This window comes from Culex pipiens, chromosome 1, assembly GCF_016801865.2.
Source record: "Culex pipiens pallens isolate TS chromosome 1, TS_CPP_V2, whole genome shotgun sequence".
Classification (NCBI taxonomy): domain Eukaryota; kingdom Metazoa; phylum Arthropoda; class Insecta; order Diptera; family Culicidae; genus Culex; species Culex pipiens.
Genome location: NC_068937.1, coordinates 103,924,170 through 104,059,633, shown reverse-complemented (window position 1 = coordinate 104,059,633; position 135,464 = coordinate 103,924,170). Strand labels below are relative to the sequence as shown.

The following is a 135,464-nucleotide window of genomic DNA, read 5'->3' as shown; positions in this document are numbered from 1 at the left end:
TTTTAGGGAACCAAAACCCGCCACTTTTGAGCCATAGAGCTCCTCTATGGCTCAAAAGTGGTCAAAAATTCTGCCGCCGAGTTAGGGAAAAATCAAAATTTCATGCATACATTTTTTTCACCTAAGTTTGATTTCAGTGAAATTCTAGAAAACTTAAAACTTAAAACTAGAAAACTTAAAACTAAAAAACAATAACCTGGAAAACTTAAAATTACGGACTAAATCATTAGGTGAATAAATCTTAGAAGATTAAACAAAGGGAACAAAACACATGTTCCAGAACATTCATTATTCCACAAATCAGTCGTCCCGAGTCACGCAACTAATATCCCACCTCATCAATAAGCAAAATGCCAACCGAGTAACGAGCATCAAATGAACATCTCACCCAAATACCTGAGGTCCTTCAAGTTCCGTGTGATTCATAAATTTTCCTCCAAGTAAAATCTTAATCAATCTTTCCACTACAACCACCGACGTCATGGGTCGTCCCAACCACACACTGCAATGGCATAAGCTATACGCTGCTTCTTCCAAAACTCCGAAGCAAGCGCTCGAATGCATCATAAAACTGTGCAAGTCAGTTCAAGATATCATAAATTATCCCTTCTTACCGTCGTCAGCTCCCGCCAAACACCCACGCACGCAGCATCCCTCCTAAGAAGGACCAGCGCCCAGAACTCGGTTACATTTTCCCGCCCTGCCACCCTGCGATTTCCCTTGAACCACGCAGTGCTGTGGGTTTGTGGTGTTTGCCCACCGAAAGTGGTCCGTGTCACACAGCAGCACAAGATTAAAATGACCCGACTCCGCGTTCAGAAGGAGACCAGTTTCCTCGTGTGTTACTTAGCGTCCTTCTGACCTCAGACCACAGTCACTGGAGCGGGGCAGAATTGCAATTTCACGCAATCAGTCCCACATTCAGTTCAGCTCTCTCGCTCCTGGCTAAGTTTGGTTAAGATCACAGATAACGGACTTCCAAAGTTGGATCTTGGCGGACGAAACGGGAACGTAACATTAATGTCAACAGTAGATGGTTAGGTCTGTGATCTCTGACCGAAGGAAATCCCGCAATAAAGGGAGGTGGGTAGAAGATGGAAAAGTTTGCTTTGAAATATGACTTCATAGAGCGCCTGGGCAGTGTAGTTCAGAGCACAGAGAAGCTGGATGGATAATTACCGTCCACGTTGTTACATCCAGCGTCCTTGTGTCTTTGTGGGTGGAAGCAGGATTCCCGTTCTGAGCAAGAATCAGCAAGGATATTGGCATGCTCGGTGGAGCGGAGAGGAAGTAATGAATAAATTAAAGAACGGCAAATTACTAGGCAGAGTTTTGCAACCTCACGAAGTTTAAGCACTTTATTCCAGAATCTTAAATGCAAAGTACGTTCATAGCATTCTTAAGTTTGATTAAGAAAATTGACTAAGTCATTCAGACAGTTTAAATGTTTACCATTTTTTACTTCAATTCACATTCACGTTATGTATGCACCATCAATGATGGGCCATCATGCAATTTTGCAACCCGAAAAATGAATAAATAGAGCGCACTTTTAATTTGATATTTTATTTGAAGGCTGCTATATAAATAGTTTATTTCACATGATTATGTAGGTTTTTTGATGCTAAATCTCATACATTATATTTTGGAGATCGCTGTATCAACCCGAAAAAAATAAAATTGCTCCGAGAATCCGACCTTCGATGTACCTCAATTCGACCCACCTTCTGATTGGTTGAAATCTCGAAGCAAGCGGCGAACTGTTTTGACGTACAGCGCAACCCCAAAAAGTACGGTCAGCAAACAGGCTAATTCATTGTAATGTTTTAAAACACAAAACAACATTCCAATGATTGACCAAAAAATATTTATTTATTTTTTTGCAATTCCGTCGTGAAACTGCTTCCATGTAAACAGAATTGAAAATTAATACCTTTCAATATCAGTGCTGAAAAGTTCTCCTATTCAGCACTGAAATTGTTATTGAAAAGTTGAACTTTTCAGCACTAGTATCGAAATCGGTAAACCTCGTTGGATAAATGTGCTGAAAAAATCTTCTTTTTGCAGCTTGTTGCATAAACAACTATTTTGTAATTTCGGAATTTGAACTTTGCAGTAGTTTACTGAACTGAAATAGTTGGACCAGAATTGAAAAAAAAAACTTGTTTTGCTCAAAAACATTATCAAATGGAATAATTTCGTTGATACTGAAGTGCTTATATCGTGATAGTGATTCCAAGAACGATTTTTAAGCGAAGAACGATCACGAGGAATTGATCATAGTAATTCCAATATTTGGGTCCAATATCCAATATGTAGGTCAATACAGGGGCTTTTGCTTTTTTTGGCCTATTCTACAACCTCCAACCAAAATCTAATTCTGTTTGACTTCCTTACTGAGGAAAGGCTATCAAATCACTCGACAAATTTAACTTGTGAAACACACCTCCTAGATATACCTTCACGTTTACATATCGACGTGGAATCTGAGCAAACGTGTGTCTGGATGTGAGTATGTGCACCGGGAAAAAGCACTTGATAATCTCCGGACTGGTTGAACCGATGTGGACCGGTTTGGTCCCAAAAATCCCTAATCAAAATTTTGAAATCTGCGTGAAAACTGTCCTCATGCATTTTTTGCGATGAAGAGGTTTGATTGTATTTCAGGAAAAAAAAATCTTAACAGAACCATCAACTTCTTGGTTGTTGATCCGACACGCTACTCCTGCGCCATGGACGCTTGATGAATTGTGAGAGACAGAGTTCAAACATATTCTTCTTTCTGGCCGGTTGCTTGTATTGGTGAGGACTGCAGATCGCTGACATGTTTACACACGGCAAAATTGATGTACAGGTTGCTGCAAAATCTGTTATAAAAGGTAACATTTCTTGTAGCAAATTCACTATGGCAGATTTTGATGTATTTTTTCACTGTGGGTGTACTATATAATTTTAGAAAGGTGTTTGAAATACCTTTCCAAAGCGTCAAAAAATAAAGTTCTTAAAACCTTATCAAAGTTGTATCATATTGGTTTAAAACATAGTCAAGGGTATTCAAAAAAAAACTGCTTCTTATAATGTATTTATACACAGAGGATGTGAGTCTAACAACAAAAACACGCAAAACATGGAACAGTTTACTTGTAAATCTTGTTCCAAATCCTTCTGTTCGGATTTTCATCCACCTAAACCTATTAGCACTCGATTGTTCCCCAGGTTGTCGGCACTGACTCGGCAGTCAAACTGTAAAAATATGACCGCGCGTTTTGCAGAAAATTGCCTGCAGCAATTCACCAATAGCTAGGCTGCTTGATTCTAGTCCTTTTAGCAGAAAAAGCAACAAAAAAAGACACTGACGCGCCGCTTCAAATTCTTTTTTTTCCTGCACCTTTTACAGTACAGAAGAGAAGAATTCAGAAGACTCTAACCAACGATGATTGCACTGGGCATGCCAACGGCAATCGAAATAACAGCGGCAGCTCACGTTCGACTGGCTTTTCTCCATTTTCCAACCATTTTACCTTTGGAAAAAGTGGGACAATGTTTGCGAAAGAATGGGGGGGGTAGTTGAACAGATCCTCGGAATGCTGCAGAAGGTGCAGCTGGAATTCCATGTTGCTGCACATTTGTCTGCAGTGTTCGTTTGGCATTCTCGGTAAGCTTTTTTGATCTTTAGCTCTGCAGATTGTGGCACTGCATTTACCATCAGCAGCAGAGAGATGATGTCGGTTTGCTCAATTATTCGGTATGGAAATCAAGTTTCGGAACGTGCAGAGAATCCAGTCAACAGTGACCGAAAACATCATACGGTAAACAACTCATCCTCCGATGACCTCACCCCCTCAAGCAACATACCCGCAAGCCTAGGAGGAGGATAGAGAGCGAAACAATACGGACAGACCTTCCGTGGAGGGGGGGGGGGGCTGGGGGGCATCGGGAATCCCGGAGACGTGTCCTGTCCAATTTTGGCTATCATATTTCGCATCAACAGGCTCCGAATGCCACCGATTTTTTTTGTCCGGCTGAACAAACAGACAGCAAACATCGCGAGCGTCAGTCAAACAAGGTCCGAGCTCTCGGGGCTTCACTTCATTAATTTCAGATTACATGGGCGAGCGGACATTTATCCTCGTTGCCACGGGGCGAAGTCATCGGAATCGGAATCGTGCTGAGGGCGGTCTACTGTTTGCCTTGAAAAAGGACGGATAGAGTTGCTTTGATGGAGACGCGTGGTTTTGCAGCAGAACTTGGGCAAATGGCAAAGCACCAGGTGTCTCCATTAGTATAAATTTTATCGTTTTGAATAAATAACTTGAAAGTTAACACCGTAACTCTCAAGATCGAGGAAAATTTCCATTTTTCTCGAGCTTTGGAGTTTAGGTGTAAATTGGGTACTAAAGCCCTATGTCAATTTTTATGTACAACGGTAAAAAACACGATTAAAAACGATTTCTGATCACTTTTTTTCATTTTAATGCAAAAAAAAATTTGACAAGACAACATTTTATCGATGGATCAACTATGGTCCCCTTGGAACGAGCTGTCAAGTGGGAGCTTTTCTGTCAAGAAGGAACGCGAGGTTAATTTTTCAAAATTGATTTAAAAATCCATTTTAAACTCTTTGTGGTCGTACAAAGGGTCATTGTACTCAGAAAAATAAGCTTTATCGCTGTAAACAATAATATCAGCAATCTAAGCTTCATTTTAGGACCCAATTGATGTATTTTTGCCATTGTTCCGACCGACTTAAACTGACACCGAAATTTAAATCAATAAGGCAGTTTTTCAGGAAATATGTGGAAATCATTATTTACGCTGCGTCAATACATGTATCGAACAATGTATTCATCGCAACATATCAACTCACCATGTTTACATTTTTCGAAGCATTTTTATTTGTCTCTTTTCGTGAAAATAACATTATTTAACTCAGTTGATTACTTTTCCCTGTGAAATAGGGGATTGGCATCTAATTCCAGCGTGCCTCTAATGTTGCCATATCAGCACTTTGACATTCAATTACAGCTAATTAAAAGCGTTTTAAACTGAAATCGAGTGACGATGTTGGAGGGCCTCGTGGCGCGGTGGTTAGCGGCTCCGGCTGCCGATCCCTTAGTTGCTATGGGATGCGGGTTCGATTCCCGCCTTATCCTCCTGGCCTTCTATCGGATGGGGAAGTAAAACGTCGGTCCATTTGCGTAAAAGACATAACCTTCGGACGCCTAGAAATGAGCAGAAACTTGCAACAGAGACCACAAAAGATCGTTAAAGTGGATTGCTTTGCTTTTTTTTAGGAGCTAGCCAAACATATGAGAATTTCCCCTACTAATCTCAAATCCAATCATGAAAAGTAGCTACATTGCATCTCATTGGTAGACATGGAAAGTGCAATCCGTCCCATATGTAATTTCGTCAATTCGGTTGTATGCAAATCATCCAAACCATCTCTGCCCATCATCGAAAAAATGGCTCTCGCGCTAATTTTTACCTTGTTGTCCTAATAAAACTTGTTTTGTTTTTTCATCATAATACTTTTCAGGCCCTGCGAATTAAAAAAACTAAATGGCTATTATGCCAAATATATCAAAAGTTGGCTAGTGTCCATTTACAGCAGTTTTATTTTTATTTTGAACCATTGCTTAATGCATATTTTGACTTGAGACTTAAAAGCAATAACTTACCGTCATCTGATACAAATTATGATACAATGGGCGAATAGGGACAGCTGTATTAGATATGTATGAAAACAAATAAATAGACACACACAACACAGCATGAGCATGGTTGACTGCCAATGAGCTGCTACTCCGTTATCGACGCTTCAGCAGAGGTTACACAATGAACCAACAGATGACTAGTGAACGCTAATCATCCCCACTGTGTAACCGCTAAAAATCTCTTATTTTAAGTCAATACTAGAAGAAATTTCAACGAATTTACAAATTTTCTTAGTGGGTATATCAATAATGTTTAAAATCAACTTTAACATTTCTGGTTTTCATGTCATTTTAGAACAAAACTAGTGACCGTATCAAAATTTGCCTAAAATTTTAGAAGAATTTGATAAAATATTGTAATACCAAAATAATACTTAAATGTGGTACCCTGACTTGGAAAGTGTTCCACAAATTTAAGTCATTTCCTTAGGGAATATTTTTAAAAATCAATTTAGAAAATTTCGTTTTGAATGTAAGCATTTGCTTTGAGCACCATAAATTATAACATTCATTTTTGAAAATACTCAAAATTTTCATAAAACTACGTATTTTTGAAAAAATACTCAAAATTTAAGTTTTTTAAAAAGGTAAATTTTGAGTATTTTCAAAATATTGTGTTATAACTTTCGAAATGTATTTAAAAATCCCGATCATTTGATACCCACATTGAAAAAAAAACTGAAATTTTGAGATTGTTTTTCCAAAAAACCTAGTTTTATGAAAATTTTAAGTATTTTCAAAAATTTGTGTTATTATCAAGGGTTCTGATTTTCGGTTCAATGAACAGAAACCACTCACTCATCGCCTATCCATTCGTCGCCTATTCCAACCCGCTAGCATTCATGAGCGAATGATACTCGCAAGCAGCTAGCGAGTGGCCCGAACTGTTCACTCAGCGAACAAATACATCGTGAAAATATTTGCCTACTCCGTCGCTCGACGAAACTCACACACTAACATGCTCAGCGAAGAGCCATTCTCACAAAATGCCAGCGTGGCAGTCTTTTTGTCTTCACGCCCTCAGTTTGCCATCAATTTGAATTTTTCATGGTGGAAGTTTCTTTGAATGGTGTCTATCATGTTATGAAATCAAAATAAATGCACAATTTAATTGATAACATTGATTTTAGGCAACCCAAATCAATGAGCATAACGCAGCGCATCAGAGAAAAAATATGTTCAGTTCAGAGTGATCGGTGACGTTCGGCCTGCCTGAGCCGTTCGGAGACTGAGCCGATCAGAGAGAGAAGGAGAGTAGAAGAGAGAGTGTCCGGGAGCGAATGGTGTGAAAGTGACAAACGGTAGGAATTCATCAGGGCAGTATCGCGTCCCCTGCTATTTGTGCTCGCGAATGGAGTGGTTTATTTTGAGCAATCAGGACCCTTGGTTATTATTTTTGAAATGTATGAAAACATCCCGATCAATTAATACCCGTATTGTAGAAAGTGAAATTTTCAGTGTTTTTTTTTTCGAAAACACGTAGTTTTTGTGAAAATTTTAATATTATCAGAAATCACAAATTGCACAACAATAATCTAGAGCTTTTTTTGGAAAAAAATTGCATTTTAACAAGCATATAAAATACTTTTTTTTTGTGAAAATGTTTCTTTGGATTATAGCCAATGTCTCCCTTAAGCACTGTGCTTCAGTTATGCAAGCCTCGGTTATGCATACCCCATTAGCGTGTAATATGGTTGTATGGGAAAACATAAAGTTGTCCAAATTTAGTGAGGCACAGCAACTTTCCAGTACCTTTCCGGGTTTGGGAACGATTTGTTTAGTCCTCACTTTGCGCAAAGCGATTAAATTTTCTATGAGCAATTGTTTGGGTTTAAAAACTGTTTGGATTTTGAAATTTATAAAATCCACGTTTTACGCTCTAATAAAACTGGATTCATATGCGGAAAACTAAAACTAAAACTGAATCCCACAAAATTGGTTTTCCAATTAAATTTCTCATAGAAAATTGAATCGCTTTGTGCAAAGTGAGAATAAAACCAATCGTTCCCAAACTTTGGGGAGTTGTTTAGGACCCCAAAAAGAAACTGAAAAATTGCTGTGCTGAAAAATCGATTTTGATATTACATCCGAATACCCCATATGCGGTGCAAAACCGAGGCATGACTGTATATCATTTTTTTTATAATCATCTTCTCTACAATTTTTTAAAAACATTTTTTTTAACACTTTAAAAACTAACCCTGCATAGTTACAAAAAACTTCGTGTTTTTTTTAATGAAAAATTTAATTATAAATGAAAAACGCCATCAAATCGGGCGTCCAATTTTGCATAAAAAGTCCCTTTGACACCAAATTTCCAAACCATACCCATTTCAGGCTGCAAATTCTTGAAAAACACGTCTTTTTTTGCTTGTTCAAAAATAGAAGGGGTCGTACCGCCCCTCCGGCACGAGATATCAAAAATGGTCAAAAGTTACCCCTAAGGACAAAGTTTCATGCAAATCGAAAAGGAGTAGGGTCAACTTTTTCCGATTTCGTGTGAGTTGGCGGAGAATTACCCCTATACTTGTTTGGGTACTACAATTGCCGTAATTCAAAAACGCATTTTTTTTAATCATGCTGTTTTTGTGGGGAATTGCTGTATAAAAAATCTTTTTCCAGAATTAATTTTTTTTTTTTTTGCAATGAGTGCATGATTTTTTTTTGTGGGTGACTCCATCCTACATTTTACGTGAGACTTTTTTTTAAACATGTTAGGCTAATTTTCAGTGCGTGGCCGAATGGTTACGCTGTCCGCTTTGTAAGCGGATGATTCTGGGTTCGATTCCCATCTGCTCCAACCTTCCATCGGATGAGGAAGTAAAATGTCGGTCCCGGCCTTGGTTGTTAGGCCGTTAAGTCATTCCAGGTGTAGGAGTCGTCTCCATGCCATAAGTACAAACAACACACCAAACCAAGCCTACTCCGGTGGAATCGCTGGCGGCGGTTGGACTCGCAATCCAAAGGTCGTCAGTTCAAACACTGGGGTGGAAGGTTCCTTGGAGTAGAAAGAGGTTTGGGTGCTATCTCCATTCAAGCCTTCGGACTCCTAGGTTCGAGCAGAAACTTGCAATAGAGACCACAAAAGACCCGGGGGTCGTTAATGTGGACGGTTTGATTTTTTTTTTCGGCTAATTTTCAAACAAATATTGAAATATAAAATAAAAATATTTAGCCAGCCATCAATACTTGACTATTTAAATTTGACAATTCTACGTTACAATTTCAATTACAAAACCCAGACATTCCACATAAACGCAACTGGATTGTTCTGTCCCTGGCTTCCCTCGTGTGTGTGTGTGTTTTTTTTGGTGATAGTTTTAAAGAAGCAAACAAATACATGTGTTTTCATGTTAAGCTTTAATTCCAACCTCCCACAACAAGAAAGCTCACTAGTTGAATTTTATCGCCAAGCAAATTAAGTCGCAAGCTTAACGACCCCCTTTGCTCGCACGAACAAGTGCACCAAGAAGTAAAAGTTACACCGAGAAAAGTTTACAAATTTACTAAAAGCCGACCCAACCCGAACCGTCGCTCGCAGTTTGGGACTTAATTTGACAAAATTTTACATCGTTAACGTTGGCAGCCTCTTGTTGTTGTGCTTTCACCACACCAGCCTGTCAGTCTTCATCAGACGGAGCTAAAGGAGAAGGATCAATGGGATGCTGTGAGAGCACCCCGGTTAACAAAAGTGACACATCCGTCGTCGTAGGCTTCAATTAATTATCCAGAGTGGGTGTGGGTTCCTTTTTTCGAGAGAATTAGTCCAACGGCTTCGCAAATAATTATGACTCGTGACTGAATGGTGATGATTGGTTTTTGGATTATTTTTTGTTCATGTCATTCACGAGTGGTCTGCTTCACATCAAGCCGAATGAAAGAAGGCAGCGTTTGTCAGACAGCTGTGATTTTTATTACATCTGTGGTTTTGCAATCAATCAAATTTTGCTGGGGTTTACGAAGGGCTGTTAAAGTTTTGTGAAATTATGAAAAAGTTAGTCCTAAATGAAATAAATTTGAAAGAGTTTTCAATTTTGAAAACAGATACTATTGCAATGAATAACAACCAATTGTAAATTCACAGTGTTTTGTCTTTTAATATTAACATTAAAAAAAAAACATTTGAAAATGCGCTGAAACAAGTTCACACATGCTGAATACTTCAAATCCTATTGCTACCATCCAAAACAGCATCCACCCTCCCAAAAAGAGCAAACATCACATTCACACAGACAGGATTTTATGAAAAGACTTATTGATTTTTTTTCATTTCATCAGCACCCGTTGCGTCCAGAGATAGTCATCAATTTCATTGCCATCAATTGAAAGGAAGTTGAAAAAAAAAAACTCTGTCAGCTGACACTGCTCCCTGCTGAAAACCGAACTTTTTCGCAATAAAATTTCAATTTTCAAATCTTCCCCCTCTCAGGATCCTCCAACCGACACGTCTTCTCCATTCGAGCCCAGCTGCCGAGGAAGCTTTCTTTCTGATTTTTCAATTTCGTTTTCATGACCCCCAGAAGAAGGACGAAGTTTTCATTTGCACCTCTTGCCTCAGACATATCGCAAGGTCGTCGTTAAAGGGTGTGTGGTATGTGGTGGAAGGCTCAAACTGAAATTGCTTTGCATTGAGTCGGAAAAGTTCCCACACGTGTCTGGGCCACGCAAGAGCTTTGGTATTCATCATCTAGGGTATGAATTTTTCTGTAAACATTGAAAACTGTTACTGCCATGTTGAGCGAGGAACTATGTTTCGTTTTGGCAACACTTTGTCATTTCTCACTAAATATTTCTCTTCAATCAAGTCCCAAGTTGGGGCGGAAAACTGGGCTCGCACTTGAACGCGCGTCATCTCGACTCTCGAGGATGGTTATGAATATGTGATGGTTTTGGGGCGCAAGATGGTTGGCTCAACAACCTGTGAAAAATAAACAGCAAACCACTTAGGGCAGCTCAGCTCGGCACACGTAATAGTCTGCTGAGGACAACGCTCACTCGGGCCAGCTCAGAGCGTGCAAACGAAGATTAATGGCCATTCGTTTTGCTCCTTCTGTGCTCGACCCGGTAACGAGTGTTACATACAAAATGCGGAAAAGTGCAGATCTTCGGAACAACTAATGTAATTGTGGTGAACAAAATGAAAAACATCACGAAAGCACATATAAAAGAAATTCAGAATTTAGTTTCCATTAAATTTTACTGCCAACAAATAAAGATTCTTTAAACAAATTATTCGATTTTTTTTCATGTTCAATTGAGCCTTTTATAACTAAATTTAAACACTTTTTTTAAATAAATTACTGATTTTAAACAAGAGCGAGTTGTGGCGGCACATAGTATCCGGAGCATTTGTGGAAATACAGTGTCCCTTCCTCGAGGGTCTTGGAGCACCAAAACTTCGTAGCATGGTGGCTCCCAAAGATAAATTGCTCTAAACACAGGAACGTGAGCGGAGGATCCCCACGTTTCTTCCTCCCCTGTAGATTCAAAAATGTAGCGTTGTTTGATCATTCGTGCTCAAACACAATCCAATTCTACGAATCATCTTTGCGGTTAACTTTACGCAGTTGGCCTGGCCGTTTAGAAAAGATGGTTGTTGGAAGTAATCACCCCAACATTCTCCAGGATGCTTCCTAAAGGATGGGACTATTATTAACACGCTCTCCAACATTTTTTTTCAACTTGCTTTGACATAGACAAAAACGTAGAATCGTCAAAGTTGGTGGCTACCTAACATGGATTAGACGCAAACTTCAGCATTCACCAGTTTAGTCCGATATGTGATTTCTTTTGATTGCGAAACAGAAATGCCGAAGTTTTACTGTTCCCCTCTCCCAGCCTGTTTTTTTTATCACTAACAGGTTTTTAATAATCTCCTATTTCCGGAGTTGAAAATGAGTGATAGAAAAAAAAACTATCATTTTATGATTCCTGCGTTTCAGAAGATATAGCGACCATCACTATAGCTTGTGAATTCTCTTCTTTTATATCGTAATTGCCAGCATTAGCGTTCTCTTTCCATCACTTCGTCCCTCTTTCTCGTTCATGAACACTCGCGGAAGATTATTTTTCTCAGAAAACCGCAATGAAATAACTCGAAAATACGCAAGTTAAAAAATAATCAAATGTAAAGGCTATTACAATTCCAAGATTGTGTTCGAAAATATGAATAGATTCTTACAATTTATGAAAAGATTTTTTCCTGGATATATTTATTTGACATTGATAATTTGATATTGATTTTATATAGTTATCTCTTTTTTTTAGTTTTTTACTAAATAAATTTTTTAATGGCTTTTCAAATCAGATATTGCTACTTTTTTTTGGATCAAAATTGTTTTTTTGCCATGCGCAAAGTGAACTGTCAAACTTTGTGAACGTTTTTCTATAACCACAAGTTGATTTACGGGTGCCACGATATCTCGAGATGGGATGGGCCTAGAGGATGACGAGCGGGAATTCCCGGGAAAAATTAACCGGGAAATCGGCCATTTTTTTTACCTCTCGATTCCCGGGAAATTTGGTCCAGACTCCCGGGAAATTTTATACTTGTAAATATCGAACCAAAATTAATAAACTAATCAGAAAAAAAACATTTGAAAATTCGAAATTGTTTAGAACATTGGATGTTCAATGTTCGATTTTCAAGTTTGATTGATCAATGCTTCTCTAATCTTCTTATCTTAAAAGTGTGAATTTTAACTTTTTAAAAATTCCAATAACTTTATTCGAGTGTAACCAAAAAATGTGGAACCTAAAATTAACCTTGAAGCATAATTAGCAGTTACACACCATAAATTAAATATTTATTATTCCTAAGAGGGAAAAGCCATTTCAAGATAAGTTTAATTTCCATATTCTCTCTCGAGCATAGCAAAACTCATAGTCTTTTTTTTTAATTCTAAGTAAGTTAATTTCGCTTTATCAAAGCATAAGCATAAGCATAAGCATAAGCATAGGTGCCCACCCGCAGTTGCTACTCCGTTATTGACCAGGACCTCCAGAAGTTACATCCACGAGCCGTGGAAGATGAGTGGGTGCTATCTTTCCTCGCTTCGCAACTTCTCAAAGGCCCCTATCATGCTGATCAATACCGGCGCCGGCCACGACCAGTGGTAGGGTCACGGGGAAGTGGATGGGAATGTTAGTCCGATACTTGAGTGATAGAGACCGCCCAATCGACTGCTTCTCCGACAAAGTATCACATGAGTTTTGAGGGGGTTAGTAGATGGGTATGAGGTCAGGATTCACGAGTGGCAGTGATGTGACCATGAGCATTTTGTTTATCGGTTGAAATTTTTTAAATCTTAGGCAGCCGGCTGCGGAAAGATAGATAATTGATTATTTAAAATGGTTTATTTATATCGTACGCGTGCCAGCCGAGCAGTAATGCTATGGGCTGGACTTATCAGTATATTTTTACTGTTTTTACAATTTAGATAACGCGAGCATATTTCAAAAATAGTAAATGAATGACGCTTTACTCTTCACAAAATCGATAGTTTGATGAGTTAATACTAAAACTGAAAGTTAGAATAACTTTTTACGATCATTTACGACGAAAATTATCGCGAAAAAAACCGGACTGTGCGTCCCAAGAAGCACTGCACTTATGAAGGCATTATTCAATTATTATGACCAATCACCCCATGCACACAAACAGCGACACAAAAGAGACGAAAATTATCGCGAAAAAAACAAAACTGCGCGTCCCCAGAAGCACTTCACTTATGAAGGCATTATTTAATTATTATGACCAATCACCCCATGCACACAAACAGCGACACAAAAGAGACGAAAATTATCGCGAAAAAACAAAACTGCGCGTCCCCAGAAGCACTGCACTTATGAAGGCATTATTCAATTATTATGACCAATCACCCCATGCACACAAACAGCGACACAAAAGAGACGAAAATTATCGCGAAAAAAACAAAACTGCGCGTCCCCAGAAGCACTGCACTTATGAAGGCATTATTCAATTATTATGACCAATCACCCCATGCACACAAACAGCGACACAAAAGAGACGAAAATTATCGCGAAAAAAACAAAACTGCGCGTCCCCAGAAGCACTTCACTTATGAAGGCATTATTTAATTATTATGACCAATCACCCCATGCACACAAACAGCGACACAAAAGAGACGAAAATTATCGCGAAAAAACAAAACTGCGCGTCCCCAGAAGCACTGCACTTATGAAAGCATTATTTAATTATTATGACCAATCACCCCATGCACACAAACAGCGACACAAAAGAGACAAAAAATATCGCGAGAAAACAGGACTGTGCGTCCCAAGAAGCACTTCACTTATGAAGGCATTATTCAATTATTATGACCAATCACCCCATGCACACAAACAGCGACACAAAAGAGACGAAAATTATCGCGAAAAAACAAAACTGCGCGTCCCCAGAAGCACTGCACTTATGAAGGCATTATTCAATTATTATGACCAATCACCCCATGCACACAAACAGCGACACAAAAGAGACGAAAATTATCGCGAAAAAAACAAAACTGCGCGTCCCCAGAAGCACTTCACTTATGAAGGCATTATTTAATTATTATGACCAATCACCCCATGCACACAAACAGCGACACAAAAGAGACGAAAATTATCGCGAAAAAACAAAACTGCGCGTCCCCAGAAGCACTGCACTTATGAAAGCATTATTTAATTATTATGACCAATCACCCCATGCACACAAACAGCGACACAAAAGAGACAAAAAATATCGCGAGAAAACAGGACTGTGCGTCCCAAGAAGCACTTCACTTATCTAAGTAAGTTAATTTCGCTTTATCGAGGTAATTACCATTTTTGATGCCAATAAGTCATTTTGTGTTTTGCATATTAAATTATATTTTGGGAATAAAAATCAGGCATTCTTTGTAAGCGGACACTAAGTCCGCTAGTTGTGAACATTTACAGTTGACCTTAAGAAGGAAAAAATCAACTTAAAGTTTTTGTTTTGAGTCGTTATTTATCATATTGCAGAATGCCATATTGCATAAATGGAAAATTATATATTAGTTATTTTTTTTACTTTCAAAAAATGTAATCAGTGCGAATAAAGATTCTTAAACATTTTAAACTGCAATTCGAGTCCCAAAAAGGCTCAAGAAACGATTTTGTATTTGTAGATTGAGGGAAAAAATCAAAATATAGAATTGTTTCCTCAAAATAATGAGGTTACTTAAATTTACGTTTCATTGGATTAGTATGAATTGATTGTATCTGAATTCATTAAAAAGAAACGTTTTTTCTTTTTTTCTTTTTAAGTTATTGACACTATTGGCTAGTTAAAAAAATTCCCGGGTCCCGAGAATTCCCGGGAAATGGCAAAACTCAACTCTCGATTCCCGGGAAATTGAAAATCTCGAGAATCGTTACCCTCTAGATGGGCCAAATTGGCTAAAATTTGGGTTGAAGACTCTCAACTCAAAACATATCCAGTGTGCCTAACGAGGCCTGTTTTTTAAATTATGTTTTTTTTAATTTCAGAAATCAAAAACTGACGATTTTTTATATTAAAAACATCTTTATCTATTTTTAAAATAAACTTTTTGAAAATTGGCCTGCGTCATGTACACGGGACCAACATTTTGAGCCGATTTGGTTTAAGCAGTGTTGAGATATCGTGGCACCCGTTTTTTGAAACTGCTAACTTCAAATAGATATACCTCGGTAATGTTACAACCAAATGTTTTCAAATTTGTTTTGGTTAGAGATGAAAATGTTTATTTTAATTCCCTGAAAACATATTTAAAAAAAGTTTCAATGTGTTCTCATACCAAGCTCTGACATTTTTGACGATTTATATGTATGTTACCCCTTAAATAAAACTGAATCTGGTATTTCAAAATTATGAGACCAAAGTATCACAAACCGGGTTTTTGCAGATGAGATTCAAAAAAAATCTTCGACTGATTCGACCTCTTCTCTCTTTCGCGGGTGAAGAAAGTTCGCAAGCGAAAAGATTTTTTTTTGTTGAAATGATGTCTTAGAAATAAAGTTTTTTTTTCTCTGGATTTATTTATTTGATATTGATAACATACAGGCGTCTCTCGTTGTCAATATCCAAGGGACCGTCGAGGAAGAGAAGCATCAGGTATCAATATCATTAAGTTATCAATATCATCATATCAATATTTGATTTCCAATTAATATTATTTTTTTTTTGTCAAAAGCTTGACCCATTTCATTAAAAATGTTTAAGTTTTTTTTCTAAAAAAAATATATTTACAGCAATTGTTTGCCTCCTGATCCTTCTTACATTTTTAAAGGGAAAACAAAAACTTTAAATAGAATTTGCACTGGCCTAAATTGCCCACAAAAGCATACGGGAAAATTTGGACTGATCATAACTAAATTTTATTCATTTACGATTCGTTTTATTCTTGTTGTTCTTCAACATTAACCATTTCTAGAGTTGTTTTTCTTCAGAGATCCTATGCGCTATGGGATTTCCTATGTATATAAAAAGAATCTCAAGTAAAAATTCCAGATTTGTTCATGAAATGAATAAATGAAAAATAAATACCTAAAATATATATGAAATCAATCCATTAGAACCATAAAGCCTTAGTAATTAAGCTCATTTCTCCTTTTATTACGCGCCTCATTGTATGTCCATTTCCACGAAAATTTTCCCTCCAAAGTCACCACGACCGTCTGGCCCGAAAATTCAATCAGCCCAGGTTCGTTCAACTGGGCTTCCCATCGCAAACCGAACGAACTCCTTTGATCATTCTCGTCCTCTGTCCGATACTGATTTGCCGATTCTTTTCTCCCATTTCTTTGCAGATACTTACAGTGGAAGTGGCTGGAGGCTCAGGCGATTACTTACAAAACATTTCGCATGTACCGGGTGCTGGGCAAGGGTGGCTTCGGCGAGGTCTGCGCATGTCAGGTAGGCTGCTGCAAAGGATTCCCTTTTACTTTACTGTGAACAAGAAAGCTCCCTGATTGACTATCGGTTAGAAGGGGGGCGTGCCATGAATGACGTAGAAATTTACAACCTGAAAAGCTAAATGTTGCACTAACACTACCCTGCCCCACTGAATAATCAACTCACAATCATTCATGAAAGACCCCTCAGAAAGCTAGAGGCACAAAAAATCTACCGGGATTGTCCGGAGCTTATGGCCCGGAGGATAATTGGATGACTGGTTGACTGGTAGTACAATGGAAGGGATTTTGGGATATCTTTGTACGAGGCACTTTGTCAAAGAAAAATTGATTTGGGTTGCGTTGGATTTTATCAAAAATGAGATCATTACTTTGGGTAAGAATGCAATACATTGATTGTCCTGAAATTAAGTTTGCATTTACCTCAAATTCGACAATCGAATTCGAAAGTCAATATTTTCCCCCAGCTCAGACCCTCATCACACATAGAACTAAGCTTTGCTCAACCAAACTAGACAGAGAAACGCCCCCATCTCTATCTTTATAGCATAGAACGACAGGAAACTTAATTATAATTTAGTTTCGACTTGTCAACTTTGCTTGCGCGTTTCATGTTTCGTGTCTTGTTGTGTGCACGTAGCCGAACGAAGTTATAGTGCTGGGAGGGTGAATTTTTCCCAAGGAAATGAAACTTCATATGCTAAAGAATGTCGGAACGTGTGCTTAGTGTCCTTTTTGTGTCCATGAATGAGGGAAGAAGGAAGAGGGAGGCGAGGTCTTGTTTAGCTTATGTGGGCGGAAATTGGATGAAGTTTTCCGTATGGCATCTGAAATAGTCAAAATAGTTTTATGAAGGTTGAACTGAGGGAATTTGTTTGGAAGTTGCAGGGAAAGAATTTAAACGAGGACCTTCAAAATATTTTATAGAGCTTTAACCCCGCAGGAGATTTAACAAGTTTAGTGAAAAAATCTTCGAAAAATGTGATCTAAGGGGTCCCCCGAGCAAAAATTTACAACCAAAATAATCGCTAAAAATAAAATTGTCTATTTTATATGTAAAACTGCCTTACCCAAAGCGTTACCAGTCTCAAATGGTAGTCACAGATGTCCCCTACAAGCTCCAGGTTGAATCGAGTTGATATCTGGATGGAACACTTTTTTAATTGAGTTTGAAAATTGTGTTATTTTTCCACTAAAATACCAATAGCTCGTTTCAGAATCAACAAATTGGGATGCTTAACCACGCATTTTGTTGGATTTTTAAAGCCCTTTCAGATGCATTATGAAATTTAGTTAAGGTTAGCCCAAGCTACAGCCTTTTCAAAAATATTGACGTTTTTAAACCATAAAACTTTGTGTCCCGATTGGTCCCCACTTCCCGTTAACTTAGAGTGCTCATATTTTGGCCAGATGCTAGTTTTATATGTACAAACAACCCCTGAAAATTTCAGGCAGATTGGTTGGGTCGATGCGAGATGGGTATGATTTGCTCGTGTACTCGCTCTTAAGTACATAATGTTGTGTTTAAACCTTAAACCTAACAAATCATTTTGTAACTAACGATTACTATAGATTTACGCAGATTCTTTTTTCGCCACAAATTATTATGCCGTGCTTCCGTGGCTTAAAGGTTGCGGGTTTCGCTTAGGCTCGGTATAGTCAGTTTACCTTTACAGCAGGGGTGCTCAACCTTTTGGCTATTGGCTATAATGCTTGATGAAAGTTTAAAAGAAAGTAAAGAAAAAACATATTAATAAACTAGTGTTGCCATTTATTTTGATTTATCTTGATTTTTGAAAAGGAATCTGATTTAAAAAAAAACTTTATAAAATTAGTTTGTAAGATTTATTTAAGTTCTGAACTGTATCAAATTGGAAAGTAATTGTTTCCTATAATCATAAATTAAAAAAAAAATCATAGTAAACTTCATTAGTCGTTTCAAATATTTTTAAGTTCAAGTTCCTTACACAACAATATAAAAAAAATCAAAATTTCAATAGTTTTGCAATCATAAAATTAATTGAAACTAAGTTTGGATTATTTTTTTTAACGAAAAAACACTTTCTTTAAACATAAAAGTTTGAAAAATATGTTAATTGCCCCTGATTTCTTGAATTCTTTTTTATCATGTCTACAGTGATTTTTATTTTCAGTATGATTAATTTGATTATAGGGGAAGTTCTTCTAATTTTTCAGTTTACGAATTCGGTCCTAATTCAATTTAATTTGATGATATTCAGTATCAAAACAACTATGGTATCTTATATGGGAAAACACATTTTTCCTGAAAAAAGCAATTTTCACCGATGGAATATTTTGAATCGAACATATTATTAATCAGGAAGGTGAAACAAAACTTTCTGCTTATAAATCTCCCATGGGTGTTTTCGATTTATAATATTTTGCTTCCTCCATACCATCTGCCTTCAAAAGCACGTTTTCCCAGCATGCAAAAATAATTACTGAATGAAAAGAACTGACAGCGCTCCAGGAAAAAAACAAGATCAAGACATTTTAAACATATTAAGTCCTTCATTACCAATCATGGACTTCGCTAAGAAGCTTTGTCGCTACAAGTTTTTCCAACATCCGCACACGAAACCAAACCATCCGAATTTTACCAAAGTGTAGTGATTACACCAAACAAAGCCGCTCGATTTGCTGGGTTGGATGCGTTCTCCGAAGTTTACAAGTCCTCCTGACTTTTGGGATGGTCTTTGCTACTTTGGTTTTCTTGTATTGCTGTGTTTTTACGACCCACGAGGTACGCTGTAAAATTACCCAGTTGATTTTCTGCCTGGTCACGAGCGGGGCTGGCTCCACACGAATCAGTGAAAGTTTGGACTTTTTTTTGGTGTTTAAAAAGGAGCTTTTCTGGTTTCATCAATACAGTAAGGATTTGTACCGCGAAGAGTGTTATGATCGTACCGAAACTATGCTGATGAGTAATGTTTTCTTGTTGAGTGTGATCCTTAAGTTGATGTTGGTGGCTTATACTTGCATGTCTTTTGCCATGGTTATTGTTCCGCTCATATCTTCAGCTGTAACTGGAGAGAAGATCCTTCTTTTTGGATTCTTCATTCCGTTTTTGGATCGAACATCATATGTTGGATTTGCGAGTAACTTTATTTTGCATGCAATTCTTACAATTTATGTGGTTTGTGTGGGATATGGATCAGATTGTATCTATTTGATTTCTATGGTGAACTCTGTCACCCAGATTGATGTACTCATTTCGGCTTTGAGAGAATTGACCAGAAAAATTTAGACAAATGACTCTGATGTTGGCGAATTTTTAAATCGAATAATTGACCAGGAACACATCAAGTAAGTTCTTGGTAAAATTAGAATCTTTTAATCAACCGTTATATTTCAAAGGTACATGGGAACAATCGAATCTGTATTTCGATTCTATTTCCTGGTGAACTTTGTAAGTCTGGCCCTTACACTCATTTTGGCATGGTACGCAATAATTATGGTAAGACCATCATTGAGTCCCAAATAGTCTAATGTCTTAACTGATTTTTTGTTGCTCTCCTGGTACCAAGGATATACACCCAAACATCTAGGTTTTCTATAAAACCCACGTTTTTAAATACCTGAGCAAAAAGTAAGTTTGATCCACGAGAACAAAAATTACGAAATTCAATACATTTTTGGCAGGTTGCTCTAACGAAACGATAACAACATTTTTACCTAGGTATTTAAAAACGTGGTTTTTATAGAAAACCTAGATGTTTGGGTATCAAAAGATCGGAAATTTTATGCCCTTTCCGATGCCACATAGGTTGACTTGTGAATTGTGGACCAGTTCGGATGCAGACGTTTTTTCCGACGACGTAATTCCGGGTTGGTACGAAATTCCAACGAAAAATCTATTCTATCGATACAAAGACCCCCAAAACGGTGTTATACCCACTCCAAAATGTTTGTTTAGCAATTCCATGGTAATATGTTGACATTTAGTTGAATTGAAAGTTTGCAAAATTAAGTTAAAATAAGTTTTATATATAATTTCCAGAGTTATATAAACTTTTATACTAAGTAGTTAGTAAACTTTATATTCAATCCAAATTATTTTTTTAATGAGTCAAGGATGCCTATTTGGAATTGGGAGACTGGACTTATGGTGATTTGTCAACAAATAGCTTTATTTATGTTAATTTTTCGAAAGGTGTAAAAACTTTTTTGCACCTTTTTTTTTATTTTTTGTAGTAGTATTTGTTATATAACTTTTTATAGAAATCATCTTTTCATGAGCTTTTTGTAGCAAAATGTTCGGCATGAGTTTTTGAACAAAACGTAGTACTACGTTTCTGTCAAACTTTAAATTGTTTACATGTTTCATACTGTACAAAATGATCTACACTATCTTTACCATGCTGCTGACGGTGCGTGACGAGTAGAAAGATGCAACAATTTTAAAATCAAAGGAAAAAATATTAGATTAATAAAGTAAGATTTTAGTAGCGCTAGAAGTTTAAAAACGACAAATAAGTTAACATAATAAAATGAATAAAAATCTAAGAGCTAACCATAATTCTCTTAATCCAATTCAAGACCATTTGACTCTTGACCATCTGCTGAGGGTGTTGAAATTTCAGTTGATGGTTTACAACACTGAATTAAAGTGGATGTATAAAAAGAATTCCTTACAAGAATTTCTTGGATTGTTGGTGTTCTTCAGCCGGCTTTATCTTTGATTGCACGAGGACTCTTCAGAAAGCGCCCCCTCCCCTTCCCCCACCCCCCAAGTCTGCAAATCCGTCTGCCCTTGTATGTGTGTGTGTGCTCACCAGTAGTGTGTACGACTTAAACTTGAGTGGTTCTTTGGGATGGTGAGTATAGCACATAGAACGATATAAACCACCCAACCATAGCCGGAGCCCTCTCCGTGGTGGTTGGCGATAGTCTGCATACAAATTGGCTGCAATTTGAATGAAAATGCAAAAGTTTGTCAGGGCGGCGGCGGCAGCCAACCCAGCACAGATTTCTGCATTACGACGAAGCCAATTTTACGGCACTGTTTGCCGTAGTTTAGCTTCGTTCTCTGATGGTAATCCGGATACGAAAGGATGTCGATTTTGTCGCTGAAATCACAGCAAAAAATATTTAACTCATAAAGAGTTTACTCATTTAAAAAAAATTACACTTCAAATAATTTGGGAAAATTTTACAAAAAAAAAAAAATGAAATCCATTGCAATATTTTTTATAGTGCAGTAAAATGTGGAAAAAGGGAGTCGTAAAGGAAAGGAGGAGGACACTTGTGAGCGATGAATAGTAATGATGCATTGCTTTTCCACCGCTCACTCTCTCTCTCGCTCTCTCTCTCCTTTTTTTCATTCTGAAGTGGATGTTCTGGCGGGATTCCCTTGATTTCTCGATTGAGTTTCGTTCCGTTTCGCGAACCGGAGACCGGCTTACAAATTATTGTTTGCAGTGCAATGGAAAGTGGCGCTATCGCTGTTTGTTAGCTTTCTTCAGTGGGGCGAAACCTTTTAGGGATTCTAATGTAGTGATGTTAAAGTAAGGGCTCATGAAGGAGCGTTTTTTTTTTTTGCTTGAAATAGGACTTAATCCGCTTTTTTTATATTTTCAACAAAAAATCAACAAAATTTTTGAAACTGCTAAGACTTCAAATATACGGTTTCTTAGTATCAAGCTTTTCTTCTGAACAGGCCAATATAAAAGTCAATCGATTCCTTATGTCCAAAAACGCCATTTTGCATCATCAGTTTGATTAGGGTGGCTCGATGTGAAAAACAACCATTTTGTGGTCACAATCAGGCCTCAAAACAACCTCTTAACATTTTGGGGTGATCGGAGCAGACTCGGCTATTGTATTGTTTTTTTTATTTGTTATTTGATTCAAATTTGATTTTTGTAATTTTCATTCTTCTACCAATTCAAAGAAAGAGGCATAGCGTTCAAATTTAGAAAAAAATACTTTCCAAAAGAAGGTATGTTCCTACCTTGCTCGTGGATAAAGATACAGAGTGCTCAAAACTGGTGTAAAATGTAAAAATCACGTTGTAGACCAGTCTTGAGAAAGCTGTATCTTTTGCCAGGAGAAAGATAGGAAGAAGAGAAACTTTCTGCGAGAAAGTTATAGTTAATTTCCTCAACGTTCAACGCTATTGCATCAGTTTTATAATTGCATAAAAAATCCCAAAAGAAAATTGCAATGCTTTGCGGACAGCCGGGTCTGCACCGCTCCCAAATTTTAGGAGGTTGTAAAAGGGCTTAAGGGGTTCCATACATGTAAATCGGCAAAAATGTGTGAAGTTGATATGAGCACACACTTAATTTTTTTTTTAAATCTGAAAGGGCATTGAAATATACATTTTCATCTGTTAACAAAAAAATTTTGAAAACATTGGGTTGTATCATTGCCGAGAGATAGCTATTTGAAGTTAGCAGTTTCAAAAATCGGGTGCCACGATATCTCAACACGATCCCGTGTGCATGACGAAGGCCGATTTTGAAAAAGTTTATTTAAAAAAAAGATAAACATATTTTTTTTTGTTTTTCATATAAAAAATCGACGTTTTCGATTTTTGTATTTTTTAAAAAAGCTAAATTTAAAAATCGGGCTTCGTCATGCACACGAGATATGTCTTGAGAGTCTTCACCCCAAATTTCAGCCAATTTGATCCATCTTATCTCGAGATATCGTGGCACCCGTAAATCAACTCAGTGTTTAGAGAAAAGCGCTCACAAAGTTTGACAGTCCGCTTTGCGCATGGCAAAATTTTGAACTGAAATCGTCTCTTACTCAGTTAAATCATGAAATATGTTCATGAAACTTTCAGGAGTGATTGAAAATCATCTTTTTGGTGGATTAGATAAATTTTTTGTGCTATGAAATTTTGTGATTTTCTACATGTATGTAACCCCTTAATTACAATCAGAAAAAAAATCTGTTCTAATTGAATTGTACAATTTTTGAAGTGTTTTGAGAACATTCCAACATTCGATTTGCTGTCTTTGAAAAAGTTAGAGGTTGTAATTAAGACTCTTCAGAAAAAAAATAGTTACACTCTGAAAAACATTGCTCACTTTTCAAAGTAATTTTTTATCACAATAACTCGATGTTTTTCATTTTTTTATATGTTTTAGTAGACAAAAAGTGTTACCTTTTTAGCTATAGGATACGGGGACCATCCATAAACCACGTGGACACTTTTTTTTGGCAATCTGAGCTTCCGTAGCCGTGAGGTTACGGGTTTCGCCTTGTAAGCGGAAGGTGATGGGTTCGATTCCTGTCTGGCTCGGCAAAGTCAGATCCCTTAAAGGAGTAAATATGCTCACTGGGAGTACTGACCGGTAGGGGATGGGTTTCGACTAACGGCGTGCTGGGTTTCCAATCCAGAGGTCGTGAGTTCGATTCTCGTACCGGGATGATGAAGTTTTAACTGATATTGACGTAGATACTAAACACTTGATTAGACTTAGGAATGCTTATAGGAGACAATATCAACGGACTGGGGACTTTGACAAAAAGATTTCAGTAAACAATTTGAACAAAATCATACAAGACCGACTTGACAATATCAGAAATCAAGAATTTTCAAAACATGTAAGCCAGCTGGGGAATTATTCATAACCATTTTGGAAACTTTCAAAAGTTCTTAAAAACAAACCAAAGCCTATTCCTCCTCTTATTGTTGAGGATTCTCCTTTGATTACATCCGAGGAAAAGGCGAACGCACTTGGGCTTCATTTTGTTAGTTCTCATAATCTTGGCGCTTCCATGACCAGTCGTAAAGAAACATCAGTTGCCAATAGTATTTCAACAATCAATAACTCTACCTTTGAATTTCCTGCAGATTCCCATGTTTCTGGTGAGGAAGTCAAAGTTGCAGTAAAACAAATGAAAAATATGAAAGCTCCTGGCTTTGATAACATTTTTAATCTAGTGTTGAAAAAACAGAGTGATCAGTTCTTTCAACATCTAGCCAATATTTTCAATAAATGTTTGCAACTTGGTTACTTCCCCACCAATTGGAAACTGGGCAAAGTCATACCAATTTTAGAGCCTCAAAAAGTTCCAACATCGCCAACAAGTTATCGTTTCATTAGGCTTCATCCATAAAGTACGTCATGCAAAAATCAGCCAAAATTTGTCAAAGGAAGTTGTCTACTTAGGTCTCATACTTGACTCGAAACTTTTGTTTCGGCAGCATGTTGACAAAATATTAACATTCCAACGCCCATGGCTCCAAAAAAGTTGGAACGGTAACTTCAACTCAATGGTTCTCGGGCATAACTCAACCAATCAAGATGATTCTTCTTTCCAGTGATTTGTTAGGATGTCTAGATGATTCTAGAACTTTGCAGAACTTAATTTGATCAAATCTGTAATTTTTGCGATCAAAAACGTCGTTCCAACTTTTTTTTTCGCGAGTAAAAAAAAATTCGCCAAAAATTCCGCGGAGGCAGTCGTTTAAAAAAAGTTGGAACGATGTTTTTGATCACAAAAATTACAGATTTGATCAAATTAAGTTCTGCAAAGTTCTAGAATCATCTACACATTCGTACAAATCGAACAAGAAACAAGAATCGCCCCGATTGGTTGAGTTATGCCCGAGAACCAGCGAGTTGAAGTTACCGTTCCACCTTTTTTGGGCGTCCGTGTAAGTTGGACATGCGTTGGGCGTTCCAGTGTTAAACAAGTGCAGCATTCTCATCAGGTGCTTGTACCCTTTAATTAACAGAAAATCTAAGCTTTCTTTGAAAAATAAGCTAGCAGTTTACAAACAAATAATTTACCCCGTTATTGAGTATGCAGTACCTGTTTGGGAGTGTTGCGCTTTTCTCCGAATAAATCCCCAGGTTCAAGACCTGTGAGACCCACTTGGATCAAGTAACCCTCGTCAGTTACATGCTCACGAAGTATGGAGTGTAGGTATTTTTTGTTTCTATGTATTATATTTTAGTTGATGATTAATCCTCGGTCCTAATTTGGTCGTAGCACCTAAGAGGACCCAATACAAATAAGTTAAGAATAAAAAAAAAAGCAAGTTTTTGTTGTATCAACTGGAACACTTTTTCTGCATCCAAAAACACCAATAAATTAAATGTTCATCCCCAACCTCTTCAACTCCATGAATATCAGCTGAAGCGTTTCAAAACTCTAATGTATGCAGTCCGAAGCAGTTTCCATATATCCACGGATCATGGCAAGCAGCAGCAGCAGCGTCACTTGAAAACATTTGCTGCTGTTTTATGTGGCTCGAACTCGCTCATCCGGAAATTGTGACGCTTTTCATTAGGCGACACGATGAAAATAGAAAAGCCTGGGCTGCGGCGCGATAATGTTGAGTCCTTACGACTCATACAGTGATGCGGAGTCTGTGGGTGGGCAAGTTTGGGGGAAATGAACTTTAGTCAACAATAAATTTGATATGCTGCGTTTTAGCGGAAATTTGGGCATGTTATTACGTTACTCTGACAATCAAATTAATGAACGTTTTGATGTTTATTGTTAAGAGTAAATTGGTTGAGGATCAAAAAAGTTTAATTATAGATGACATCAAATTAAACCCTCGTTTCATGTTCCAACCAAGCCCACTCAATACACGGTCCGGTCCTTGCACTCACCTCCCGGCAATCAAAAAAGTACATTCAGCCAAAAATTCCATTGACCTCGTCCGTTCCATGATACTCTCACATATATCACAGGACTGCTCGTCTGACCTGGCTGCTCTCAGAACGTGGGTTTTTGGTGGTGCAGTGGCAGTTTAATTTTCGATAAAGTACATCCTTTTTGTCGGTGCTGGTTTTCATGTTGGTGCCCTGGAGGGCTGCGAAAAACGCTCAAAACAATCAACATTCCATCATCAGCAGTGCAGCTGCGGTGGTTGACCGTTAATAAATAGCCGGTCAATGCGCGGACACACTGGACCTCGCAGGACCATCATGCTGACCGGGGAGGATAACGTGTGACAAGGGGGTGAAATTAAAGTTGAAGCTTTTGATGATAATTTGTTTTTTTTTAGTAAGAAGAATGTTTGATTTTAAGTTGTTCTAATGTGCATCATAACATAATCAATAACATTAACATACTTCCAACCTTTTATGAACAACCCTAGTTGATTCATACCAAGAGGACTCATGTTCATTAAAACGGGACCGATCTGTCCTGTCTGCAACCAGGCTGATGCCGTGAAATCGCACACAAACAGCAGTTATCTGGTGGTGACCCTCCCTAAGGGCATTCCGTCAGAAGCCGCAGCCGCATACTGTGCGAAAGTGACGTACGTGTGACTGACCGATAGTGGGCTAACATTTTGGCCGTTGTGGATTTGCATGTTCGGATGGGGTAACTGCAACGGTTGGGGACGACATACAGGACACTTTTGAAGGGTTGATTAGTCTGTTTTAGAATACAAAAACTCTGGCTTTAAATATTGTTTGGCATTTTTAATGTTCCTCTGATGCATTGATATCCTGTTCGATTTTTACAATATAAATAAAAAAAAAATTTAAATATATTTAAACTATTTCAAAACAAACTCAATTATTGAGCAATTCTCTACGAAATCGGCCGATTTCAACCATTTTTTGTATTTTTTTATTTGGCTCAAACTTTGTGTTGACTTTCCCTATGACCAAATAAGCCATTTTATGTCATTGGTTCACCCATACAAGTCTCCATACAACTGTGGCAGCTGTCCATAAAAAAATGGTACATAAAATATTCAAACATCTGTAACTTTTGGGTGAAAATTGTAGGTATTGTAGAGGACTATTGAGATAAAATAGGTACACAAAAAAAATATTTGCCGATTTTTTTTTTATTAACTTTATGTCACAAAAACTAAATTTCCCAAAATACGTATTTTTAGATATTCGAGATTAAAAAAATCTGACGCCGATTTATATTTTTTTGAAAAAATAGTGATATTCGGATAAATTCAAAATTTTATACAAACAAAATTTGCCTATTTTTTAATGTAAAATTGAATTTGCATTCGAAAGGTACAGATTTTTTGATAAAGGGCTCCGTTTTTAAAATATTGCCACCGAAAGTTTGATTTCAACGAAATATTTGCAGTTTTTCGATTTTTATAAATAGTGACCATGAGTGACCATTTCTAAATATATTTTTCTTCAAAAGTTCAGAAAATTTGCTATAAAATTGTCCAAATTTGAAGCTTTTAAGTCGTCGCCGTCGTGCTTACTTGTCGTACGAGCATTTTGGGCCAAATTGAGTTAAGAACGCCATTTTGTGCTGAGATATTCAATAAAAACTGAAAAAAACTCCGCGCATTGTTCTTCATATGAAAGAAGTTTCAATCTTGTTTTGCTATCTTGACACAGCCTGAACATTGATGTAAGTGCGACAACTGGCCAAAGGGATTTCAGGTCAGAACGCGTTTGACGCACGTACAAGTTAGACTACCGTAAACATTTGTAATTATAACTCGGGACTCCGGCAACCAAATTCAACCAAACTTCGGGACAATGCACAGAATAGTCAACCAAACAAAACGTGTTTGTTATTGTTTACATTGCTTATTTCGTTTTTGTTTATTCAAGGTCAAACATTGAAACGCGTTTTTCTCGGAACGCCGAAATGGCGGGTGCGACATGATAGCACGGTAGCGTCGAAGTGCTCTTATACGTGGTGTCCCTATTCCGACTGTAGTCCCGATTCGCCCCAGTTGACGGTACCATTTTTGTATGGAGAGCTGCCAAAATTTTATGGAGACTTGTATGGGTGAACCAATGGCACAAAATGGCTTCTTTGGTCATAGAGAAGGCCTCCACAAAGTTTGCGCCAAATTAAAATAATACAAATAAAATCCATTTTCGGTTTTTGCAGGGAATTGCTCATTGATATATTTTGTTTTGAAAAGTTGAACGACATATCCACAATTCTACATGATCGTGCTATCTAGTCGTTTCGAGAAAAACGCGTTTTAATGTTTGACCTTGGGTAAACAAACACTAGAGCACGCAATGTAAACAAAACACGTTTTTTTTTGGCTGGCCATTCTGGCCATTGTCCCGAAGTTTGGTTGAATTTGGTTTCCGAGTTCCCGAGTTATAATTACAAATGTTTACGGTAGTTGGGCATGCACGTGTGTCAAACGCGTTCTGACCTGAATTCCTTTTGGCCAGTTGTCGCACTTATATCAATTTTCAGAGTGTGTCATGATAGCATGACAAGATTGAAACTTCTTTAATGTGAAGAGTGACCACAATTCAAGGAGTTTTTTTTCGGTTTTTATTGAATATTCTTACTAATTTATTATCCCCGGTCTCTCTCTGCTTCTTCGGCTCAAAATTGGCTAATAATAACATTCTCTCCCCTTTTTTCTTCCAGGTTCGCGCCACCGGCAAGATGTACGCGTGCAAAAAGCTCGAGAAGAAGCGCATCAAGAAGCGCAAGGGCGAATCGATGGTGCTGATCGAGAAGCAGATCCTGCAGAAGATCAACTCCCGCTTCGTGGTGAACCTGGCGTACGCGTACGAAACCAAGGACGCCCTCTGCCTGGTGCTGACGATCATGAACGGTGGGTTGACGAGTTGGTTTGCGAGTTGGGAAATTAAAACTAATGAGTATTTATTTTGGTGACTTTTAGGTGGCGATCTCAAGTTTCACATTTACAACATGGGCGGGGATCCCGGGTTTGAGCCGAACCGGGCCAAGTTCTACGCGGCGGAGGTGGTCTGCGGGTTGCAGCATCTGCACCAGATGGGCATCGTGTACCGGGACTGTAAACCGGAAAACATTCTGCTGGACGACACCGGACACGTGCGGATATCGGATCTTGGGCTGGCCGTGGAGATTCCCGAGGGCGAGCTGGTGCGGGGACGGGTGGGAACCGTTGGTAAGTGGTGTGGCTTGCTGAAGAGCGCAAGTCGCGTATGATGATTCTAACTGAACTCTCTTTTTTTTGCAGGTTACATGGCCCCGGAGGTCATCGACAACGAGAAATACGCCTACTCGCCGGACTGGTTCAGCTTCGGCTGCCTGCTGTACGAGATGATCGAGGGTCAGGCGCCGTTCCGGGCCCGCAAGGAGAAGGTGAAACGGGAAGAGGTCGACCGACGGGTGAAGGAGGACGCTGAAAAGTACTCGCACAAGTTCAGCGACGAAGCCAAATCTCTGTGCCAACAACTGCTCACGAAGGCCGTCAAAAGTCGGCTCGGGTGTCGCAACGGTCGGTACGGGGCCCGCGAGGTCAAGCTGCACCCGTTCTTCAACAGTATTAACTGGAAGCGGCTCGAGGCCGGTCTGATAGAGCCACCGTTCGTTCCCGACGTAAGTATCCAAAACACTCCCTTGAAGCGTTCATCGCCCAATAACTCTGTCTTCCAAACCCTTTCAGCCCCACGCCGTGTATGCCAAAGACGTGCTCGACATCGAGCAGTTCTCGACGGTCAAGGGGGTGAATCTGGACGCGACCGACGAGAACTTTTACTCGAAGTTCAACACCGGCTCGGTGTCGATACCGTGGCAGAACGAGATGCTCGAGACGGAGTGCTTCCGCGAGCTGAACGTGTTCGGCCAGGAAGAGAGCCCGACGCCGGACCTGCTGGTAAATGCGCCCCCCGTCGTCGAAAAGCCGGGCTGCTTTCCGTTCCGGAGAAAGGTAGGCACAGCTCGAAATCGTCATCTATTTTATCATTCGTTCTTGTTCGGCTAGATTTAGTCTTTGTAGATGTTTCTCCCGATAGTGTTGCACAATCAGCGTTGTTTTGCTGATGTTAAGTGGTCCATTTCACCCCGATTAAGCCTTATTTGTGTTTTGCTTCAAATATCTTTAACTGCCAGTTCGTCTCTGTTGATGATCCTGCTTCAGCCACTGTTAACAGATCCTTCCATTGCAAGTTGGGTTTCTCCTCTATTGCGGACATCAGCAGCAGGCCGTGCATCTTCTTCTTAGCGTGTATCAAGGTGCTGTTTTTGATCCGTAGCAAAAGCAAACGCCTTGCGTCCTTTATACCACCCACGGCAAAGATCACTTCAAAGCTGACGCGATGTTATGAATCAATAACCTGACGACCTCTTTCGGCAACATAGAGAATCCAACTATGACATCATGTTTTTTGATACAGCTTCAACTATTCTACACTTCTGCACCTGAAGTATCTCCACGTACTGATTGAGCCGATTCTGCACCTCGATGAGTAAAGTATCTGTGTATGAAGGTTGGTGTGGCTGCACTTGGGGTCACGGAAGTCCTCCAGGGAGCTTCGCTCGTCCATGGTCAAGGCATCCATTCCAAGCCAGGTCGCTACACGCTACACGGAGGGAAACTTTTGCAAAATCTTTCAGTGGAAAATGTGCAAAGTGTAATCCTTAAACTTATGAGGTCAATTGTTAGTTCCTCTTTGGTGTTCTTCACTTGAAATTCACGATCCGGGCACCAGTTCTGTGTGTGGAGTGGTCAAAGTAAACAAATCTTTTCCACTCGCTTCAAAAATAAAAAAAATGTGTATTTCCTTAAATAATTGCACAGATAGTTCATAATTTCACATAAACTTACATATTCGGTGTTTTTTTTTTGCAGCTGACCTGTACCGTGCCCCGCTTACTCAGATTGTTTACAGACAGCACGGGCACTTGTCAAATGATATCAAACAACACACAGAAAACGAAGGGCTTGGTTCGGCGCCGTACGAGTGACGCGCTCCGTCGCAGTACGCGATCTCGCGATCGATCTTCGCCTTCTGGCATTTGCGGCGGGTTGTTAGTCGTGAGTTGGTCTGCATCTCGACGCTGTCGTGCTATCTTGTCACACCCGCCATTTCGACGTTCCGAGAAAAACGCGTTTTAATGTTTGACCTTGAATAAACAAAAACTAGAGCACGCAATGTAAACAATAACAAACACGTTTCGTTTGGCTGACCATTCTGTGCATTGTCCCGAAGTTTGGTTGAAGTTGGTTGCTGGAGTCCCGAGTTATAATTACAAATGTTTACGGTAGTATAACTTGTACGTGCGTCAAACGTGTTCTGACCTGAAATCCCTTTGGCCAGTTGTCGCACCTACATCAATTTTCAGCGAGTGACAAGATAGCAAAAAAAGATTGAATCTTCTTTCATATGAAGAACAATGCACGGAGTTTTTTTTCAGTTTTTATTGAATATCTCAGGATTGAAATCGAATTTTGGGATCTGTGAAGGTCAAAAGGTGAGGCATTGTCAGCTGCACAAAATGGCGTTCTTAACTCAATTTGGCCCAAAATGCACGTACGACAAGTTAGCACGATGGCGACGATCTGTGTTGATTTGCTGTGCAAAATTTTACATTTACCGAATTCACAGTCTTGATGATCTCAGTATTTTGCCGTTCCACCCCTCCGTTGGACTGCGGGGAGTAGGGAATAGAGTTTCTCACATTTACTTTCTAACTCGACCAGAAGGACTCAAACATTTGGCTCTGAAACGGCGGACTTTTTGTCACTTTGAATAACAACTGACCAATCCATGTTTGGAACACTTCGCAGAGCGCTGAGTTGGTAGTCGACATTGACTTAATTTCTACGACCGAGATATAGCGCGAGTACAAATCGACAACAACGAGAAAAATTTTCAGTTCCCTTGGAGTCAGTGAGACCGGAGGGTTGCGTCAGGACAGCAGCGTTTCACAGTTTCAAATAAATCTGGAGACCTGCTCGGACATTAGGAGACCGGACGAAACATTATTCATAAACACTGATTTGTATGATGATAGCGTTCTGATAAAGTTCCGAGCTTCTCCATATTCAAAGCAAAACATGAAAATCTTTAAGTGGACAGCATTTATAAATCCCTTCTTAACATACTTTGAGAGTTAGTTGAGGCTATGTACGGCACATTCCCGGCTCCGGCGCCTTCGCCGCAGGTACTGCAGACCCTGTTGCAGATGCTGCAAACCCTATCCCGTTCAATTTGGGTCGCCCGTACTAGATATAAGTCCATGGTGTCGATCCAAATCCCAAAATAAAATTCCCTGACTTTTCCCTGACCTCTCCAGACCACCAATTTTTTTTTATTTTCGATTTTTTACTAACATATTGTTTAGAGCGTTTTTATGGTTTCATGCATTTTCCTTTTTGAATATTGGAAATTTAAGATATTGAAAAACTTCAATGACTTTTTGATTTTATTTTTTTAACGATGGATTATGCAATAACTTAAATATTTTTTTTATTTTGTCAACCGTTTTTTCTTATCGACCATCCCAAATAAGCAACCATAAAAATGTCCTATGTTTTTGTTATCTGGTGATGTCATTTTAAATGTTGCCCTTTACCAAAAAATCTAGAGTTTTTTTTGAAAAGGTCCTATTAACATATTAAACACAATAGCTTATAGGACCTTTGAAAAAAAAAATCTAGACATAATTAATAATTAAAATTGTTGCAAGTTTCAAATGGCGATTAGTTAATTTCACTTCATTTCCTAAAGTAAATTTAAAGTTAAAAGTTTTCAAAATTTGAATTAAAGTTAGAAGTCATGTTTAATTTTAAAATGGTTGCCTTTGGTAGAATTCAAATTTTTGATTGTATTTTTATAAAAAAAAACTAAAGGTTTTGGAGACAAAAACTTGAAAAAACATGTAATTTTGCAGAAACTTAAGAAAGATTTAGAAAAATTAAAAAATAAGAAAAATATACAATTAAGTGTGAATTTTTCAAGCACATGTTTACGGTTTTAAAAAAGATCTAGGTTTTTTTCAACAATGTTTGTATTTAAAGTAAACAGTTTTCTGGATATTTGAAGAAAACATCTTCTTAAATAATTTTACAAAAAAATATTTTTGCTATAAAATTAAAAAAAAAGTTTTCTACCTTGACCAGAGCCTACAGACGATCAATCACACGATCAATACATTTTATAAAAATAAAAACAAAATACAACCTGCTCGAGCTTTTCGAAAAGTCATTATTTATCAAACTTAGATATTTGGGTGTTTTGGAATAGATTCCAAATCTAAGCTCAATCTGACCACGGGAACTCCACCTTGTAAGCCCTTGAATGTTGTTTGGGAAAAATATGTAAAATGTAGTTGTACAATCCCTTAAATCTCGGATGCTGGATCTTAATTAAAGTTGAAACAACTTTTCCGAAGAGACCATATTTTATAAATTCTTGAACTCTCAAATTCCTTTATTCAGGGTTGTTACGGAGAAATCGAAAAAAATATCCGCGCCATCCCAAAACCCAATCCGCGCAAAATCCGCGTCATTTTAAGAAAAATATTTTTGCGACAAACATATAAAAGAGTTTCATAATAAATTCAATTTTGTAATCTCAGAACGCAGAATCTTGAAACGCTGAAAATGTATTATTGCTAGGATTAGGTAAACTAGAGGGAAAATCCAAAACAAACATTTTGGCAAAAAAAAATCAAAAATTTAAACATTTAGAAATTTAAATCTAAAAACTAAATCAAAACTTAATAAAGAAAAATAATAAAATTTTAAAATTGTCATAAATCCTCGATCTTGAGATATTAAATTTAAGATACAGTTCATACTCGATGATCTTACCAAAGCGTCACTTAAAAAAATCGAAGCAAATTTTTCTACATCTTCTTCTCAGAATTTCCCTAACCGAAAAAAATAACTTAAAAAATACTTCTAATTTTGTCAGGTTTTCTGAAATCTAAGATGGTAACAAAAATGGCAGCATTCAAGAACCTAGAAATTTAGGAATTTAAGAATTTAAGAATTTAGGAATTTAAGAATTTAAGAATTTAAGAATTTAAGAATTTAAGAATTTAAGAATTTAAGAATTTAAGAATTTAGGAATTTAAGAATTTAAGAATTTAAGAATTTAAGAATTTAAGAATTTAAGAATTTAAGAATTTAAGAATTTAAGAATTTAAGAATTTAAGAATTTAAGAATTTAAGAATTTAAGAATTTAAGAATTTAAGAATTTAAGAATTTAAGAATTTAAGAATTTAAGAATTTAAGAATTTAAGAATTTAAGAATTTAAGAATTTAAGAATTTAAGAATTTAAGAATTTAAGAATTTAAGAATTTAAGAATTTAAGAATTTAAGAATTTAAGAATTTAAGAATTTAAGAATTTAAGAATTTAAGAATTTAAGAATTTAAGAATTTAAGAATTTAAGAATTTAAGAATTTAAGAATTTAAGAATTTAAGAATTTAAGAATTTAAGAATTTAAGAATTTAAGAATTTAAGAATTTAAGAATTTAAGAATTTAAGAATTTAAGAATTTAAGAATTTAAGAATTTAAGAATTTAAGAATTTAAGAATTTAAAAATTTAAGAATTTAAGAATTTAAGAATTTAAGAATTTAAGAATTTAAGAATTTAAGAATTTAAGAATTTAAGAATTTAAGAATTTAAGAATTTAAGAATATAAGAATTTGAAGAATTTGAGAATTTAAGAATTTAAGAATTTAAGAATTTGAGAATTTAAGAATTTAAGAATTTAAGAATTTAAGAATTTAAGAATTTAAGAATTTAAGAATTTAAGAATTTAAGAATTTAAGAATTTAAGAATTTAAGAATTTAAGAATTTAAGAATTTAAGAATTTAAGAATTGAAGAATTTTAAAATTTATGAATTTAAGAATTTAAGAAAATATTTTTTTGATCTCTTAAATTATTTTTAAATATCGATATTTTTGATTTTTTTTTCAGATTTTTAAATTTTCAATTTGAAATTTCGAATCTCTTATATTTTTTAAATATGTTTTTTTTTTGGTTTTTTAATACTATTTTTCCTAATTTTATTTCCTAAAATCTGAATGATTTAATTTTGAATGTTGGAGCTGTATTTTTTGAATGCTTTGTTTATTTTTTATTTTTAAGAATGTTTAAATTTAAAAATAAATATTTCAACTGGTTGAATCCCATCTAAAATTCAAAGGCGGAGGCCAGCTTCTGTTACGTCCAATGAAGCTCATATTTGGGATATAAGCACAGTACATCCACTGGAACATGCCCCAATAATAATTTTTGTTACATCCTAATATCTGTATCTTCAGGAAATGTTTAAATTATGATTAAGATTCACAAGATTAAAATTGAATGTATCCAGTATAAAAGAATACTAAATAAGGGTAAAAACATTACTCAAAACTTAAAAGAAATTAAATATTCAGAGTCAGTATGTTTAAAAATGAGTTGAGTGTAGTAAAACATTTATTTAGGAAATCCTTAACAACACATTTAAAAAAATATCTCTTCATAATCTTCATCTTCATCTTTCGACGTTTCTTATTGAGAAAATACAAACAAGAAGAAAATTCAATTAATAGGAAATTGAAGTTTTTGCACTCAACGAAAAAAAAAATTATCCTGATTCTTGATAATATTTTTCTTTATAAGTTGAAAGTAATTTTATCACTCTATAATTTTTTTAATCACAATTGCTACCACGCGAAATCCGCGCCTAATTCGCGCCGTCCGTAACAACCTCGGTAACAACCCTGTTTATTCCATAAATTTTTGTTTCATTTCTTTAATTCTAGAATTTAATTCTTTAATTTTTTATTCCATTTCACCACCACTATTTTGCTAACATTTTAGATTACACAAAATTAGATAACTTTGGATCATTTTTAAATCATAGTTCAGTTTAATTTTGAGAAAAAATAAGAATTTAGATAACGAATACTAAAGTGAAATTTTGGAAAATTTTCTAACCTTACATTTTTTTTAGAATTTTAGAATAAGAATTTAAAAATTTAAGAAATCAACAATTCAAAAAATATCAGAATTTCATAATTTTAAAAATTTAGAATCTTTGAGCTTTAGAATTTTAGATTTTTTTTTATTTTTCAAATGTTTGTTTTTTTTACTTTTGATTTTTTTAATCATTCAATTTTTCTGACAAAATGTATGATTTCTCTATGGTCTCTATATACTGAGCAAACGACCGATTTTAGAACAAATCTCTGAGGATGGTGGGGCAACTGCCTCATATTGTCCCACCCTGTGTGCGCTAGTAATTTTTAATTTTCAGTTGAACGCAAATCCAAATGATTTGATTTTTAAACCTAAACATATTGCAAATAAGCAATGCGCGAAGAAATGCCAAATACAACTTTTCGTTGCTGTTCCTTTTCTTCGTGACCCTTATCTTAAGCATTTTTTATATGGAGTTTAACGTTCCTTCCAGACTGACCAATATAAAAAATTAAATATTATCAATTTTGCAAAGTTTGGCCTGGAAGACATTCAAATACATCATCAAGGGCAAATTTTCAAAAAGAAATGAAATTTTGTTGTAATATTTTTATGATCATCGAAATTCCCTGACCCAGCTTAAAATTCCCTGACTTTCCCTGACTTTTCCAGGTCAAATAAAATTCCCTGACAATTCCAGGTTTTCCCTGACTTTTCCAGAAATCGACACCATGTAAGTGTGAAAAGCAACTGCAAATACAGCTATTAACTGATGCGATACATTTGTGTTTCGACAAAAAACTTTGCCTTGAAGTTACCGTGTTGCACCCTACTTTTAGGCACTTGAAGTTCCCGTCCGTGTTCGGGAAGTGGTATGCAACGTAACAAATCAAGTTGCGTGGAATTTTCAACACAGTTGCAACAAAAACCGAATGACCTAGGAATGGGATAAACGGCACAAAGAGGCGGAGAAAACGTCTCCATTCTAAGCCGATTAGAACCGGCTCTGACAGTCCAGGAAAGTCATTCTATCGCTGGAGGAGTTAACATCAACCAGGACCTGGAAGCTGATGGGCCGGGGGTACCCAAACAGTTGGCCGAAAAGCAGATGGCCTGGAGCAAAAGAGCAGTCCAAGCCGAGGCCGGAGACTGAGAGCCCCCGAAATATCCTGGCCACAAGAACTGGTGCGGTTGGTTTCCTTAGGGGGGGTTCCGATGAAGGGACATTTACCGAACCAACGAGTTATGGCAATATGGGTATCAAAATTCATGGTTTATTAAACTGGACATGAAAATGGAAATTTCGAAAGTGGTGGCTAGAACCTGGAGAGACCACACATCGAACCATAAAAGAGTTTGAGCAAAATGGATATTAGGGTGGTCCGAATCTCGGGGGTACGCCCTGGAATCTACGATTGACCCAAAACTAGGTTAAATTCTAGTCCCCTCCCTCTAATTGCTTGAAGTTTGTAAGGGGAAAAATCGTCAAAATGTAGGAGGAGGAGTTTAGACCGGTTATTGGGAGGTTCAGCGCCCCCCAGCAAACGAACGATAACGGCCTTCGACTCATCGATTTCGCTACCACTCGAAACATGGCTATACGTAGTACCTTTTTCCACCACAGTCTCTCTAAAACACACCTGGAGATCACCAAACAACACGGAGACACAAATCGACCATGGTCTCATCGAAGGTCGGCATTGCTCGGACATAAGACATAATCGACGTCAGAACCTTCCGTGGCATCGCCTCGGACCAATACCTGGCGGTGGCAAAGCTGCACCAACGCCTGTCTGAGGTCAACAAGATTCGGTACCGTCGCCCGCAGCGGTATAATCTGGAGCGACTAAAGGACCATGAGATCGCTACGCTACGATCGGTGATTTCAAGGGCATTTTTCCCCTAGTTTGATCTCCAGAGACAAAATCTTTTCGGACGAGGTATTAGTTTTATTTAACATCAAAAATACCCATCGTCATACACCTTAAATATCAACTCCATAACGTAAAACTGTTCTCTCCGTTCGCTTTTCAGCATCGTAATGACCTTCCAAAGCCCGGTTGGCACATACCTGGGCAGCATTTTCGGGTCCATGATCCAATCGTTGATCGGAATCGTTCGCGCCGATACGGGACACTCCCTAGGTTTCATGATGTTCGGCATGTACGGCACAATGGAGTCGTAGTAATCCCCCCAGAAGTCATTCAAAAATTCGCAGAAGCCGATCGGTCCTATCTTCATCGGGTAGCGATTGAAATGATTGTTTCCCAGCGGACTGTGGTGCGCCTCCACTGCTCCCTAAAATTTCGAGAATATTTGGAAATATCTTTGCTTTTTTTGTTGCGAAAAGTAATGTGATCTTACATTGAAACTGCTATCGATGTCGGTGTTCAGAACGAATTTTCCGTAAAGCGCCGCGGTAGTTCTGTTAACTTTCCGAACTCTTGCGGTGCACTCGACTATGCCGCTGCTGTTGCAGTAACTAAAGGAATCCAACATTGTCTGAACCGAGCTTACAGGTGCAATCGCTGCAACGGTGAGCAGGACCACTATGGCCGGTGACATTCTGAACTGCAATGGGAGGGTTATTTTCGCCAATGCTTTTTTATTATTAATTTTGCTGTAAACGAGTGCTTGACTATCGTTGAAATCTACAAGTAATAAAAACAATGCCACACAAGTATGAGTAGTATTGAACTTTGAACAATGTCAACAGCACGTTGAATAGATAAACTCAATTGACTTGACTCACATTTTTGTGAAGGTGACCTGTCTTGATTGCAAAAGCAACAACTAACTTAACCTACTTCATAGCATCGTAGCTATAGTGGCACGTCGACAGTTTTCATAAATTTAAATGACGATTTTGAAACTTAAAATCAAAATTGAACCAATTTCTTCCCTTTTTTTTCTTGCAGAAAAAGCAATCCGCCCGGGAGAAGCCCGTCCCGTTCAACGAGAAGTTGCTCTCATCTAGTCAAACCGGTGTCACAATTAGCCAAACCCAGAGTGAAAGCTGATAGTGCGATCCGGCCCCATCTGGAAACCACCACATGGCAGCAGCAGCGTCAGCGTCAACAGCATGAACGACAAAATAATAGACAAGCATGGGAGTTGTTACAGAAAATTGAGGAAGTCTCGACAAGATTCGAGATTCGCGCGGAAGGCAGTCATTATTTTATTTCGGTAAGAAAGGTCTGTTGTTTTTATTATTTTTTTCTGCCAGATACACTCACAAGGATTTGTTATTTATTTTAACAAGAATTTAGAATATTTTAAAATGAATTTGCTTTCTGTACATATCGGTTTCCTGAGTAGTTGTTACGCCTGTCTCTTCGCACAAATGTTTTAGTAGCATTTTAAAACGACGTGATTTTTTTTTTAACTTTTATTACATATTAGAGAGATCTGCCAGCACGGGGTGGCGCAAGCGAAAGCAAGAGAGAGAATGTGTAAGAATGTACATTGCTGCAATGTATTTGTAGAATAATTATTGAATACTAAAATCAAGAAACCCACACACAAATATCTCATACGTGTTTTTATAACCGAACAGAAAACAAAGCAAAAGAGTTAAACAAAAAGGAAAACCAGAGGATTAAGATTAAATTGTTCCTTGCTGGGATGTGATAGCAGATGTAGCTTACAATTTTTGGAGCAAACCGCGAGTTCGAGCGCGCGCGAGAGTTGTTTTTATAGGAAAAAATAGAAGCAAGCAAGAAAAAGAAACCGGCAAAAATAGTACTTCTCCTTAGCGCTTACACTCGAGCAACACCGGTATCGAAGGACTTTGCCAATAAAGGAAGCGGAAATAGTCAACAAAGCACACAAAGGAAGGAACTTAAGGACGAGCACAAGTTACGAAGGAAACAACACAAAACTCATACACATTTAGAACGCAATTTAGTCATATACTCATTAAAAAACTAGAGAAAAAGAAACAAAAGGGTTCTCATCTTTCCGCTAAGCATCATAAGAGAAAAAAAGAGTTTAGAATTATCGCGCACGCACATAAATCAACACTTACACACACAAGTCACTTTCACGCACTTTTTATCGCATCAGCCACAAAACGTGCCCATCGAATTTCTGCACAATCTCGACTGTTACAAGTGAGTAGAAAAGAGTAGGTACGGTGCCTTTTTTGATTCAATCTTCCCAAAGTCTTGAGAATATCAGAATCTTCCTCCACCTCGGGATTCGAACTGATGACCTTTGGTTTGTTGTTTACTTCCCACTCCGACAGAAGGCGTGGTAAAACATTTCTCGTCTCAAGAAATGCAACCGGGATCGACTGGGATTGAACCCAGACCGCTCGAGACACACATTTTGCTTTTTTTCGGATTTTGCTTGAGAAATTCGCCTTTCAAGTGTGCCACCTTCAGTTTTTGCTCAGATACTTTTAAATAGTGCACCAAACTGTTCACTCACGTTTGTTGCCTCTCACTTCCGATTAAAAAATGTAATCCTCGAAGAAACATTACAAATCGCGGCCCTTTTCACGCAAACTCATCAACAGTTGCTTTGCAAAACTGTCAACTGACCAGCTGACTGACAGCTTTCGATCTGCCCAGTTGACAGCAGCCGCTCGCAAGCCGCGTTGCAACGTCGATCAAGTTTTCGTCGCACGGCTCACATCTCTTTCCGAATTCTGTTTTCATTTATTATTTACGGTCATTTTTGGTAAGTTTTTCGCTGAATTTCAGCATTTAAAAATTGGTTATTTTAGTAATTTTAACAGAGTTCAGAAATGAGCGCTTGGCGTGGATGTATTTTGAAATTTTAGATTGTTTCAAATTTCAAGGGTACTGATTCTTGATTACTCCTCCACAAACTCAAACTGTACAGAACGCATCAATGTAGAATCTTTATCATCTAGCTAAACAATCACCCCACAAAGAAAAACAAACATCCAGGGAGTAAAAACTAAAGTTCCGTAAGCTGTTGCAGAATGCTATCTTAAAAAACTCAATCGAACTAGTTTGGTTGGGCTAGCTGTAAAATTTATAAATCTCAAAAAAAAAAAACGCAGAAAGAAGAAGCAAACCTGGAGCACAAAGCGTATGAAACTGAAACCACAACAAAACCATTTCGTGATCAATGTGTGTTTAAATAGGAAAAAAAAGTATAAAAGGCTAACATTCAACTGATAATCATTATACAAATATAGAAAGAGGGCGGGCGCGAAGCAAACAAAGAAATTACAAGCAAACAACTCATTTAAGGTTAAACGGATGATTACTACAAAAGTGAAAAGAAGTAAACAAAACACGTGAGCAGTATTAGGTGGACATTTTAAATCAAATAGAATTTACCAAACAAAAATTAAATCAAAACTGATGGGAGGAATTGCACGCTCCGGCTCCACCAGTTTTGCTTGGAGAAGTGGGACGAAAATATTTCCCGGAACGCAGCGCAAATGATAAATAACAAGCTCAAAATTAGTTTCGACGCAAGTTTGAACGCACTCAATGCGAATAATATAAAATATGTATAGTAAAACAAAAAAAAAAAACAAACCAGATTAGCAACCAATTCCCGCATTATGAAAAAAAAAAAACAACAACAACAACAAAAAGACCTAAAAATTGTAAATCGTCGTACTAGAGTCTGTTGGACAGTGAAAGAAAGGAAGTAGTAGAAGAGAGCTGCTCCAAAGACACCCACTTCTCAAACCCACAAATGCTCCCGTGATGCGAACCACTTGAACAGCTCTCCAAAATGTTCCACCAGAGGCGCGTTGCTCGTCTCCCCCTTAACTGTTGGGGTGGTTCACACACACAAATAAAAATTGCATTAGTCAGCTAAGCTTCACCACACTCACTAACTCACTCAATCAAAGTACTAAAGTCGACAAAAGCGTGTGATTGTTGTCGTCGTCTGTTGTTTTTCGACGGCACTCGGGAAGGAAAATGATGCCAAAAAAAGCCATTTCTGTCAATCATAATCGCCAATTACATAAACAATATGGACACTCATACAGAAACAATCGACTCTAGGTTTCACGGAGAGAGATAACCAACCAATCAACCAACCACAATCCAGATCGTCATAGTCATGAGGGAAACTTCTTTTAAGTGTCGTACTTTTGCGAGTGGGATCCATTCCCGCATAAACAACAAAAGTTTAAGTATTTGAATGGAAATAACAGTAAATGCCAATGGTAGCAGTTAAAAATAAAAACTCAAACACATTAAACAATCCCTTTGGAAAAGCTACCAAAACTGAAACCCGGAAGTGGTGGACAGATTACTTGCAAGCGAAAACACACAAAAAATAACAATGGAAAATATGTAAAGTTAAGGAAACTAGTAAAATGTAACTAAAATACTACAGTACAGTGCTGAGGTTTGCGATCGTCTGTCAGTAGAGCTACAAAAAGAAATTCCCTGATCGCCGTTGAACACGTTGGCACTATTCGCGATTAAAAGCTCAATAATTGGGTACTAAAGCCCTATGTAATTTTTTATGTACAACGGTAAAAAACACGATTAAAAACCATTTCTGATCACTTCTTTTTCATTTTAATGCAATTTTTTTTTTTTTGACAAGACAACATTTTTTCGATGGATTAACTATGGTCCCCTTGGAACGAGCTGTCAAGTAGGAGCTTTACTGTCAAGAAGGACCGCAAGGTTAATTTTTCAAAATTGATTTAAAAATCCAGTTTAAACTCTTTGTGGTCGTACAAAGGGTCATTGTACTCAGAAAAATAAGCTTTACCGCTGTAAACAATAATACCAGCAATCTAAGCTTCATTTTAGGACCCAATTCCACCAGATGGCGCGAAGCTTATCACAGCACATCAAAGATACATAATCTCGGAACATTCATTCGGCTGCTCTTCTGATTAACGAAATTCCACCCTCTTTTGACACAATTTTCCATTACGTGAAACATAAAAAAAGCCTCTTTTGGCCTGGGTGCAGAATAGTGGTTCGCAAAACGGCCTCAATTTTGAACTGTCAAAGTGGAACCAATTTACGGTTCGCCAAAAGTAGAGAGTATTGTTATCGATCATTAAAAATTGCCAGAGAATTTATCTTCGTCACCCGTAAAACAGAAAAACCTCTTCTAACCGATCAAAACTTAAAAACACACACAATATTCCAGCAAAAAATGTCAAAAACTAGGAAAAATAAAACACATACTGCTTATTATAAAACAGCTCATTTGCCAGTAAGAAAAAGGCATGCGTGTGCTTGAACAGCCTCCTACTTTGTAGATGTAAACAAAGTGGGATCATTCTAAAATCACGTTACGCATTCTCTCTATTCATCACCCAGCTTTTGGCCGTCTATCGTTTAGTCTACGAAGAAAGAAGTGCGAAGCACTTAATTTTTCATCGAAAACATCAACAGATCCAAAATGTTTCAAAACAATTCACTTCAGGAGCAAAAAATATTTCACGCTTGAGCTTGAACATAGCCTTCTACTTTGTTTATGTTAACAGCTTCAGTGCAGTTGTATTAGTGGGGAGCAGTGGAGAGCTTTCGAAAATCACGTCACACATTCTGTCTTTTCAGCACCTAGGCGCGAAGCATCGAAGTATGACGATTAAAATTTTTCCTGTGTGGTGACATAGGAATGAAAACTTTAAATTTAATTTACAGCACTTAGAACAATTTTTGAGAAAAAGTTCAAGTAGTACGAGTGTAAACTTTTTGCCCTCTTTAAATTAACACAATAAACAAGATCTTGAAAAAAATATTTTGAAAAAAAAATTGTTTAAAATGATAGAGCATCAAAAGTTTACACAGTATCAGCAGCAGTTGAGTAGTAGAACAGAGCGAAGTACGTCGATTGAAATTTTCGCCCTTTGAGGTTATGTAGGTTTTGTTTTGTAAAATTCCAGCGTTCAAAACAACTTTTGAGAAAAAAATCGAGCTGATACTTTGTAAACTTTTGATGCTCTATCATTTTAAACAAGTTTTTTTTCAAAATTATTTTTTTTTTCAAAACCTTTTATATTGCGTTAAATATAGACGGCAAAAAGTTTACACTCGTACTACTTGAATTTTTTCTCAAAAGTTGTTCTAAGAGCTGTAAATTCAATTTTAAGTTTGCATTCCTATATAACCGAACAGCGAAAATTTTAATCGTCATTCTTCGATGCTTTGCGCCATCTGTCGGAATAATGGAGCTTTTGATCGCGAATTGAAACACAAAAATTAAAATCATATGTGACTGTTGGCACGATGCCACTGTCATATGATTGGGTTGCGTCGCTAGTGGCAATGAAATTGAAGCGGGACGCGATGATGTCACAACGGCTGGCAAAAGGTCAGATTTGTGACTGCGCGAGCGTGTTGATAAAGAGGAGCGCGTCAGATACAGACTAATTGAAACGATTGGGAGGGCTCAACATGGTGATTTGGCAGTGTTTGAAGAGCGGTTTGGGAACAGAGTCGGACTTAAAAATAAACATGTAAAAATTTTAAGACTATTTTGATGAAATAGTTTTTCGGGAACCAACAAACTCAACGTTATCCGTTCTCAGAATCATATCTGCGCTTAACACAGTGCAGTAGGGCTGTCCGATTTATGGTGTAATGCCTTTTCGGGGGTTCTTCAAAGTATAGTCAACCAATCGGGCTCATAATTGTGGTCAAGGTTCATTTACTTAATACCCTTTCTGCCATAAGAGAGGCTTTCGTTATGGACGCTCCCATCTATTATTCTTAAAAGTTTGATTACGAGGGGTAAAAGTAAATTATGGAAAAAAATATATTTTCGCTCGTTAGCTGGCATTCATATCAAAATAATAATAATATTTCATAAAATTTCTTTTGTCATTTCATAGGGCACGAGTTTGGCTACAATGTTTTGCCTTCCTCACTTCAATGAGGAAAGGCTATAAAATCACTCGAAAAATGAACTTCTTAATTCGACCTCGTAGACCTACCTTCACGTATACCTATCGACTCAGAATCAAATTCTGAACAAATGTCTGTGCGTGTGTCTGGATGTGAGTCCGTGCACCGAAAAATATGCACCACGGGTCCCCCACAGACCGTTATTATGAAGAAAAAATTTCCACCCAAACCAATGATTGGACATGGTTCCTGGGACCATTCTGCACCTCTGGGCCGAGTTTCAAAATATTTGCCGGCAGAAATTTCGAATACGGTCAGTTTTAGTGTTTTGAGTAGAAATTAAGGGGAAATCGCATGTAAAATGCGTAGGAAAAGATCAAAGTTTCAATGTTTTAACTCCGAAACATTACTGGTCATGGTTTTAAATTGTACTAACATGTAGCAGAATGATATAAAAACGATTTACAGCACTGACTTAGCCGGATTAAGCCTAAGTCAAGTGACTTAAGTTATTATTTACAAGTTTATACCTTAATATTTAAAAAAAACTCCTACATCAAGGAATTTTCAGTCAAAGAAAACTAGATTGCCCAAAAATAACTTAAAATGGGGTGACTTTGAGCCAAGGGGTGACATTGTACCACCAAATGCATAAAGATTGCTTTATAAGCTTGAATATTATGTTAATTTATTTATTTGTAGACGGATTAATTTGGTCTATTTATGCTCCCACAAAGCAATTTGATGATATTGCTACGCAAATCTGCTTAATCTGTTTAAATAAAGCCTGTTGATTAAAAATTAAATAAATTAAAATAAATTTACAATCTCCTGGAATCCTCCAAATTTGAAAATGATGCTCACATTTTACAGTCTTGAATCAATTCCTACTGAAATCAAATAAAACAATCAAAATATTAGGGCAACAAATTTTTGTACGTGGCAAGTTTTTGACATTGCAATTAGAACAAAATTGTTCTTTTTTGTTTTTAACCGTTTACAAATTTCAACCTTACGAATGAAATCTGGAGAGTACTTCAGCTATCATTTAGCTCATATATTTTTGTTGTCCTGTGTAATGATAATAATTAGCAAAAGTTTAATGACACAACTTCCCACAAGATTAATATTTAAAAACCAACCAATTATTTTCCAACATTGCAGTTATCGTCATAAAATAAAAAATAACATTTTATAATTGATTAAAGTAACTCATAGTTAGAATTCAATAGAACATATTATTGATCTTCAAGATCGCTCACTAATAATGTATAATCAAAACAAAACCTACTACTGCCCAATGTGAAAACACAATCAATCTTATAACAAGCTTGGCATATCTTATGAAAACATGGAAATAGTACAGTTAAATATCAAATCAAATCAAATTGTTCGCTCTACAAACAATACCAGCCCAACAAGGGTGAGAGGCAACCACGTTTAACACTCCACCACCGAACCCAGTATAGTCAAATACGTACAGGCGATGTAAGTTTTCAATGTGACTTGTGTCCTAAACTCTTGTTGGGGTGAAGCGGTAAGGCTTATCTATTGTTTTTTAGTTTTTCGTTCTTATTGAACTTTTTATGGCAGAGGACAACAAAATCTAAGAACAATATTTGCTACGATTATACTTTGCAATTCAAGCTTATCGAGCTTGTTGGTAAGCTATCTGGCTATTATAAAATCGTAAAATTTGGTACAATGTCACCCCTTGGCTCAAAGTCACCCCATTTTAAGTTATTTTTGGGCAATCTAGTTTTCTTTGACTGAAAATTCCTTGATGTAGGAGTTTTTTTTAAATATTAAGGTATAAACTTGTAAATAATAACTTAAGTCACTTGACTTAGGCTTAATCCGGCTAAGTCAGTGCTGTAAATCGTTTTTATATCATTCTGCTACATGTTAGTACAATTTAAAACCATGACCAGTAATGTTTCGGAGTTAAAACATTGAAACTTTGATCTTTTCCTACGCATTTTACATGCGATTTCCCCTTAATTTCTACTCAAAACACTAAAACTGACCGTATTCGAAATTTCTGCCGGCAAATATTTTGAAACTCGGCCCAGAGGTGCAGAATGGTCCCAGGAACCATGTCCAATCATTGGTTTGGGTGGAAATTTTTTCTTCATAATAACGGTCTGTGGGGGACCCGTGTGCACACGATTATCTCTGGATTGGCTGGACCAATTTGGACTGTTTTGGTCTCATTCGATTCGTCTTGGGGTCCCACAAGACCCTAGTTAATATTATGAAGTTTAGAAAAGTACTTCAAAAGTTATGCTAAAAAAACGATTTTAGCTAAACTTCGGAAGATTGTAAAAAGGGTGGTTTTTGTAAGAAAACCCGTCATGCTACATATTGTCAGAAAGGTATTTGCAAGACCTTTCCAACACGTTCAAAAGATTGAAGATCTGGCAACCCCATAAAAAGTTATGAGCACTTAAGTGTTATTTATACACCTTTTTTGGCCGGATCTCAAATATTTTGGTGAAAAAGGTGTCCGTATCTATCATGCGACCCATCGTTGGATAGGTAACCAAAAGACCTTTCCAACGAGCCCAAAAGATTGAAGATCTGACAACCATATCAAAAGTTATAAGTACTTTTGTGTTTTTAATACACTTTTTTTAAGGCCGGATCTCAGAAATTGATAAAAATAAGTGTTATTTATACACTTTTTTTGGGCTGTATAGTGTATTCACTATATGAATGCGAGGAAGGCACCAACCACCTAAAGGTGGATTAAGTAACGCTTTAATTAGATTTTACCAAATTGAAGAATAAACCCAGAATTATATTTGTAACGTTTTTCAAGCTTTAAATCATAAAATTAGCTCAATACTATTAACTGGTGGTAACCTACACTTCAATCTTAACAAGGACACCCGTTTATAGATATGTAGCTTGAAAGAAGTTAAAAATGTATTTTTGTGTGCTTTGGATTTAAATTAACCACAATTTTTAATCCTACGTGATTCAAGTTAAATAAGTCTCTTATAAATGGCAGCGCGTGACCGAAAGTTTACGTTGTCCGCTTTGTAGGCGGATGATTCTGGGTTCGATACCCATCTGCTCCAACCTTCCATCGGATGAGGAAGTAAAACGTCGGTCCCGGCCTTGGTTGATGTTAGGCCGTTAAGTCATTCAGTCATAGGAGTCGTCTCCCCCGTATAAGTACAAACAACACACAAACCAAGCCTGCTACGGTGGAATCGCTGGCAGCGGCTAGACTCGCAATCCAAAGGTCGTCAGTTTGATCCCTGGGGTGGAAGGTTCCTTGGAGTAGAAAGAGGTTTGGGTGCTCTTTCCATTCAAGCCTTCGGACTCCTAGGTTCGAGCAGCCACTTTTTTTTTCCTCTAATCGTGAGCTCACCTTCAAATTTGACTTTTGAACATAAAAATGAAAAAAAATCTCATAGATGTGGCGTGTATTTTTCTTTCAGTGTATTTTTTTTTCAGAAAGCCCGTCAAAAAATGTCCTACAGGTTTGTCTTTGACCACTTTTTGATACGTTGCAACGACTTTGAGATACAGCCATATTTAAATTTACGCCTTTATCAAATGTTAACATCTAGTGCAACTAGCTCCATATACACAAAAATGGCTTATATAAGCGTAGGATCTTCTTTAAGTTTTTTTTTTTTCGATTTTGCGCGCAGTGCGCTGAAAATCCCAGTTTTTGCGTTCTCGAGATTCCTACTCGAAAATAGGTGTCCGAAGACTTGACTGTTGAGGCCTCTTTTTACACCTAAGCTTCCATCCACCCCGGGATTCGAACTGACGACCTTTGGATTGTGAGTCCAACTGCATACCAGCGACTCTACCTAGACAAGACCCAGGGAGACGATTCCTACTCCTGGACTGAGCTAACGACCTAAACTGTAGGTTATATTAGACCGGGGCCAACATTTACTGATCACTTCCAAAAATCTACAATTCATGGAGACGCGTGATACTTGTGTTGATAATGAATCACCATACGCCTCCATACTTTTTCAAGCAGTCTCCCATAGTTCAACTCTGGTGCTGTATGCCGACAGTTAATACAAAAATGTTAATTATTTTACCATCCCCAGCGAGCTCCTTTAAAACCTTCATTCCTACTCGACCACATGTGTCAACTCATCCCAATCGCGCTCGGTCCGCTTAGTTCTGCCCCGCCTAATTCACTTCTCTGGTTCATTTCATTTCAATTTCATTCCATTTTCGCTTGATCGCTCCCCAGCCGAATGCCGTCGACGCGCTGATTGATTGCGTTTGCGTGACACAATTAAAATATGAATGTCTCAAAACACGCTGCATGTGCCAAACTGATTAGGGCTGCTGGCTGGTGGTTGTTGACGGTCAACCGTTTAGTAAACAATTTGATCAACTTGGCGATGGTGTAGTCGCTTGTCGCATGTTTTATTAGGAAATTTCGGAAGAATTATGTGTGGCAAAACAACACAACGTTGAAGATCTAAGAAGATTCGCCGGAGACAGAATGACTCTTGGCGACTACCAGAAGCTGCTAGACTGAGGAAGATCAGTTGCTTCGCGACGGTTGATCGTTCAAGATCTGTTTTTCGTTTGTTTCAAGATGCACAATTTGTGAAAATAGAATTTTGTTTTTTTTTTCTTCTCTCTTTAATGAAAATTTACCCTTCCCGTATTATGTCACCGTCTTTGAAGTGAGGAAGACGAAAATATCAAGAAGTTTTGTTGTGGATGAAAATCAAGGTTAATTCGAGCTTGGTGAGATAATTGCAAGTGAAAAATGAAATTTGCCACCCATCACCGTCATCGATGGCACCTGCAGACCCTCGTCATCGTTGTGACCTTCCTCGTGACGGTGGTTTTGGCCTCGCAGGAATCGGCGCTGGAAAAGGCGCGCCTTCATCGGGAAAATATGGTGCGAAAATATCTGAAAAAACTGAAGAAAGAGGAAGGTGCTATTAAGCTGGTTGGTGGACGGGGAGATTTTGAAGGTAAGGTTATGGAATGCAGTTATATTAATATGGCTATATTTATGATGTTTCCGGAGTTTTGAGTACTATATTATCTGTACTAGACCATATTTTAAATGTCTGAATAAGTAATTAAATTAAAAGAATCCAATTATTGTTGATTGATGAAAAAGGTTTGAAATTGTATTTATTTTTTTCAAAAAACCTAGTTGAATAAATAAGATCAGTGTTTCAAAACCGGCGAAGACTTTTTTTTCGAACATGAGTAGTCTATTGAAAAAAAAAAAAAGAGTTTCATGAATTTCTGTGAGTTTGACAGTTTTAAACATGTGCGTATTGTGTTTGAATATTTAGGATTTAAAATAAAAGAGCGGTTGTTAAATTTTCACCAAGATTTTTTTAAATTATGGTACCGTTTGATAAAAGGCTGAAACTTAGGCAAACCTTAACTAAATTTCAAAATTCAAAATGCATCTGAAAGGGCTTAAAAAATGCAACAAATTGCAGGGTGAAGCATCCCAATTGGTTGAATCTAAAGTGAGTTCTTGGCATTTTAGTGAAAAAATAGCACAATTTCCAAACTAAAATAAAAAAGTGTTTCATCCAGATATCAACTCGCTTCGACCTGGAGCTTGTAGGGGACATCTGGGACTACCATCTGAGACTGATAACGCTTTGGGTAAGACAGTTTGACACATAAAATATACACTTTTTCTTTAAGTGATATTTTTAGTTGTAAATTTTTGCTCGGAGGACCGCCTAGATCTCATTATCTGGTGATATTTTTTTTCCTATCGTGTTCCTGAGACAATTTCACATCAGAAACTTGCTTAAAAATGAATATTTTCATCCATTTTAACCCTTTAAAAAATGAAAGTTAAAAAATTAAGAAGCTACTTTTTTTCTAGTGTCATCTAGTATCCTTGGAAACGAACTTGAATTTCAATAAATGTGAATCGAAGGTTTTTCTTACTTTATATTTTTAAAGGGTTAATATGGATGATAATCATTTTCAGATGCATTTTGAATTTTGAAATTTAGTTAAGGTTTGCCTAAGTTACAGCCTTTTAAGATTTTTGATGTTTTTGAACCATAAAACTTTCTATCCCGATTTGCCCCACTTCCCTTTGACCTAGAGTGCTCAAATTTTGGCTATATGCTAGTTTTATATGTACAAACAATCCCTGAAAATTTCAGGCAGATTGGTGAGGTCCATATGACGTCCCATACAAAGGGGTATGCCCTGTTCGTGGACTCGCTCTTAATAACAACCTGCGTTTTTGCATTCTTTCAAAAAGGAATAGATCTATTTTTTATTAGTTCATTTATACCTTGCTATTACAACTACTTTTTTGCAATTCCGTCGTGAAACAACTTACTTTTCCTGTCATTCTTGAACGACGAAATAGCCTACTTTTCTGTACCAAAAATAACAGAATCGAATAGCAACACTTTTCAAAATAAATGCAGAAAAGTTCTACTTTTCAGCACTGAAATGGGTGATTTTCAGCAACGGAGAAGGACAACCATGGGTGGTCTCTCATGCTCTAACATGTATTTTTAAGATGATTTTTTTACTCTTGTTATTAAAACTTCATTTTTTTTTATCATATTGAGATATTTGTGCATTGTTACCAAGTTCCAAATGGGAATGGGGAACGAATTCTATAAATTAACCACTAATTTAGATTATTTATTTGACTAGGCGTACTTGAAAACCAGCTCAGATCGAAAAATCCGAAAAAAAATATCAAAAAATATAACTGACACAACTCAACGTTCATAAAAAATCAAAGTTCAGCAAAAAAAAAAAAAAGCTAAAGAAAATGCGTCTTAACGATGCACATCAACCAGAGCTTTTAACACCAACAAACATTTTAGTATCTTCAAATCTATGGAAATGATCGATATATTTTTTTTTATGAATCCCCTAAAGTATGAACTGTCTACAAAATTATTCACAACAATGATTGACTGTTTTTACACAATTTTTGATTTTTTTTGAAAAGGAAGACAACAACTACCTTGGTTGCAGTGCTGTGCACCCTTGAGTTAATTAATTATTCTAAAAGATTTAAACAGAAAGCCAATCAGAAGTGTTTTGATGTAAAAACTAAATTAAATTTTAGAAGAAAATCATTCATGTTTTCATCCTTCATTTAACCATAACATGGAGATTTTGATTGCTTTAGTTTTTTAAGCAGGCTTCCCTAATAAATCAGTGTGCCTAACAAGTAATTCCCCATATAGTGAAAAATTATTTTTGGTAAAGTGAACTATACAACAAACAGTATTCACTATATGGGAAATTAGTTTTTAGGCACACCGATTTTATTAGGGTTGCCATTTATTAAATTATTTAAAATTCATCAATTGTTGCAAAAAAATTAAAAACATAAAATAAAATTGCAATAACAACTCAATGTCATTTAAATGATTTTTTAAATGCATTTTACACTAGTTCAGTTGTTTTGTGATACACCCAAAGGAAAAATATATCTCAAAATCTGCAACAGTAGATTTGCTGCAGAAAATGTCACATTTTATAACATTTTTTGCAGCAAGCCCGTCGATCATTTTTGCCCGCGTGTAAACATTTCAGCGATCTGCAGTTCTCACCAACACATATAATGCTGTGATCAATAACCAATGATCAATAACCAAGAAGTTGGTGGTTCAATCCTCGTTCTGTTAAGGGTTTTTTTTGTGAAATACAACGGTAATGTCGATAATTGTCGGTAACGGGCAAAAATGTCATACCCCTATATCGCAAAAAATGCATGAGGACAGTTTTCATGCAGATTCTGATATACTTTCATGCCGCCATGCATCACAATCATGCGACCGCCGTTTGGGTGTAGTTTTCAAAACATGTAAGATTTGACGAAAACAAAAATTTTAGCCAAAAAAAACCTTTTGCGGTTTTTGTACAATGAAAATTAAACAAAATTTTTAAGATTTTTTGATCTAAAAAAAAGAATTGCTGGATCTCTTCTTTCAAATGCAACCTTGCGCTTAAAATTTGGCTTACGCCTTTTCGAGATATTTAAGTTTTGAATTTGCATCTTTTTTTACCTTAAAATCGCTGTAACTGTTGACCCTTAAGTCCAAATTGACTTGTCAAAAAATGAAAATGATTGTTTTTTTAGAGCTCTAAAAGTGCCCCGAATACCACTTTTCTCTAAAACTTAACCCTGAATTGCCACGTTCAAAAAACTGATTTTTGAAGGTTTGCTTAGATGCTTTCTATAAATTTGGTGGTAGAAGGCTTAGATTACGAGATAAAATTTTGATGTCTTCGACAAAGTTGCTTGGATTGGCAAGCCCAACAACTTTTTAGAAGAGAAAAAAAATCCCAAAATTATTCCTGAAAAGTTAGATTTTCAAAATCACCCTAATAGTGAACCACCCTTATTTCCAACCAAACCAAAAGTTGCCCCTTTCCATATGCAACAACTCTTCTGAAGACACCAAAGCTCCAAAACTTCATCATTTTACGGAAAATCCATTTTCCACTTAATTTTGCGATCTGGACCACTGTGCAGTGCTTAAAACATGAATGAAATCGAACAAATTCTTTTGAAATCCAATTGATATCTAAAGTATCACTAATCAACCAAATTCAATCGGTAAAGTGGGACACAAATACTCTTCCAGATTCACTGCCTCGTTATTTTTTTTTCCTTTTCCCATCTCAAGATCACCATCATCATTATCCTGAGTTTGGGTGGCGGCAGAAGATAATACGACTCTCCCTGAGTGGAATTCGATGAAACTGTATTTATTCAAAAGCATCAAGTCAATCTCGTTATCCTTCCTTTCGGGGAGGGGGTTGCGAAAAGGAGAGTAGAAAAGTGAGGAAAAATGGCAAAAAACGGGGCTGCATTCTTTTGTCCTGATGGATGTCCCTATTTTTGGCTCTTTTCTTTTCGTTCTACGAATCTGGCCGGTCTATTTTCCGGATCACTCCACCCATAGAGATACAGTCCTACAAATACAGAAAGACCAACAACGGCTAGCTCATGATGCTGCTAGTAGCTGGCGTGCGCAGGGGGTCGGTAAGTGTGTTATCTCTCGTCAAGGTCAGTCTGGTCCAGTGCCTTATCGAGTTTCTTTTCCCCCCTCCGGCTTGGCATCCCCGTGGCCAGTGTTGGTCATTGGTCTAAGGACGTGTGACGAGAAGTTGGATCTTGAGATGATATAATGACTAGCATTTGAAACTGTCTTAATTTTTTTTAATATATATGCCGAAATTCCCCACGAAAACAGCATGATTCGAAAAAAAGTTCTCCGATCGGACTAAAATTTTTTTTTGGGAGTTCCTTGGCCGAAATAATTCGACCCGTGTTTTTTTTTGTTTGGCCATTACGGTAACCTACGCCGTGTTACGGTGGTCAGAAAAATGGCAATTTTCGTCGATTTTTGCAAAAACAACATTTTCCAAAAAATCTTAACTCCGCACACTTTCAACCGATTTTAGCTGTCTTGAGCGCAAACGAAAGGATATTAGAAAGGATTTTAAGGAATAGTTTTTTTTTATGTTTTCAATATTCCGAGATACGATTTTTTGAAAATAAAAACTGGGTTTTTCGAAGCGCCGCGCGCAAAAACGGGAAAATGACGAAATCGGCAAAAAATCAACTTTTTCACTAAAACTGCGATAACTTAAATATAATAAAGAAACAACAATTTAAGAATAACTTTTGTAAGGGAGTGTCCATATCCGAAGCAACTCTTATGGCAGAAGGGTATCCAGTAGACCAGGGGTGCTCAAAGATTTCGAATGGCGAGCAAAATTTAAAGCTCACATCCCGAGCATGGGTAAATAACAAGGGAAATGCGTAATAATACCTTTCTCTGGTATCAATACCAAATTTTGGTATTCCTGGACCCTTAAAAATTTGTCTTAAGGATTATGCAAGAGCAAAATGTGGTATCATACCAATTTAAGGTATTGTTTTGATATTGCAAAATTGCAGAATTTATCAATGGTCGAACACCACATTTTGGTATTATTTTGGTATTAAAGTGTTTTACCAAATTCCTCTGAAACTATGGGAAAATTTTGACCAATTTTGACAAAATAATTAATTTTGCGCTAAAATGATGTCTCAAAGCGAATGCTCTCATTGAAAACCGGAAATTTCAAACTTGATTTTAAACATTTTTGATATAACCCCTACAGAAATGACTTAAAATTGTGGAAAATTTTCTAAGTCAGGATGGCACATTTTGGTATTATTTTGGTATTAAAGTGTTTTATCAAATTCCTCTGAAACTATGGGAAAATTTTGACCAATTTTGACAAAATAATTAATTTTGCGCTAAAATGATGTCTCAAAGCGAATGCTTTCATTGAAAACCGGAAATTTCAAACTTGATTTTAAACATTTTTGATATACCCCCTACAGAAATGACTTGAAATTGTGGAAAATTTTCTAAGTCAGGATGGCACATTTTGGTATTATTTTGGTATTAAGGTGTTTTATCAATTTCCTCTGAAACTATGGGAAAATTTTGACCAATTTTGTCAAAATAATTAATTTTGCGCTAAAATGATGTCTCAAAGCGAATGCTTTCATTGAAAACCGGAAATTTCAAACTTGATTTTAAACATTTTTGATATACCCCCTACAGAAATGACTTGAAATTGTGGAAAATTTTCTAAGTCAGGATGGCACATTTTGGTATTATTTTGGTATTAAGGTGTTTTATCAATTTCCTCTGAAACTATGGGAAAATTTTGACCAATTTTGACAAAATAATTAATTTTGCGCTAAAATGATGTCTCAAAGCGAATGCTTTCATTGAAAACCGGAAATTTCAAACTTGATTTTAAACATTTTTGATATACCCCCTACAGAAATGACTTGACATTGTGGAAAAATTTCTAAGTCAGGATGCCACATTTTGGTATTATTTTGGTATTAAAGTGTTTTATCAAATTCCTCTGAAACTATGGGAAAATTTTGACCAATTTTGACAAAATAATTAATTTTGCGCTAAAATGATGTCTCAAAGCGAATGCTTTCATTGAAAACCGGAAATTTAAAACTTGATTTTAAACATTTTTGATATACCCCCTAAAGAAATGACTTGAAATTGTGGAAAATTTTCTAAGTCAGGATGGCACATTTTGGTATTATTTTGGTATTAAAGTGTTTTATCAAATTCCTCTGAAACTATGGGAAAATTTTGACCAATTTTGACAAAATAATTAATTTTGCGCTAAAATGATGTCTCAAAGCGAATGCTTTCATTGAAAACCGGAAATTCCAAACTTGATTTCAAACATTTTTGATATAATACCCCCTAAAGAAATGACTTGACATTGTGGAAAAATTTCTAAGTCAGGATGCCACATTTTGGTATTATTTTGGTATTGAAAGGTTTCATCAAATTCCTCTGAAACTATGGGAAATTTTTTTATAAATTTTGATGAGATAAATGACTAAAATGACTTGAAACCCAAAAATGTTAAAGCTGATTTTATTTTTTTTTATATACCCACTAAGATTTTTTTTAAACGTTGAAATTTCTCTAAGTTGGGATAACCAAATACTTTGAAAAAACGAGTTAATCGACAGATTATAGAATTTTGGTGAATTTCAATCCAGTTTAATTTTAATAACACTTATTTTTCAATCTTGTTATTTTTTAGAATCTTCAAGAACTTCAAGCACAGGCCGTTCATCAATGACAAATGCATTCAATGTGGTGAAGAATATCACTAATAACAAATCATCAGGTGAGTAGATTTGGTTGTTGCATATGGATCATTTCCGTTTTTTCACTAACTGCAACTGTTGCACTAAAAATGGTATGAAAATACCAAATTTAGGTACTTCTTGTGCAAATACCAGCGACCAAAATGTACCAGTAATAGATGGTAAAATACCATGAAATCATACCAAAATCATGTATGTGGAAGACCACAGGAATACCAAAATCTGATTTTCCAAGGGCGCGGGAATACCTGAAAATAAAACCATGGCAATACCAAGTTTTGGTATTCAAGCAATGTTCAAAAATCCAGAAGACCTCAACTTGGTATTGAAATGGTTTTATTTTGAGGTATTATTTTACCCTTGGAATAACATGGTTTGGTATTGTTGTGCCCTTCCACATACTAGACTTTGGTATGATTTCATGGTATTTTACCATCTATTACTGGGCAACCAAGGGCACATTTTGGTCCCTGTTATTTGCCCAAGTAATACCAAAATTTGGTATTCCCGTGTTATTTACCCCTGCTCGGGTATAATCCTGAAATAGGCATTTTCACTTAATCCTGCCTGCAGAATATGGAACGTTTTCTCTATGCCACTACAAAAATCCATTCAATTCATCCATTCTAACTCTTTGACTAAAGCGTCGCAGGTTCGAAGAAGTTACTTAAAAAATGTATATAACAGCAAATATTGAAAAAAAAAACCTCAAAAATATTTATACTCAGGATTGAACCAGGAACCTCGTGGTTAAAAGACGGAGACAACAACCACCAGGCCATCCCGAAGTTGTGAATGATGGCTGACAAACCTCAATCAAAACAATGTCGCCGCCGGTTTACTTGGATCAACCATATGTTGAGTTGCATCCTTGGTATACAGTTTGGGTGCACCGGTGGTGTACCAAGGTGCTTTCGGTACAGTTGCTATGGTGTGACAATAAACAGCTCGGTTTGGTTTCTAGAGTGACACGAAAACCGCACCACGGCGCACCAGATCTTGGTGTTCAGTGAAGCCTGCCTAAAACTTTGCCGAAGACACCAAATCGATCAAAAAATTCCTTCAAAAGAAACAGGTTTTTGAATTTTCATGCATCATTTTTGTATGGACAGCTGCCAAATTTGTATGGAAAATTATATGGACAAACTAATGATGCAAAATGGCTTCTTACCCGAGCAGGGGTAAATAACACGGGAATACCAAATTTTGGTATTACTTGAGCAAATAACAGCGACCAAAATGTGCCCTTGGTTGCCCAGTAATAGATGGTAAAATACCATGAAATCATACCAAAGTCTTGTATGTGGAAGGGCACAACAATACCACACCATGTTATTCCAAGGGTAAAATAATACCTCAAAATAGAACCATTTCAATACCAAGTTGAGGTCTTCTGGATTTTTGAACATTGCTTGAATACCAAAACTTGGTATTGCCATGGTTTAATTTTAGGTATTCCCGCGCCCTTGGAAAATCATATTTTGGTATTCCTGTGGTCTTCCACATACATGATTTTGGTATGATTTGATGGTATTTTACCATCTATTACTGGGCAACCAAGATCACATTTTGGTCGCTGATATTTGCACAAGTAATACCAAAATTTGGTATTTTCATACCATTTTTAGTGCAGCAGTTGCAGTTAGTGAAAAAACGGAAATGATCCATATGCAACAGCCAAATCTACTCACCTGATGATTCCATGTTGTTCTTAGTGATATTCTTCACCACACCGAATGCATTTGTCATTGATGAACGGCCTGTGCATGAAGTTCTTGAAGATTCTGAAAAATAACAAGATTGAAAAATAAGTGTTATTAAAATAAAACTGGATTGAAATTCACCAAAATTCAATAATCTTTCGATTGACTCGTTTTTCAAAGTATTTGGTTTTTTTTTCAAATCATTTTAGCGCAAAATTTATTATCTTGTCCAAATTGGTAAAAAAAATCCCATAGTTTCAGAGAAAATTGATGAAACCTTTCAATACCAAAATAATACCAAAATGTGCCATCCTGACTTAGAAAATTTTCCACAATTTCAAGTCATTTCTGTAGGGGGTATATCAAAAATGTTTAAAATCAAGTTCGAAATTTCCGGTTTTCAATGAAAGCATTCGCTTTAAGACATCATTTTAGTGCAAAATTAATTATTTTGTCAAAATTGGTCAAAATTTTCCCATAGTTTCAGAGGAATTTGATAAAAACACTTTAATACCAAAATAATACCAAAATGTACCATCCTGACTTAGAAAATTTTCCACAATTTCAAGTAATTTCTTTAGGGGGTATATCAAAAATGTTTAAAATCAAGTTTGAAATTTCCGGTTTTCAATTAAAGCATTCGCTTTGAGACATAATTTTAGCGCAAAATTAATTATTTTGCCAAAATTGGTCAACATTTTCCCATAGTTTCAGAGGAATTCGATAAAACACTGTAATACCAAAAGAATACCAATATGTGGTGTTCGACCATTGACAAATTCTGCAATTTTGCAATATCAAAACAATACCTTAAATTGGTATGATACCACATTTTGCTCTTGCATAATCCTAAAGACAAATTTTAAAGGGTCCAGGAATACCAAAATTTGGTATTGATACCAGAGAAAGGTATTATTACGCATTTCCCTTGTTATTTACCCATGCTCGGGTAGGGCATTCCGAAAGCACCAAAAAGTTTCAGTCGGATTAAAAAATACAAAAAAAATCGAATGACCGAAATCTGAGAGAACTGCTCATTGATCTCAAATGTGGTTAATTTGCAACTTTATTTCGTTAATCACAAAATGGCAAATATCCATTACGGGAATCTGATACAAATATAATTTTTTGAAAATAACATTGTCGGAATTCGGTTTATCAAACGAAATTAAAGTAGCATGCATCTCCATAGAAATGAGTTTCCATTACTTTTTCTGGAGGAGCAAACAAAATATCTTAAAACACTACATTTTTTAATGATTTTTTTTATCTAGGTGACAAAATGATCATTTTTTTTCAGCTAACACTTGCATTGTAAAATTATTAAACTTATTCACCTAGGACATCCAACTGAAGGTAACATTTAATCTTATTTTTTCCAAACCTGTGCCACACACCCTAATCTAGTAAGCTCACTGTTACCTACCATCATCTCTCGAACCATGAAAATCAAGAATCAACCCGAGCAGCAGCAGAAGTTGAAAATGTCACGTGAATTCCGGTCCGGTTCGGTACGGATCCGTTTTTTACATTCGATGTCCACCCGTTCTCCGTCACGGAACGTACCTCCGGGGGAGAAACGAACAAAAAAAAAAAGTTTGGGATAAAGTGATTTTGTCCACGTGTCTTGACCCTCGTCCCTGGCCCCACCAGATTGCTTCCTTTCTCAGGGCCAATCCACTCGCGATGTAAAGGTAAAGCAATTTATCTGTTTTACTTTTTTTTGTCCAGTTTAAGTTTGCTTTGCCTTTTTAGACAGGTAAAACGACTGCTTTTGGGGGAATTTCCATTGGTTCATTGCAAAAAATATAGGGGATTTTCTCTAGATTGTTAAAGATCTTCGAATTTGGAGAATTAGAGAAAATTAGAATGGAAGCAAGGTTGAAATATTAGAGGGAAGCTTTCTTTACGTTAAGGGAACACTAAAAGTTTCGAACTATTGATGTTACTTTTATATATTTTTTGAAGATATTAAATTATTCGCTCAACATTTCAACAAAAAAAATCACAAGGAGGGGCTTTTTAAAAAGTTCATTCGTAACATAACAAAGATTGAAGACCCAACAAACTGGCTGCAAATGTCAACCGAAAACAAAAAAGAACCCGGACCAAGAGTCAATTCCTTACTTGAGGGGGCAAAGCAAATTGGATTTTATCGTTTGTGTATTTGGGAAAACTGAAAGTTTTCCTCGTTATTCCCTCGAGGCCAAACGAGCTCCCAGACAGTCACTTTCCCGGCGATAATCGGCCAGGCCGAAGATTGGAGAAAGATAATTTGAAGATAAAAGTATTTTTCCACGGGCAAACAAAGTTTGAGCCTTTGAATATGTATGGGAACTCTGTCGGGTTTTTTATTTCGATTCGGAATCGAATGGCAGTGTGGATTAGAGTCGTTATAGCGATCAATATTTTATCGCTGTTTGACGGGAAATTTTCGGTTGGATGAAACAGAAGATGATCAGTTAGATTCTAGTTAGTCTTTTCAATGTCTTTTTTGAACATTTTTATCGAGAAATTCGGGACTGAAACTGAACACTTTCAATAAAATTCCTCCCAATTCCAGGCAACATCGAAATCTTCCACGACGGCCGATGGGGTGCGATCTGCGACGACGAGTGGGATTCGACCGAGGCGGAAGTGGTCTGCCGGCAGCTGGGCTTTCCCGGCCACATCAAGCCCACCCACAGTGGCCACTTTGGGAAGGCGAAGCGTAAGTAAATTAATCCGACAAAAGCCGCTTAAAGCATGGCTCTTTGGCATTTTCGACGTCTGTAACTAGTTGGCCACTTTACCAAGAGTGTGTGTGTGTGTCTTTAATTTGAATTTTGTTTGCTCGTGCCGTTTGAAAAGGAAAGTTCTGGATGGATAATCTGTTCTGCGCCGGGAAGGAGCGCGAGCTGGCCGATTGTCACTTTGACGGATGGGGCCACAGTGACTGCGAGCCGAGCGAGGCTGCCGGGGTGATTTGTCAGGATGATCAACAAGAGGAGCAGGACGGGGAGGAGGAGAGCCTGACCGAAAAGCCAATTCCGGAGCGCCTTAAGCCGAAAATGGCACGCCTGGAGGCGGCCGAGGGGTTTGAGGTGCGGCTGGCCGGAGGCAGGATACCGAACGAGGGACGAGTTGAGGTAGGTGGTTATATTATCTTGACTGAAATTTACCAACTCTGCGGGTTTTTTTCACATCACACATTGTTGGTAAAGAGTGAGGAAGGCATCAACCACATAGGTGGATTAAGTTAGCATTCCACAAATACTAACTGCGCGCATGCTTTTGCGAGTGATTTTACCAGCGGATTTTTGGCTGTGCACTATAGCTCAAAAGTTTGCATTTTTTGGTCTTCTAAAACATAAATATTTAAAAAATTAAACAAATCGAAGGGGTTAAAGTTGGTCAAAATTGAGTTTTTATTACAAAAAGTGAAATAAAAAAAAATGATTTATTTTTCTGAAAAGCCTAATTTAAACTACAACATTGTTAAAAGCTTTTTGGAACAAGCTAAATTTTATTTTGAAAAAAAAAACGTTCGAATCCAATGGATAAAAACAAATTCAGTATTTAAAAAAGTTTTTGCACCCCTTGAGCACCATAAGGCCATTACATTTTGTGATGAAACATGTAAAAAATTGAAAGTTTGACAAATAATTAGAACCAAGTGAAAAACGTTTTGTTCAGAAACTTATATCGAACATTTTTTCTCTTCAATTTGCGTGAAACTTTGACCTAAGGGGTAACATTTGTCTCTGAACACGAATCCGAGGTTCGTTTTTTGATATCTCGTGATGGAAGGGAGGTACGATCCCTTTCATTTTTGAGCATTCTAAAAAAAAGTGTTTTTAAATTTTTTGCAGCCTGAAACGGTGATGAGATAGAAATTTGGTGTCAAAGGGACTTTTATGTAAAATTAGACGCCTGATTCGATGGCGTACTCAGAATTCCGAAAAAATGTAATTTTCATCGAAAAAAACACAAAAAAAGTTTTAAAACTCTGCCATTTTTCGTTACTCGACTGTAATTTTTTTTGGGACATGTCATTTTAAGGGAAATTTAATGTACTTTTCGAATCTACATTGACCCAAAAGGGTCATTTTTTCATTTAGAACATTTTTTTCATTTTAAAATTTCGTGTTTTTCGAACTTTGTAGGGTTATTTCTTAGAGTGTAATAATGTTCTACAAAGTTGTAGAGCAGACAATTACAAAAAAATGATACATAAACATAAGGGGTTTGCTAATAAACATCACGAGTTTTCGCGATTTTACGAAAAAAAAGTTTTGAAAAAGTTTCATCATCGTCAACCACGACAGACACGGACGACAAAACAAAGAGAAACGCAAAAAGTAACTTTTGTTAAATTGTCTGCTCTACAACTTTGTAGAACATTGTTACACTCTAAAAAATATTCGAAAAGCACATTAAATTTCCCTTAAAATGACATGTTCCAAAAAATTTTACAGTTTAGTAACGGAAAATGGCAGAGTTTTTAAAACTTTTTTTTTCGATGAAAAATACGTTTTTTCGGAATTCTGAGTACGCCATCAAATCAGGCACCTAATTTTAAATAAAAGTCCCTTTGACACCAAATTTCTGTCTCATCACCGTTTCAGGCTGCAAATTATTGAAAAACACCTCTTTTTTCGCATGTTCAAAAATGGAAGGGGCCGTACCTCCCCTCCGTCACGAGATATCAAAAAACGGACCTCTGATTCGTGTTCAGGGACAAATGTTACCCCTTGGGACAAAGTTTCACGCAAATCGAAGAGGGGTCGGGGCAACTTTTCCCGATTTCGTGTGAGTTGGTAGAGAATTACCCAATGAAAAGATGATTTTTATAGAAAAGTATCATAATAAATACTTAATAAGGCAAAAAACTGTCAAAAAATGCTTGTCAATTTTTCCAAACTAAGTTATTTGTTGATAAATCACCATTACTCTAGTAACTCAACCCCTAATAGTCATCCCTGACTAATTTGGATTGAATAGTTTACCAATTAATTAGATTAAAAGTTTATATAACTTTGAAAATTTCATATAAAACTTATCAAAAATTAGTTCGCAATTCCCCACGAAAACAGCATGATTCGAGAAAAAAAAAGTTCTCCGATCGGGCTCAAAATTTTTTCTGAGGGTTCGTTGGCTGACATAATAAGACCCTTATTTTTGGCCATTAGGTTGACCTACGCCGTGTTAGGATGGTCCGAAAAATGGCCAGATTTGTGGATTTTTGCAAAAAAAAAAAAAAATGCATTATCCACATTGCTCCGTACCATTTAAACAGATTTTAGCTGTCTCGACGCACATGAAAGGTAATTAGTTTGCCTTTCAAGGAAAAATAAATTAGAGATCCGAAAAAACAGCAAAAAAAAAATGAAAAAGTCGTTAGAAATTTAAAGTGCTGTTTTGAAAGTTTCGGGGCCAAAGGGCCTTTGTCTGATAATATTTTAATCGGATTTCTCGGATTTTTTTTTTTTCAGTCATGATTTCAGTATTCCAAGCAGGGGTTGTGATGGATCGACATTTTTTCTGACAGTTGATTGAGTTCTTCTCTCATTTTCGCTACCTCTGCCTGACCTAGAGTTTCTGTTTTCGCTCAAGCGCACACGAATGAATGAGCGCCACAAAAAGTCACTCACATGCTCAATTGACACTCTCCCGAAATTCATTCGAGTATCACTAGCTTGTTTGACATTTGATCGGAATTTCGATCAAAGTTGCAATGACAGCTATCATTCGATCGCTCTTTTTCTCTATCACTGACTGTTGTTGCTGGTCGTGTACGCTGCGGATAGCCGAAAGTAGTTTTTTTAGTTTTAAGCTCGGTTTTGAGTTTGTATCTTTTTCTGCCCAAAAATGTCCGCGACGCCAAGTTCAGCGGAAAAGAAACGGTCGTTCCGGGACCTCACCAAGGAGAATGTCGAGTTTGTGGACGGTAAAGCTTGCTGCAACATCGGCGGCGGCGGCCAAGTAAAAAGATGTAGGTACTATCAAGAAAAGTATGAGCCCGGAAACATGGTGCGGCATTTCCGCTCTCGACATGTGCAGATCGCCAAGGAAAAAGGCTTCTTCCGGGAAGACGCGGAAGCGCCTGAGGAGAGACCTCCAAGGCCCCCTAAGAAAATCCAGGTTGCAATCAATCGGCAGATTGTGTCATCGGCATGTGCCCGCCTTGTAACAGTCAACAACCTGCCTCTGTCGGCCATTGACTGGCCGGCAATGCAGGATATACTCAAACCACTTGCGGACGCGATGCATGCAGAGTCCTTTTCCACATATAACACGAGATGTCTGTTGAACAGCGCTGCGGAAAGGATCCGCGGAAAAATGGCAGATGAGATGCGCGGAAAATTGATCTGCATAAAAATCGATGGCGCATCTCGCCATGGACGTCACATAATTGGTATCAACGCTCAATTCCGGCCTCGAGAAGGCGGGGACATCGTTATCCGAACGCTTGGTAAGTTGAAAAAAAAATAAATAAAAAGTTTTAAAATTTAATTTACGAGCCATGGTTTCAACATTTGAATACAAAAATTGTTTTAAAATGCATTATACACCTGTCCAGTTGTTTTGCAATCATTAGTAAAATGTCAAGCAAGGGACCATTCATAAACCACGTGAACACTTTTTGGGAAATCTCAAACCTTCAAAGTGGTTGATCCCCAAGTTGCGTAATTGGATGCAATGATAAGAACAAAATACCCATTTTATTACAGGCATGGTGGAGGTACGGGAGAAGCAAACCGGCAAGTTCTTGAAGAGTAAAATCCTCGAAATACTAGCCAAGTACGAGATCGGCGTCGAACGCATTTTTTGTGTGACGTGTGATAACGGGGCCAATATGTTGGCCACCGTTCGCGAGCTGAGGAAGGAGTTCGAAATAATCCTCAACGGACAGGCCAGCGACAACGAAGACGACGAAGCAGATGAACAAACCGCGTGGACAATTTTACGAAGCGTTTTGCCTGAATTTCAAGAGTCGGTGAATCTCGTCCGGTGTGGAGTACACACACTCCAACTGGCAGTGAACGACGTCACAAAGCGTCATGATCAGCATATTCGGCGCGTTTCGGAGGTGGCGAAACATTGCCGTAAGGTCGTTTACGCCCACAACTTCGAGCAGCGACCACTTCCGCCACTCCCCCCTCGAACAAGATGGGGTGGAATTAGAGCGTCCAATTTCCCGTCCCGGGAAAAAATTTCGCGGGAATTCCCGGGATTTCCCGAAAAAAAATATTTCCCGTTTCCCGGGAAATTTGTAAATTTCGCGGGAATTCCCGAAATTCAAGCATTTTCTTATACATTTTCTTAAATTTTTGGACTATTTTTCGAAAATGCTATGAAAAAATAATTAATGAACAAACTCAACATGATTTTGTTCAATTAAATCTATTGCTTGGTTTATATATAATGAATCTGATTATCAGAATTATTTCTGATAATATTAATTTTTGAAGCAACTGGGAATAGATCTTGCTTAATGAGTATTAAATTATTACAATTAGGTAAGCTTTTAACAGATTGATATTATTTCATCAAAACAATATTAACTCCTTACCTCCAAATTAAAATTGCGATTTTTTTTGCGAAATTACAATTTGAAGTAAAAGAATTATGGAGCACTGGTGCAACTACAGGTGTTAGAGGGTTAAATGTGAAAAAATAGAAGACTTTCTGTGGAATGATGTTAATTTATCGTATAATATAAATCATGTTGCAAAATAATACAAAAAAAAAATCATTGAAAAATTACTTTCTACTGTTTGTTCTAAAAAAATGCAAAAAATATATTCAAAGCTTGCTTCAAATATTTGAAAACATTGGGTTGTTTGGAGTAAAACCAACACTCAAAAGCTTTACCATTTGTTCAAGAGCTGAAACCAGTATTTGTCTGTTTTTCATAATTTCTGCATGTTTTTGCCTTCCTCACCTTAATGAGGAAAGGCTATTAAATCACTCGAAAAATGAACTTCTCTATCGACTCAGAATCAAATTCTGAGCAAATGTCTGTGTGTGTGGTGGGATGTTGATCAAAAAATTGTCACTCGATTATCTCAAGACTGGCTAAACCGATTTTGTCGGTTTTGGCCTGATTCGATCCGTCCTGTGGTCCCATAAGTCGCTATTAAAAATTATGGAGATTAGTTAAGTACTTCAAAAGTTATGCTAAAAAAACGATTTTAACAAAAGTTCGGAAGATTGTAAAAAGGGTGGTTTTTGTAAGAAAACCCGTCATGCTATACATTTTCAGAAAGGTATTAAAAAGACCTTTCCAACGCGTCCAAGACATTGAAGATCTGACAACCTTATCAAAAGTTATAAGCACTTAAGTGTTATTTACGCACTTTTTGGAGGCCGGATCTCAAATATTTTGATGAAAACGTTGTCCGGATCTCTCATGCGACCTATCGTTGGATAGGTAATCAAAATACCTTTCCAACGCGTCCAAAACATTGAAGATCTGACAACCCTATCAAAAGTTATAAGCACTTAAGCGTTCTTTACGCATTTTTTGGTGGCCGGATCTCAGATATTTTGATGGAAACGTTGTCCGGATCTCTCATGCGACCTATCGTTGGATAGGTAATCAAAAGACCTTCCCAACGCGTCCAAAACATTGAAGATCTGACTACCCTATCAAAATTTATAAGCACTTAAGTGTTATTTACGCACCTTTTGGAGGCCGGATCACAGATATTTTGATGAAAACGCATTTTGGAGGCCGGATCTCATGATCATCTCATCTTATCTCATGATATTCATGCGACCTATCTTTGGATAGGTAAGTAAAAGACCTTTTCAACGAGCACGAATTGGATTGAAGATCTGACTACCCTATCATAAGTTGTAACCACATAAGTGCCCTGCAATATGAAGATCTGACTACCCAATCTAGTGGTATGAATAATGAGTCAAATTGATAAAACTCTGAAAAACACCGCCATTTTGTGTCTTTTTTGGATAGCACCCTTTAAATGTGAGGAAGGCACCAACCACCTAAGGGTGGATTAAGTAACGTTTTTTTTCTCATTTCAATAAACTGGTCACAGAGGCAAGTTAAAAAGAAATTTTATGATTGTGGATTATGGATTGGAAAAATACCAAAATACATTTTACTGTAGTTGAATGATTTTTTACAGGCAGTCAAGCTGATAATTGATCTTTACACTTATTAAAACCATTAATGTTGATGTCCTATACAATTTGGTTGCATATTTTTAATTAAAACCAAGATCATAACAATTTTCAATAAATTTAAAATTTCCCGGGAATTCCCGGGATTTCCCGGGAAATTAACTGAAAATTTCCCGTTTCCCGGGAAATTTGTAACCCCGGGAAATTGGACGCTCTAGGTGGAATCTATGACATGCTGTCAAACTTTGCAAAGGATAAAGATTTCTACGTGGATATGGGCTCGAGATTCGAAGAACTTGGTAAGTTGTACGGCGAAAGGGATAATTCTTTGATTACCGTAATCTGGGGTGAATCGGGACTACAGTCTGAATAGGGACAGCAGTTTTTAGAGCACTTAAAGCTTTTAAATTTGGAAATGGATGTACACATTTTGTTGGCCTGAGTCTGTTCTAACCGAAACCAACCAGTAAAATCAAAATATTGTGCTCCAACATGGTTAAAACTGCTGTCCCAATTCGCCCCATGTGTCCCGATTGACCCCAGTTTACGGTACGTAAAGTATAATTTGGGAATTTAGACGACCCTCCCTCCCCCAACTCTCCCTTTTTCTTAACAAACCGCATCACGCATCAAAATCGCAATCCTTTTCCTATTCCTAGAACGCGTAACGCAAGGCATCCGAGGAATCCGAGGTCCGTTTTTCGATATCTCGTGACGGAGGGGCGGTACAACCCCTTCAATTCTTGAACATGCAAAAAAGACATGTTTTTCAATAATTTGCAGCCTTAAAAAGATGATGAGATGGAAATTTGGTGTCAAAGGGACTTTTATGTAAAATTGGACGCCCAACTTGATGGTGTGCTCAACATTTTGAAAAAACTGAATTTTTCATCGAAAAAAACACACAAAAAAGTTTTGAAAACCCTGGCATTTTCCGTTACTCAATTTTAATTTCCGTTACTGTATTTTTTTTTTGGAACACGTCATTTAAAGGGAAATTGAATGTACTTTTCGAATCTACATTACCTCAGAAGGATCATTTTTCATTTAAAACAAAAAAAAAATCTTTTTAAAATTTCGGGGGGTTCAAGGGGTTTGCTAATAACCATAATCAGTCATCGCGATTTTACGAAAAAAAAAAGTTGTAAAAAAGGTACTTTTTGCGTTCTTCTTTGTTCTGTCGTCCGTGTCTGTCGCGGGTGACCATTAACGGCCATGCTCAACGACGACTAACTTTATCAATTATTTTTCGTAAAATCGCGATAACTTGTGATGTTTACAAGCAAACCTCTTCTGTTTATGTATCATTTTTTTGGTAACTGCACCACAACTTTGTAGAACATTGTTACACTCCTAATAATAACCCTGCTAACATAGAAAAAAACACGAAATTTTAAAATGAAAAAAAATCTGTTCTAAATGAAAACATCACCCTTCTAGGTACATTAAATTTCCCTTTAAATTACATGTTCCAAAAAAATAAAGGTGAGTAACGGAAAATAGCTGAGTTGTTAAAACTTGTTTTGTGATTTTTCGATTAAAATAAGTTTTTTTTTTTAATTTTGAGTACACCTTCAAGTTGGGCGTCCAATTTAATATTAAAATTACTTTGACATCAAATTTCCATGTCATCACCGTTTTAAGGTTGCAAATTATTGAAAAACATGTATTTTTTGCATTCTTCACGAGATATCAAAAAACGGACCTCGGATTCGTGATCAGGGACAAAAGTTTCCCCTTAGGACAAAGATTTACGCAAATTGAAGAGGGGTCGGTGCAACTGCGGATAATTAGTCATATTTTTTTTATTTTTTTCGGGCTTGATACGATTTTTTGTGCATAATCCTATTTGACGCGGTAGCAAACATGCAAAATACCGTAGAGCAACGTACCTGTCGACAGGGACTGCTAAGTGCATCTCCAGCGCGGGGGGCAATCATCGATGCAAATCTAATTTGCACCCAAAGGCAAGCAAACCGCGGTACCTGTCGCTGTAGCAAATTTGCACTCAGTACTTCGGGATTTCACTTTGCTACCCGGTATTCAACCTGTTGGATACCGCGCCAACTGGAATGATGTGCACATATCTAGTTTTTTTTTTTTTCAAATAATATGGTTATTTTTTATTACCTTTTTTTATTTATTTCAGATTTGACGGACAGCTGGAGTTTCATTCATGATTACCTGGAAACATTTGAACCGGTATACTATTGCACGAAAAACATGCAGATGCATCACGTCGGTCTGTCAGACTTAGTGATGGCCTGGTTGGACGCGGCTTATAAGGTGAGCATGGTTGAAAGCAGCCTCGCGAAAGAGCTGTACCAAGCTCTGGATAGCCGATTGCAAATGCTGAAAAAATGCCTGCCGCTCAAGGCGGCTCTGTTCTTGGACCCCAGATTCCATTATCTTGATTCGAGTCTGTTCAAAGACGACGAAAAGGCTGAGCTTCGGGTAAGTTTGTTAATAATGTGTATAAAACTTTAAAAGAAACGTTTGCATGATCAATTGATTACCCAAGTCACCCTGATACACTGAACACCTGCTCGTTTGACACTTTTTTGAAACGCTTCTATAAACAACACAAATAAACCCGTTTTTTGATTGGTAAATTCTAAATCTAGATTCGAATGTTTTTCTAAAACAAACATGGCCGCAAAATGTCCGATAGGGAATGATGCCTTTCAGAGCCTTAACATATTTTTTATTACAGAAATTCATCAGAGATACCTCCACGCGAATTGCTGCTCTGTCGTCGGTCGCTGATGAAACGCCACAATCCGCCGAACCGAAACCCAATCCGCGCGACGGATTTCAAGCTTATTTGTGCGGGATGTTCGGAGGTCAACCCACCACCTCCAAGGCTGGCGGAAAACTCATTCTGGACGAGCAGATTTTATCCTTAGATGCTACCCTCCAGCAGCCTCACACAATTGATGTTTGGGAATTCTGGCAATCGCGGAAATCCTCCCATCCCGAGCTGTACCAGGTGGCCTCTCTAATTTTTAGTGTTCCATCCAATCAGGTCTCAGTTGAGCGTGCCTTCAGTGCGCTGCGCCTTGTGTTGGCTGATCAACGCACCTCCCTTGGCGAAGAAACATTAGAGATTATTTTGATCCTAAAGCTCAATGTGCAGCTTTTCAACGAGGTTCTAGTTGAGCTGACCAGTGACGTGGAAGACGAGTGAAGGCAAAATTGCGCATTTTCCTACTTTGAATTGTTTTTTTTTTTTGCCGACTTTGAATTGCTTTATTTGCCGTTATTACCTTGTTTTTTCATCGCCATCATCTACAAACCAGAAATAAATCAATGAATTCCAGCTATAGTCGTAAATTTTTTTTTCCCATAATAATGCATGGGCATTGTTTGGCCTAGCCCAGCACATGTTTTAAAAATAATAATGTTGAGAAAAACCTTACCTGTTGGAAAATATTCCTAAAACTAATTGAAATCCTATCAAAGTCACCCCGGTTAACGGTATTCAAAAGATTTTCCCAATGAGCCTAAAACATCGATGATCTGATAAACCTAACAACAATTATTAGCACTTAAGTATTATTTATACACTTTTCAGAGACCGGTTCGATGAAAATGATGTCCAAATCCATCATGCAACACGTCGTTATTTGGATAATTCAACACTTTCACTGAATAGTGAAAGCTACAATATTTCATGAATAAATGAAAGTTGCTAGTATTTATAATTGAGCTGAAAAGTCATCGATTGTGATTGGACACTCAATAATATTTTAACTGAATGAATGTACATGGAAGAGAAAATCTGAATTAATATAAATTTAAAAAAACGCCTTTCAAATGAGCCTTAAACATCGACGATCTGATAACCCTATCAAAAGTTATGAGCACTTTAGTGTTATTTATACAGTTTTTAGAGGTTGGATCTCAGATATTTTGTTTAAAATGATAGCCGGGTCCATTAAAATTAGCGAATCCAAGAATATCCGTAAATTTCTATATTAAGAAAAATGTATTTGAAAGGTTTTTCCGATGGTTCTATAAAACAATCTTGTCAAATGAAATGAGTTATGAAACATAAATTATTAAATATTTTAAGGGCGAATGATGTGATTTTGTTACAAATTTGTTGTAAACAGATAGGACGTGTGGCAAGATAGTACGCAAGCGACGAAGTAATACATGAATGTGAGGAAGGCACCAACCACCTGAACTGCCGTTCTACGCATAATTGTCCCATGTTCAAAAAAGTAAAAAAAAACGTGATTGAAATTTTTCGACCGATTTTTGTGTTTCCCCGAATTGCCCCAGTTAGCAGTTTATGATCTTCATTTGTGATCCTCTTGCTATGCAACAGGTAAACAAGATATAATGCTTCGTAAAATTAATGATTCCGTGTAGGAAAATACTTGGTGGGACAATTATGCGTAGAAGTGTAACGATGAGACAAACAGACTTCTTGTTGTTTTTATTGACTTTCCGAACAAAGTACTAGATAACGTCAAACTAATCTTAAAAATGTCAGAAAGTCAAAATCGTCCAAAAATGACATGGGACAATTTATGCATAGAACGGCAGTGAAGGTGGGTTAAGTTAAGTTTTTAAACGTTTATTCAGTAAGTTTTCTCATGTCATACCCGTGAAAAGTTTGGCGAGAATTGACACAGTTTCGCCAAATGTCAGCCTGACGCATGTCATTAATTTCATGCGATGAAATGTTCCAAATGTTACCAGAATTGAAAGTTTCACAATACGGCTTAGGTGTCAGAAGGTTTGAATATTGAGCCAATCCAAACCTCTTTTTACACTTAAGCTACCATCCGCCTCGGGATTCTAACTGATGACCTTTGGATTGTGAGTCCAAATGTCAACCAGTGACTCTACCGAGGCAGTTTATTTTCCCACGACGACTCCATCACCTGGACTGAGCAGGACAAACGCCTGACGGAATGCGTGATGAGACAAATCTCGTCTCGAAAAATGCTACTGGGGACGACTAAGACCGAGCCCAGGCCAACGAGAGGCAACTACGCTTACCATTAAATCACCGGCCCCGAGAAAAAAGTGTTAAAAAGTTTCATTGCACTAAAAAAAGCTTTATTGTTGTGTTTAATCAAAACAGCAATCTATGCTTCATTTTAGGACTTAATTGCAATTTTAAATTTCAAGCTCAGCGACTCACTTCGCCGTCATCCAGCACGCCGAAAACTTGGATTACCCATCCGACGCTCACGCTGCACCTTGCGCAGAATGTTGTCCTGGTAAGAGTAACGCAGCGCTCGCGACATCTTGTCGTAGTTTAGTGGTTCTATTGCTTGTCCCACAGCTTGGCCAACCCAGCAGGGTCTAAGGTCTCGAAAAAGCCCGTGTCGCGGCTCTTCCACGCGATGTATCTGTTGTAGCGCTGGGCCGGAACGTTCAGCAGTTGCTGCAAAAGGTCCACAGTAGGTGGCCATCTGGAAAAGGTGAGAGTTGGTTAGGAACATCCTGCTTTGAGGTCAGTAGAATAAAGTACTTACTGGTATTGAGTTCCGGTCCGTCGGGAAAAAACTCCCGCTTGTCGGGAATAAAAACACCGGGAGTGGTCCGTTCCGAAGAGCAGCTGTTGCACTCAACGGTGGTGATGGGGTCGGCAACTTCAGGTTCAGTGTGTGGATCATTGTTGTCATTTTTGTTTATCTCATCCAAGCAAGCAATGGAAATTAAAGAGAGCAGCAGAGAGAGAGAAGGCAAGCCGTCATGTCAGCGTAACTCATTGAGAGTCAAAATCGGAATCCTCTCGGTTTAACTACACGTGAGCTCACTGAGTGTAACGTTCATTCGACCGGCCCTCTTTTGAGCGATCACTTTACACTGAAATCATGATAGGCGTTCTGAGTTCTCTATCAACGATCAAATGGAAAATTACAGCTGATAGACTAACTGTGTCAAATTTCGTTCTATCACTATCAGTGATCAATCCCTTTTTGAGCCCTGATTCCAAGATACGATTTTTTGAAAATAAAAACTGGGGTTTTCGGCGAGCCACGCGCAAAAACGAGAAAATTACGAAAACGGGGAAACATCAACTTTTTTCTCTAAAACTGCGATAAAAAAATTCCCTAATTTGAAAGACGCAACATACCGGAGAAAAAATGTGTGTCGTTCGAGTCCAGATTCGATTCCAAAAGCCTTGGAATTTTTTCACATCGGATAATCGAATCTTTGGATAATTTAACCACAGAATAAATATTTAAGATCCAAGATGGTGGCCAAAATGGCGGCGATGAAATATAAAAAAATGCATTTTTTATTTTATCAGGAAATCAACTATTGAAAAGAATTTGTCTAAAATGGGGTGAAAAACTCGAATTTAACGGTAAAAATATTGTTTTTTGTTCGATTACCCTTAGTTCCTGAAAACCGTCAGATAATCAAATTTCAGATGATCAAAACTTCGAAAAATTTAATCTTAATCGAATAAAAAAACTTTCTCAAACAGAAATTTAAATAAATAAACAACAAAACTTTTTCAACATTACTTTTATTACAAACAATTCTATTATTGTACAATTCATTTAGTATATGGGTCATTCCACCTGAACTGTGCAAGAAAAAATGCAAATTTGAAAATTACCATCTCCTATTCTGCTCAAATTTGGCAGAGCTGTTGAGACTATCAAAACATGCAAAAATCCCGAATTTCATCCAAATCGGACCACCCCCTCCATTTTTGTACCCTCCCAAAAAATCGACTTTTTGGCGATTTTTGAGCGAAACCCCTATCTTCAAACGACGATAACTCAGGAACCACAAATCTTAGAGAGTCGGTCTTAGACTCAATTTTGAAGGAAATTGGACGTAGAATCCATTTCCGTGATCAAAATTTGGATTAAAATATTTTTTCTACCTGTATTGCGCAATTGAAAACTTTAAATGGCCGTATCTCAAAACAGCCCTATTTATTTTTTAAATTTGACCTCACCATCGTATTCCTCGTCCAATTTTACATAAGAATCACTTATCGACAGAAAGGAATATGTTTCGTTCCAGAGATATCGAATTTTAAAGCTTTAAGCAATTGAGATTCCCTAAATTAGCTACAGTCACCGCATATGCTAGATGCACTCGGGCGCGCTGATCAATAATTACTACCTGGTTATTTATTGAAATAAGATTTCATCCCAATTAATCATTAGCAAATTAGACAAAAACTGAAGGAAACTGCTGTATTAATCTTAAATTAAAAAAAAAGTATACGGTGAATTTATGTGCTAGCCCACAGGACAGAGCAAGAACGACACGCAATACAGGGCAGAATGGAATTCCCGCTGAGCTAGCAGGAAATTGAAATTGATCTTGTAAGTAACACTTAAGAAAAAGTGTACGATACATTATCGTGTTAAAAATTATGAATTAACATGAATAAAACTCTCGTGAAGCATGATTAAGCAAGAGGATTTCTGGAAAGTATAAAACTGAAAAATGTAAGAAAATCACAAAGATTAATCGGATTTATTATCTGATTAAGATCAAATTAAGTGGTGTTGATTTCGACACCATCCGAACATTTATCTTTTTTTTTGTCAATCATTTCGAAATCTTGGAAGACGATACAGCTGCTGTCCACATGTATCAGAAATGTATGGTTTTGTTTTTGAAATTAAATGTACCAGAATTGAAAAAAAAAATCATCAATTATTCAGATGAAACTGGCTCACAATATAAAAATCGGTTTAATATGATCATGCTCAATCTTTCAAACCGTAAGGCAGATTTTGGGGTTTATTGCTGAATGGCACTATTTTACTACCGCTCATGGCAAAAGCTCTAGAACCCATGAGAATTATTCCATCTACTACATCCAGCTCTACATTTGTTCTTGCTTCAAATAAAAGACATAATTTGATCAAGTGGGAAGAAATGAGGAATTAGGAAAAATATGAAAACAATAGAAAAATGTTATTTTTTTAATTGTGTTGTAAAAACGTTGTAGCATTTGCAAATAATTATAAAAAGTTCAAATTTTACCTAATATGGTTCAAAAAACAGTGCATTCAAAATTACCCAATAAATATTCCTATAACAAATAATAAATTGTTTAAGTATTGATTATCTCAAAATCGTATAAAATTATAAAAATAATTCATCTTACAGAACACCAGGTAGTAATTATTGATCAGCACGACTGAGTGCTTCTAGCATATGCGGCGAGTGTAGCTAATTTAGGTAATTTCAAGAACTCAAAACTTTAAAATTCGATATCTCTGGAACGAAACATATTCCTTTCTGTCGATAAGTGATTCTTATGTAAAATCGGACGGGGAATACGATGGCGAGGTCAAATTTAAAAAATAAATAGGGCTGTTTTGAGATACGGCCATTTAAAGTTTTCAATTGCGCAATACAGGTAGAAAAAATATTTTAATCCAAATCTTGATCACGGAAATGGATTCTACGTCCAATTTCCTTCTAAATTGAGTCTAAGACCGACTCTGTAAGATTTGTGGTTCCTGAGTTATCGTCGTTTGAAGATAGGGGTTTCGCTCAAAAATCGCCAAAGAGTCGATTTTTTGGGAGGGTACAAAAATTGAGGGTACAAAAATTGTTCCGCTTCAGATGGAATGACCCATATGACAATTCATTTGTAATATAATATAATGTTCTTCAAAATATATTCAAAGTTCTCCTCCAATCCTCGAACTCCATCGCAACCGTGCCCAGTATCCAGTCAGCATCTGTAAACTAAGTATTGGATTAGTTTATTATCTATTGTTTCCAAATTACCCAAATTACTTTTTCAATAGAGGAGAAAAGCAACTTGCGACAAAATTTTGAGGCTAGGAATTTTGACAGGTATGATTTCCTTAAAGTATTCGCCTCCTTTTCTCTCCCACAGAAAACCGGGGAACAATGTAGCTGTCAAACTAGGCCAAAATGTTAAAGTCACTCACAAAATGAACTTTGAGTGATTTGAGTTCATTTCTGACGTCACGATTTTCTTCTCTAATATCTCCTCGACTCAAATATATTTAATCATCGTCCTCTTCAGCTTCACAATCATCATGATAATCGTCATCTTCGTAATCTCCAGTTTAAATATCTGAAATAAAAAAAAAATCACTCCGGATTTGAAGGAAAAATATTCACCAAAAATAATTTACCAATGCATTTCCATTTTCTACACTAGCAACTCCTATCCATCCGTCATTAGAATATGAAACAGGAACAAGAAACCGCTCATGAAACGAGAAAATCATTGAACTATTTAAACAAAAACAATCAAACCAATAACAGCGCAACACATTGAACCGCAGAACAAATGGCGCAACCACATCGCAAATTTAGAATACCGCAATCGCAGCAACCAGGGCAAAGTATTCGTACTGGAATTTTGACAGCAGGAGTAGCACCAAAAATATTTTGTTTGTTTAGAATTTGGCGGAGGCAGTTCCGGGGGATCTTTCACCAGAACCGAGTACAGGATCGGAATGGAAGATTCCGAACCTGTGAACTCCTTAACCTGGGCGAGATCTGAAAATCTAACGGATTTTTTAGAATTTAGGGAAGTGTTTGAATTTTGTGGTTCCGGAACTCCCTCGGAAGTATCTGAAATGGGAAAATTAAATTCACAAGCATTTGGTTCTGCGGGCGGTTCCAAGATGGAAGCCGCCGCAGTTGGTTGTGAACGATCAACCAAATCTAGATCGATAACCGGCGATTCCGGTACCGAATCCACCGGTCTTGCAGAGACATCCGATAAAACGTCTGTCAAAATGGCAATTTTTTTTTTTTTTGCAGAGGATAGGACATTGCTCTTTTGCTTACTGTCTTGACCTTAGTGAGAAATGAATGTCGCAAAACTTTAAAAATACCTTTGGCGGGTTTTAAAAAATCATGCATGCCAAACAGCGGGATAGTTATAAAAGTCATTGTTTTTGTTTTTGACATTAAGTTTAGATGAAGAATAGAGAAAAATATTAATAAGCGTCCGTTCACAACCACGGCTCAAGCTGGTATGGCTGGTTGGGGGGGTGCGCACTTTACCAAGTATGCTTTCAGCTTAGAGCAACACATGTCTCATGGTGAGAAACATTGGAAAGTGATAAACATTGAATGAAGAAGATAATTAGCGAAAATATTGTGCACTGTATTCCGCCGGGGAATTGAACCCCGTTCTATCTTATACCGTGAGAACGCATCACCGATCTGCCAACGGAACCAAACCATCTAAGACCTCTTAGAACGTGATCTGTTTCTACTGGGTAATCGTATGACATATGTTCCATGTCTCCGACGCAACCATAACACCAATTCTTTCGCTCTTCTATTATGTCAATTTTTCTCTCTTTCCATTGGCTCTCCGAGATCCTTGTGGGTCAAGTATATTTTTAGAAGCATTTGTGTCGTGTTCATTAGGGTCATTGGGCTTTCAGCTTGTTATTTTCACGAAACTGTGGCTACCATGGTTACGGGAGGCCTCTGGAGATCGTTGTTTATCGCGTTTGAAAATGATTGGCTCCTGCGATCAACGATCGCAAAAATGCTTGGGTGGCTGTCAAATGTCAGTTTCTCGCCACCAGTAATATCAACGTTTACTAACAGCAACTTCAAAAATGTCCAGTTGTGTTATTGCAAACTAATCCCAATTGTAATTTGCTCTTCATAAATCAGGTCCGCAGCGCCGGCAAGTCTTGGGGCTCGATCTGCGCCGACGGGTGGTCCCTGCTGGAGGGTAACGTCGTCTGCCGGCAGCTGGGCTTGGGCTACGCCAACGACGCCATCCAGACGGACTTTTTCGGCGGTTCCAACCGGTCCGAGATCGTGCTCAGTGGAACCGAGTGCTACGGCAACGAGAGTAGCTTGGCCGAGTGCGCCCACCACGAGGTCACTTCGTGGGCTTCATGCAGCGAGCGAGGGAGCCACGTGGCTGCGGTGACCTGCGTGGACAAGATGGCCGACCTGGCGTTTGACCACGTGGAGATGGAGCAGTCACTGCACCTGGAGGATCGACTGATGTACTTGCTGCAGTGTGCGATGGAGGAGAATTGTGTGGCGACGCAAGCTTACGAGATTCAGCGGGATAATCCAAATTGGCACCTGGAGACGCGGAGGCTGATGAAGTTCACGGCCCGGGTGCTCAATACGGGCACGGCCGACTTCCGGCCGCACATACCGAAGCATCTGTGGGAGTGGCATTTGTGTCACATGTAAGTTGAACCGTTTTCTTTAGAGGTTCATCAAATATTCATATTCTTTTTATTCATTTCTGCAGGCACTACCACAGCATGGAAGTGTTTGCGACGTTCGATATCTACGACCGTCACGGAAAAAAGGTTGCCGAGGGACATAAAGCGTCCTTCTGTCTGGAGGACAACCAGTGCCTTCCCGGAACGGAACCAAAGTACGCGTGTGCCAACTACGGAGATCAAGGTCGGTTTTTTAACGACTTCCAGCGAAAAAAAAAATCAAAAACTTTAATCATCAAAATTTCCCCCCTTCAGGAATTTCCATCAACTGCGCGGACATTTACCGGCACAACATCGACTGCCAGTGGGTGGACATCAGCGAGCTGGACACTGGCCTGTACACGCTGAAGGTGGCCATCAATCCGGAGTTCAAGGTGCCGGAAATGAGCTACGACAACAATGCGGCCATTTGTTCGCTGCTGTACACGGAGACGTACGCCCGGGCGTTCGACTGCCGGATGGTGCGACCCTAGGAGAGAGTGAGGAAGAGAAGTGTGGGGTGGGGCAAATTGTGTTCTGTAACAAAAGCGCAAAATAAATTAAAACAACATTGGCGCGAAGTGCCAAAAACAATGTGTTCGGTTTATTTAGTACTGATTGAGTTTTGCAATTAGTTTTGTGGTTGAAAACCTCTGTTAAGCAAGGCTTTCACTTCGTAGTTTGGTTCAAAGTAATGGTACGTGTTTGGGATTTGATAACATTGCTAGCAATCGCAATGCAGGCCAAGGGTGAAATGATACCTTTTCGGTTGACACCCGGTGAGGAACATCCTGGAAGGAGCGGAACTACATCCGTAGTGCTGTTAGTTGATCTTGGTCAAAACAGCTGCTCTGGTTTCTTGCAAGTTACCCATTTTCTTACCTCCACGTTGGCTTGGTTTCGTCATCATGATGACAACACGTGACCTTGCTGGTGGCCTGTGGAAACGAACTCGTAAACCTTTGACCAGCGAGGGTCAGAGTCGAGACGGCCAAAAGAAAGGGATGCGCAATGTGGGAAGGGAAGATTGTAGACGGTATTGTTTTGATTCACAGCATGTTGAGTTAACTGTTGTGGATGTACCTGATACATCGCAATACGGGGTTTCTCTTCTTTCCACTTTCAGCTACTATCTATCTTCTATTTCTTTATTATGTATTACTGATTTTCTAATTCGGCTTCTGTTTACTATCCACCATTTTATTTTGATTGCATGATCCTTTGTTTCTCTTATTTTCATATACTAATGCATCTTTTTGTTTGTTTGTTTTGTTTTTGTTTGTTTTCATTTTCATGTCGTGTCTGGGCCTACGGTTGGAGAACGATTGCACCACGACAACCACTTCGGAGTGATATTATCACACTGGAGACAACAGCAACAACATCAGAAACCCTGATGTCACTCAGGTTCCCGCAAGTAACTGTATCATTATTTTAAAGTGTTTATATTTTACTAACATCCCTTTCTTTGCAGAGCATGGACTACATTATAAAGCGGCAATGTGGGAAAGGGAAGTAATTTGTGATTGTAGAAGGTATTGTTTTGATTCACAGCATGTTGAACGAACTGTTGTGGATGTACCTAGAACATCGCAACTCGGAGTATCTCTTCTTATTATCTCCAACTACTTTAGTTCTGTTTCACTTATCTTTCAAGTCTCCTCTACTCAATTTGCCAGTTTTAACTGCTATGTGTTTTCCCTAACAAAAACTGATCTCCTTAATATGCGAACGAGGTTAATTCTCGGGTTAATTCCTGTTCATATTTGATGTATTCTTTATTCATTGTCTAATTTATTTATTAATTAAAATATTATTTTAATCGGCTCCTAAAGTTGTCATTAATGCTATCTAAGCTTATATGATATTATTTATCCTTTATCACAAAGCTTTTTTCACAAATTATTGCCTATATTTTTAATCTACTTCATACAGCTTTTACTCTTCTTTCCTTCAACATACAATTATTCTTTCAGTAGCGAACTTTATGTAGTATGCTTTTTCCTTTATTGTCTATTGTTTTAATCTACGCCCTTTTCTTCAAACAAGTAAGATTTGAGTCCTTACTCAATATATTGAATGATCAAAGTCACACACATAACATTATTGTACTTTTGATAAATTTTTGAATAACATGCTTAGGTTCAAAACATTGTAACAAAACACCGCGACAGAAGAAATAGCAACAGATAAACTCGACTCAACACTAGGGGAGATTTCACTGTAAATAACAATTAGTTTTTGAATTCAAACTAAAAATAAAACAGTTTTTTGCTTTAATGAAAGTTGATAGGCACACTATAAATGGTTAGGCGCTTATACTTACATCAAACCCTACGTAATGTACCACCCCCGGCCGAGTTAAAATGCGTAACCGGAAAAGAAGGTGTGCATGCCTGGCACGAACACTCAAAGCGTGTTCTAGCGTGTTGCTCGTACTGACTCAGAGCAAGGGTAAGATGTAGGTGTAAGGGCAGTGCGTGTTCGTCGGGAACCTGGTGCATAAGATCGGTCAAGGCCCGTTCTTACACTGAAAATTGCGAATTGCGAATTGCGAATTGCTAGCAATCGCAATCATTTAGAGGTGGTAAAAAAAAGAGCGAGCCGTGGTTCTTTTTGAAACCCTGGTCTTTTGAAAGAACCGTTTCAAGATGGAATGATTTTTAAACTTTTGTTTGGGTTATTCTCCGTCAACTCTCACGACATCGGGAAAAGATGCCCCGAACCTTCTTCGATTTACGAAAAAAAAAGTTTTGAAAAAGTTACTTTTTGCGTTTCTCTTTGTTTCGTCGTCCGTGGCTGTCGCGGGTGACCATGAACGGTCATGATCAACGACGACCAACGACGACCAACTTTAAGGGGTCGTACCGCCCCTCCGTCACGAGATATAAAAAAAACGGACCTCGGATTCGTGATCAGGGACAAAAGTTACCCCTTAGGACAAAGTTTCACGCAAATCGAAGAGGGGTCGGGGCAACTTTTCCCGATTTCGTGTGAGTTGGTAGAGAATTACCAGTTTATATTTATGTTTATAGTTAAATTAAATTTATTGAATTTCCTGCAAATTTTAGTATTAAATTTGTTTTCGAGAATTTAAAATGCAATTTCTAACTGTAACTAGGAGTACTGTTGTTACAACCTACTAAATACGGTCCTTAAATCGTCGCTTGTGTGATGTCTTGTGACACGTCCTATCTTTTTACAGCAGACGTGTCACAAGATAGCACACAAGTGACGAAATCCTAACAAACCGTTACACAAAATATCGATTGTTTTGATGTTTACAGCTTGTTTGACACCTAAAGATGGCCATTCACTAAAATTTGTGCGATTCAAAAGCAAAAACGAATGTCCGGGATTCGAAGCACAACAAGTAATTTCAATTTTAAAAACTCTGATGAAAATTTATTACAATAGACATATTTTGCAAGCATTCTCTTAAAATTTATGCACTCATCTTGATGATATTTCTGCATTTCCAACATATTACTATTTTTTTCGGATTTCGAATGAATAAGTTATTTTACTCATTAGTCTTACTCAATTTATAGTTTTACACTTAATACCTATTCCAAAGAAGTAGATCTAAATAAACAATTCGTCATTTTCTTCAAGGTTGCTTTAGTGGAAACACTCCAGTGGAAAGTTACCGTCGTTATAAAAAAGGTTATATTTTGTCAGGCTGTATTTGCAATATTAATTGAACAACTAAGCAACATCTGCTTTCAAAAGCACATATTTCCCACCATGCAAAAACAATGTCTGATTCAGTAGAACATAGGTAGCGTTTCAGAAAAAAGGCGTTCATAACATGTAAAATAAAATTTACTCATCATTATTAATCATGGACTCCATCAAGAAGCTTTATCGTTACAAGTTTTTTCAACATACCCAAACGGAACCATCCGAATTTTACCAAAGCGTAGTGATAACACCAAACAAAGCCGCTCGATTCACCGGCCTCGATGTGTTCACCGAAGGTTACAAGTTCTCCTGGAGGACTTTTTGTATGATCGTTTCAATTTTGGTCTACATTTACTGTTGTGTTTTCACGGCTTACGAGCTTCGCTGTAATATGGAGAAATTGATTTTCTGCCTTCTCACGAGTGGATTGGCTCCACACAAAACTGTAAAAGTTTGGACTTTTTTGGTGTTTCAAAAGGAGCTTTACTGGTTTCATCAATACACCAAGGATTTGTACCGCGAGGAGTGTAATGATCGTACCAAGTCCATGTTGATGAAAAATGTTTCCTTGCTAAGTGTGACTGTTAAGTTGATGTTGGTGGCTTATACGTGCATTTCTTCTGCCATGGATATTGTTCCGATCATTTCTTCAGCTGTTTCTGGGGAGAAGACTCTCCCCTTTGGATTTTACATTCCGTTTTTGGATCATACATCGTCGGTCGGATTTGCATGTAACTTTATTATACAAGGAGCTCTTACAGTGTATGTGCTTTGCTCGGGATATGGAGCAGATTGTATCTATTTGATTGCCATGGCTAGCTCATTCACTCAGATTGATGTACTCATGTCGGCTTTGAAAGAATTGACCACGGAAATCGAAGCAAAGAAGCAAGATGTTGGCGAATGTTTGAATCAAATAATTGTTCGCCATCAGGAACATTTGAAGTAAGTTTTTCATGACATTTGAATCTTTTTTAATCAACTATTCCATTTCAAAGGTACTTGGGAACACTCGAATCTGTGTTTCGATTCTATTTCCTGGTGAACTTTGTAAGTTTGGCACTGACTCTCATTCTGTCATGGTATGCAGCAATTATCGTAAGATCATCATTCAATCCAAAATAGTCGAATTTCTAAACATTTTTTTCGTAGCTCTCCTGGTACCAAGGGTATGGCTTCATTCTGTTTATCAGCTATGGACTGTTTTTCGGATGTTTTTTGGGAACACTGCTGGCAATGAAGGTAAACGAATACTAATCCCTTAACATGCTCCTTTTCAACTCCTCACATCCAACAGAGTGAACAGCTGGAGCGTGCAATTTACGACGTTCCCTGGTACAAGATGTCACTGGCGAACCAGAAGTCTATGAAGTTCCTGCTGAACTCGGCCCAAAAGCCCGTCAGTATGACGTTCATCTTTTACAAACTGGACGTGCCCACCTTTTTGCAGATGTACAAAATGATCTACAGCACGTTCACCATGCTACTGACGGTGCGTGATGAGTAGAAAAGACACAACAAGTTGAGTCAATCATGAGGGTTTCAAATCTGAACTTTACGCAATGAAATGGACAAAAATCTACCACATCTACCACATAATAAACAAAGGAGTTTTGTAAAAATCCTTAAATGTGCAAAACGTGAAAAAAAATCACCAAGTAGTTGTTGTGAGTCAGCTTTCTATAAATTGACATAAAAAAACACAGAAATTGTAGAATTGAACACAGAAAAACATTGATAATATGAAGTATGAATAATTCAAAAACACGATTATAACAGGGCATAAAAATTCCTAAAACTAACAATAACAAAGTTTTAGTGTTGTCAGGTTTAAAATGAAATAGATACAAAGCATACACAATAAACTGGACAAACTAACTGGACCTCGATTATTTGATTGTTATGATACTATCGAGGATTAAATGTTATCTAAAAAGAAAATAAGGAAAATCTATTAAGGCGTCATCCATAAAGTACGTCACGCTCTAAGGGGGAAATGGGGGTTGTCACAAGTGTGACATAGTGTGACAAGGGGGAGAGGGGGGTCCGTGAGATTGTGACGTCACGTACGACTATTTCTTGAATACTGAAAATGTAGTCACAAAATATAGCTGAAAAAGGTTGATGTTTGATAAACATAACTCATAAATTAAACACGATACAAGGCTTTAAGAAACATAATTTTTATGATAGGATAAATATACTTAAATCATAAGATTAAAAAAAACTTTTGATGGTGATTTCTGTCACTACAACATTCAACAAAATAAAAAAAATCTAAACGCTACATGTAAAAATAAAAAAACTTTTTCGATTGAACTACGAATTTAAAATTAATCCTATTTATAAATCATGTTTAAATTGTACAAAAATTAAGATGGGGATGGGGGGGGGGGGTCCGACAACACGTGACGTGCTTTTCGAGGGGAGGGGGGTCGTATCCAGCTTTACAAATTGTGTCATAGGGGAGAGGGGGGTGAATTTTGGCCGATTTTAGCGTGACCAGGGTGGCCACTCAAGTCGGGAAATCGGGAAAGTCGGGAATTCGCCAAAATCCGCCAAAAATCGGGAAAAAGTCGGGAATTTATGATTTTTTGTCAAAATGTCGGGAATTCTAAGCATACTTGCTTGAAAAAAATTTTTTAACACTTGAATAATTTTGTAATATTTTGTACAATTTTCAAATTGAATTCACACAATTCTGCTTTAAATTTTTTAAGGAGTTTATTTGAGTATGGAAAAGCTGTTTAAGACATTCAAAATCTTAATGAATATTGAATGCCTTTGACACAGATTTTCATAATATTTTATTATTGTTTATCAAACAAGAGGTAAAGTTAATGAAAAACTAATATAAAAATAGAGCCTAATGGCTTAGTGGTGTAATGATTCTTTTTAATTTTGTCACATACACGGAGAAAAATGAGTTCTCAAAATCGTGAACAAGCGTTCATGAAATCCGGAACCACGAACAAAGTGTTCAAATTCCATGGTACGATTTTGAAAAACGTACCATGAAATTTGAACACTTTGTTCGTGGTTCCGGATTTCATGAACGCTTGTTCACGATTTTGAGAACTCTTTTTTCTCAGTGTAGATTGAATATTTTTTTTGGTAAATATTTTTAATTGCTTAACTAAATTCAATGATTAATTTTGTATTTGTTTTTTTTTTAGTATGGGTAAATTACCAACTATGGATAAAGCTTGATTTTCAGTTTTCGGAAAACTTAAACATCAAATAAAATCCAAAATTGAAAAACTTTTTAACGTTTTGAAAAAATGAAGAAAAATTTAAATTGCCAAAAAAATAATACAAAAAAAAATTAATTATTGCAAAATTGTTTAAAAAAATTGTCTCTTCAAATTTGGTGGTTAATATTGACTTTTCTTATAAAAAGATTTTTGTTTGAAATCATTCTTTAGATAAGAAATTCGGTAATTTGAAAATGGGATTTGAGTGGTCACCCTGCGGTCACCGTGACATACTTTATGGATGACGCAATAAAGAGATAAAAACCAAAGTAAAATAAACAAAATAAAAGAAGACTAGGTACTTGGAATAAGATGGGTGGTAGGCTGGTAGGACTACGAATCAAAAAGTAGCAAAATATATACAATTAAAAGAATAACATTTGTAGAATCATTTTCAAAATATTAAAAAAGCAAATCTCATGAAAGAGCAAAAACAAAAATAAAAAGTGTTAATTTTTAGTAGAACATGAGTGTCTTAAATATAGTTTTTGCAATTCCGTCGTGAAACTACTTACTTTTCCTGTCATTCTTGAACGACGAAATAGCCTACTTTTCTGTACCAAAAATAACAGAATCGAATAGCGACACTTTTCAAAATAAATGCTGAAAAGTCAAACCACCAGGATCCAAGTCAAATGTGCTCCGATTTAGCTCAAATTTTAGATGGGAGTTCGTTGCCCAAAAATATTTAGACCCGCCGATTTGAAATAATGTCCCAAAAATTGAGTTTTTTTTTCACAATTTTCGCAACAATATTTAAAAAAATATGGCTAAACCAATTTCAGATCGCCGCATACAAAGAGAGGTTTTATTTGCTTAGACATTTAAAACAAAGCTGAACATAAGTGCACTTACAGATCAAATGGAAATTTGATTTGATGATTCGAAAGTCTCGGGACCAAAAAGCTCACAGCTTTTTTTATGATATTTTAGATCGTTTTCGTACACCCAAAGGAAAAATATATCTCAAAATCTGCAACAGTGGATTTGCTGCAGAAAATGTCATATTTTATAACATTTTTTGCAGCAAGCCCCTAGATCATTTTTGCCCGCGTGTAAACATTTCAGCGATCTGCAGTTCTCACCAACACATATAACGCTGGCCCGTCCCAAGCAACACTCCAAAGAGAAGCATATGTTGGTGCTCTTTCACTCACTTTTCATCAAGCGTCCATGGCGCGGTGGTAGCGTGTCGGATCAATAACCAAGAAATTGGTGGTGGTTCAATCCTCGTTCAGTTTAGGGTTTTTTTGTGAAATACAACCAAAAAGCCGTCGGTAATGTCGATAATTGTCGGTAACGGGCAAAAATGTCATACCCCTATATCGCAAAAAATTGCATGAGGACAGGTTTCATGCAGATTCTGATATACTTTCATGCCGCCATGCATCACAATCATGCGACCGCCGTTTGGGTATATTATACCCAAAAACAAGATTCTGACTTATGTTCTTTTGCGCCTAAGACAACTAAAATCGGTTAAAATGGCGTGGATTTATGATTTTTTTGAAAAATTTGTTTTTTTTTCTGCGAAAATCAACGAAAATTACATTTTTGGATATTAATACGACATAGGTCACCCTAATGGCCAAACAAAAAAAAAACGGATCTAATTATTTCGGCATGAGAACACACAGTCCAATTTTGAGCCCGATCCGAGCAAAAAAAGCATGTTTTTCCATGCTATTTTCGTTGGGAAATAGGGTATATGTCCCTATTTTGGGCCTACTAAGCCGAGCGCACTTTTAATTTGATGTATTCTCAAAGGCTGCTATAGGCAGCCTTGCTTATATTATTGTTGTTGTTTTTTTGTGCTTTTTTTGCTCTTAGTTAATCACATTTTTGACGAAAATACCTTATATTTCTGTATACTCAAACCCCGATGTTTTGACACCAACTGTTGTCAAACGAACGGGGTCACTTTTTAGTTTGACACCCCTTTAACACGGGGTTCACACACACTACCAAACGTTTGTTTTGAAGTGTGCGTGAGCGCCGTGTAAAAAGTGACAGTTCGTCACTTTTTACTTTAACTTTGACCAACCAACGGGGTACAAACTAAAAAAGTGTCAAACGAAAAAGTGACCAACCACCGGGGGTTGAGTGTATAAGCCCGAGAAAATAAAACATTTTTTGTCCCTATTTTGGGGATATTGCTCCTAGCATACGACCTTTTTTGTGCATATTTTCGGCCTACCTTCTGATTGGTTGAAATCTCGAAGCACGTGGCGAACTTTTTTGACGTACGGTTCAGCCCTAGCTCGTACAGTACAGCCGCACAAATTCGGTCGACAAACATGCTAAATAATTGTGATGTTTTAAGCCACAAATCAACATAAGAATGATTGATTTCACTTGCATTACGTGCATAATTATCTTGGACATGATTTATATCATTCTTTACGAGTTTTAAACATAATTAAACATTTGTTCCGTAGCCAAAGAACAAGCCCGTAATATGCAAGTAAGATAATAGAATTTCAATTTATTTTTGGAATATTTCTCAACTGGAAAGGTTTTTCTCAAGAATATTATTTTTAAAACATGTACTGGGGTAGTTGTTTCTGGAAAAAGTTATTTTCTATAATGTTCAGAAAAATAGTTACGTTAAAAATTCTCATTCTAAATTCCCGGGTGACTTTGATAGTCATAGTTTTTCTTGTTAAAATCAGATTATTGGTGCTCAAACTTCATTTTTACGTTAAATGAACCATCACTAAGGTTGGTGATATAGTTTAAAAAAAAAATCAATGTTTATATTAAGTTAACTAAGTTTTAAGGCTTTTTAACAAAATACTTATAAATTTTAGGTAAAGTTGTTAAAAAGTCGGAATTTTGCCTGAAATTCGTTAAATCTAGTATTGTTCATAAAATTATCGATTTATATTACATTTTAAACTGAATTCGAAGCACGAATCACAAGTTTTCACATTTCATATGAAATTTGTTCAACTGAAATTGCCTATAAATTTGGAGATTTTTTTGAATTATGTTTCAAAAACACATATTATTTAATATTTACAAAATTAGTTTACCTTCTCCTAGTGGAAAATTGTCCGAAAAATCCGAAAATGTATTCCATTTTCCGATTCAAAATCATGTTCATTGAGAAAATCATGACACTTTGAGAAGTTTGAAATAATGCCTTTCATCAACATTTTCTTAATAATAGTTAACTAACTTTTTAAACCTTTCAAAATGTTATGAAAAGTTCTTCTTGAGGTACTTTGAGTACTTCTCTACCATGGTCAGTATGGTTCCAAACCATTCCGTACGTATTTAATTTGTACTCTTCATTTTTATCAAAGTCACCCCGTTTTACGGTACTTGTGAAAAGCACTCACACACTGTCACAATTTGTAGAAGTGTCAAATGGACTGTAAATAGAGCCATTCTCTCCGAGATGGACGAAGTAACTTTAAGCAGATATTTTATTGATTTGGTGGCAGTTTATTGATCGTTTTTGCAACTGGATTGTGCAACCCACCAATTAAAAAATATTGCCGGTAGTTGGAGATTCGGGGGACGGCACTCATTCGTTTGCTGCGCGATGAACGCCGTGACGCTGAGTGCCAAGAAGCGGTAAGCAAATGAGGTGAAAATTTTGGACCTAATGGGCAAGTAGCGATTTGCTAAGAAAAAAGTAAAGAGTAATATATTTATTGCATTATTTCTAATTTAAGAGGAAAAAGTGAATTATTCTTGCGCACCAAAATGAAGATAATGACAGATTCCTGCCAGATTTGGTGAAATGCTCAATTTCGTTGAATTAAATCTGTAAATCTGTAAATCTGAATTCCAATAACATTTTTTCATATAATCATATTTCAGAATCTTGCTAATAGATAATCCAATCACAAGCAGGTAAAAAAAACTAAGCAAAAGTTTTAGTTCTGTTGTTGTCAGCAGGCCATGATTTGTTACTCACCCAGATATGCAGTTAGAAAAACGGAACATATTACACATAGAACAGTTTTGCTCAAAGAATAACTCAATCTGTTATCAGAAATTATTACAAACAAATCCAATAAGGCCGTTGCAAATGTTTTCCAATGTTTATGGTGCATCGGTCAAATACTCAAAAGCCTAAGGAGTCAAGGTCGGCTAATTTTCAATAACTTTGTATGGAGTCGGAGTCATACATTTTTTCAGAAGCCGAAGTCAGAGTTGGCGTCGGAGTCACTTCAGAATTTACCCGACTCCACAGCCCTGGGTCAAGTAGTTTAGCATAGGATAGTTATATTTCCATTGTTCAATTTGATGAAGCCAAAAAGGCTAGGTTCACACACACCTATAGGCTATCAGTTTCAATTAATCGCAACAACACGAAAACACCTACCTACAATCCCCACGAGAGACTGATGACCAAAACACGCAACCGTCGACGATATTGTGTGTCTGTTTTATCTTTAGAACCTGGAGGGGTTTAACTAATTTGACTTTCGCTCCCGGCTGCTTTATTAGCTCATCAACAACCGCGCCGTGGGCCAAACCACCGCGACACTCAACAACACTGGAATGTTCTGAAAGGTGAAAATGCCACCACCTTCATTGGCAGCTGAATGTATTTGATCAATTAGCAAGCATAAATCAAATGTTTGTCAGCGCCAGAGATCTCGTTTTGACTCGATGGCTTAAGGAAATTTTTGTGTCACGCGCACATTTTATTAACATTCATCTCCCACTTTAGGTCGTATTAAAAGCAATTGACTAATTTTCCTCCCGGGTTTTCCACACCAGCGAGAAAACTTTTCCGCCCGAATTACAATGGCCCCGATAATTAATGCAAAGATTTGGACCAAAAGCTTTCCCCTCATCTCTCGGTAAGATTTTTCGTAATCCCATTTTGCACAAGTTGTATGGCTTTGAATTAAGGTATCGCCGCCTTACTACACCACCCACCTGTTCCACCTGGTCTTCCTCACTTCGTCGCCGTCGTGCTAACTTGTCGCACGTGTATTTTGGGCCAAATTGAGTAAAGAATGCCATTTTGTGCAGCTCACAATGCCTCATCTTTTGACCTTCACAGATCCCCAAAATTATATTTCAATCCTGAGATATTCAATGAAAACCAAAAAAGCTCCGAAATTTTTTGTCACTTTTCATATGAAAGTAGTTTCAATATTGTCGTGCTATCTTGTCACTCCCTGAAAATTGATGTAAGTGCGACAACTGGCCAAAGGGATTTCAGGTCAGAACGCGTTTGACGCACGTAGACAGTTAGACTACCGTAAACATTTGTAATTATAACTCGGGACTCCAGCAACCAACTTCAACAAAACTTCGGAACAATGCACAGAATGGTCAACCAAACAAAACGTGTTTGTTATTGTTTACATTGCGTGCTTTCGTTTTTGTTTATTCAAGGTCAAACATTAAAACGCGTTTTTCTCGGAACGTCGAAATGCCGGGTGCGACAAGATAGCACAACGACGTCGACTTCGTGGTAAACCGTCACCTGGAACGGACGACAACGACCAACTTATCGCTGCAATCGATTTGGACAATAAGTAGGGTAGAGTAGTCATCAATGAGACACGGGGAACAATGATAAAATGGCTCTCACAAGACGTAGTTTCAACCAATCAGGCTCATATTTGGGGGAAAGGTGTGTCTACTAGATACACGTCTGCCATAATAGTGGCTTTGGTTATGGACGCTCCCTTGCAAAGTTATTCATACATGTTTGATTCTGGGGTGTAAAAGTAAATTATGACTAAAAATTACATTTTCACTCATAGACTGCCATTAACACAAAAACTAATATTTCTCCAAATTTCTTTCGTCATTTCACAGGGCATTAGTTGGGCTACAATGTCCTTTCATTAGGTTTGGCCAAAATTTAAAATATACCCAGAATCCAGGGCTGTCTCATTGTTCCCCACTCCTTTCAGCCCATGGGTAACAATGAGACACTTTGATTTTTCTTCATTAAACTTTTCAAAATCTATGGAAATCTTTCAAAACATGAATTGGAAGTGAATTTTGGCATATTTAGTGAGTTTGAACTTCATTTAACCAAAAATATAAAGTTATTTGGTAAAATATATGGATTTTACAAAATTTAAATACTTTTTAGTATAACTGTTGTTATTTGAAGTTTCATGTTGACAAAATTGCTTGAAAATGTTCAAAGCAAGTCATCTGCAATGGAACAATACAAAACATGATATTTTACTAGAAAACTATTGATTTTCATAGAGTGTCTCATTGTTCCCCAGCTGTCTCATTGTTCCTGCCAAGTGCGTCTACAATGAGACAGTTGAATAACTCTGGCTGTAGAGGTCGGATCGATCTCATATTTTGGTCAATGTTAGAACACATTAAAAGAAAGAAAATGCAACAAAAAGCTCTTTAAAACATGCTAATGAAAAAAATACAAAAATCGTTGAAGTTTAAAAACCAAAAGTGTCTCATTGATGACTACCCTACCCTACTGGGGTGGAAAAAGAAGGTGAGGGGTGCCTCATTAGTTTAATTATTTTCGTGATTAAGATATTGAAGTGCTGATCGCTGGGTGAAGGCGCTTTTCGTCGCACTTTAACGAGTGCTGGGGCAGCTACCAAGTTGATGTAGTGATGTCGTTTCTGGGATTCATCAAACTCGATACGATGGTATTAGCTTGTCAGTTGTGGTTGGCTGAAGTCTGGTTTAGGTAGTAGGAAATCTTACATTAAAAATAATATAGAAATAGGCTGATTTGTGGGAGAGTTGTACTATTGAGCTTTTTTTTCTATTTGTTTTCGATAATTTCAGCGATGAGTTTGAAAATCTTCTGAAGTTTAGTTAGATTCTAGATATTTTTTCAAATCAAGAAATCAAATCAAATTATTCGCTCTACAGCATTGCCTTGGCGTTCTCGATTGCTAGATTCATACTCGAAACTAGGTATCCGGAGGCTTGATTGTTGAGGCAATAGCAAACCTCTTTTTACACCTAAGCTTCCATCCGCCCCGGGATTCAAACTGACGACCTTTGGATTGTTAGTCCAACTGCCTGACAGCGACTCTACCGAGACAGGACCCAGGAAGACGACTCATACACCTGGACTGAGGTAACGACCTAACCTCTAGGTTAGACCGGGGCCAACATTTACTTCCCCGTCCGACGGAAGGCGTGATCAGGAAAATCTCGTCTCGAAAAATGCCACCGGGACCTTCTGGGATCGAACCCAGGCCGACTGGGTGAGAGGCAACCACGCTTACCCCTACATCACGGGTCCTGGCGTTATATTTTCAAATCCAACTACCTTCCAAAGTCCAGTAGCTTTTTTTCTCCCCCAGCGTCCCAATGTCAGTCAAAAGTCATAAAGTTTCACCTCAGTCAGTCATCCCGACTGCTTGTTATTCACTTTCGGGGATAATTTGGAGCGAACCTTGACGTGCAGAGCTCAAATTGGTCCCCAAAATACACCACCGACCCATCTCAAGACTCATTAAAAATGTGTCACCCACTGACAGCAATTGTGACATTTGGAGCTGCACCCCAACGATTTTTGTTTACCTTTTTGCGTAATGAAGCTCTTTTTCCCTAATCAGTGAAAGCATTTTTCAGGAAGTCTCAAGACCTTTTTTTAACTAAATTAATTTTTCAAATATTTTTGAGAGTAATGTTAATGCTGCTGAAATTTCATAAATTCGAGAAATCGATTTTTGTTCCATTCTCCTAGTTTATTTTCGGGCGATCGAAAACTTTGGAACCAACTTGTCACGCCACACGTCCTGTTCGAGATGTCGTGGCCATCAATTGTGCGACCGTTGATGAGGATATTTCCCTAAGACAGTCCTTTCCTCGATTCGGGTTTCCTTCCTCCACCAGGCACTGCCGTGCCAACTTGTGACGTGTAACGGTGACTTCCTCTCTGCGTTTCTCGAAGCGACTATAGGAGAAAGAAATTGTGGAACGGTTGCCGCCGGCCGTCCGGTCGTATCAGGTAATAAAGATCACTTTCTCGATTAGCAGTTGATTCTGGGCAGCCACGGTGTTGGTTGGTTAATATTTCCGATATGTCCTCGGGACACACGAAGTGTGACTTTGGCTTAGGATGGCTTTGCTCGAGTGGTCGGGCGAAATAAACTTTGGTACATTAGCTGATGCGATATTTTATCGCATTGCCTGGAATTATCCTTTTATTGCAAGGTAGGTAAGGTTTTTTTTATCTATTGATTGGTGAAATTCTGATCAATGAAAAAAAATCAAATGTTAATTCAAGGTCAACACCTGTTAAGGCTGGTACAAATTTTATTTAATTTTCAATTCAATTCGGTTTTATTGGTGAATAATCAGGATACAATAAGTTCTTTTGAGGTGCATAACAGAGTTTTGGAGTTCCTTTCAGCTGTGTGTTACACCAAATCCATTTTGGAACAATTATTACTTGTAAATAAAGGCGTCACCAAGAGTAAAAAAAAATAAGAAAAAAACTTACTAAAATTGTAAGGGAAAGGGGATAGAAATAGAGAAAGCTTAAAACTAGATCACAGTGTTTTATCCTTTATAGATGTGCTTGATCATCAGCTCCCCAAGGGCCAGGAATTGCTCCGCCTTGTTCCGGCAGCTCCGAAACCGCGTCATCATCTCCCCCGCGAGAGCAAAGAACTCTGGCAGGGTAAAGAGATCTTCCCCGGTGACCTCTTTCTGGGCCGTACTGCCGCTACCGGCAGCGACCACGCTGGCGAACGAACGCCCCCATCCAGGAGGGAACGCTGAGTTGTCCGCTGGTACCGTACGATGTCCAGCTGCCGGCACGGTTACGCTCGTACTTCGCTGAGGAGGGTGGGACGCTGCTGCTTTCTTCTTCCTCTTTTCCTGCTCCTCGAGGTAGTTTTTCCGTGCGCTGCATTCACGGCAGTTGCTGGTATGGTTACCTCCACAGTTTGCGCACTTGATGCGCGCCTTGGTTTGCTCTGCCTTTTCCCCCAAGTCCGCCTTGCACGGCAGTGCACACGCCTCAGAGAGGTGTGATTCACCACACTTCACACAGCGGGGCGGGAGGTTGCAGTTTCGTGAGCCGTGGCCGAATTTCTGGCAACGGTGGCATTGTGCTGCGTCCGACGGGTTCTTTGAGTAGAACCGCCAGTTTACCCAAAACCCGTCCAACGCCTTAGTTCGCCGCAGGTCTTGAATCTTGACGGTGCCGCGGTCGAAGTACAACAGGTACAGTGTGTGTGTACCTGTGACTGTTGTCTTCCGCGAAAGGACTTTTATGTCACGCGGTGTTATACCGGCACCCGAGAGGTCCTTCTTGAGGTCGGAGATCGGGCGGTCTTGGTACCCCTGCAAGACGACCTTAACAGCTGTCTTCTGCATGGAGTCGAATGTGTAGAACTTTAAGTTTTTACTCTTTGATTTCTCCACAACCAGGTCGAAGTTCTTAGTGTCGAATGTGTAAACTTGCACTGACGACTTACCGATTTTCAGACAATATCCGAGGCCTTCCAGCAACTCGTCAATATCGTCTGCCAACGTGTCCAAAACAAAAATTGGAGGTGGTCTACGTTCCTTTGGAGGATTGTACGTTTTTGACGTCGACACTTTCTTCCGTGCACGTCCATCGTATTCGTCGTCGTCGGTAGTGCTGCTACCGTCGGTGTTGTTGTTGTTGTTTTCTTCGTCATCGCTCAGCATCTGGAACTCATTCCTGATGGGGATGTTGGCGGATGTTGATGTGCCACTGGTTGTGGCACCGGAAGTACCGGAACGGGTTCGCACTGGTGATCTCGGAACATATCCGGGATGTAGTAACTTTTTGTCGATGCCTTCTGCGCTCACGCTCCCCTGCGCGATGGCGGACGACGCGGCGTTGGGTTGTTTACCTTTTTGCACACGGCCGGTAGACGAACTTCGCGGGTTTTTCGAGGCCGCACTCGAACTGCCACGGCCACGGCCGGCCTTTGGCATGCTGCAGGAGCAAACTCGCGGGTAATCACGGTAGATTACGGTGAACAATTTCGAAAAAACGATAGAGCACTGAGCACTTGACTGCTGCTTGCTCTCGTGCGTACACGGAGGTGATTTTTTTTAATTGTTGAAACTATCGCTTGTTATTTTAATGTATGCATATATTTTTTTTATTTTTTGCGACCCCCCCCCCCCCTCCCCCTCGACCCCGGCCAGAGTCGAGGAACAAAAACTTTGAAAAATATTTGCATCGGCCTACGTTATTTAACATTATGAAACAAATTGAAGTAAAATTTCAGTGCCAACGGAAAGGTAATTAGAAAGTCATATTTGAAAAACTCAAATAACGTATTGATTCGAATTCCTGGACGCTTCGAAACCCGGACACCTCATCTTGTTTTATCAATTATATGGATTTTATCAATTATATGAATGTCAAAACAGTATTGTTTGATGAATTCTAAAATCAACTTTCATTTAAAGTTTGTTTGAACTCTGTAGTTAATGCCAAAATAATAAAATAAAATTATTAGTCTCCTAAAAATGTGAAACATTTCACTGAAATATTTCATAGGCGTCCAAAGCACCGGGAAGGCAAAGCAGAAATTTATAGTTCTGATTTCCTTAATTTCTAGCAAATTTTTATATAAAATATAGATTGTTTTGATGTAAACAGCTTTTTTCAGACCTAAAGAATGCAATTCACTAACATTTCAGTCCAAATTTGTGCGATTCTTAAGCAAAATTGAGTGTCCGGAATTCGAAGCAAAAGTGGCCGGATTTCGAATCAGATTTTATCAGTGTCCGGGATTCGAAGCACAACAAGTAATTTTAATTTCAAAATTCTGATGAAAAATTGTTAGAAAAGACATATTTTGCATGAATTCTCTTAAAACTGATATTTCAACATTTCAAACTTAACGTCATGATTCGAAATCCGGACACTTAGTAGCAAATCATTTTTGTTATAGCTGGCAAAAATCATACGGTCTAAGTATTTTTGAAAAATTCAAAGTGTATTGTTTCTGGAGACCTCAAAGTTTATGCTTCTCCTCGAGTTGAGCCTGCGAGTTGAGTCATTTATGTCAATTTTTGTAGATCAATGTTTTGCTTCGGTTGATATCCATATTGTTAATAATGAAAACAAACGAGTACTATTGTTAATTTGATTTGGTTAACCGCGGTGGATTTTCTTGAAATAATTCGAACTGTCAAAAATCCACCAAAGCATCTACCACATTGATCGCACAAAAAACTGTGGTAGAAAAATATCCACCGGTAGATGCTTTGGCGGATTTTTGACAGTTCGAATTATTTCAACAAAATCCACCGCGGTTAACCAAATCAAATTAACAATAGTACTACGGTATTGGATGATAATAAATGGTATAGGATGATAATAAAAAAAAATCGACTTGAGGGATACCATCTGACTCGATTCCTTAGGCAAAAATAGTTATCTGTGCCAAATTTTGAGCCAAATCGTTTAAGGTTTAAGGGTCGCTTTTTCTCGTTGAAGTTAATATGGAGAAAATCGCGAAAAAGTATGCATAAAAACATCGTTTCAGATTTTTTCTGATAGGTGGCGCGGGTCTCGCCCAAAATTGTCTAGGTGTGAGATTTTGCCAAATTTTAATTTTTTTTTCATCCTGTTGTAGGTACATTAGTTTAGTTTTAACTTCATTCAGATATAGAGTTGTTTGATATTAATATAAGGATTTGGTAAAATATCAATATTAATATGTATAAGTTGTGTGAATTCAAGTTTCAAGCTGGCAATTTTTTTTAAGTGTTCAAGTCACCTGCAGTGGAGCAATACAAACACATGATGTTTTACTAGAAAAGCTTTAATTTACGTAGATTGTCTCATTATTCCTGCAAACTGCGTCTACAATGGATACAGAGAAACCTCTTTTTAAGCCATGCCTTACCTTTTTCTAATTTGTCGAAATCTCTGGAACGACGCAACATTTTTGCATTTTTTTTAAATTAATGATTGCAGTAAAAAATTGTGTAAATTAGAAGGTCGAATATAACCTCTTTTATGATGTAATTTTTTTAATATTTGTTTACAAAAATCATTGAAGGTTATGTATGTGATTTATGAACAATTATGGTGTCTTCGGCAAAGTTGCAAATTATTTCGATTTTTGTTATTGTAATTATGAAATATATAATTTAAATTTTTTTTTTTACCATGAAGCCCTAGTCGGAAACAATTACCATGTTAAGTCTCTCTGATGTGTCAGCAGTCCACACTCGATTATCCGATGTTTCGATTGCCCAAAGTTGGATTATCCGAAGGTTTGTGCGGAACTTCGGATAATCGAATCACGAAGAAATTTTTTATTCGTTTTTTTTTTTAAATTTCATACATTTAACATCAAATTCGAGAACTGCAACCCCATTAGATCAAATTTGACCACCATTTTGTCCGCCATCTAAATCTAAATCGTAGTTATAGTAGTTCAGGGGTCCTACCTAAGCTCCACACTCGAAAATAAGACAGCGAAAATATATTTTTTCCTTTGATTCGATTATCCGAAGTTTTGACGGTCAGAAGTGAAATTTTGTCTGGACTGTAAGGGTGGCACAGAAGACCTAATAAAGAGGTTAATTTTCTATTTACACACACTTTGTTTACATGTGATTCTTTTGCCCTTTCAAAAAAGGGCTTTATTATACATTTGGCTTTCAAAAAATTATTTCACTCTACACTATTAACAATTGACCATACCACCCTAAAACTTAACAAGTAAGTACATAATCCTTATAGCTTAGGTTTTCGTGCTAACTAGCAACTTCACCCTTACCAAAAATCATGATTTTTTGAGTTCCAAATCCCACTTTTCATACGAATTTTTCAGTTCAACCCATATAACCATTTTTATGGTTGTAGTACCTGAACTCAAAAAATCGTATGAAAAGTGGGATTTGGAACTCAAAAAATCATGATTTTTGGTAAGGGTGTTGATAGTGCTAGTCCGGCTACTGGAATGGTAGTAAACAAAATCCATCCACCCTCCAGCAACCACTACGGTACCCGCCCCTAATCAAGTGATGCTCACATACTAACAACACAATCAATCAACATGGAACTCCTCGATTGTGAGTTACCTTTAAAAGAGTTGATGCTACCAGCACACTAGCAAAAACTCTCCTTCTCTACCTCTGCACACACTCTTACATCGAGAGACGCCAACTTTTCAGACGGAAACCACGTGAGAATTGCACCGCGGTGAGACCCAAAACAAAAACAATAACAACCCCCGTGGGAGCTCTCACCTCTATCTCTCTCTCTCTCTCTATCTCTCTCTCTATATCTCATACAAACACACACACACTCTCTCAAAAGGGGAGCCTCACCCATACTAGCACAACCTGGAGCTGTCACTCACTGGGAGAGGAGCGATTTTCTCAACTTGAAGCCGATCCCCGGAAGAGCAGCAGTACGGCTTAGTTCCGTGGGTGCCGTCGTGGAAAGCGGACCGTCTTTCGTGTGTGCGCGGTTTCGGGAAGTGTTTCGTGTGTGCAGGTTAGAAAATTTTGCTCCACCTCCTCCTCCAGCTCCCAGCCAAGGGCTCCTTAGGACTGTGTCCCCGTTTTTCTTGGTAGGCCCGGAGGAAGAAAGCTGAGGAGGGTTTTTTTTCTGGTGGGGTGGACATTTTCCCTGTCATCGCGTGAGGCCTAACAAAAGGAAGGGCTACGGCAAAGTTGGGAGATTGTTTTTGTGACCATTTTGGAGGCAGAATTGTCAAGCGGTGAAAATAGAAAGAAGTTATTGATCTGCGTGTGTACACACAGAAGAAGTGAGTTGACTCAATGACTGAGTGGGGAGAGAGTGGAGTGTCACCTTCAGAAAAATGTGACACAGTGCCGCAGCTACTGGTTCGCTGTTCAGTAGCCGCGCGCGTGTCGCCGCGTTAGGCCTTGCCTAGGGTTTGAGACATTATGTCACACACACAACACGTCTGCTGCGGAACCGACCTGTGCACAACCGGAAGCGCACCACGTGGAGCAGATTCGGACCGAGAAAAAGAAGCTCCTGCCGGATTCAACAAATCCAATGATTAAATTTCCATCCCAAGACCTTTCGACCCCAAAAGGATCGAGCCCCAGTCTTTCCTAGGCGTCATCAACCACCCACATACATATACTCACAAACACTGGATAACGTAATCACCGTTACCGCATACAATCCTTCCCAGCAGCATGGAAGATTCGCCTCATCTATCGGAGAAAACCCTGCATGAATAGTGACCGGTAGTGACCACACAATACCGTTTCGGTTGTCCGCTTGCTTGTCCGTTCGGTCGGTGATAAGAGCTTAGAACTGGATTCTTGGCCGCTAGGGTGGTTCTGATTTGGTTGATGCGCTGGAACATTTTTGTTTTCTTTTTGCAAGCGAGGCAATTAAATCAATAAAACTTTACAATTTAATTTTCACCAATTTCTGTGCCAATGTTTGATACAAATCGAAGGATTTTTTAACACTTGTAGCCCTAACGGGGTCAAAAAAATTGGAAATGCAACTTCACCGGTTCTTTGAAACCTTGGAAAAAATAGGTTGGAAATGCCTTTTTTATTATAACTTACGGTAGACGCATCTGTCGAGGTGATTTTTGACATTTTTCCGGATCGAATGCAACAAGAATCATCCAAATCGGTTAAGTTTTCAATGAGATACAGCTGGTTGAAGCTGCATTTCCAACTCCCCTTTGGTGCTTCGCGTATGTTTTGACCCCGTTGGTGCTACAAGTGTTAATTATGCAGAAAACATTATTTTATGGTAAGGTTAATGTTAACTTTCCTGAGGTGTCGTGATAAGGTCCGGCTTGTGATGATACACTACATTCCCTTTACTAAGCAATCGAATCCAGAAGTTAAAAGATCACCAGTTGTGTTGGTCCGAGCCGGGATTTGATCCCCGATCTACCACTAGGCTACGTGGCTCGGTCAGATTATCCGAAGTCCTCGCCAAAATTTTACTTCGTTTAATCGAATCACGAAATCTCTTTTTAATATTTTTTATCAAAATTTGGGTTTTTCATCTAAAATATGACTACCGTCATCAGGGGTGACATTGGGTCTGGGGGGTGAAATTGGGTCATACAAATTTCAGCATTTTTGTATGACCCAATCTCACCCCCAAGCCTCAATGTCACCCCTGATGACGGTATATAAATGGCGATCAATCTAAATATTACGTAATTGGTTCTATATATTTTTTATTTTCAACCACACAGCAAAAAAAAGTTGAATTTTGGAATGTTGAAAATTTGGTAGGTTGAATATTACCTCATTTTTTGTGTAATATTACTTAAAAAATGTGTAAAAATGTAAACCTGATGAATATTCATCAAAAACTGATGAAAATTCATCATTTTCAGAGGTAAAATTAATCATTTATTTTGCCACAAAATCTGTCACCATTTCCTGATGAATATTACCATCATTTTTTTTCTGTGCAAGACTGGTCAAAAGATGGTCTTGAAATGAACACAAATTGTGATTACAACAACAGTATGTTCTTGAAAATCACTCAATTCACACAGATTTTTTCAGAAATTTGCAACACCTACTTTGGATGCACTTTCAAAATCATACGAAAATTAACGATTTTAACACACGTTAAAAAACATTAAACTTTTCATTTATCTTATTGAATCAACCATGGTATTATGTTCAGATCGATTGAAGGACCTTTTTTGCAAAACAAATCACGCTGAAAAAAATAATAATACTGTAAATGTTTGTTGAGCAGATTCCAATTTATGAAAAAAAAAGATTTAGAGAGAAATTGACTTCAGTTTTCCGTGTAAAATTGAAACAGTGCACTATTTCAAAGTTACAGCCACTTTATGGTGAATTATGTTTAAAAAAAGTAAGCTTTTTAGAATACATAATATTATAATATTTTGATTGTCCGAAGTGAAATTTCCCCAGGACTTTGAATTATCGAATCTGAATTGTAGATAAATTTCATTGATCTTTTAAGCAATGAGTTTTGAACAATTTTTACTAAAATATGGTTGACTGAAACTTCATTAAGGCTCTGAAAGGCATCCTTCCCGGTCGGCCATTTGGTGGCCATGTTTGTTTTAGAAAAAATATTCAAATCTTGATTTAGAATGTATCAATAAAAAAATGGGTTTCTTTGTGTTGTTTGTAGAAGTATTTTACATATCGTGATAATTTTTGCATTTCAATTTACTATTTCTGGACCCTGAATTTAGAACCATAATTGACAGTCATTGTCCCATGAGTGAAAGACACCATCTACGACCTTAAGATATTTCAAAATGTCTCATTTTGTTGGGCTTTTCTGGGCTCCTAAGTGAAAGTATGGCACGGAGCGACGGCGCCGACGCCGAATACCCATATTTACACAAAGAATTTTAGAGCGCCCGCCGCGGCATTCGAACCGGCTACCTCTAGATTGTGAGTCCAGTGCGCGGTCTGATTGATCCACACGGGCGGGTTATGTAATTACAGTCGCTTAAAAATGTATCATGAAATGCATAAACTTGTGTTATTATGATTTATCTTTTAATAAATGAGCTAACAGCTGCAGCTAGTTCAGCTTGCATAAACTTTTTTTAAATGTGTTGTACTAGAATCATCTTTCAAATTCACTTTTTCCTTTTTTTTTCTGTGTAATCTGCCTCAAATTCCACCACAAACTGGTTGACATTTTGCAAGATTAATGTTTCACACAGCCAGCCTAACACGTCGTCGCCGCCGTTGCGTCGTCTCCACACGACCAACCCTATCGACGTTCTACACCGTACTCGCCACAAAGACCACCATAAAGAGCCGGGTTGTTTCACATGGTTCCCCCCCATTTACAAGGGTGAATGAAAAATTCCCTGGGCGCTCGTTTTTCATTACCAAGCCCCCACCCCCTCAACCCCTCCCGATTCTTCCATCTTCCAGACGACAAAACCCGGAGTCAGTTCCAGTAGCACTCTACCTAGACAAATCAACCGGCTAGGCGACGTCGTCGACGGGAGTCACACACAATCGGGCGCTCTATCTTCTACGCGGGGTGCTCATCGTGCTAAGGCGTCGCGACGCCTGCTGTGGGGTGCTCGCCCAGCCAGAACAAAACATCGGGCTACTTTGTCTATCCCATAGAGACGCTAGCGGGAGGTTCTCTATCGTGGTTGACTATATGGTACTGGTAGCAGCATGTCAGCTTATCGCTGATACTGCTACTTAGTAGACAGCTTTATTCGTGTGATAAGTTGGTGTGAGTTGAGAAGTACATTTTCACACAATTAATTTATTTGTTACATTTTCATAATCAATTTTCTTCCTATACGATCCAAACAAAGATTAAAATGTTTTTAATGTTTTATGTTAATCTTGAAAATATCTCTTTTCATGATCAAAATATGTGATACGCCAAGGGATAGTGCAAAAAATACGGGATGCCAAGCAAAATTAACGCCAACACGCGCAATGAAGCAAAACAACGCTTGATCTACATAGAATTGCTAAGAGAGTGTATAGCTCAGTGAGCGAATCATTAGAATTTAAGGTACATTCTCATTTCGTTTTCGCTGTATGAGTGAGTGCTTAAATCTTTGACGCTGGAATGTACTTAGAACAAACTGTCGTATGTGAGTGTCTGTTTTGATTGACGGAGAGTGCTCAGTACATAGAGTTATCTACGTGCGCATGTATTGCGTATATGTACACGAAACAGATTGAGGTTAAATTTTGTACCGGCCAGCAAAACAATGTGCGTGAGAACGGGCTTGTCATCAATTCACAAAACAATGGGATTCCTTGATACAAGTCTGGTGTTTTTTTTAAAGGTCCAACAAACCAAATTTTCAGTTTTTGCTTTTTGGGTGTTTTTTAATACCCCTGACTCAAGGCGGTTTCAAAAACACACAAAAAGCCAAAAACTGGAAAATTGGTTTATTGGACCTTTTTTAAAAAAAACTGCAGAAGTGCAATTTCAATTTTTCTAAATATTCAGAAATGGCCGAATGGTTTTTTTTACGAAGTTTGTACACTCAAAGTCAGAAGTATCCCTCAAAAGGGTACTTTCAATCCTCAAAAAGGATACTTTCTATCCTTTTTTAAAGTTCACCCGGCGTCACCCTTTTAAAACGGTATGTCAAATTCAGTACATTTTCGATACCCTTTTAAAGGGTGACGACGGGTGAACTTGATGAAAGGATACTTTTTATTTTGAGTGTACGCTTCGTCACTCTTGCATACAATTATGAAATTGCATGCAATTTGTAAAAGGAACGAACCGCACTAATGCTTCATACGATCTTTGCATCAATGCAGTTCTGATAAAAAACGGCAAAAAACATTTCAAAACTGTTTCAATCATGCGACAGAAATTTATCAACGCAAGAACAGCTTTTAAAATTTTATTCATTAGGTTGCACGACTTATTTCATTGAAATTTTTAAGTTACTGAAGAGGGGAAACATAAACTCTGAAGAATATTTGCAACTGCATGAATATTCAAACTTCAAGTGACTTTTATTTACTTTTCTTTGGAAAAAATCAAATTATATGATTTTTTTTAATGAATGCACAGACAAATTCAACTAACTATGATAACAGTTCTACAGAAAATGCTTAAAATTAAATGAAATCATTCCGAATTTTGTTCAAAGTAAAAAATAAAACATCTTTAAATTGTTTCAGTAGAATTTTCTTAATATTACAAAAATGTAGTCGGTTTTCTGATCCTAAGTAATCTCCATTGAAAATGCTTTGGAACTTTTAGGATATTAAAATTATTGAAATTGAGCAATCTATTCACTGTGAAAAGGCCAGTATAAATTAAACCAAGTGGCTTTTAAATTTGAAAAATTTCAGCTTCAGATTATGATTTTTGCATATTCTTTCAAGCAAAATTTTGAAATCAGGCTTCGTCATACACACAGTTTTGATACGAGTTGAAAATATCTTCTTTTGCAATAGAATCCTTAAGCCCTATGTAAATTTTTAATGTACAACGGTTAAAAACATGATTAAAATCCATTTCTGATTACTTTTTTCGTTTTAATGCAAACAAATTTACAAGACAACATTTTTTCAATGGATAAACTATGGTCCCTTCGGAACGAGCTGTCTAGCAAGACCTTTTCTGTCAAGAAGAGCCGCGAAGTACATTTTTTTTTAAAAAGGCATGATCGTAGTGAATAACAATAAAATTTAGGACTCAATTCTGATTTTTTTCAGTTTTCAAAAGTTGAACTTGTTAGCACTCATATGGATACTGTAATAGAAGTATTTGCAACATTCTGCGAAAAAAAAAATTGTAAGGTGCGATAAATACGAAGAGTGCTGAAAAAAAAGGTTTGGCAATGAAATGCATTAAACGTTTTTCGCAATTCTAAAACCACTGTTTGAATGGAATTTTAAGTCAAATGTCAATGTGCTCAAATCAAAACAATATTGAAAAGTAAAACTTTGCAGTACAAGTGCTGAAAAGTTCAACATTTCACAAATTCACAAATCTAAAGTTTTTTTTTGAAAGGACCTTTTCGTAAAGATATGAAACACATTAGCTTATAGGACCTTAAAAAACACTAGAAATCTATTATTTGGCATGTTCAGCATCATTCGAACAATGTTGACTGACATTGAATTGCCATCATTGCCATAGCATCATAAGTGATGTTTGAAATGATATTTTATAATACAGTCCAGACTCAATTATCCGAAGCCTTGGTTATCCGTAGTTTCGATTATCTGAAGTTCGATTATCGTTATGTATGGGACTTGGGATAATCGAATCACAACCAAAAAAAAAATGTTTTGTATTATTTTATTATATTTTTTTCAAACATAAAATTCGAGTTCTGCGACCCCATTTTAGTCAGAATAGTTGATTGCTTATTAAGTTACAAAATAGATTTTTTAAACATTTGATCACCGCTATTTTGGCCACCATAATGGATTTAATTTCAATTCGGTTTTATTGGTGAATTATCAATGTACAATAAGTTCTTTTGAAATACATAACAGAGTTTTGGAGTTCCTTTCAGCTGTGTGTTACATCATAATCCATTTTGGAACAATTGTTGCTTGTAGTTAAGGGGTTACCGAAAGTAAGAAAAAGATAAGAAAAAAAAAACTTACTAAAATTGCAAGGGAAAGGGGATAGAAATAGAGAAAGCTTAAAACTAGATCACAATTTTTTATCCTTTATAGATGTGCTTGATCATCAGCTCCCCGAGGGCCAGAAATTGCTCCGCCTTGTTACGGCAGGTCCGAAACCGCGTCATCATCTCCCCCGCGAGAGCAAAGAACTCCGGCAGGGTGAAGAGATCTTCCGCGGTGACTCCTTGCTGGGTCGCATCGCCGCTACCGGCAGCGACCACGCTCGCAAACGACCGCCCCCATCCAGGAGGAAACGCTGGGTTGTCCGCTGGAACCGTACGCTGGCCAGCTGCAGGAACGGCTGCGCTCGTACTTCGCTGAGGAGGATGGGATGCTGCTGCTTTCTTCTTCCTCTTTTCCTGCTCCTCGAGGTAGGACATCCGCGCGACGCATCCGCGGTAATTACCGGTATGGTTACCGCCGCAGTTCGCGCACTTGATGCGCGCCTTGGTTTGCTCTGCCTTGTCCCCCAGGTCCGCCTTGCACGGCAGTGCACACGCCTCAGAGAGGTGTGTTTCACCGCACTTCACACAGCGGGGCGGGAGGTTGCAGTTCCGCGAGCCGTGGCCGAATTTCTGGCAACGGTGGCATTGTGCTGCGTCCGACGGGTTCTTTGAGTAGAACCGCCAGTTTACCCAAAAACCGTCCAACGCCTTAGTCCGCCGCAGGTCTTGAAGTTTGACGGTGCCGCGATCGAAGTACAACAGGTACAGTGTGTGTGTACCTGTCACTGTTGTCTTCCGCGAGAGGACTTTTATGTCTCGCGGCGTTATTCCGACACCCGAGAGGTGCTCCTTGAGGACAGAGGTCGGGCGGTCTTGGTACCCCTGCAAGACGATCTTCACAGCGGTCTTCTGCACGGGGTCGAATGTGAAGAATTTGAAGTTTTTACGCTTCAATTTCTCCACAACCAGGTCGAAGTTCTTTTGGTCAAATGTGAACACTTGCACTGACGATTTACCTATTTTGAGGCAGTACACGAGGCCTTCCAGCTGCTCGTCAACATCGTCCGCCAACGTGTCCAAAACGAAAATTGGTGGTGGTCGTCGTTCCTTTGGAGTAATTACTTTTTTTGGCGAAATCACTTTCTTCCGTGTACGACCATCGTCGTCGTCGTCGTCGGTAGCGCTACCGTCGGTGTTGTTGTTGTTGCTTTCCTCGTCACTCAGTCTCGCGAACTTGTTACTGGTGGGAATGTTGGCGGATGTTGAAGCGCCATCGGTCGACGGATTGCCGGAAGTAGCTGAACGGAGCCTTATAGGGCTGCGATCCTGGACGCGGTAATTAGGGTGTAATAACTTGGGGTCGAATCCTTTGGCGCACACACTCCCCGGCGCGATGGCGGTCGACGCGGCGTTGGTTTGTTTACCTTTTTGCACACGGCCGGTAGACGAACTTCGCGGGTTTTTCGAGGCCGCACTCGAACTGCCACGGCCACGGCCGGCCCTTGGCATGCTGCAGGAGCAAACTCGCGGCTAATCCCGGTAAATTACGGCGAAAAATTTCGAAAAAACGATGGAGCACTGAGCACTTGACTGCTGCTTGCACTCGTGCGTACACGGAGGTGTGATTTAAATTGATGTTGGATTTAAAAATTCTAAATCACTTTATCATAGTTTAGGGGTCATATTTAATCTCGACAATCAAAAATAAGACATCGAAAAAAATGTTTTTTTTCTGCGGCCGTCGGATAATCGAGTGTAGACTGTAATAAATCAATAAAAAACTTTTTTTAGTGTGTTGTTTTATTAGAAACTGTAAACCAGGCCTGCCCAACTAACGGCCCGCGGGCCGGATGACCGGCCCTTTAGGCTGTATATCAAATATTCAATAAATTAGTTGATTGTCCAAACTTAAAAAAATCACTTCAATTTTTCACAAATTGTACTAAACATTTAACTACGAACATATACTTTTTTTTTTTGCTTTTGCAATGAAATGTTGCTGATCCGAAGTATTTTTTTAAAACTTGTATTTTTCCATTTTTTTTTTGTTTGAAATAAGAACATTTTTTATGTTTGAATTTGATTCCAATTATTTCTATATTGATATTTTCAGAATCAATCATTTAACTTAAAAATGGCGCAAGAAAACAAAATTATTCATTTCGTAAAAATATAAAAAATCCACACAAAATTTAAAATTCTAATAGTTTTTACTTCGAATTGAAGTTTTTTTTCTTTTTTGAGGAACTTGATTAAAATTGATTTTTTATCAAATGAGTAAGCAAAAGTTAATATATTTTTGAAACCAACTCTTCAGGGGTAAAACTTTGTTTTAAAAAAAGCATGAAAAAGCAAATTAACCATACTGGAAACAAAGATCACTGCAAATATTTTTAAAATATTTAAAAATGTCTCAATATGAGTAAAGAAATCTGGGAGCAATAATATATTGTTCAAAAATTTCAATAGTTTGAAGAAATTCGATGAATAACTCATTGAAAACTATTCAATATATATTTTCCGCAATTTTTTAATATTCTTTGTGTATAATATCATTTTAAAATATTTTAATTAAGGTGCACAACAACGCAAAAAGAATAATTTGTAAAGAAGAATAGGATCCAAATTTTGTTTTAATAAAGGTTATTATGCCTCATTGATTTTTTAAAATACACTGGTGTGTTGAAAAATTGAACTATAAAAAAAACTTGCAACGACCAATAAAATATGATTATTTTTTTAACTTAATGATATCAGAGTATTTAATTGCAATCGACAAAAGCAATTAAAATACAATTTTGAACAAAACAATAAAAAAATGAAATAAATATTTTTTTGAAGGTTATCTTTGTTTTTTTTTTCATATAATCAAGGTATATGAATCTTATTTGCAAAACTAATTCATATATTTGTTTACTTAAAAAGAACCTGGTTAAAATAGTTAAATGAAAAAAGTTGATTTTTTCAATTTTGATCAAACATTTGTTCCGGCCCGCCACTGCTCCAGAAAAATCAGATCCGGCCCGCAGGGCCAAAAGGTTGGGCACCCCTGCTGTAAACTAATCTATTTTTTTGTTTTTGGTCAACTGCTTAACTAATTGGATATGGAAAAAATGCTTCAAAATAACTTTTTAATTCATTTATATGTTTACAGTGGACCACAAGATCGTCGAAGCCTATAATCAGTAGTGCTGAAAGGATATTACGGTTCTGTTCAGCAACGGAGGGGCAACCATGGGTGGTCTCTCATGCTCATGCTCATGCTCATTTATATGTTTACAGTGGTTTTTGACTCGTTTTCTTTGATCATGCATCAAATCTTGACTTTTTTTTGATAAGGTCCTATAAACAAATGTAAACATTGAGTGTATCCCGCTTACTCCGATGGACTTTGACACAAGGTGTGAAAGGGATACACTCAATGTTTACATTTGTTTACAGGACCTAATAAAAAAAAGTCTAGAAATATGGGTTAAATTTAAAAACAACAGTTTTCCGACAGTGATCTCGGGTCCACAATCGGGTTATGGATCCGGGTCCAATATAAAAACAAAGGGTCCGTAAGGCTGGTACAAATATTTTAAAAAGTTATATAACCATTTTTTCCATTCAAATATTGAGCTGTGAATTGTTATTTAATTTTTTATTTTTTTATTGAGCTAAAAAAACAGAGGCTTCAGTATGAGTAATCGTTAATAAATTTATTTCAATATATCATGGCCAATGTTCGATTCCTATTTCATTCACAGACTTGCTTGTTTACGTTTTTTTGTTATTTTTTAATCAAAGAGGGATGTTTATTTTCAATAGAACAAAAACAATCCAGAGGTACTCACCAACACTCGACTGTTTTCCTCACAAGTTCAGCATAAAACACTCACACATACAACTTGCTCCACCACACACACGACCACGTGCTCGTTCCCCTTTTCTCACATTTTCCAAACCCCGGTGAAAAACGCGCGAATGAAAAACAAAACCCGAACTCACTCCGGCCCCACAGCTGAGTGCCCTCTAAAACACACTCATTCTCTCTCCGTTGATGTCCTCTCACTCTCCCGCTCTCTCAGCTTGCTCCCCCCCGAAAACAGAGTTCCGGTCCCTTTCTTAACCCGCTTATCAGTGGAGCTCGATCTGGTCGCTGGTGGCGTCTCACGGCACGACACAACACGACAAAACACGACCAACCGTCTAGAACAAGGGCAGCTGGTCTGGTCCTGATCCTAGAAAGTTGCCAGAAGCAGACGAAATTAAGTCGGGGTTCCGAGCGGTCGTGGTCTTTGTTTCGGTTGTTCCGGATTTTAACCATTTGGCAGTGTGGGTGCAAAGATTCTTGGAAAGTAATTTTGTGTAGAAAAAGTGCAAAGAGTTGGATTGATAAAACTTAACGTTAGCGTTGGAACAGTTGGTCAGTAGTGGCAAGGTCGGAACATCCGGTTTTTATTGTGTGTGCTTGTGACAAGTGACAAACCCAACTTATAGGTGGGTTTAAAATAGTTTTCGTCCATTTTTCAGGAAAAAAGTAAAAAGGAAGTCTGACACGACAAGCAGCTTGGTGGATGGTGTCTCCGTTCTTTGTGTAATAGATAGTGGTCAGAACGAAAACCACCGGAACCTAGCACCCTGAAGCAAAGTGTGGGTATTGGGTGTAAAGTGTGGAACCAGGATAAAACCGAAAGTTTACCCATCCCGACAAAAAAAAGTTTTCGTAAAGTGGAAATCGAGCAGCGGAAGTCGCTGGAAAGGAGTCAAGTTTGTGTTTGTGTAGACGGTTTGCAGTCGGTGGAAGGTGGAAGAAACGTAAGTCAGTTGTGCAAGATTAATGTCATTCGCAATATAGATGATACATAAATAGCCTAACCGTGGCTTTGTACCAGGGGAAAAAAGGGGTGGTTGTGAGAGAAAAAGGGGAAATAAATCAAGACTTTGTAGCGGTTTTTGCGCGAAAATGATTTGCTATGGAAGCTCGGACGGTTGGTTTGTTTGTTTGTTGACTTTGCTTTTGTTGTGGTAGAACCGTGGAACAATTTCAGTAGCAAAATTCGGAACGCGCCAAAGGTCAGGGATGGATGTATTTGGTTTTAGAAGCATTTGTTTGTTCTAGCTGAGATTTATATTGCTTTCGTTGATTGATTAACCCTCTAATGTCTATTTTTTTCGAAACAAATTTTTCCCGACATATTCAGCAACTTTAGTTTTAGGAAAAACTTAACTTTTCTTGTTTTATGTTTTCATGTTTCATTTTGAATAGTTTTTATTTGCATTTATCTTATTTAGTTTATATTTGTTTCAGATAGTATTTGGATTATTGTAGCACCTCCTATCAATACCTTTTGCCTTCTTAGTTTTTTCATGTTTTTCTTTTTTTTTTCATTTGTTTGCTGTGAAAAACATTTTTTTACAATAGAACGATACCACAGAGTAACACAGAGCGAGCAACCATCATCATGTTAGTGGAAAACACAGCCAAAGTTGACCCCAGAAAAATTACATTTTTCATAACATTGTCAAAGATAACTTGAAACAAGTCAAACTTACAAACCCTAATATTTGCTTAAATTTTAAGAGTTCTTCTTTCCATATTTTGCTTGAAAAAATAATCTTTAGGCGAATTTTTAGATTTAGAGCCCGCTGGAGTTGGGTTGTAGAAGGTAAATTCTGAAGACAACATTATTCAGGGTGGCCACTTAAGTCAGAAAAAGTCGGGAATCCCAAGTACACTTGTTTGAAAATTGTAATCTAACTCTTGAATTATTTTTGTAATGTTTTGTACAATTTTCACATTGAAATCACTCAAAAAAAAAAAAAAAAAAAAAACTTCACAAAAGGTAATGAAAAGCTAATGTAAAATAGTGCTTAATAGGGTCCTAAAGCCCTTTGTCAATTTTTATGTACAACGGAAAAAAACACGATTAAAAACCATTTCTGATTACTTTTTTTTTATTTTAAAGCTAAAAAAAAAAATTTGACAAGACAACATTTTTTCGATGGATTAACTATGGTCCCCCCGAGCTGTCACGTAGGACCTTTTCTTTTTAGGACCCCGAAGTTAATTTTTAAGAGTTGATTGAAATCCTTTGTCACATAGCATTAATTGAACATTTGATAGGAGATACTAACTTGAGTTTGGCAATTGTTTTTTTTGCGGTGAATATTTTTTGTTTAACTAAATTCATTAAGTCATTTCAAATTTTGTTTCCAAATGGTTCTTTTCAACTTTTTTGTGAGTATAAAGCTTGACTTCAGTTATCGGAAAACTTTATTATCAAATAAATACAATCTTTGTTCGTTCTGAATTAAGAGGAAATTTTTTTTTCCGTTTCGAAAATATGGAAAAAATATTTAAAATGCAAAAAAAAAATATTTTAGCTATTTCAAATATGTTTAAAAAATATGTCTCTTTATACATTTCGCATAAAATAAGTGGTAAAACATGGAATCCAATCAAACTGAATGTTTCATTGAAAAAAATAAAACAATTATTCAACAATGATTAAATAATTCAATATCAAAATTTTCAAAATGAAAAAGGGAATCTAGTACTTTTTATTCTAACAAATTCCTAGATATTTTTTATTTTTAAAAAATTAATGACAGTGTTTTAAGCAATATTTGATTTTAAACTAAACAAAATAAAGAATAAAATTTGTAATTCAGTGATCTTGAACTAATTTCCATTTCCAGTTGAAACGAAGTATCAAAAACTTTACGTTTGCCAGTTTTCAAAATAAACATTGTAATTATAAGTAAAAGTGTTTTGTTTTTTTATGTTAGATTTTTTTTTGATAATTTTCTGTTTTTACGAAAATTGTCAAAAGTTTGATTTTTGTTTGAAATCAATCTTTAGATAAGAAATGCCTATTATTTAAGTTTCTGGAACAGTCGGGAAAAAGTCGGGAATTTGAAAATGGGATTTGAGTGGTCACCTTGAAATTATTGAATTTTGAAAATAATGTATCCACCCTTCTAAATTTCCCCTTTCTGCTCATAATTGAAAAGACGGTAATTATGCCTGATTGATAATTTCCTAAAAAAAACTCACTTCATTGTTCGTCAAGGCAACTTCCCATTTGAACTGTAAAATGGCCGTTTTAGTTTTTAATTCTGGAGCAACATTTGAAAGGGCCGGTACGACATTGCTCTTACGGCCTTTCGTCCCATTTAAACGTGTGTAATGAAAGGCCGTAAGAGCAGTGTCGTACCGCTCCTTTCAAATGTTGCTCCAGAATTTAACGCTCAAATCGGAGTACTTTTTTTTTATGAAATCCAAGTTCAAAAGTTAAAAAAAAGCTAAATTAAGTCCGAAAATAAAGTTTAAGGACATTAAAGCTTTTTGGGTTGATTTAAAAATAATATATTTTTAATGGAGAGATTTAAAAATTTCACGTTTCTTTAATTTTTTTAAATTGAAAAAAATCCACTCTATTTTGCACTATTGATCCAATCTTTAAAATAGCTTTGAAGCAAACTTGGTCATGACTTTTACAGGTAAAAAAAGTCATGTCATCAACAAAAAAAAACATTGGCCTAACTGTATCTAGGATTCTTTTTCAAAAGCCTTTTGAAAAAGTGCTCTTTGAATGACGATCTATTTTAACCACGTGTCTTTTAGGGGTCAGTCGCCAACTCACAGCAGTTGCCCCGACCCAGAAGGGAACCAAAAGAAAAACTAAATTTCATGCCTGATTTTCGAAATTTTGGAACAAAAAGTATCGCAAATCGCTTTATACATCATTACAGTTATGCTACCATCAAACATTTCCCAAATATCAATAAATTGATAAATTATTTTTTTCAAAAACTTTAGCATCTTTTACCGCTCTGTGGTCCAAAATTATTTAATTGTTGAAATATTATTCAATTCAATACAATAAGTTCTTTTACAATTCATAACAGAGTTTTGGAGTTCCTTTCAGCTGTGTGTTGCATCATAATCCATTTTGGAATAATTATTTCTTTAACTAAGGCAAGAGTAAGAAAAATTTAAAAAGAAACTTACAGAAATTGCAGAGGATCGGGGATAGAAGTAGAGAAGCTCATATTTATAGCACAGGGTTTTTATCCATTGTAGATGTGCTTAATCATCAGCTCCCCGAGGGCCAGAAATTGCTCCGCCTTGTTTCGGCAGCTCCGAAACCTCATCATCTCCCCCGCGAGAGCAAAGAACTCCGGCAGAGTAAAGAGATCTTCACCGGGGACTCCTTGCTGGGCCGCACCGCCGCTACTGGCAGCGACCACGCTTGCAAACGACTGCCCCCATCCAGGAGGGAACGCTGGGTTGTCCGCTGGAACCGTACGCTGTCCAGCTGCGGGAACAGCTGCGCTCGTACTACGCTGAGGAGGGTGGGACCCTGCTGCTTTCTTCTTCCTCTTTTCCTGCTCCGCGCGACGCATCCGCGGTAATTACCGGTATGGTTGCCTTCACAGTTCGCGCACATTACGCGCGGCTTGGTTTGTTCTGCGTTTCCCCCAAGTCCGCCTTTCGTGGCAGTGCGCACGCCTCCGAGAGGTGTGACTCACCGCACTTCACGCAACGGGGCCGAAGGTTGCAGTTCCGCGAGCCGTGGCCAAATTTCTGGCAACGGTGGCATTGCGCTACGTCCATCGGGTTCTTGGAGTAAAACCGCCAGTTTACCCAAAATCCGTCCAACGTCTTAGTCCGCCGCAGGTCTTGAATCTGGACGGTGCCGCGGTCGAAGTACAACAAGTACAATGTGTGTGTACCTGTGACTGTTGTCTTCCGCGAGAGCACTTTTATACCTCGCGGCTTTATTCCGGCGTCCGAAAGGTGTTTCTTCAGGTCGGAAACCGGACGGTCTTGCTTACCCTGCAAGAAGACCTTAACAGGGGGATTCTCGGGGTTGAATGTGTAGAAGTTGAAGTTGCTACGCTTCAATTCTTCAAACACCAGGTCGAAATTCTTTTTATTCAGTGTGATCACTTGCACTGCCGACTAACCGATTTTCAGACAATAACCGAGGCCTTCCAGCAACTCATCAACATCGTCCGCCAACGTGTCCAAAACAAAAATTGGAGGTGGCCTGCGTTCCTTTGGAGAATTGTTCGTTTTTGGCGTCGACACTTTTTCCGTGCACGTCCATCGTCTTCGTCCTCGTCGGTAGTGCTACCGTCGGTGTTGTTGTTGTTGCTTTCATCGTCGCTCAGCATCTGGAACTCGTTGGGGTTGTTGGCGGATGTTGATATGCCACTGGTCGTGGCACCGGAAGTACCTGAACGGGTTCGCACTGGTGATCTCGGAACATATCCGGGATGTAGATACTTTTTGTCGATTCCTTCTGCGCTCACGCTCTTCTGCGCGGCCGGTGACGAACTTCGCGGGTTTTTCGAGGCCGCAAGCAGGGCTTGCGAAATTTCGACTTTTTTGGTGATAGCTGACAGAACACTCCAATCGTCTTCACCACGACAACCTGATTTTTGCATTCTACTTTCGTTCGTTTCACACACAAAGGAATGAGTGCTACGCAAAGTCACTCACACAATCATTGACTTCCCTCCAGGAGAAAAATCGTTTGGAGAGCTTTCGTTTGACATTCTACCGAGATTCCGATCATCTCTCCAATGATAGCAATCATATGACTCCTGTCACCACGCAGCATACATTAGGAAGAGAGAGACAAAAACGAGAGAAAGAGAAAGAGCACGTTGTCTCGTTCGGGCAACGGGTTCGGGCAACGACGGTCATGATAGGCGTTGTGTGTCAGCGATCAAATATCGTTTTGGGAAATGATCGCTGAGAGAAAGTTCTATCGAATATCGAGCAATCCCATTCAGTGATAGATCCCTTTTCAAGCATTGGCCGCAAGTGATGAGAACTTTTTTTCGCAAACTTTTTTTTTAAATAAAATTTTGTTTTACATAAAACATGAAATCCCGCAAGTTAGTTTTTGAGAAATAAAATATTATTTCAATTCTATTTGCTTAAAGTATCTTTAACAATTGTTGTGAAGGTTGTTTTATTTAAGCGCTAAATTAAATTGGTTTCAGGTGCAGAAGTTATTATTTCATTACAAAGATTTTAAGCTCAGCTGATGTTAAAAATTTGCAGCCAGCTAAAACATCAACTGATATTTTTGGTGAAATTATTTAAAAAAAAAGATGTGAAGTGAATCAATATTTAATATAAATAAAAGGCATTTATTTCACTTTAAAACATCAAAAAAGCATTTAAGTTGGAGCATAGTAAAAATAAATCCACTCAAACCCATGAGGAACGATTTGCCTTTGAACTTGTTCTCTTAAAGAAACCATACACACACATACTTACCTACTCTTAAGTGAATTCCCTTCACTTTCCCCCTCAACATCTTTCCCCGCACACCCAATGCGTTGGGTGGGAAAGAAGTTCAAGCACAGCAATTATTTAGTTTGAAGTAACTTTCACCCCCCAAGAAAGCCCCAAAAGTCGTCGATAATTTCGTAATCCATTTGGCTGCCGGATCCCTCAAACCAACCCTGAAACCCCCTCCCCCTCCCGCTTTCCTCTCCTGATCATCCTGCCCCCAAAAGAAACGTTGAACTTTGGGCTGAATTTGGCTCCGGCAGCCAACCAATTTCCATTTCGGATTTGGCTCCTTTCCTCACTTTTCCTGTAGCATAAAGTACTAGTGATTCCAGAACCAGATTGAACCGTTTTCCGTCGGCAAAGTTTACTCGTTAAAGCTTCTATTCAAGCCAGCGTGCGAGTTTTCTGAAAGAGCGGTACCTAAGAGCTTTTGCTTTGTTTGGGTGAAACTTTAGCTCTGCGGTGGGTGGTGGGAGCGGATCTCAGTGAGCGCTAATTAAAAAATGACATGTGGCTGTGACATGACTTTTTTCGGGAGAGGAAAAACTTTTCTCTGCTCAATAAACTGAGTTTCGAGAAGGTAATTATTTCACGCTAGGTAAAGTGCTTTATAAATAAACTGGCATAATGGTTTGGTAATTAATTAGCGAATAATTTGCGAAGCTTAATGCTTATTTTGTTCAATGCACTCCAAATTCGTCACTTAGTCGTTATTACGCTGAATTGAGTTAGGGCCGTGATTCTGCGGAGGGCGATGATCCCGGCTAGATGTAAAATTAACGTGATTTTTTTAGCTGTGCACATTTGGCTAAAAAGCGCAATAACAACGATTTACTACCAACTTTTCACTGACGTACACTGAATCATCGGTACACAAACACGTGAGTACAGCGAATAGCGAGTTCTAATCGTTGGGAATTCAAGCGCCACACAACAACAACAACGCCAACAGGTTGTACTTAGTCGTACCTACCGACCTATAACTATATCAATTACAATGTATCGGGCATTCGGGAAAGCATTCTGAAGATTTTACCACTCGATAGATCATAATTACACGCTTGATACACGTGCGATTAGCCGTACAGTGGAATATTTGTTGCAACTGGAGCGAAGCATGACATTTCAACAGTTCACTTCGCTAGTAAACAGATCTAGACTAACATTTCAAAAAGGTTTATAAATGAAAATTCATTGGCGTTTTAGTATTGGTACTCACATATCCACTCTTTTGAAAAAGGTCAAAATTTCAATTAAAAATCATAATCATCATTTAATTTCATTCCGTTTCACTCTAAACACGACAATTTCAATTCCAAATGGCTTATCACACATTAAATTATACGTTGTTGAATTAGCGTCACTCACCCCGAACAGTCGTGGTTCAGCTATCGATACGAAATTAGTCAGCACTGTCAAATCGGCTCTGAAAACAGCCCTGCTCATCGTTTGGGAAGCAATGCAGGAAACTATAATTAAATCACCGCCCAACTAATTGTTCACGGTGAATAATTTGCACGTACGAAATTCACCTCCCCACCGACCGACTCGCACCTTAAACAGTTCCGTTAATGACAGACACGCACGTATCATCATCGTTTAATCGAAAACGTAATCATACTTGATTTTTTGTTGTTGTTTCCCACTCACAGCACTCGATAATGTCGTAAATTATGCACGCGCGCCCCCCGACCAATCGCGATGATACGGTTTTTATGGCCGGGACGCGCGACGATAACGCGCGATCGTTGGGCGTCGTGATTAATTTTATGGCAGCCGCTGAGCTGCTATAATTTAAGGGGGCCTATAAGAAATCAGAATTGTTGGAGAGCTCATGGATGACTCTTGGATGATGAATTGAAGATTAAACTTATCACACAAAAATATGGTAGATTATTTAAACAAGCTTTACGACGGCTTGAAATACCAACAGTTTATCGTGATCGAGCTATCTTGTCACACCGCATTATTCACAGAAAAAAAAACAACTCCCGTAATCGTGGCTTGTTGTTCAGAAATTTGAGAACCCCGAAGAAACTTACTAAAAAGGCTACCCTCTGAAATCAAAGATAGACCTATCACTAGGCTAAATTCCAAATTTGAGCTCATTCTGATTACGGGCAACCCCTACCTCAAAGCCCTTGAAGTTTGTTTGGGAAAAATCGTAGAAAATTATGCAGAAAAGCAAATGTTTCAGTTTTTTACCATTGGAGTGCGAAATAACTATCCAATCCTGACCAATTCTCGTAACTAAGATCTTCAATAAATTTGGACCGAAGACTCCATATTTTTAGGATTTTTTGCTAAATATTTATTAGCTTCCGAAAGATAATTTTTGCGCGACCGGCTCAAAGGGGCAACATAACAGGTGTATTTTCAGGCAGGCAGGCAGGCAGGCAAGCTGTGCTAGCACGTGAGTTTAAAAAATAACTTTTTAGCAAAAAATTCTATAAATATTGTGTCTTTGGAAAGTTTTTACAAATATCACCGAGAAAGCCCGGATTTGGACCACCCTAATGAGTGAGTTAGAGTAGTCATCAAAGAGACACTTTAGGGTTTTTACTTTCCATGATTTTTGTTTTTTTTTTCATCAATATTTTATAACAAGCTTTTTGTTGCATCTTCTTTCTTTTAAAGTGTCCTAACATTGACCAAAATATGAGATCGATTTGACCTCTACAGCCAGAGTTATTGAATTGTCTCATTGTAGACGCACTTGACAGGAATAATGAGACACTCAACGAAAATCAATAGAGTAGTATGGGGCAAAGTTGCGCACCGGCCTTTTGAATACTTAATTTTGATCTAAATAGCTCATATTTTGGTTTTCGACTTGTTTTAGGGTTAATGTTATGTATTTACAAAAATAAAGAGAAAAAAATTAAGTGTGTGAAAGTTATTGGAAAAAGTTACTTTTGGGCAATTTTGATATTGCATTCAATTTTGAAATTGCATTCAAAGAAAACTAAATAAATTTTGGGAACTTCAAAAAAAAAACTTATTTCATTAAAATGAGAACATAACATTCAAAGGAAATAAGTTTAATTGAATTTTCTTAGCTTTGGCAAATAACGTTGTTTAAGTTTATTTGACTTAAAAGTACATTTATCAGTTGATTTTTTTTTTTAAGTTCTTTTATTTTGTGTTCCTTTCATTGTTTCATGTGTTTTTATTTATTGAAACAAATAAAACCAAACAAATCAAAAACAAGAATTGCCGCTGCAAATATTATTTGGAAGAAGTTTGAATACCACGTTCTGGTCAAAGTCAATAAAAGTATTTAATTTTTTTTATATTAAGAACTATGAAATGAATAAAATTATCTATTTGTAGAGCTTGTTTAAAAAATAATGAAATAATAATAATTGAAAAGCCTTGAATCATATTTCACAAGAGTTCAATTTTTAAACATAGAAAATCGGACCAATAATTTTCGAGTCAGTTGAAAATTACAGGATAATTAGGTCGGTACAAATATTTTTAAATTTTTTTGTCACCCCCCTCTCCACCCCTTAAAAATCGGCTCGAAAAAACTTTGAAAAATACTAACATCGGCACTTTCAAAACTTATTTGCATCGAGTCGACTTCTTTGTAAGGCTGTAGTATCTCAGAAATGCATTGCCTGATTTTCAGGAACTCTTTGTAGGAAATTTTCTCAGTCTTTCTAATATGGTTTTTCAGGGGTGCTTTTCTTTCAAGAAGTATTTTTAAAATGCAAAAAAAAACTAAAAAAAAAGAAAATGTATACTAAAAAGTAGCTATAACTTGAAAACGGTACATTTAAAAAAATAATGTAATGTACTTTTCAACTGCAATGTTGATTTTGCTTTAGAAATGATTTATAATAATTATTTTGTCGAGATTTTTCTATTTTCCCAAAAAGCACGATTTAAAAAAAAAAATATCACATCTTCTAAACCAGATTTCACACTATCACGAACTGTGGCTCAGAAGATGTATTTTTCAGTCCCCTAAGATATCAAAACAATTCGGAAATTAAGAAGTATGTATTTTGGGAATTTAACTTTTAGTGATGAAAACAAAAAAAAAAAAAAATCAGATTTTATCCGTGTACCTATTTTCATCCTAAAAATCCTATCCATAACCTTCATTTTTGATGAAGACACCAAATTGAAAAGAAAATCCTTCTCAAGATACAGGATTTCAAACATTTACATATCCATTGTGTCTGACCAGCCCCTAAAATTGTATGGAGAACTTATGAAAATTACTTCTTTTGACGTAGGGAATGCATGGACAAAGTTTCATCCAAATAAAAAATACAAAGAAAAGTATACAACGAGGTTTCAAAATTTTTTAGACTCCGACTCCAGCTTCTCAAAAATAGACGAGCGAAAATATGGCTTGAAAATGATGGACGGCTTCATCTTAACTTTTTTTTTCAAATTGAATGTGTTTACTTTCATCTAATACCAAGCCTCTTTTGTTAAAAAAATATTTTTTTCGTGAATTTCTTAAACGTAAATTTTAAACATGATTATTTGGCAGTAATGTTTGTACCGATTCCGACGCTACTTTAAAGTGGTGACTCTTTTCTTTTGTTTTAACTCCTTAACATCCGTGAAAATTCCCGCTTTAAATTCCCCATCAAAATCGTGGCACTTTAAGAACATACATTTGCATAATTGCACAACACCACCGTCGTTAAACCCCGCGACATGAAGCAACGCGCCACAATCTGAGTGATTCAAAATGCAACGTTCTACCCGCGCGCGCGCCACCGCAATTACGGAATCAATAAAACAGGTTACGAGGATGCCATAATGACCCCCCAGCACAACCACGTTGGACCGAACCTGGTCGGTCCAACTAACCATTCAAGCAAAAGCACCAATCGTCTCCATCCCATTAACCGACGCCGTCGTCGTCCAACAGCAGCATTCATTGAAAAGCATTCGCGACGATTTGAATTCCCAGCTATATGGTACAACCACTTTAATGGCTGGACGTTGTTGCGGGCCGGTAATGACACCGTTCTGGAATTCATGAGAAAGTCCTGCTTTGCTAAGGGGAGCTTGAGGGAGAAGCCGTACATTTAATTGTCGTTGGAGTGGAAAGCTTGCTTTCCTGTGGATCGTCAAAGCAAGGAAAGTAGGGCAGTGAGGCAAACTTTGTTGGTGGGGAGTTTGCTGACCGAGAGATAAGCCAAAAGGAGGACTTTTGGTTATGAAAGTATGAAATGGAAAACCATTTACTGCGATTTACGGAATACTATGAAGAGAAAAATGTCAGCCAACATTGGCAGCTTTTAATTTTTTTTCCTATTTTAAACACATTTGAGTTCTGAAAAGAACAACTTTTTACAACTAACTTTCCGTCTGCAACCTGTGTGGCGTCAGCACGCTTCCCGCCGATGGGTGGCGACGGTGAAAGCTTGCCAAAACGCGTACCAGCGACGGACGCCGCCGTCTCAAATGGAAGGAACAAGAGCCAAGAAGTCAAAGTATGTCTATGGGAGTGTGCCTTTTACTGTGTGTTTGTCTGCGTATCAGACGAACCTCGGGAGAGCAAACTCGTGCGCTTTTGAATGATTCTATTATGCAAATTGGAACCGATCCAATTTACATATCTGCACACTTTTAGCCCTGGCGCTTTCAAAGCTCGCTTCAAGCTCATTCAAGTTCCTTCAAGTTTTCAGATTGGACAACGAGAACAGGTTGTCCGGAGGGGCGAGGACGGTGCAAGGAGACCAGGGCGCGTCGGGAAAACGCTCCAACGTTACGAGGGTCAGGAATTTCTCGGTCGGGATGGTCCGGGAAAGTGACAAGACGTTGACACCGGGCGCGATTGAAATTCCTCATTTCAATGAGAAATGGAGCGCGCGCGGGCGAACGCCTTTTGCATCGAACGCCTGGGCGAGATGTTGGAATGTCCTGGAATGTTTGGGCTGTGTCTCGGCGATGTGTGGGTGGCTTGAGAAATGGGGAGGGGGATCATTCCAGGTAGGATCACGTTTTAAAACAATAAATCGTTGAATAATTTATAAGCCTTGGCTATTTGAGGTCTGTGTTTTGTAAATAAGGTATTAGACTATTGCAAACAAAAAAACTTGCACTTTTTGACAGTTTGCCTGCTTTGTTTGTCTGCCTGCGTTTGTTGCAGAAACGTCAATCTGCATACATTTTGCCTTGTTTGCGAGTTTGTTTGTTTGACATGGTTTAATACCTCCTTAAGTTTTTCAAGATAAGTAAACAGTGAAAAATCATGGTTACAGGGAATGTTGACAGATATTTATGTTTAATTTCACATAGCATAGCATAGCATAGCATAACGGGTCTGCACCACGCTGTAGGGGGTGCCACAATGGTCAATTCAATATTCTTAGACAGTTTGATTGCTGCCCGGTACAACCAAGAATATCTAAGAACGTAAATTTCCACACTGTGCTCCAAGGCTACGCCCATACAGTCCCGTGGGGATTTGGGAGGGGATGTTTTTGTTGTTCACTAGTGGCAAAAGTGCAGGGAACCCATGCGACTTTTAAAAGTGAACGGAATATTTTTGGGAGGTTTGGAATGGGGGTTAGGGGAATTTCATCGGGCCGATGAAAATTGTTGAATGCGTAATGTATTAAATGATTTGAATGTTTGTAAGTGTAAATGTGAGTCTGTAGTGTATTATCTAATAAGCATATAGTTTTGTAATAATGATAAATAATAAATATAATAAATATAGTAAACAGAAAAAAAAATTAATATGATAAATATAATAAATAAAATCAAGATGATTCCAGGAAGCTGTAAAAAAAACTGCAATTTAAAATATAAATGCTCCAGATGGTTCCCATGCTGTTTTAGAAAGTTTCGTTAATTTAAGCAATTTGATCATATATGGAGGTGGTATGTTACAGGAAAGGAATAGGATAAGGAATAATATGAACATTTAAATAAATCATATAGTGAGTAGATAAATTAATTTAAAATAATTCCAGGAAGCTGTAAAAAAATGAGAATAATTTAAAAACCAATACTCCAGATGGAAATACAAATAAAACAACAGAGACACAAGAATCCTAACACGCGGCTTCGCACCTTTCACAGAATTCGACATGAACACGACCACGAATACAGCACAAAAAGAACACCACAAAAATCCATCATCTCGGCGCTGCTGCTCACACGATCTGATATTTATGTTTAATTTCACATATTCAAAAAAAAAAAGAAAAAAGTAATCGATAGGTAGGTAATATTTAACTATTCAATTGGTTAACATTCCAAAATTAAACTTGTTTTATCGGAGTCGGAGTCGGTGGAGTCGGGTCTTTTTGGAGACCTGATCCTGGTAATCAAAACTCGAATAGCTGGTGTCGGAGTCGGAGTCAAAATTTCTGATAATCGGAGTCGGAGTAATGTACTTTTTTAATGTTCAGTATTTGTTATAATAAAGGTTAATTGACTTTTTTTTTTTAATATTTTTTTAAATCACGTGAACTGCGTTGCTATTTTCTCATTCAATTCATGTCTTGGTTTAAGAGATTTCGACGCTGAATTTGACCAAATTTAATTAGATTCTTCCTATAGAAAAGTACACACAGAGTAATCTTTTAGCCCGAAATTGAATGTATTGATGGTTTTAAATAGATCATTTATTTTTCTAAGTTAAAATGCTATTAGATACATAAAAGTGTTGGAATTTTTATTAAAAAATAATAATCACTGTTAATAAAATTATAAGTACAAAAACAAAACAAAGAAAACAAAAGGAGCTCTCCAATCCAAACATGGTGAACTTTATTTTATTAGAGCACAAATCAATCGCCTTTGAGCTATTACAGGTAGTATCTGTACGGTAATTATTTTGGCTGAAATTGGTTTTTGGTATCGACGAATCAAGATTAATTGACGGTGCAATGCTGAGGTGAAGCTTAAACCTGCACTTCATGGCTTAATTTAGATCCAAATTTCCCCCAAAATAACTCGAAACTCCGAGCTCAAATCCTGGACCATGTTTTCCAACTCCAATACAGCAACATGGAACATCGTTACCTTCCGCTATCTACTGTCAATAACCTGCTGCTGCTCAAATGCAGATAAGCTTGTGGGGTATTAATTTTCGATGAAGCAATAAAGATTAGCATTACACGTGCGGTTCCCTCACCCATCCTCCTCTTCCTCCAACCACGTAGGTTGTTTTCCATTTTCCGATTAGGTGCAGGGCACTTCCAAAATTCTCCGCCCAATTCCCGGTGGAAAACCGAGCCCAGACTGAAATATGGTAACGCACACACAATGGCTTGGGTTTTTTGTTTCCTTCCTTCAGCTTGGTTCAACGGATTCTTCCGTGCGGAGGGTTGAGTGGAAAAAATATGCTTTCAACATCCGCTTTTCTTTTAAGGGGAGGTAGAGGCAAACATGAAAATGCCCGGGAAATTGCGGCAGGGCAATTTTCTCCATCTCAAGACTTGATGAAGATGCTGCGGTGAGGACAAAGTGAAAGAAAAGGTTATTGAGGTGTAACGTTGAGGTCGTTGTATCGAGAGCTTGCAAAGTTCTTTGTGAGGGAGTCTTATGGCTTTTTTGTTGCTTGTACCCTGAACTCTTGAGGTGTGATAAAGTCGCTTCCGGTGCAGCACTTGAGAACCGCACTTGTTGCGGTCTGATTGAAAAAGAAAGTCCAAACTACAAACTGTTACCTAACACTTTAAACACAAACTAGGCAGACCTTGCTCTTGTGGAAAATATTCGCAAGCAAAACGCTCCTTCCGAGATCACACCTCCGGCAAAACGTTGCCGCCGGTAATGGGAATTCGATTGACTTTGGCACAAATCCTCAAATCCTACTTAGAACGCTGAGCAAACATGCTTGACACCTGATACAGTTATTTTCCTTGAGCTGCCTGCTATCACTCTGTTGCTCCAAAGGGTCTCCCCGTTTCGGTTTCGAGAAATGGAAAACAACCATTTCGGCAAAGTATTGTTTGCTCGTTCCGTTTCCGTGCCGAATCTCCAAGATTTTCCTCCCAACATGCTATCTCACTCCGAATGATGGAAACCAGAACCCCGGCCCCGAAGGGATGTTGATGTTTGTGTATGTGATTGTATTTTTGGGTATGTGTTTGTGTGGCTTTGTGCCCCCACAAGGACGACGGTTGGCTGCAATAAAGGCCGTAACATGACAGCTTTATCTTTGGCTGTCGAGGCAAACCATCTTTCTGATATGACAATGTAAGAAGCAGAGCTTCCAAACGAGAGCATGACTGACGACGTATGCCAGCGGATCAGATGGATCAGAAGCTGGGAAATTTGCGATTCTTGGTGCTGGCAAATTGATAGCAACGATTTTCAGCTCGGTTGTCGGATAACAAATTTTTTTTTTGAAATCTTCCAGCTCTCAAAAAAGTTTATCAGATTTTCAAAATCTATTGCAACTTTTGTTTTCCTCAAATCCACTGAGTATTTCGAATCCTTCAGGCACTCCAATCATTTTATTCCCTTTAATCTTTGGAATCTGAGAAAATAATTCAGTGTCTTATATCATAAATCTACTTATTGCTTGAATCATGATGAAACTGTCAATTATCTTAACACTTGACTCATCTCTAATTCCTAGTTTCTAGATTTTTTTTAAAATGGTATTAAGTACTAGGAATCTCTTACAGTGATTTTCGAAGGCTTTGCTTCAAATAAAACTTCTTCAGATTTCATGACTGGGCATTAGGGTGGTCCAAATCCGGGCTTCCTCAGGGCTACCCCCTGAAATCATAGATAGACCCAAATTTGAGCTCATTGGCTGACAAATCAGCAAAATGTATGGAGGAAAGCAACAGTTTTACTTTTTTACCTGTGGAAAGCGCGAAAGTTGTCTTTATCAATTCTTAGATGTAGAATCTTCATTAAATTAAGAACAACTTTTCCGGAAATACAATTTTTCTTGTAAAATTGTCCGGGGAACACGATGGTGATCAAATAAAAAATTATAAAAATAAGGGATAGGTGAAAATCACGTTTTAAAACCAAAAACTGCAATGTTGGAAAGCTTTTTAGGGTTGATTTTTAAAAAAAAATTAATTCCTTGTACAATTTCCTTTAAAATGCAAGCAGAAGAAAGTCTTGTGGTCTACCAGTTGGAATGTTACGAGTCAAAGAATACAAAGGTTTTTAAATATCGTCAAAAACGAAGGCTAAAGAAAGAGGGGTAATTCTCTACCAACTCACACGAAATCGGGAAAAGTTGCCCCGACCCCTCTTCGATTTGCGTGAAACTTTGTCCTAAGGGGTTACTTTTGTCCCTGATCACGAATCCGAGGTCCGTTTTTTATATCTCATGACGGTGGGGCGGTACGACCCCTTCTATTTTTTGACATGCGAAAAATGAAATGTTTTTCAATAAGCCTGAAAAGGTGATGAGATAGCAATTTGAAGTCCAAGTGACAACAGAAACACTAAAAAAATGAAAAACTCTGTCATTTTTCGTTACTCAACTGTAATTTTTTTTCATTTAGAACATTTTTCATTTAAAACAATTTTTTTCATTTGAAAATTTCGTGTTTTTTGTAATTTTGCTGGGTTATTTTTTAGAGTGTAACAATGTTCTACAAAGTTGTAGCGTAGACAATTACAAAAAAAAATGATACATAAACATCAGGGGTTTGCTTGTATTCATCACGAGTTATCGCGATTTTACGAAAAAAAAGTTTTGAAAAAGTTTGCGTTTCTCTTTGTTTCGCCGTCCGTGTCTGTCGCGGGTGACCATGAACGGCCATGATCAACGACTACCAACTTTCAAAATTTAAAAATGAAATTTTTTGTTCTAAATGAAAAAATGACCTTTCTGGGTTGATGTAGATTTGAAAAGTACATTAAATTACCCTCAAAATGACATGTTCAAAATTTTTGACAGTTTAGTAAGGCAGAGTTTTGAAAACTTTCGATAAAAATACGTTTTTTTCGGAATTTTGAGCACGCCAGCAAATCGGGCGTACCATTTTACATAAATGTCCCTTTGACATCATTTTTCTATCTCATCACCGCTTCAGGCTGCAAATTATTGAAAAATAACTCTTTTTCGCATGTTCAGAAATGAAAGGGGTCGTTCCGCCCCTCCGTCACGATATATCATAAAACGAACCTCGGAATCGTGATCAGGGACAAAAGTTACCCCTTAGGACATAGTTTCCCGCAAATCGAAGATGGATCGGGGCAAATGCTGTGTGAGTTGGCAACGAATTACCTATTAATCTTTTGCGATCATTAGATATTTATAAAAAAATAGGCTGGTACAAATAATTTAAAAAAAAAAAATTGTCACAAATCTGTCATCGTTCCCAGATGTAATATTACCATTTTTTTTACTGTGTACCCATGTTGCTTTAAAAGACTAGATTATCCGAAAGCCTTGGAAAAATTTAACTTCGAATAATCATCAAAATTCAACATGGTGGCCAAAGTAGCGGCGACGACACATTGAAAAAAATGCATTTTGAATTTATTAAGCAAAAAAAAAAAAACAATTCAAATTTGGTCGCAGAAATTGAATTTTGTTGAATTTTTTAGAAATTGAATTTTGTTGAATACTAGATGACACCAGAAAAAAGCTGCTTCTTATTTTTTTTTAACTATCATTTTTTAAAGGGTTAAAATGGATGAAAATAAACATTTTAATGCATGTTTCTATTGTGCAATTGTCTCAGAAACACGAATATGGCAAAATTATCACCGGAAAATTAGATTTAAGGGGTTCCCCGAGCAAAAATTTACACCCAAAAAATTCACTAAAAGTAAAAGTGTCTGTTTAATATGTTAAACTGCCTTACCCAAAGCGTTTTCAGTCTCAGATGGTAGTCCTAGATGTCCCCTAGAAGCTGCAGGTCGAACCGAGTTGATATCTGGATGGAACACTTTTTTATTTGAGTTTGAAAATTATGCTATTTTTTCCACTAAAATGCCAATAACTCCCTTTAGATTTAACCAATTGGGATGCTTCTACCTGCATTTTGTTGCATTTTTTAAGCCCTTTAAGATGCATTTTGAATTTTGAAATTAAATTCAATTTTGCCTAAGTGATAGCTTTTTTAAGATTTTTGACGTTTTTGAACCTTCAAACTTTGAGTCCCGATTTGCCCCACTTCCCGTTGACCTAGAGTGCTCATATTTTGGTCAGATGCTAGTTTTATATGTACAAACAACCCCTGAAAGTTTCAGGCAGATTGGTGAGGTCCAAACGACGTCCCATACAAAGGGAAAATCCAAAGGGAGAATCCTGTTCGTGGACTCGCTCTTAAGTGTTATTGAAAGAGAATTAAAAGAAATTTTTAGTTTTCTATTCAGTATACACAGTAAAAAAAATCTGTGTAAAATCGCATTCAAAAGCATGCACATTACCTTTGTGAGAAAAAGCATGTAATATTGTATGAGAAAACGTGTACACAAAAAGCATGTACCGAAGAATAAAAAGCAAGTCTGCTCACCCCAAAAATAACATCAATCCGGCGAGAGTCATATTCAGATTACCAAGTCCGCGCCCCAACCCACTCGGCTATCTCGCCGCTGTTAAAGTTGTCAGACCAAAGCCAATGTAACAGTAGGTTTTCCGTACGTCCTTTACTGTGTTTATTTATTTATTTATTCGTCAAACAAACGTAGACTACATTGATCATTGCTTAATTACTATTTACAGGTGAACATTATTTAAGTTATAAACTATTAGACTATAAACTATCTTCTTTGGTTATAAAACTGTTTTTTCATAGCGGATTTAGTCATAGTAAAATCGATTGTGTCAACTACATACGATGTTTGGGGAATAGCCTGTCCCATTTTGAGGTCATGTCGAGGAATTTCAGGTGCTCACTTCTTAAATGATAGATTATGATGTTAGGAACAATGTTTTCTTAGACAAGAAAAAATAATAAAATACTTTCTCGCACCCCCTAGTCGATTTACTGAAAAAAGTCACTTTTTTTAACAAATTTTCTAAAATCGCTTGGAATCAATACAAAAACTGTTTCGATCAGGTGTGTATTATCTACAAACGATAGGTTGTTGTCCATAGATTAAGATGCACTATCAATATTGGACCAAAATTTAAGTTTTTGGACTCTCCCAGGCGGATTTGTGTCGAAAAAATCGCATTTTTTCGAAACTTTTTTCAGAAATGTTCATTTAATTTAGGGTAGCCTATTTTTCCCAGTGAAACCAATACATGCAGCTTGTATGAAATTTCATGGCGAACATTTTTCCCTCTGAGAAAATACAATTTAGACACTCCAGAGCCGAGATATTTGAGTTTTAGTGAGGAAAAAAGTGCCAATTTTCAAAATTTCTCAGAATTCAGAAGCAAGGCCTACTAATTACACGATGTTACAAGCATATGTCTCAAAGTTTCGAAAAAATGCGATTTTTTTTACACAAATCCGCCTGGGAGAGTCCAAAAACTTAAATTTTGGTCCAATATTGATAGTGCATCTTAATCTATGGACAAAAACCTATCGTTTGAATATAATACACACCTGATCGAAACAGAATTTGTATTGATTCCAAGCGATTTTAGAAAATTTGTTCAAAAAAGTGACTTTTTTCAGTAAATTGATTAGGGGGTGCGAGAAAGTATTTTATTATTTTTTCTTGTCTAAGAAAACATTGTTCCTAACATCATAATCTATCATTTAAGAAGTGAGCACCTGAAATTCCTCGATATGACCTCAAAATGGGACAGGCTATTCCCCAAACATCGTATGTAGTTGACGTTTTCTCATACAATATTACAAAGGTGATGTGCATGCTTTTGCATGCGCTTTTACACAGATTTTTTGCTATAGAACAAGTTTCTTAGTAAAATTGCAAAAATGATTTGATTTTTTTATGGAAAAGGTCGAAATATTATCATAAAAAAATAATATGACATAATACTTGATAGATTGAAATAATATCAGTTTTTTAATCCAAATAATGATTTTTTTTATAGAGAATAAGATTGTTTTGTTGGTTAGGAAAAAAAACAAAGCATCCAATGCTCTCAGGCAAACAAGGGACCAACGCGTATTTAATATGAGATTTATTCTGGATAGGGTGTGCCACCTCAGTCAAACCTCTGCTGTAGCGGATGTCCCCTTGAGCTGTGATACTAGAATAAGAAACGCCGCCTATTAGCTATTTCGAAGGTCATTTGGTAACTTTTTTCCTCCAGTAGGTTTCTCGATTCTTTAAGCACTCTATTCCCAAATTTAAATTCACAGCTGTTGAAAGGTAGTCCTCATCTCAGTTCACGATTGAAACTTCACACAAGTAATGCTTAAAAAACGAAATAAATGAAATATGAGATTTAAAAGGTTGTACAATACAAATGACCACGGGAACCGACCGGAATTTGATCCCTGAACCTTCTGCTTGTGAGACAAAAGCCGTTACCAGTTAAAACTAGCTGTCTCCCTAAACAGTTACACAACTCAACATTCAGTTCACCCATCAATTTGAGCACGTGTTAGCTTTCATCACATGTCCCATTCTGTGAAGTGATTCTCCCACGTGTCTCAGAGGTTAGGTGGATATCGGAACCCTCAGACGAGTCGTTTGTACCGCTCCGAAAGTGCATTTCTTACTGAAAGCTCTCGCACAGCATGGCCATCCCAGGGAAAAGGTGGCAAATAGAATTGCATTTACTTCTTCTGCCGGTCGGTCCATGGGTGGTAGTCCGTGTGTGGCTTCCAACTAGGACGTGGCATTTGTTCGGCATCGCAAAAGGACCGGCCGATCTCCGTGTGCCGTTTTGCTCCCGGACCGGATCAGGCAGAGTGGGATACTTGTGGAAATTGCAATTACTCTCGAGTGGCAGATAATTTACCACACTCCGGAGAGTGTATCCGGCAGCGGCAAGGCAGGTGCCTGAGGATGATATTTTGTTTCTTTCTGGAAGGTCCACCAAGAGGGGAAACTCGGTACGAATAGGATGCCAATTAATTTGTCTTACACCGACTCATGGTGAGTGGCAATTGGATCAACAAATGGTACCGGCCAGATGGGGCCCCAGGTTAGTATTAGAGGGATTTGATTTGCTGTTGCATAATGTTATGTGAGAATTGATTAGTTGGATCTTTTTGTAAGACTAGTTAGCTAAGTTCAACAAGACTCCCTCTCTGATACAATTTCAATCAGTCGAGATCATTTGAGATCAAAGCCACGTTCTGCAGTTGTTCAAATCAGTCTTGAAATGGACAACAAAAAGTCAACCTTGAAAAAAATAATTCAAAGAGAAATTCCAAAGAAAATCGGATTTCTCAAGAAGAACAGCAGTCCTCATCTTCAAGATTCCAATTTTCCTACTCCCACCTTCTTCTTCAAACAGACAGACATTCACCTTCTTTGAAGATCCCGTGGTATCCGTCCGGAACGGGGTGCGGCTATTGATGTCATTTTCTCAAAATTGCCAACACCAGAGCCAGTACGAAATCGTCCACACCGTATAGATGCGGATGAACCGTGTCCCCAGATAAGGCACCCCCTGTCTCCGGAAAAAAGGGTTATTCATTTCTTGCCGCTCTGGCACTTTGGAAAAATGGCACGTATTTGTTCAACTTGCTGTAGCCTCTACTGAGAAGTGGTCCTGGCAATAAAAAAGACAAACCCTGGCCAGAATCGAGGAAATAGCCCGACGACGAAGAAAAGTGCCCATTTGCATCCCACGGCAGCATTCTACGTTCCGAATGGAGTCCGGGTGTTCCACGCGTTTGATCCCCTCTGGTGGTCTGGAACGAGATGAGAGGCTGATTGGGATTGGGAGAGTTGCTTTGAAATCCATGGGGTGGAGGTGGTTTGGTTAGATTCGGGTGCAGATACGCTTGGGCACCTGGCGACCCGCTCCGACCTCCGTGGGTCGAGACGTCCTAGTTCCCGAGAAGAGTGGTAATTCCAGAAGGGTTGATACTTTTGATGGAAGGCGACCAGCAATTTGTGCACTGCGACGCAATAAACCGCAAAGCTGTGTAAAGGTGACACTAATGAAGGTCGGTCGATGACGGTGCTAGATTAAGATTTTTTTTTCTCTTTTTGTTGGGTAAAGGTAAATCGCCAATTAACCGCAACAATCAACTTGAGAGAAATTATGATAAAGAGTGGGTTCATGGATTGTTAAGATATCTTGAATATATAGAATATATAGATATCTTATGCTGGACTCACAATTAAAATGTTGCCTTTGTTACCTGCGCAGATCCTTTTCTTTAATTTTTAAGTCACAAAGTTTATTTCAGTACTTTTAAACCTTTTCCGATCAATTCCCAGTGACTTATTTTCAAGATCTTTGTTCCCCCCATCCTTTATTTTTTTAAAGTTTTGGTCAAGTTTTGGTATCAATTCATAAACTACACAAATGAAAAGATTATTTATTTCATGAAATGCAATTCTTCAACAGTCCAACAATCACCAAAGTAGTCAAACTATCTTAGAATATTGTTTTAAGCCCTGTTTCATTACCTGCTCCTGTTGGAATGCAAAACCTCACAAAGAAATTGATTAAAGAATCTTTTTCTATTTGTCCCTGGTAAAAGAAGATGCAAATACTCATAGTTTTATTTTATGCAAACTCATTTCACTAAATGGTAATCCTCCGCCAACTCACACAGCTGTTGCCCCGACCCCTCTTCGATTTGCGTGAAACTTTGTCCTAAGTTTTAACTTTTGTCCCTGAACACGAATCCGAGCTCCATTTTTCGATATCTCATGACGGAAGGGCGGTGCGACCTTTTTTTTATTTTTGAACATTCGAAAAAATACGTGTTTTTCAATAATTTGCAGCCTGAAATGGTGATGAGATGGAAATTTTGCGTCAAAGAGACATTTATGTAAAATTGTTCGTACAATTTGATGGCGTATACTCAGAATTCCGAGAAAACGTATTATTCATTAAAAAAAAACACTTAAAAAGATTGAAAAACTCTGCAATTTTCTGTTACGCAACTGTAACAATTTTGGAACATGTCATTTTAAGGGAAATTTAATGTTATTCTCGAATTAACCCAGAAGGATCCTTTTTTTTTCATTTAGTACAAAAAAAAAAAAAATATTTTTATGGGTTGTGTTGTTTGTAACTTAGAAGGGTTATTTTTTAGAGTGTAATAATAATCTACAAAGTTGCAGAGCAGACAATTACAAAAATTTTGATGTGTAAACATAAGGGGTTTGCTTGTAACCATTACATGTTATCGCGATTTTACGAAAAAAAAGTTCATCAACTAACTATTTTATGAGTACAGTTCAAACTTGATTATCCGAATCCTCGATTATCCGAAGGTTTGTATAACCGAGCCACGTAGTCCAGTGGTAACGCCTCGTAAGCGGTAGATCGGGGTTCAAATCCCGGCTCGGACCAACACAACTGGTGATCTTTTCCCGTCTGGAATCGATTGCTTAGTAAAGGCAAGGTAGTGTATCGTCACAAACTGGACCTTATCACGACACCTTAGGGAGGCGACCTATGGAATGTTAACATTAACCTTAACATGTTAACATTAAGTTGAGAATGAAACTGCCACTGAATCCGCTTTGTAAATGCCGGCCCCGATACTCTTCAAGGGTGTTCCCCTCAGGAACTGGGAAAGATTTACTTATTTACTTTGTATAAGACTTTGGAGTACTGTTCGCTACTCCCACATATTGCAAGCAATTTTTGTTGTTGTATGCAACAGTGACGAATCGCCCTAATTCTCCATACAAACATTGGAGAAAACCCATTGGGCCCTGCCTAAATATTTTGAAAAAAATCATAGTGTACGTGTTTCAGGGAACCCCAAACTTCATGCTTCCTCTCGAGTTGAGCCTGCGCAGTCATTTTTGTCTTTTTTTGTTGGTTTGTGTTTTCCGAATATTTCATTATTCGAAGTGACTTTTTTTCCCGAGTCCTTCAGATAATCGAGTCTGGATTAGGGTGACAATAAAAATATCGACATCAGTAGGTCAATATGACCAGTAAGACAAAATCATTCTTAGGTTAAACCAAATACTAAAATATCCACATAAGAAAACTTACTCTGAAAAAGTTCTCGGCATAAAGAATCATGAATTTCGATATTCATAAAGGTTATTTTTGGTAACATCACTTATAGATTTCATACAGAAATTCTGAGATTGGCTGCAAAAACCAAAATAACTTTTCACTGCAAATCCTACGAGTCAATTTTCTCACATCAAAACTTTGCTTCATAAGTAATCTCAATCTCGCTCCAAAAGGGGGGAGTGAGCATAAAGGGTTGGCAGGATAACCGAATCCTTGTTCAGCCACAGTTTTAATTATTCCATTCCAGGACAGAACGAAAGCTTTACAACTGTTTTACATTATACAACCGTCCCACCACCCCCCAACCGACTTTAGGCACTATCCACTGCTGACTGAAACAGTGCAAAACGGATTAAAGTTGAGCTGGGAGAATATAAAGTGCACACCCGGAGAAAATCACAAATCCCAAAGCACTAGGCATGCCGGGGACAGAAAACTATTTCCTTTCCTTCGCCACCAGCCACTTTGTTACCAGGAAAAGTTGGAACAGCAACTGGTATTCATTCCAGCCCCAGTGTCCTTCTTTACCCAACTAATCCCAATTGATTTAAACGGGAAGCTCGAGTTAGAGATCTTCAGCGTGGCTTTCTCGCTAGAAGTTTAAAGTGCCCTTTCGGGCCCAGCTGAACTGGGACAAATTGGTTCGTTTGCTCAGCACTAAATACGCAAATAATGTGGTCGATTGGTTGCTTAAAGGGACTCTCTCGTTAAAGTAGTGCTATTACTGGAGCGGTGGGGTAAACCAACCGAGCTTACTTCACTGGCTTCCATGGAAGAGTTCATCAATAATGCAGACGCTGAAATTCAGCGCCTTTGGATGCAAGCGAGCCAACCTCACCCGAGTAGGTGGACCATGCTATGATTTACCATCACCTGGTTTGAATAACATTCTCGTGAAGGGAAAAATATTAATGTTCAGAGCTATTTTTAGAATCTCATTATTAGTACATTTTCAATTACGTTGCCTTACATTGAGTAGAAGCACAGTCTAGGTTGATATTCCATCGCACATCATTTCCATAAAAATAACTTGAAATATTGTTGTTCATAAAACGAGTTTTCAAACATCACACATTTTATATGAATTAACAACTGCTACTCAAAATTAGTCAAATTTGCATGGTTCATTGCCTATTTATTACATTACCAAATAAATACTGTCAATATTTCACCACCATTGCTTATTTTTTAAATTATAAGAAATTTTATTTAATATTAATTATATCAACATTAAAGAAAAAACAAATTCAAAATACAACTGAACCCATTTTTTCTTGAATTTTTAATCAAGGATAAGAAAACAAGAGTAACATTTAACAGGAGGTCATTTTGAGCAACTGTTGTTCTACGAAAAACTTTACTTCTCTTGTTTTATGTTTTTCTTGTTTCATTTTTAGTATTTTAATTTGCATTTATCTTGTTTAGTTTATGTTTGTTTTTGGTAGTATTTGGCCTTTAGTCTACC

General features: G+C 37.5%; 6 protein-coding genes across 8 annotated transcripts; 4 read left to right on the top strand and 2 right to left on the bottom strand.

Moving 5' to 3' along the window:
• The first annotated feature begins 16,517 nt into the window (after window positions 1-16,517).
• Window positions 16,518-42,584, top strand: LOC120425983 (G protein-coupled receptor kinase 2). The gene is made up of 6 exons (XM_039590637.2): window positions 16,518-16,638; window positions 28,974-29,163; window positions 29,233-29,481; window positions 29,554-29,915; window positions 29,983-30,246; window positions 39,165-42,584. Exons 1-6 carry the CDS (start codon window positions 16,588-16,590, stop codon window positions 39,264-39,266), a joined length of 1,218 nt encoding a protein of 405 aa, XP_039446571.1. The 5' UTR covers window positions 16,518-16,587; the 3' UTR covers window positions 39,267-42,584.
• On the bottom strand, window positions 36,533-39,148 carry LOC120425984 (uncharacterized). Of its 2 annotated transcripts, XM_039590640.2 has the most exons (3): window positions 38,999-39,148; window positions 38,611-38,817; window positions 36,533-38,544 (listed from the first exon to the last, which is right to left on the bottom strand). In XM_039590640.2, the coding sequence occupies exons 2-3, from the start codon at window positions 38,809-38,811 to the stop codon at window positions 38,206-38,208; spliced, it is 540 nt and encodes a 179-aa protein (XP_039446574.1). In that variant the 5' UTR covers window positions 38,812-38,817; window positions 38,999-39,148; the 3' UTR covers window positions 36,533-38,205. The 2 variants fall into 2 exon arrangements, with proteins under 2 accessions (XP_039446574.1, XP_039446573.1); XM_039590639.2 differs by lacking the exon at window positions 38,999-39,148 and having other exon boundaries at window positions 38,611-38,978.
• A 7,017-nt stretch (window positions 42,585-49,601) lies between the features above and the next one.
• Window positions 49,602-79,295, top strand: LOC120425985 (lysyl oxidase homolog 2B-like). The gene is made up of 6 exons (XM_039590643.2): window positions 49,602-50,035; window positions 61,009-61,155; window positions 61,296-61,573; window positions 78,207-78,742; window positions 78,808-78,965; window positions 79,037-79,295. The coding sequence occupies exons 1-6, from the start codon at window positions 49,825-49,827 to the stop codon at window positions 79,252-79,254; spliced, it is 1,548 nt and encodes a 515-aa protein (XP_039446577.1). The 5' UTR covers window positions 49,602-49,824; the 3' UTR covers window positions 79,255-79,295.
• Window positions 61,580-72,333, top strand: LOC128092265 (uncharacterized). The gene is made up of 5 exons (XM_039590641.2): window positions 61,580-64,899; window positions 65,159-65,602; window positions 67,796-67,876; window positions 69,727-70,031; window positions 70,291-72,333. The coding sequence occupies exons 1-5, from the start codon at window positions 64,296-64,298 to the stop codon at window positions 70,762-70,764; spliced, it is 1,908 nt and encodes a 635-aa protein (XP_039446575.1). The 5' UTR covers window positions 61,580-64,295; the 3' UTR covers window positions 70,765-72,333.
• On the bottom strand, window positions 72,478-73,501 carry LOC120425986 (uncharacterized). The gene is made up of 2 exons (XM_039590645.2): window positions 73,073-73,501; window positions 72,478-73,009 (listed from the first exon to the last, which is right to left on the bottom strand). The coding sequence occupies exons 1-2, from the start codon at window positions 73,220-73,222 to the stop codon at window positions 72,743-72,745; spliced, it is 417 nt and encodes a 138-aa protein (XP_039446579.1). The 5' UTR covers window positions 73,223-73,501; the 3' UTR covers window positions 72,478-72,742.
• A 2,210-nt stretch (window positions 79,296-81,505) lies between the features above and the next one.
• On the top strand, window positions 81,506-85,412 carry LOC120425988 (putative odorant receptor 83c). Of its 2 annotated transcripts, XM_039590646.2 has the most exons (4): window positions 81,506-83,389; window positions 83,443-83,542; window positions 83,597-83,686; window positions 83,742-85,412. In XM_039590646.2, the coding sequence occupies exons 1-4, from the start codon at window positions 82,605-82,607 to the stop codon at window positions 83,949-83,951; spliced, it is 1,185 nt and encodes a 394-aa protein (XP_039446580.1). In that variant the 5' UTR covers window positions 81,506-82,604; the 3' UTR covers window positions 83,952-85,412. The 2 variants fall into 2 exon arrangements, with proteins under 2 accessions (XP_039446580.1, XP_039446581.1); XM_039590647.2 differs by having other exon boundaries at window positions 81,525-83,686; window positions 83,742-85,409.
• Window positions 85,413-135,464: the final 50,052 nt, after the last annotated feature.

Excerpts from the sequence above, each read along its gene's own strand:
- LOC120425988 (XM_039590646.2), top strand. The coding sequence starts at position 82,605 with ATGGACTCCATCAAGAAGCTTTATCGTTACAAGTTTTTTCAACATACC. Across the intron at positions 83,390-83,442 it reads CGCCATCAGGAACATTTGAA|GTACTTGGGAACACTCGAAT; the intron begins GTAAGTTTTTCA and ends TCCATTTCAAAG. Across the intron at positions 83,543-83,596 it reads CATGGTATGCAGCAATTATC|CTCTCCTGGTACCAAGGGTA; the intron begins GTAAGATCATCA and ends TTTTTTTCGTAG.
- LOC120425985 (XM_039590643.2), top strand. The coding sequence starts at position 49,825 with ATGAAATTTGCCACCCATCACCGTCATCGATGGCACCTGCAGACCCTC. Across the intron at positions 50,036-61,008 it reads TGGACGGGGAGATTTTGAAG|GCAACATCGAAATCTTCCAC; the intron begins GTAAGGTTATGG and ends TCCCAATTCCAG. Across the intron at positions 61,574-78,206 it reads CGAACGAGGGACGAGTTGAG|GTCCGCAGCGCCGGCAAGTC; the intron begins GTAGGTGGTTAT and ends TTCATAAATCAG.
- LOC120425983 (XM_039590637.2), top strand. The coding sequence starts at position 16,588 with ATGTACCGGGTGCTGGGCAAGGGTGGCTTCGGCGAGGTCTGCGCATGT. Across the intron at positions 29,164-29,232 it reads GGTGCTGACGATCATGAACG|GTGGCGATCTCAAGTTTCAC; the intron begins GTGGGTTGACGA and ends GGTGACTTTTAG. Across the intron at positions 29,482-29,553 it reads GGGACGGGTGGGAACCGTTG|GTTACATGGCCCCGGAGGTC; the intron begins GTAAGTGGTGTG and ends TTTTTTTTGCAG.
- LOC120425984 (XM_039590640.2), bottom strand. The coding sequence starts at position 38,811 with ATGTCACCGGCCATAGTGGTCCTGCTCACCGTTGCAGCGATTGCACCT. Across the intron at positions 38,545-38,610 it reads ACATCGATAGCAGTTTCAAT|GGAGCAGTGGAGGCGCACCA; the intron begins GTAAGATCACAT and ends TCGAAATTTTAG.
- LOC128092265 (XM_039590641.2), top strand. The coding sequence starts at position 64,296 with ATGTCCGCGACGCCAAGTTCAGCGGAAAAGAAACGGTCGTTCCGGGAC. Across the intron at positions 65,603-67,795 it reads CCCCCCTCGAACAAGATGGG|GTGGAATCTATGACATGCTG; the intron begins GTGGAATTAGAG and ends TGGACGCTCTAG. Across the intron at positions 67,877-69,726 it reads CTCGAGATTCGAAGAACTTG|ATTTGACGGACAGCTGGAGT; the intron begins GTAAGTTGTACG and ends TATTTATTTCAG.
- LOC120425986 (XM_039590645.2), bottom strand. The coding sequence starts at position 73,222 with ATGACAACAATGATCCACACACTGAACCTGAAGTTGCCGACCCCATCA. Across the intron at positions 73,010-73,072 it reads CGGACCGGAACTCAATACCA|ATGGCCACCTACTGTGGACC; the intron begins GTAAGTACTTTA and ends CACCTTTTCCAG.